General features: G+C 36.7%; 10 protein-coding genes and 2 long non-coding RNA genes across 28 annotated transcripts in view; 4 read left to right on the top strand and 8 right to left on the bottom strand.

Moving 5' to 3' along the window:
• Positions 1–2,295, bottom strand: part of kank1b (KN motif and ankyrin repeat domains 1b) — a 16,769-nt gene extending 14,474 nt beyond the window's left edge. Inside the window, exon 1 of the mRNA XM_083531762.1 lies at positions 2,099–2,295. The gene's annotated coding sequence lies outside the window, so the exon portion shown is untranslated. The remainder of the gene's footprint in view (positions 1–2,098) is intronic.
• A 7,152-nt stretch (positions 2,296–9,447) lies between these two features.
• prkaa1 (protein kinase, AMP-activated, alpha 1 catalytic subunit) lies at positions 9,448–26,981 on the bottom strand. Of its 2 annotated transcripts, none has more exons than XM_083532110.1 (10): positions 26,591–26,981; positions 22,501–22,642; positions 18,076–18,169; positions 16,484–16,628; positions 16,279–16,366; positions 15,300–15,524; positions 13,688–13,837; positions 12,805–13,156; positions 11,500–11,626; positions 9,448–11,041 (listed from the first exon to the last, which is right to left on the bottom strand). In XM_083532110.1, the coding sequence occupies exons 1-10, from the start codon at positions 26,688–26,690 to the stop codon at positions 10,737–10,739; spliced, it is 1,728 nt and encodes a 575-aa protein (XP_083388236.1). In that variant the 5' UTR covers positions 26,691–26,981; the 3' UTR covers positions 9,448–10,736. The 2 variants fall into 2 exon arrangements, with proteins under 2 accessions (XP_083388236.1, XP_083388237.1); XM_083532111.1 differs by having other exon boundaries at positions 26,713–26,783.
• A 2,896-nt stretch (positions 26,982–29,877) lies between these two features.
• On the bottom strand, positions 29,878–41,897 carry LOC310720832 (kynurenine--oxoglutarate transaminase 1-like). Of its 3 annotated transcripts, none has more exons than XM_083531945.1 (13): positions 41,734–41,897; positions 41,372–41,427; positions 37,313–37,460; positions 36,987–37,136; positions 36,695–36,781; positions 36,446–36,571; positions 35,582–35,702; positions 34,244–34,320; positions 33,637–33,726; positions 30,866–31,052; positions 30,649–30,725; positions 30,451–30,537; positions 29,878–30,188 (listed from the first exon to the last, which is right to left on the bottom strand). In XM_083531945.1, exons 2-13 carry the CDS (start codon positions 41,422–41,424, stop codon positions 30,120–30,122), a joined length of 1,272 nt encoding a protein of 423 aa, XP_083388071.1. In that variant the 5' UTR covers positions 41,425–41,427; positions 41,734–41,897; the 3' UTR covers positions 29,878–30,119. The 3 variants fall into 3 exon arrangements, with proteins under 3 accessions (XP_083388071.1, XP_083388072.1, XP_083388073.1); XM_083531946.1 differs by having other exon boundaries at positions 37,355–37,460; XM_083531947.1 differs by lacking the exons at positions 30,451–30,537; positions 30,649–30,725.
• A 2,911-nt stretch (positions 41,898–44,808) lies between these two features.
• LOC310720667 (uncharacterized protein) lies at positions 44,809–71,087 on the bottom strand. Its single transcript, XM_083531442.1, has 26 exons — positions 70,861–71,087; positions 70,640–70,733; positions 68,751–68,809; positions 67,882–68,029; positions 67,556–67,705; positions 67,300–67,386; positions 67,076–67,201; positions 65,895–66,015; positions 58,024–58,100; positions 57,823–57,912; positions 55,820–56,006; positions 55,344–55,420; positions 55,170–55,256; positions 54,449–54,506; positions 50,797–50,893; positions 50,171–50,318; positions 49,586–49,735; positions 49,377–49,463; positions 49,139–49,264; positions 48,393–48,513; positions 48,147–48,223; positions 46,247–46,336; positions 45,777–45,963; positions 45,369–45,445; positions 45,192–45,278; positions 44,809–44,969 (listed from the first exon to the last, which is right to left on the bottom strand). Coding segments are annotated over exons 1-26 (2,691 nt in total). The 5' UTR covers positions 70,863–71,087; the 3' UTR covers positions 44,809–44,888.
• Positions 71,088–71,672: 585 nt separating this feature from the next.
• Positions 71,673–73,561, bottom strand: LOC310720951. 2 transcript variants are annotated; one of them, XR_014531885.1, is made up of 4 exons: positions 73,275–73,561; positions 73,008–73,123; positions 72,010–72,055; positions 71,673–71,906 (listed from the first exon to the last, which is right to left on the bottom strand). It is a non-coding gene; the product is annotated as an uncharacterized lncRNA (long non-coding RNA). The 2 variants fall into 2 exon arrangements; XR_014531884.1 differs by having other exon boundaries at positions 71,673–72,055.
• A 2,365-nt stretch (positions 73,562–75,926) lies between these two features.
• On the bottom strand, positions 75,927–81,567 carry surf6 (surfeit 6). The gene is made up of 5 exons (XM_083531964.1): positions 81,339–81,567; positions 81,059–81,166; positions 79,246–79,467; positions 79,064–79,143; positions 75,927–77,278 (listed from the first exon to the last, which is right to left on the bottom strand). Exons 2-5 carry the CDS (start codon positions 81,150–81,152, stop codon positions 76,562–76,564), a joined length of 1,113 nt encoding a protein of 370 aa, XP_083388090.1. The 5' UTR covers positions 81,153–81,166; positions 81,339–81,567; the 3' UTR covers positions 75,927–76,561.
• Position 81,568: 1 nt separating this feature from the next.
• surf1 (SURF1 cytochrome c oxidase assembly factor) lies at positions 81,569–86,134 on the top strand. 2 transcript variants are annotated; one of them, XM_083531978.1, is made up of 9 exons: positions 81,569–81,764; positions 82,566–82,626; positions 83,743–83,870; positions 84,243–84,325; positions 84,409–84,600; positions 84,764–84,836; positions 85,120–85,282; positions 85,407–85,488; positions 85,704–86,134. In XM_083531978.1, exons 1-9 carry the CDS (start codon positions 81,702–81,704, stop codon positions 85,768–85,770), a joined length of 912 nt encoding a protein of 303 aa, XP_083388104.1. In that variant the 5' UTR covers positions 81,569–81,701; the 3' UTR covers positions 85,771–86,134. The 2 variants fall into 2 exon arrangements, with proteins under 2 accessions (XP_083388104.1, XP_083388103.1); XM_083531977.1 differs by having other exon boundaries at positions 82,566–82,635.
• A 460-nt stretch (positions 86,135–86,594) lies between these two features.
• On the bottom strand, positions 86,595–89,486 carry rpl7a (ribosomal protein L7a). The gene is made up of 7 exons (XM_083531980.1): positions 89,285–89,486; positions 88,937–89,086; positions 88,453–88,593; positions 87,557–87,636; positions 87,226–87,356; positions 86,969–87,038; positions 86,595–86,751 (listed from the first exon to the last, which is right to left on the bottom strand). The coding sequence occupies exons 1-7, from the start codon at positions 89,469–89,471 to the stop codon at positions 86,647–86,649; spliced, it is 864 nt and encodes a 287-aa protein (XP_083388106.1). The 5' UTR covers positions 89,472–89,486; the 3' UTR covers positions 86,595–86,646.
• A 908-nt stretch (positions 89,487–90,394) lies between these two features.
• Positions 90,395–96,622, top strand: med22 (mediator complex subunit 22). 9 transcript variants are annotated; one of them, XM_083532023.1, is made up of 5 exons: positions 90,395–90,511; positions 90,763–90,909; positions 91,782–91,862; positions 91,997–92,205; positions 96,054–96,622. In XM_083532023.1, exons 2-5 carry the CDS (start codon positions 90,787–90,789, stop codon positions 96,241–96,243), a joined length of 603 nt encoding a protein of 200 aa, XP_083388149.1. In that variant the 5' UTR covers positions 90,395–90,511; positions 90,763–90,786; the 3' UTR covers positions 96,244–96,622. The 9 variants fall into 9 exon arrangements, 8 of the variants coding, with proteins under 8 accessions (XP_083388149.1, XP_083388155.1, XP_083388148.1 ...); XR_014531839.1 differs by lacking the exon at positions 96,054–96,622 and adding an exon at positions 92,623–94,943 and having other exon boundaries at positions 90,413–90,511; positions 90,759–90,909; positions 91,997–92,537; XM_083532022.1 differs by having other exon boundaries at positions 90,413–90,511; positions 90,759–90,909.
• cUnh9orf78 (chromosome Un C9orf78 homolog) lies at positions 96,623–106,057 on the bottom strand. The gene is made up of 9 exons (XM_083531989.1): positions 105,858–106,057; positions 105,618–105,677; positions 102,540–102,591; positions 102,322–102,392; positions 102,138–102,209; positions 101,794–101,991; positions 100,425–100,561; positions 98,543–98,641; positions 96,623–97,329 (listed from the first exon to the last, which is right to left on the bottom strand). Exons 1-9 carry the CDS (start codon positions 105,935–105,937, stop codon positions 97,235–97,237), a joined length of 864 nt encoding a protein of 287 aa, XP_083388115.1. The 5' UTR covers positions 105,938–106,057; the 3' UTR covers positions 96,623–97,234.
• A 5,750-nt stretch (positions 106,058–111,807) lies between these two features.
• Positions 111,808–135,169, top strand: usp20 (ubiquitin specific peptidase 20). 4 transcript variants are annotated; one of them, XM_083531819.1, is made up of 25 exons: positions 111,808–112,001; positions 113,610–113,699; positions 113,873–113,926; positions 114,978–115,040; positions 115,153–115,287; positions 115,672–115,774; positions 119,225–119,294; positions 119,475–119,588; positions 119,847–119,925; positions 120,866–121,301; positions 123,171–123,317; positions 124,078–124,190; positions 124,395–124,567; positions 125,410–125,504; positions 125,608–125,641; positions 125,764–125,809; positions 125,902–126,082; positions 126,783–126,909; positions 127,132–127,301; positions 128,839–128,920; positions 129,292–129,400; positions 129,503–129,605; positions 131,440–131,508; positions 131,695–131,849; positions 133,488–135,169. In XM_083531819.1, exons 2-24 carry the CDS (start codon positions 113,619–113,621, stop codon positions 131,847–131,849), a joined length of 2,739 nt encoding a protein of 912 aa, XP_083387945.1. In that variant the 5' UTR covers positions 111,808–112,001; positions 113,610–113,618; the 3' UTR covers positions 133,488–135,169. The 4 variants fall into 4 exon arrangements, with proteins under 4 accessions (XP_083387945.1, XP_083387948.1, XP_083387947.1 ...); XM_083531822.1 differs by having other exon boundaries at positions 111,844–112,001; positions 120,866–121,082; positions 125,434–125,504; XM_083531821.1 differs by having other exon boundaries at positions 111,844–112,001; positions 120,866–121,082.
• A 3,852-nt stretch (positions 135,170–139,021) lies between these two features.
• LOC310720972 lies at positions 139,022–142,267 on the top strand. Its single transcript, XR_014531887.1, has 3 exons — positions 139,022–139,286; positions 141,101–141,627; positions 141,702–142,267. It is a non-coding gene; the product is annotated as an uncharacterized lncRNA (long non-coding RNA).
• The last annotated feature ends 1,562 nt before the right edge of the window (positions 142,268–143,829 follow it).

The raw sequence follows: 143,829 nt of genomic DNA, 5'->3' as shown, positions 1-143,829 counted from the left end.
GAAAGTGCTATCTGCCCTCTTCAGAACAGCATGATCTTAGATTTACAAATCCATGTACAGCCAAGCCTTAACAAGCAAAATTATCTTGGATATTATAGAGGATATCAGTTCTGAGTTTGCTACCAGTGGTGGGGCTTCAGGGTCAGCAAGACCTTCTCTGCTGGCCTAAACTCAATCTTTGGTCCATTAATGTGTATTAAATTATTCCTAATAGTCTACTCTCTTTACTTCATAGCATTTTTTTTGGGTGCACTGCTGCAAGGAGCAGCGCATCCGAGTGTAATTTTAGGTTAGAGTTAATTGGATTGGATGGTCAAAGAGTGCAATAGTCAGAGCTAGCAAACTGCAAGAGCTCAAATATATTTGTGTCAATTTAATAGTAATAATTTCATAATAATTTTGAAAAGATTTCATTCCACAATGTCTGAAAGAGGAGAAGAAATTGATTAGGCCACAGATATAAATACAAGGACATTTACAAATCAGACTCGGAACAAACCGTAATGGATGGACAAAATGCACAAAAATGCACAGAAAACGCTTTTTTTCTGGTCATTTTCTGGTAGAGATGATGTATGGGGCACATCTGTGGCTGCAGTGAAACAAGAATTGTGTTCATTTGCTTTCTTGCTTTGGTAATGACATTCATTCTAACTGCATGGCATACCTATCTGTAATGCAGCGCTCTGTTATATTGTGTTTCTGTATAGTATTGATGGTTTCTATAGCGGTGGCCTCATAATGATGGTATTAAGAGGTGGATTGATTCAAGCAGGACAACACTGAAGGCCTATGTGCATGGCCTGCCGTTAAGCGCTACTATGCTATGATATGCTACAAAGAGTAATTCAGGATGACATAAAGTTTCCTCATTGGCAACAAATATCTTGTATATGTTGGTAGAAGAGTAGAGTTTAAAAAATGACAATTATCTTTTCATTGCTTTAATAATTTTCTTGGCTATTCATATTTATGCGACAAACACTTGCTTTATTAATGCTTAATTTATTGTGTGAATTTTAGATAAATATTATTGTTTTAATCTAGATGACAATTGACTATTAATGCTCAGTGGACATGGAATTGCATTTTAAAGCCAGAAAAGTTGGGGTGTTAGTAGACTCCAACTGCGAGAGATAATTTACCCCTGCTTTACAAAGCTTATAGAAATGATTGCTTGTAAATGCATTAAACATTGCTCATGCTGAGTATAGCAGTAATTCAACACACACACGCACACAGACCTGCTGTTACTGCAGAAACCAGAGAGCATCTTTGTGAATAGCACTGTGTCAGCTACAAGGCTAAGGATAGAAAAGAAAAGCAAAGACAATAAAAAGGCACAAGCACTAACCCTAAATCAGTTTTGATCGGTGACTTAGGCAATGAGTTTGACTTTTCTTTGTCACTGAAAATGAAACAGTTTTTGTGAACTTCACACATGATATGCCAAATGACTCATGTAATTCTAAAATTACTGCAATGTTGAGGGAAGAAACAAAAAGAAAATGTCCCTAAATGTACAGCCATGACCATAAATATTTAGACACTGACATAAATCTGTTGGCTTTACAATAATGGGTTTTAAGTGAAGTTAAATTCTAGAATTACTGCAATGTTGAGGGAAGAAACAAAAAGAAAATGTCCCTAAATGTACAGCCATGACCATAAATATTTAGACACTGACATAAATCTGTTGGCTTTACAATAATGGGTTTTAAGTGAAGTATCCGATATGTATTTGATTGTGCATTTTTTACCTTCAATTCCAAGGTGTTTAACAAAAAATACTGCATTAACAAATTTGGAATTAGATCCTTTTATTCTTTACATAGTTTCTCCATTTTCACAGGCTCAAAAAGTAACTGGACAAACTTGTAATTAAAATGGGTTTTTAAAGGATTATTTTAGTACTTGGATCTCAACGTTTTTTTTAAAAGTGTAAGTGAAAACCCCTTGAATTATAGCTGAACTTTTTGGTTTTACAAGGACAAAATGCACTGGACACAATTATTAGCATATTAATTCCAGTTTTCATAGCCCTAAGATAAATAGAAAATCATAAGAAACAGTTGTAGTTATAAGTAGTACTACTTACCAGAAAGCTTTTTTAGTATGTGTATGTATATCACTTGAGGCAAAAAAATTAATAAAATGACTGTGGTCAAGTGTCCAGTATTTCAGATCATTATGTGTTTGTTTTTGTTTTCCTATATTCCATTATAATTATAATTTCAGACACTAAAAAGTGCGTGTCTATTGACTCGTGCAGACTCAGAGCGCTACTTACTGTATATTCATAATGCCTGTGTGCGCGCGCGCGCGTGCATGTGTGAGGATGTACTGTTTACGTCATGACGTACAGGTGCGCCAGCCTCCAGGTTTACCACGTGTACACCAACACAACGTTATAACACAGCGCTCCCCAAACTTTTTTTTACAGTTTCGCGCAAGACAGACTTTCCATGGAAGGAGCTTTATGCTGTCCCGCCCAATATCGTGCATATAATATAACTATTATATGTTTAGAGGCGCAAAAATGGGTTATGCAGTACATGCAGTGCATAGCGGCACCGCACGTATGGAGGCGCCATTGCATATCGTATATTCATTCTTGTTTTTACCACTCTTTTTTGAAAGGGCGCCGTCAACCATGATCTTGCACACCTCTCCGCAAATGTGAAGTTGCATCCCTGTATATGATCATATTTTATATTATTCTATAATGAATTTAATTATATATACAATAAAAATGTAACCCATCATAATCAGTGGTGAACGAAGTACACAAACCATGTACTTAAGTTAAGATACACTATTTAAAATATTACTCCAGTAAATATAAAAGTGCTCCCTTTAAACTTTCACTTGAGTAAAAGTACAAAGTATTTGCCTTCAAATGTACTTAAATATCCAAAATACTATGATTTATTATGGCTATAATAATATAATTATAATTTTTGTCACAAGGCTCCTGCTTATCATCATCCTGCTTTTATCAACTCAGTTTATGTGAAAGCACTGTAATGTTACTCTTAGCACACCGATGTATTTATAGAATGATATTAATGAGTCAAACACTGATTGATATCTTTTTAAATTATTATGAACCCAAAACCTTTTTTTCAAATACTTTGCTTCTTCTTCTTCTTTCAGCTTCTCCCATTAGGGGTCGCCACAGCGGATCATCCGTCTCTATAACCCCCTGTCCTCTACAACTGCCTCTTTCAAACCAACTACCTGCATGTCTTTCCTCACCACATCCATAAACCTCCTCTTTGGCCTTCCTCTTTTCCTCCTTCCTGGCCGCTCTATCCACAGCATTCTCCTACCGATATACCCCACGTCCCTCCTCTGCATACGTCCAAACCATCTCAATCGTGCCTCCCTCACCTTGTCTCCAAACTGTCCTACATGGGCGGTCCATCTAATAAACTCGTTTCTTATCCTGTCTATTCTCGTTACACCCAATGAAAATCTCATGATCAACATCAGCTCTGCTACCTTGAGCTCCACCTCCTGTCTTTTAGTCAATGCCACTGTCTCTAAACCATACAACATCCCAGGTCTCACCACAGTCCTATAAACTTCTCCTTTCACTTTTGCAAAATACCACAAATACTCACAAATCACTCCTGCCACTCTTCTCTATCCACTCCACCCTGCCTGCACTCTTCTCTTTACTTCTCTAACTCTCTCCATTACTTTGCACTGTTGACCCCAGGTACTTAAACTCCTCCACCTTCTCCACCTCTTTTCCCTTCAACTGCACCACTCCACTGCCCTCCCTCTTATTCACACACATGTATTCTGTCTTTCTCCTCGTGACTTTCATTCCCCTTCTCTCCAGCGTGTACCTCCACCTTTCCAGGCTCTTCTCAACCTGCTCCCTACTCTTACCACAAATTACAATATCATCCGCAAACATCATAGTCCACAGAGACTCCTGTCTGACCTCGTCCGTCAACCTGTCCATCACCACTGCTATCAGGAAACGGCTTAGAGACGATCCTTGATGCAGTCCAACCTCTTTCTTGAACCAGTCTGACGTTCCTACTGCACACTTCATTGCTGTCACACTGTACATGTCCTGCACCACCCTCACATACTTCTCTGACACACCTGACCTCCCCATACAATACCACAACTCCTCTCTCCACCCTGTCGTACACTTTCTCAAAATCCACAAACACACAATGCAACTCCTTCTGACCTTCCCTATACTTTTCTATCAACATTCTCAAAGCAATTATTGCATCTGTAGTGCTCTTCCTCTAAATAAAACCATACTGTTGCTCAAAGATGGTCACCTCTTCTCTCAGCCTGGCTTCCACTACTGTTTCCAATAACTTCATGGTGTGACTGATCAACTTTTTTCCCCTGTAGCTATTGCAGGTCTGCACATCTCCCTTCTTCTTAAAAAAACGGTACCAGCACACTCATTTTCCTTTTTTTTAGGCATCCTATCACCATCCAAAATCTTGTTTTTGTGTTTCTTCTAACACCTTACAATCCGTCACGTTCCCTGAGATATCAAAATTCCGGACTTCTAGTAGTTCCTAGAATAGAAAGTCCACTAAATGTGGTAGAGCATTCTCACATTTAGCTCCTAAACTTTGGAATAGTCTTCCTAACAGTTTTTGTGACTCGGACACACTCTCCCAGTTTAAGTGCAGATTAAAAATGTATCTTTTTAGCAAAGCCTACACATAGCACACATCGCACATCATAACCTTGTGCTCCATTACATCTGATCAAATACACATTATTAACTTGTGCTTGTTAATATCATGAACAGCAGCTATGCTAATTTCTCTCCACTGCTTCTCTTTCTCTCCCCATCCTGAGGCATCCTGAGGTTGCTCCAGCCATGGTCACGTCCCACCTCATGAAGATTGTGGACCTTTAAAGAAGTGGATGCTAACCCCACAAACATCCCGAACCATCTAGAGACATACCAGCACCATTTGGATTCCACTTCATATGGAGTTTGGACATTGGATCTCTTTGAGTGTTTAAAGGCCCTGGCATGGAGAAGCTGGTGTTGGATTTGTGATGATCGCAAATGTTGAGCTATTTTATTAGTTGTTCAGTAGCTCCTAGTTTTATAACCACAAATGACTGTAAAAGACTGTAGAAAGTACATTACTCATAATCTTACATTCCAGTGCTCATGTTAGTTCTCACTCTCCAGTGTTCTGTATTGTTTAAAGATATATAATAACACTCTTAATGTCACCCAAATGAGGATGGGTTCCCTTTATGAGTCTGTTTCCTCTCAAGGTTCCTTCCTCATAACATCTAAGAAAGTTTTTCCTTGCCACAGTCGAAATGGCTGCTCATCAGGGATAAATACACACCATTCACCTTAACTGTTAAATTATGTAAAGCTGCTTTGACACAATGTCTGTTGTGAAAAGTGCTATAGAAATAAACTTGACTTGTTAAACAATCTTGTTAAAACTCCACTGCCGTCTCTCCTAAACATCTCCACGCTTCTACCAATAGGTAATCTGGTCCTAGACTTTTCACTCTTCATCCTCTTAATCCCTGCTCTCACTTCCTCCTTACTAATCCTATCCACTTCCTGCTTCACCATCTCCACATCATCCAACCTTCTCTCTCTTATTTTCCTCGTTCATTAGTTGCTGAAAATACTCCTTCCACCATCTCAACACACTCTCCTCACTAGTTAACACATTTCCATCTCCACCCTTTATTGGTTTAACTTGCAGCACATCCTTGCCAGCTCCGTCCCTCTGCCTGGCTAATCGATATAAATCCTTCTCTCCTTCCTTAGTGTCCAACTTCTCATAAAGTTCCTCATATGTATTTTCCTTTGCTTTTGCGACAATCCCTCTTCCGCATCTTCTTGTACTCCTGCCTACTTTTCCCATCTCTCTGCCGATCCCAATCTTATTTCGCCCCAACCTCTTCCTCCTTATGCTTTCCTACACTTCCTTCTTTACCATCTTTCTCTTTGTCTTCCTTTATATTTCCAAGTGTCACACCAAGTTTCTTTCTAGCTGTCTCCCTTTTCACTTCTGCAGTAGTTGCCCAATCATCCAGCACCTGTCTGACCTCATCCCTGAATCACACAATACAGTCTTCCTCCTTCAGTTTCCACCATCTTCTTTCAGTCCTCACTTTTCTCCTCTTCTTCTTCACCTCTAAACCCATCCAACAGGCCACCATCCGATGCTGTCTAGCTTAATTGTCCTCTCACAGTTGTTTCACATTGTAGTTTTACATTGTCCTTACAGTCTTCAATATCTTTCAGGTTGTTTCTCCTGCAGAGAACATAGTCTACCTGTGTGCACCTTCCTCCACTCTAATGTTACTCTACGCTCCTCCTTTCTTCTTAAAATAAGTGTTCACCACTGCCATTTCCATCCTTTTAGCAAAATCTACCACCATCTGCCCTTCCACATTCCTCTCCTTAAAACCAAACCTATCCATCACCTCCTCATCACCTCCGTTCCCTTCACCTACATGCCCAATAAAGTCTGCCCCAATCACTAATCTTTCTTTTCCAGGTACATCTTCTACCACTACATCTAACTCACTCCAGAATTTTTCTAACTCCTCCATCTCACAACCCACTTGTGGAGCATTGGCACTGATGACATTTATCATTACCCCATTCAACTTCCAGCTTCACATTCCTCACTCTTTTAGAAACTCTCTTCACCTCCACTACACTCCTACCGTACTCTTCCTTCAGAATCACCCCTTCACCATTTCTCTTTACACCATGGTAGAACAGTTTAAACCCACCTCCAATGTTTCTGGCCTTACTCCCTTGTGCAACCCTAATGGCTGGGTTAGTTTCTTCTATCAATTATTACTCTTAAAATGTTTTGCTTGTTGTTGAAGTGAAGCTGAACTGTATGTTCATACTACAGTAACTAGAAACCACCAAGCAGCAATCAAAACATTCAAAACAAAGCACGCACTCTACCCAGATTAGTGGCTTGCTGCATGATTGACCAGGTAAGTTATTATCTACTCAAAAAAAAGGACTGATTTCACAAAATATAGTTAAGTAAAAAGTAATATAATTTGAAATGTAGTGAAGTTAAAGTCTCCCCAAATGGAAATACTTCAGTAAAGTACAGATATGTGAAAAGCTACTTAAATACAGTACCGAATTACAATTACTTTGTTACTGTCCACCACTGACCATAATGCAGAATCAGTGGGAGCTTTATTTAGCAAATCTTTTTGTCCTCCTGTGCCATGAGCCGCATTGGGTGGCAAGGACCTGATGATTTACTTCTTTTTTCCATAGCAGTTTTGTTATGGGGTGTGGTTGATAGCTCGACACCCTCACTTACTTTCTGTGCAGTCCGGTACCAAATGATCCTCGGCCATGTACCAGTCACACAGATGACAGAAAAAATACAAGACACAAATGTATTTTTCAGTAAGCAGAGAATAAATGGGTGCTCCTTATATGAAGGAAACTGATACGTGTTTGAAAGGGAATTTTAGTTTAAATGACCTACATGTTACACACTCTGAGTGGCTTAAACTTCGACTAAATATTTAGACTGGAAATGTACTAAGCATCAAGTGAAACACATCATTGTAGCAAACTAGTTATCTAAGAAAAGCATTAAAGCTTCAGTTCAAGGGTCTTTAACCTTCTGAAAAAATGGGCCAGTGATGATGCAGACTTTCATTCTTCATTCAGGCAATAGCCACACCTGGTGGTGGAATAGAAATCAACTTTTGACATTTTATTGACATACTTATTCATTGCAATTGTGGTATTGCGCTCCCCAAACTTTTTTGCACCACAAACAAGTTTCACTCCTCTTAATAGGTCTTTTTTTTTTTTTTTTTTTGGTGGTGGTGGTGGTTGGTAGTCATAATGAGGAAAAGACACAAGCAGCTGATGCAATTTAGAAGTTTATTAGGCAATTGAATGGAAAATGTTCTTTAAACACAATAAGGAATTTGACACTTGCCAGCCTCACCTTCCACAATTTTATATTTAACAAAGTGTCTTTAAGCAGTTAAGACAAAGCCCCCAGATGTTCCTCACCTGAGTTCTGTAGTAGACAGTAAACACAGCATGTGGAAAAATCTGCTACATCAGAAATCAGACTCTATGATTTCCCCTTTACAAAAAAAAAAAAAAAAAAAAATTTAAAAAGGAGGAATTGTTCACCAAAATAAATTGACAATGTTTTGATTTTATTCTTATATGGCTGCAAGTTCTTGCAAGATTTATCATGATTTTTTTAGTGCAAGAGATCAAATAAAATGGAAAATAACAAATTAATAGATATAAAAAAACTTTGAACCTAAAAATTTAATAAAAAGCCATCAATTGCTCAGACACCTTGTGGACCATGAAAAATTTTCTTCTCTTTGGGACAATAAACAGCCCAGTAAAGTGGTGATAAAGTGACACCTCAACACATATATTCAGTGTACAAATGTGTGTAACCACCATAAAGTGTGGTCATGTCACTGCTGAAATACACATCCATTGTAACAGCTATGTGCTGATTAAAGTTCAATAATATGATAGTCAGAAATTATGGATAAATATGAATTCAAGATGGATTATTGTAGTCTTAATTGTCCAGTTAGACAACTGATTGTAACAAATTAGTACAATTACCAGGAAAAATATTTGAAACTGTGCTTTTGCATTAATTTTGGGAAATTAACATGTGAATACTATAAATGGGCATTGTTATGAATAGTATTTCAGAGTTAATATTTTCTTTTCAAATATTCCTAGTGCCGGAACATATGGCCGTCCATATTGCACTGTACTGCTTTACAAATAGAGAATGACAAACATGCAATTAGGGAAAAGTCCGTAATGAGGTATAATTGCTTGGGTAAGAACCTGATATAATAAATACCAGTTTTAATGCCATTATCATTTTAATGATGCTGTTATGAGTTCTGGTTTTGAAGAACTGCATTACTTATCTAAATTATTATATCTTGGAAAATAAATGTAATTATCAAGCAAAAGACACAAGAATCACAAAATACTCAATTTTCAAAATATATATCCCCAAACTCTAAGTACATTAAAAGAAAAAAATAATAAAATATTTTATATATATATTTGCCACTTCAACCAGAACAGACTGTGCTTTCTCCAATATTAAAACACCAATATTTCCATGTGAACTGGTACATACCATAAAATAAAGACCATATCTGCTTATGTTACACAGTTATGGTTATGTCAGTAATGCAGTATATTTTGTAAAGATACTTTGTTCTGGCATTGTATAAGTATTAGAGTCAGCATGGACCTCCCACCAGCAACTGACTAATTCTGAGGAGAGAGCACATCACATCATTTCTGGATTATCCCTCCCCTTACTTGTAAAATGGATGAAATGCCTCTTGGGTATCTGGTTTTTATTTGTGTACTAATACTTTTACCAAAGCAATCAAGTCAGAAGTCTATTCCTCAAAGAACACGTTTCCTCTTTAATACATATTTTTGTCTCTGACGAGCCTTTTTTGAAAATATAATAATACAAGGAGAATTCAGTCAATTTTGCATGTATTTGTTTTTCAAGCTGTTACATTGTTTTGTAAAACATCTAGGCAAAGTTTTAAAAATGGATAAAGCGGTATATGGAATAAAACATCAAAAAACATTTGAATCAACAACCAGCTGTTAAAAGGAATCTTTTTGTCCCTTATCATTTCAATATAAAATACCATCCCATAAAGCACTGTTAAATATATATCCAAATGCCTTTTTATTCTGTATATACTTATATCTATATGTGTAAAATGTGAGCAATGCAAAGAAGTCTAATATGATGTGAAGAAAAAACAGAACTTAGTATTAAAAATCAAGATTGTTAACATCAAAAAAGAAATTTTTCTATGAAAATGGTTAGAGGAAGGGTCATTGCACTTCCTCAGAATGAACAAGTTAAAATTGGCCCACTCGTTAAAGAATGCCACTTCATTACCCACTTGATCAAAGTTGGCCCCGTCATTACATGTTCATTCATTAGGGTGGCCTTGAATTACGTGCTTCTCTTATAACATTGGCCAGCAGAAGCAAGTGGAAAAAAACCTGTGCAAAAGTGCATTCTGCCTCATTCGCTCTTTACCTGTGGTGTCGTTATATACAGTACAACTAACTCAGTGTATAACATTTGAACACCTCAACCATTGGCCAACAAGCCCACCACTGAACAATTGTAAAACCAGCTCTAAAAGAATATTCTATATATAGTATAAAGTGGCTTGACAATCTTTTAGACTTCTTGGCTGTGGCATGAAAAACATGCATTCCCTTTCTGAAGAGACTCAACTCTGCCTTCAACTACTCATCCATCAAACAGATCGCAGCAGTACCACAGACCAGTCAGCTTGGTTGTGCGTGTGGAATTCATAGAGACGTTAAATGTTTGCTTGCATGCTTATTGCTCTAAAGACACTCAAGAAAGAAAGAAAGAAAGAAAGAAAGAAAGAAAGAAAGAAAGAAAGAAAGAAAGAAAGAAAGAAAGAAAGAAAGAAAGAAAGAAAGAAAGAAAGAAAGAAAGAAAGAAAGAAAGAAAGAAGAGAGGTAAGATGGAGAGGGAGCGCGAGAGAGAGAGAGACAGAAATGGGAGAAAGAAATCAAGTCTGCTAAAGACAAAGAGGTAGAAAATCCAAGAAGTGAGAGAGGAACAGAAAGACAAAGAAGGCGTGAGGGAAAAAAAAAAAAAAAAAGGTGTCAGAGCAACATTAAGTTATCGCGCCAGCAGCTTGATGAGGTTAGCACACATCTCGAAGAATTCAATGGTGTGACTGCCAGGCCGTGGATATGTCTCTCCTCCTGCTGAGTCAACTGAAGAAGTCAGCGAAGAAGCAAGGGAGCCCTCAGCCTGCTTAGCCCCACCCACTGGAGGTGTAGAAGGGGCTGAGCCTTCGCCCTTTATCCCCTCTTCTGATCCGTTCCGCTCACCCTTATCATTCTTTAGGGTAGTACGGTAGTTGCCAACTGAGCCAGAGCGATGTGGTGTAGCAGTACCTGACTTTGTCTCCAAAATATCATCTTTAAAAAAAAAAAAAAAAAAAAAAAAAAAAAAAAAAAAAAAAGCAGTCAAAACACAAAACAAATACAGATGCTGTTCTTTTTCTAGTATATAGTATGGTTATCTAACTACGACAATTTCCCATCAATTAGAATTCCCTTTATTAACCATTTACACACAATTTGCTTTAATTAAATTGACCATTACGACAGAAAGTGTTTAGCACATTGACATAAATGTGTGGAATATAGAAAAAATTTCCCTTAAAACACAATTGAAAAATCAAAAGGAAAAAAGGTCTGTCAATGTGTAAACATTACATCTCAATCACCTACACCATTATACTTCTAACAATTGCAATTCTTTTTAAACATATGATAAAAACCTGCTTTTTGAATGATTTAAGTCAAACATCATGAGACAATCCATTTCAATAACAAATTTTTAAAATATTTTATTCTAGAGCAGCTTGTATTACCATCAATGCTCCTGAAGTCAAGCAGATAGGTCCTGCTGTCCACTTGGTAAAGCTGCAGGCTCATCTTGGATTGCAGGCCTGTAACTGGGTTCTTCCTCCGCACACGGAGATAATAGGGATTGACAACCTGGAATAACAAAAAATAATCCAGTTTCTCAAGACAGTATTTTTATATAAAAAAAAACAACACTAACATGATATCAGTATATTGTACTAAGGTTTAAAATGATCAGGCTTCACACCTGTTTACTTAAGGATAAATGCCATTTAATATATAAAATATACCCTAATCATTCATTTTAACAGTAAAACCTGATTATTTTTTAGTTTTCCTATCAGCCAATCAAGTGGCAATGACTCAATGTAGGCCAATAACTACAATTAATGTTCACATCAAGCAACAGAATGAGGTAAAGTTATGATCTCATTAGCTTTAACCATAGCATAGTGGTTGTTGCGAGATGGGCAAATTTTGAATATTCAGAAACGGTGGTTCCCACACAATTGTCTCTAAAGTTTGTCCAGAATAGTGCAAAAACACCCTGATTGCTGAGGGTGGGAGAACTCAGAGTCACCAGACCTAGACTAGTTGCCTAAGCTGACTGGAGGTCTTTACTACTTTATTATAAGCATATATGGTATTTTTTTTTTTTTTAACAAACGTGAGGAGGAAATTCTCTCAGAAAGCACAACACATCAATTCCTGTAGTAGATAGTCTACAACAGCAAAAGAACACATTAGATCCTACTCCTGCCAGCAAAGAACAAGAATCTGTAGAAACTGATATATGAAGACAGGGAAATTTGGGTCCACTTCTGCCCAAGTGAGAAATGAGTGTATAAGCATTACAATCTTAATGATGGTCTCAATTACAATTTTGGGGAGGTTATTAGGCAAAATATTTTACAAAATTTGAAGCGTTTACTTTATAAAGCATAAGAGTTCATTCTCACAAATGCTAGCAATTCTTTGTTAAACAGCAGTTAATAGTCATGCTGGGGTCACTTCATACTAAAAACTAATGTAAACACTAGGATCAGCTCGAGCAGATTGTTGCCCTTATTTCTTAGACATACAGCATACAGAAAGACAAAATAAAAATAAACACACTGCTGTAAAACACTAAATATTAGTGGAAGGTAATGTAGGGTAAAAACATTAAGAAAGATTAGCTAATAGCTTTTCTCAAGCTTCTCTGGTTGACCATTAAATATATAAAAGAACTGGTTTACTTTCCCATCCTTCCTTTTACAACCAAGGAATGTTCTACTGACTCCACCCTCCAGCCTTCGCTTCCACCTTACCTTCCACTCATAGTCGAGCTGCTTCATGGCCCGGCACACTTCACTCATGATATCATTAGGCCTGCTCTGGCTACGAATGCCTAAATGCCACTTAGCACGGCGGACTCCCAGGTGTTTAGACTTTTGGGGGTTCAGTTCATCCAGAGTATGACGTGGTCGTGGTGGTTGAGCTTCAGCCACCATGAATGGCACTCGCTCTGGGTGAGGCTTGGCGAAGTGGTGAGCAGGCAGATCATCAAGGAAGGAGTCAGGGGGACTTGTGGCCAGGTAGAAATCTTTGGCTTCACTCATAATGCGCCGATTATCTATGATCAGATGGTAGGCAACTGCAAGAGGATCCTGATTCTTTCGACTACAGGAAAAAAAAAAGTAAGAAATTGAGAGATGGATAGACAAGCAAATTTAGATTTTCTCTGGCGGATGCTGATATTTAGAAAATCAGGGCAGCCGATGACAGATATACGATAGCTGGGTTTTTTTTTTTTTTTTTTTTTTTGGCCAAAATGTTTGAATAATGTTAAATGTTTGAAAATGTTAAATTAAAAATTGATTAAACAACACAAACCTCTCCAAACAGTGCACTTGTTACCAGGTTTTGGTCTCCGTGCCTACCTTTAGCCTAAACTACATTTGGTTGATGGCCAACTGTAGTTACATACAGTTCCAAAAGGTTACTCATTCTCTCTCTAAATGTTATTCACTTTCTCTTTCTAAAAGTAACATCATATTTAACCAATGATGTATACAAGTATAGATTTAAAACGAATGATAAGAACTTAAAGCCTAGGACACCACAAGCTGGCCATCGGGGATGGCCATATTCACTGTGAGTGAACATTTCTAACTTTATACATTTTCAAGTTCCTATGTTAGATACACACACCTGTAAAGACAGTTGAGCACCTCCTCTTCTGTGCACTCAAACTTCTCACACACCTCCTTCAGTGCTTCTTCATCAATCATGTTGGTACTGTAAGATGCGTCCTCTGGAAATAGATACTTCGGTAGGTCCTGTTTAAACCACTCATCCTCCCTTAAAACAAGATAAGAGAGGAAAAAGAAGACAAAGGAGCCTTTAGATGCTCACAAAACTGGTTTAGAATGTCTCAAAAGTAATTAACAGTATCGCATTATTTTATTAGCTATATAGTTGATTTACTATTTAATTTAAGTACATTTTATAGCTACATTTGTGATTTCTCTGGTTCACATATGCACTTTGGAAGTATGCAAATACTGTACAGTGGTATGAAAAAGTGTTTGCCCCCTTCCTGATTTCGTATTTTTTCCCATGTTTGTCACACTTTAATGTTTCAGATAATCAAAATAGATACTTAGGTAGGTCCTGTTTAAACTACTCATCCTCCCTAAAAAAAAGATAAGAGAGAAAAAAGAAGACAAAGGAGCCTTTAGATGCCCCCAAAACTGTCACATTTTAATGTTTCAGATCATCAAACTAATTTAAATATTAGTAAAACTACATGGTCCTGTGTGAAAAAGTGTTTTCCTAAACCTAATAACTGGTTGGGCCACCATGTAGTTTTGGATTTGGATTTTCCCTCAATAATAAAAACCTTCATTTAAAAACCGCATGTTGTGTTCACTTCTATTATCATTGACTAATATTTAAATTAGTTTGATGATCTGAAACATTAAAGTGTGACAAACATGTCAAAGTATTTACCATCTGTCTCTTTGGAGGTAAATCAGGACTGTTAAATTTGGTCCATAGCATCACTACTGAACAGATGTTTTTGTTGGTAGTGGATAATTTTTTGGCATTGATGCTGCTGGAACAGGGAGGTGTTAGCTCAGTGTTTAAGGCATTGGACTCTGGACCAGAACGCCACAAAACCCAGCAACACCAAACTGAATAGCGCAAGGCCCTTGAGCTGCTCATGTTGCAAGTTGCTGTGAATAAAAGAGTCTGCCAAATGTCATAAATGTAAAATCAGCCACAGCAGTGCAGCAGGGGTCTTTAAACAGAGTGTAAAGTTACCTGAAAATAAGTGCTTAAAAATCTGAATAGAAATCGTAAACAGTTATTTAATATTTTGTATAATAGAATAACAAATCAGACAGTCAGGCTGCTTTTAACAACAAAGATTTAGTTTTTATTCTATTTATTCTTAGATATTGGTTTGCCCCACTATATTAAACACTTCCAGCATCCTGGAGAATCTGAGACATATCTTCTGAGTGCCACATTTTCGCATGTAAAACCCACACAACGTAATAAGTCTAAAATATTACAAAAATTTTCATTTAATAAATTTTTTCATTGGAAAAGTAATGTAATATAAACTGGGTTTGTAACGACTCAAAAGTGTAAAATATAAAATAAACACCCATAACCCAATTTTGTACAAAAATATTGCCTATGATTCTTGCACCATACTGTATGTTTTGTAGAAACTGTTTAATTTGCCTATGAATACAGAGCAAGCTTGTTTTGTGCACATGTGGGCCTGTGTAGGAAGGGAGCGAAATCTCACCGAATCTCTTTAATGGTGGCTCTCTTCATGGGGTCCACCTGCAGCATGTGTTTGAGAAGGCTGATAACTGAAGGGTTCAAGTACTGTGGGGTGAAGAAGATGCCATCACAGATCTTCTTGAAAAGTGTTGGCACGTGGTCATCATCAAAGGGCAGCGTTCCACACAACAGTGCATACAGGATCACTCCACTGCTCCAGATATCCACTTCAGGTCCTGCATACAGCCTAAGCACAAACATAAGATAAGATAAGATAAACCTTTATTCGTACCACAGTAGGGAAATTTCTACGTTACAGCAGCAAGACAAAGAAATAAAAATAGATGCAAATATATAAAAAAAGAATATACAAAAAAATTAAAACAGATAAATAAAAACAAATAATAATAATAATAAATAATAATAACAACAACAAACAAAGAAATAAAAATAAATGCAAATATATGAAAAAGAGGAATATACATATACTACAATAACAGTATATACACAGTACAATGTATATAAAAAGTACGCGTTTCAAGTAATATTTCAAGGTGGTATTGCACGTAATTGCGGGTAATATTGCACATAATATTGTACATGATTCATGTAATATTATGAAATATGAAATAGAATCAAATATGAAATCAAATCAAATATCAAATACAATCAAATTTGTGTAAGAGACTTTAAAATTTGAATCAAAATAAGAAATATAAATAAGGGTAAACAGGAGCTGTATTGTATATGGTTGAATTGACAATAAAAGCCTATTTGATTTGATATGACTTTATACTGCATATACTTCAAAAAGTAATCCTGTACAGTCACTTTGTGCATGCACAGGATTTCTCCCCAAAAAAATTATCTTCTAACCATATATTTATTGGTCATATTATTTAATGGTTATAAATTTATATTAAATGAGTATTCAAACAGAACAACATAACTTTCTGATTCAAAATATAGCATGGATTGAGATATTTAAAAAAATACTTTACCTCCCTGAGATGACTTCTGGAGCTGCATAATTCGGGGAGCCACAACTGGTCCGCAAGAACTCCCCATCAGACATCATATTTGACAATCCTACACAAATGACATGATTTTTGACGGTTAAACGCTAATGGGAGCAGTAGCTAAATGAAATCCAAAGTAAATATTAAATATAATATAAATACAAATATATTATGCTTTGCTGCTAACCAAAGTCAGCGATTTTCGCATTCATATGAGCATCCAGAAGGACGTTCTCTGGCTTGAGGTCTCGATGTACCACCATGTGTCTGTGGCAGTAGTCCACTGCTGAAATAATCTGCTGGAACAGACGACGGCTCTCCTTCTCATCGAGCTGGTGAGCAGAACATGGCATTCGAAGTTTTTCAAATCCATCAAAAGAGAATTACATAATCATTACTGCTGATTAGCATACTCATTGTGGCACTTAATGGAAAAAAAAAAATTGTCAGTCTGTCCTAGAGCACACTATACTTCAGTTATAACTTACATTCGCTAGTTTGGTCCATCCTGAATGAAAGCTTGGTTAGCAAGTGCGACTAGATATCGAAAACCATTAATGCTAAATTCTGAGATTGAAATAGAAAATACATTTAAACAAATTAATGAATGATTCAACAAAACAAAAAATCCACCCTGACAAACTTCCATATTATAACAGAACTTTTTAATTAACACAAGATTTTTAACGGTGTCCAAGATTTAGGTCATAAGAAGCTGAGATCAACATTTTAGTTATTTTGGTTAATGGTTTCTTACATTATCCACAATGCTGTTTGACTACCTGCTGATAGCAATGCAATGGAATTTAGATCTCACTTCATCTCTACCTAGAAAAAGGCAGACACGTAACAGTGCTTTAAGCCTTTAGCCTCTTCACCTTTCTTACCTCATAACCTGCACAATCTGTTAAAACTAATCAGGTCCCAAAGCTGGAACTTTCATGCTAACAGCACAAACACTACGATTTGTAATTTTTTAGACTGGTAGACTAGCGAAGTCAAGACTCTGTAGTAACTCTAAAGCATTGTAGAGCTTCATGACATTCTGGAAATTTGAGTCAATTATTTGCTATCTCCTCTGCTTCTACTCTCGTTTTCTCTCTTATATGCAATTCAAACCTTTTTTTTTTTTTTTTTTTTTTACAGAAGCTAATGTATAATATATCCATTATGTTTAAGAGGCTTCATTGCTTCAAACATTTATATGTGCTAATTAGAAGCTCCTCAATAATCTGCATAAAATGAGCCTCATAAGTTTCTGAGAATAGGCCATTTGCTACACATAACCATCCACTATAAAGGCAACCTCTGTATCAGTACACAACAGTGTTACAAACCATCTATATGAAAGGGTATCTGAAACTGCATTTTCAGACAGGCCAGCTCTGAGACTCAGTGTCTTTTCATGCTGGTGTGCTGCAGGTAGTGTTAATGCTTATTCAAAACAACTGGCATCGAAGTAATATTAATCCCCCAAAGGCAATACAAAGACATGTGTCACAGCCTCCACATTCAGATACGGTCATGGAAATACAAAAGTTAAAGGAAAAAAAAGGAAAACAATGTAAACATAAATAAAGAAAATATGATGTTAATATTAATATTAAATAAATATTAACATAAAACAAATTACATTCACAAACCTTTAATTACACACAGATTATTATCTTGTATTTATCTATTCATTTTTGTTGACTATGTAATTAGTTAGAAAGAAAGATCTGGTCCTACATGTTGAGCTTATAAAAATACTGGTGTACATAAGTGAGAAATTCTTACCTTTCCATTTTTGCAAATATAGTCGAAGAGCTCTCCCCCAGACACATATTCCATAACCATAAAAATGTCAGTTGGTGTGCAAATCACTTGGTACCTGCATAAAAAAGAGCAAAAAAAAAAAAAGATAATAAATAAAAAATAAATAAAAAATTAATGATTGGCTTTTAGAGAACATGCATCTAAAATATACCACATAACATGGTTACTTATGGATAAACGCATAAATAAACACAAAAATTTAAAAATCAGCTTAAAATCTGTATTAGTACCAAATCATGTCAAATTTTATACATGATAGTATATAGTATACATTGCATTAGCACAATAATTTGCTAAACCACTGGCTCTCAACCCGGGGGTCACGACTCCCACTAGGGGTCGCTAAAGACTTTCGAGGCGTCGCCAAGCGCACACGAATTATTATTATTATTATTTTTTTTTTTTATCATATCATTTATAACAGCACGATAAATAACTCAATTCGAAATAGTTTTCAAATAATGAATATGTGAAAAGAGAAGAAATGTCCTTAACGTCGAGAATATTTTGCAGCACATCATGAGAGTGGCAACGTATAGACGTAGCTTTAAAAAAAAAAAAAAAAAAGAAAAAGAAAAAAAAGGGCAGCAAAGAGAAAATATGGCAAAAAGCCAGGGAGAAGATAAAGATGAACGTTCTAAAAAGAAAACAAGGACTTATTTGGACAGTTACATTGAAGCAATTTTACATGCTCTCAATAGACTGCGTTTTTAAATTAGCACTGAATCTGGTGCACTAAACAGTGAAAAACCCTATGAAGGTTAGTATTGAGCTTGGCATTTCTATACATATATACAGTATGTCAAAGTAAGTACACCCCTCACATTTCAGCAACCGTTTTAGTAGATCTTCTCAAGGGACAATACTATAGAAATGAAACTTGGATATATATTTATTCAATGTGCAGCTTGTATAGCAGTACAGATTTACTGTCCTCTGAAAATAACTCAACATACAGTCATTTTTGTCTAAATAACTGGCAACAAAAGTGAGTACACTGTAAGTGAACATGTCAAAACTGTGTCCAAAGTATCAATATTCAGAATGTCATAGGATTGTCATAGGAATTCAGGTTTCCCTCAATTAACCGCAGCTCCCCAGTACCAGCAGCACTCATTTAGCCCCAGACCATTATGTTACTGCCAACATGCTTGACTGTAGGCAAGGAACAATTTTCTTGGTACTCCTCACCAGGGCAACACCATGCTGGACAACATCTGAGCCAAACAAGTCTATCATAGTCTCATCAGATTTTGAAGCCAGCGTCTGTACTGTAACTCAGCTTCAAGGTTTTACCGATCTTCTGATAGTCTGAGACATCTTTGTGGAGAGAGCATCAATTCTAATTCTCAAATCCTCAGAGTTCTTTGCCATGAGGTACCTTGTTGAACATCCAGTGGTCAGTATGAGAGAACTGTACTCAAAGCACCAAATTTTAACTGCTCTAATACAAGATACACAAATTTGTATGGTCTGTCAAGCAGACAAAAACATGAACATGATGAATAGTACATGTGGCTTTAGATGCTTATTTTTGCAGCTGTTATCACTTAGGTTGTTCTCAGACATTATGGCTGGTTATTTAGACAATAATGGCTGTATGTTTAGTATTGTCCCTTGAGAAGATATATTAAAATGGTTGCTGAAATATGAGGGGTGTATTATATATATATATATATATATATATATATATATATATATATATATATATATACACACACACACACACACTTTCTGAGAACAGTCTGCAGATTTTCTGTGCCAATAACAAAACAAAAAAAAACAAATAGTCTCGGTTTAGGCAGTGTTACCGCCATTAAAACCACAGAAGTAGTAGTAGTTTAGGCAGTGCACGTTCCGGTGTGCAGCACAGAGACCAGGTGAACATGGAAACTGATCAAACCGACACTGAACTGGTAGCCAAAAAAAGCTACCTCTGAATGATGCCGATATTTTAGCTTCAAGATTACCAGCACTGAGCAGAGAAAGAAACTGGGCAAGATTTGCTAAATTAAAGTAGCTCAATCACACGGCAATGTGACAAATCTGGAACAGAACTCACTGGTTCCAGGTTGGAAAAAAGAGATGACAGGCGGTGGTTCAAGAGACAGAGCTTTCTTTTATTTTTTATTCAATTTTGCTCCACCACTTTCCTTTCCTCATACTCACACCAGGACACGCACACACGCGCACACACACACGCGCACACACACGCGCACACACACGCGCACACACACGCACGCACACGCACGCACACGCACACACTCGCAGTAACAAACAGCTTTCATTGACGCCAACCTGTAACCCACGCACATGCCTTCACCTGGCAACCTCCGCTTTCCCCACACACAGTCGGCTCTGCCCAGCATCCATCCATCCCCCTCTCCCTCTCCCTCTCTCGTCTTTTATATCTTGCATAAACAGGGCCGTTTGTAGCCTTTTGGAACCCTGTGCATTTTTTCATTAAAAAGGTTAAATACATTTAATAATAATGATTGCAAAATTGCCTGACTTCAAGTATGTAAATGTGTATGTATGTATACCGTCTTAAACTTCAGCAGATAAACAGGTACATCATTTAAATAGGTACGGGCAGTGGCAGGGCGGTCCCTGTTTGTGTCGATAAAATTTTTCAACTATTTTAGTGAAAATTTACATTAATGCAAATGTCATTTTGCCACAAAAAAAAAGTATTTTGAAAACTTTTATAGTTTTACAGAATGCACATTTTAGCATTATGACTAATTTGTGTACAATTTCCTCCACCTATCAAGTGGACTCATGATACCATTATATTGCAATCGCATATCGCAATATTGACCACAATAATTGCAACATGACATTTTTCCCCAAATCATGTAGCCCTAGTGTCAAACCAAGCCTCCAATCCCTGGAGAGACCGCTGTCTAACAATCAGCTCTGGAGGAGACAGAACAAGAGAGATGAAGCAGAGGAGCCTCGTTCATACACCAACAGCTTCAAACTTCAGGCCAACAACATGGTTACCAGTGGATGTACCAGAAATGTCAGATGTTTACGATAAAAAAAATAAATAAAAAAAAGTCAGAATTGCGATAACCTCCAAATTGTGAAAGAAAAAAAAGTAACAAAAAAATAAGTTCTGAATTGGGCAAACTTTTTTTAATGTGGCAGAATCGGGTTTCCATAGGATTCAGGCCAAAGAAAGAAGCAGAAAGTTTACTTTTTTATTTATTTATTTATTTATTTTTTAAGAGTAATCTGAACTTTTTATTTATGGTTTTTTATGTATAGATTTGTATTTACATTTTGATGTAATATGGCATTTAAATGCAGTAAATGGGTTTAGTTTACACATATTCTTGTGTGCAATTTCAGCAATAAAATGTTACTTTTTTCTAAAAAGGAAACAAATTATTTGTTCATTTTAAGAGACCAGTCTTTTTTCTATTGTATATTTAATATTGCTTTTAATAAGGAAAAATTACTTTTTATCCGTTTAATTTTGGAATAATCAGTAGATTACTAAAATAATAGTAATCTACCAATTAGTAGAGAAAGAGAGAGAGTGAGAGAGAGAGTGAGAGAGAGAGAGAGAGAGTGAGTAAGAGAAAGAGAGAGAGAGATACACTACAATTGTATTGCGTTATTATGTCATTTTGATATTCTGGATATTAATGGCTGAGCTACAAACACATGCTACTGAGCAGCACATTAAAGCTTTTATTTATTAATGAATTCATTCTTTGAATTCAAAGTTCATGTTTAAATGTAGATTGGAAAAAGAAAAATCACAGTTTTGCATTAAGCTTTTTTTTTTTTTAAGCCGTTTTCTCAAATCTAACAGGGGTAAAAAGCAAACCCCCTCCGCTTCCATCGCCAGCCTATAATTACATGCCTTTTGCACCTCTTAAGATGAGCTATGAGAAAAATGCTTATTTGGTCACAGGGGATCTGACTGCGGAAATACACGGCAATTAAAAATAGCTCTTTCGGCAAAGTCTTTCTGCTAGACAAAGACTTGTTTAAAAACAAGCATTTCTTATAAACCGAGCACTAAAAGTGCATCAAGTGAGTCTGAGTGCAATAAGGAATCAATGAAAGGAAACAATGTGACTAAGAAAGTGAGTCAGAGGCTGTTTGGACAGTAAAAAGTGTGTGAGGTGAAGGTTGAAAGTGAAGAAAAAGATGTCAGACTATGACAGTGTGATCCAGTTAACAAGTGGCAGGCCTCGATTTATTCCACCTTGTCAGTTATGGAATATGAATCACAGAAAGACTCAAAGGATTTCTTTTCACCTACAATACAATACAAGGCAATAATAAACACAGAAATAATTCAGACAAGGTTATGATAGCATTGTCCTATCTAGGCTTTACCGAACATTGAACAGAAATGACACTTACAGTTTAATTATGTGTGGGTGTCTAAAGAGCTTGAGGTTCTGGATCTCACGGCGAATCTTGCCCACTACATCCAGACTGCGGATCTTCTGCCTGTTCAGGATCTTCACGGCTACCTGGTGCTTAGTCAGTTCATGCTGGCCCACTACAAGGAAACACACAGACTGCTTTAAAGACATATGTTGACATATAAAACAGTGTGAAAAATTTTACAAATGTATTAAAAATTAATCAAACTAAGTAAAAGTTTCTTTAACAAGAAAAATCACAGAATGCAACAGGCCAGTTCTGCCACATCATTCTAGTCATTTTCTCATCATGTATAACAGATTCTTCACACACATTCACTTCAAAAAGCTTTTAAATCACACTGAAGCCCGTGTCCTGCTGCACTTCTTAAACCTGGTAGAGACGCATTCAAATCCTACTCTTGCTTACACTTACTCTTGTTTTATTTAAAAAATAATTTGCACTTAAAAAGCACTTAATTAAATTTTAATTACATTATGAATATAATTAGTTTGACCTTTTACCCACAATAATAACTGCATTGCATATGATGTACTTTGCTTCTGGAAACGGAAAAATACATAAACAAAAGCTTGTGAACGACTGACCATCACACACATCTCATTTCACATTTACTTTCCCCTTCACTGATATATCAACCCCCACTCATCTGGGAAGAAAGAAGGTTTGGAGCATAGCTACGGGGATTTGTGCTTATTCATCCACAAGAGCATTAGTGAGGTCATGCACTGATGTTGGGTGAGAAGGCCTGGGGCAGCCAGCACTTCTGTTCATCCCAAAGGTGTTCAGTGGTGTTGAGATCATGGCTCTATGAGGGCCACTGAAGCTCTTTCATTCCAATCTTGGCAAACCACATCTTTATGGGCCTTTCATTGTGCACAATGACACTGTCATGCTGGAACATGTTTGTGCCTTCCTTCCAATGAAGGGAAGCTGTAATACAACATCATACAAAGACAAAACAGTGGAACAGGAAATGTCTCTGACCACAAGACCCTACAGCAGAACAAAAACAGCACAAAAAATAAAACTTTTTTTTCTACACACCATAAACACCTCATTCAACAAGTGCTGTTTCTGAAAAGCCACCAGTTTTTAGGACAACCCTGCTCACCCATTCCACGGATTCTTCACTCGGCTGCCATCTGGCAGAAGTTCGAGGCACATCCGTGTCACCACCAGCAGACTGCACAGTTTCTCCCTTGTGGCAGCCAGATTGCTCATCATCATGCTGCCTTTCAACACTCACCAGGAATAGTCAAACACTTAAACCCATACCACTGAACACCTACTCTTTACAAAGCTACATAAGTCACTTTGTGGAACATTAAAACATTGCTGCTATGTTACTAATACTTTACAGGTCATGTCATGCATATTAATTCCCTGCATTGGTCTTACATGTTACTAAGTAACTGCACTGTATGCAGTTTTGTGTACTGTTATAAGTTGCACCATAGTCCTGAAGAAAACACACTGTTCCAATGTTTACAGGCTACACAGCAGAATAAAAAGAAAAACTCACTTCATTTGTCAAGTATTCAGAGCTACATTATTGTTTATAACTGAAAAGTTTGGCAAAATATATATATTTTTTTAACTTATTAGACAACTAAAAGTATATAACAGTCAGCAGGCAAACAGGAAGTGCTGTTTCTTCACAACCAGGCATGTGGTAATAACCAGTTAGACAATATACCCTCATTTCCAGCACACACCGGCACTGTGATCATGGCTGCTATAGATCACCACTACCACTGGTTTAGTAGGGAAAAGGGTGTCTAATATGGCAGTATGTTTGTAGCTGGTGTTTTCTGCTTGACATGCAGTGTACCAGCTGCATTATAATGATCTTCTAATGACTGCCTCATTTTAGTCAAATAATCCTGAGATTCCTTTGTAAGAAAGCAAAACCATTGTTTTATTTATAGGATGAGCATTACATGAAATTCTGAAACACACTGGACAAAACTCAAACTTTTCAATGGCAAATCATTGTAATAAAAAGTTAGTATGCTGCTTTAAATGTAAACTAAAAGTTGGGTTACGGTTGGGGAACAGGCCGCAAATAATGACAAATAAACAGAAATGGTGGAAGAACAAATAGAGATCAAAGACAGGAAAAGTGATTTGTGGACCTGAGCATGATTCAGGTAACACATTAACTTGGAAGCCAGTCAGGCACAGTGAAGTGGCTCACTGACTCAGGTAAATGGCCTCCAGTTTGCTCACTGCATTCCACAGCAGAACCACTGCGAACAAATTATAAGCAAATAATATGCTTCAGAATGTCACACAGATAAAAAAAAAACCCACAGATACACAGCATGGACTGTAAACGACTAACCATTCTATATGTTCTGCAAGAAAAACTGTACTATAAAATTACAGCTAGCTGAAGAAAATCTCAATTTATAAGCATGAGAAAAAATAAAAAAGGAGTATAAAGGGCTCACTGGATAAACAAAGTCGATCAATTTATATTGATAGACTCTTCATTGGATTTGAAAGTCCAGCTGCCTATTTTAAAAGTTAGTGTCACAAATACTGAGAGAATCAGGGAAACCTAAACAACCTCAATACAATGTGAATGTGTTGTAGGCTTGATATTGGCCTAAAGCTGTGGACTGGTACTGGGTCAGATTTAAACGTTTCCCAATCTAATTCAGTGACTTAAACGTTTAATAGTGACGGACATGGACCTCAAGTGTAATGTGAAATAACAAACTGCCTTACACCACACTACACTAACGTTTCTAGTAACTGATCATCAATGTGTATCAGTATCAAAAATGGAAACTGGAATCATTGCTTCATCCCCATTAGGGGATTTTTTTTTATCCTGGAAGTAAACGGCACTACAGAAAACATCAAGGAAAAGTTTTTTATTGCTTCTGAGAGGCTATTCTTTTATTTAGTTTTACCTGAATAGTGCTTTTAACAATGGGACATTGTCCCATAGCAGCTTTAGAAAGAGATAAACAGCTTTAAAATGATCTGTTTGTACTTATTAGTTGAGTGCCTGTAATAATAAGTGGCGACAGTGGCAAGGAAAAACTCCCTGAGAAGGTACGAGTACGAAACCTAGACAGGAACCAGACTCGAAAGGAAAGCCATCTTTATCTGGATGCCACTGAATGTTCATTTATTGTAATTTTATCATTGTTGAGGTGTACTATTTACTGATTTGTTCACTGGTGGAAGGTTTAATGCAAAACCGTTCGTTCAAGAATTCACACTTCCGACTATGTTTAGTCTTATTATTCTCGGGTTATTAGGATTTTCTGTGCAGCTCCTCCTCAGATCATTCAGATCACACTGTGGGCCTGCAAATGTGACAAGATTTAAAACAGAGCAAGACCCATACAAACCCCATTCAGATGCCAGACATTTCATGGAATCACAACTAGTTATTAAATGTAACACAGATAAAAATGCAAAGTCTTGATAAATATTCCGCGTAACAGAGGGCAGGCAGATAAAAGAGGCGACACTGATCCATGGGACACTCGTTCACTTGCAGTTCGCTCTGTAGATCTTCCCAGTTTTTAAATCCTATGCTGCACAATAAGTGTGAAACTGTTAAAAGAGAGTAACTGGTACATTTGTAACATTTCAGTTACTCGTAAAAACACACCAGTATTTTTTTGGGTCATAACATGTGCACATCAAACACACTTCTCAGTCCAAACTGAAGGTTACACTGCTAGCCAGCTTTATTAGCCCGCACCGAGTTGGAGCCGCACCGAGGCAACAGCTGAACTGACGCCAATGACACCAAAGCAACTTATTCCATTATAAGATTACTAAACATTTCAGTTTTGCGCAATTCATGAAATGCCCAATTCACTAAATCCTTACGAAGCTCTATTCATAAGTACACCGACCTCAATGAAAGTTCGCTATAGAGGTACTGATTTACCGCTCTCTATTAAAGTAATAACCGCCTTCGCTGTATTGCTAACCCATTTAGCTAGTTTCCTAGCTTCAGCCGCACTTCATGTTTAATCAAGCCTGACCGTGCATTACAAACCCGAGCGCATCGAGTGCACCACGAATTTACCTTTCACTTTCCCAAACGTCCCCACTCCCAGCGTGTCTCCGAGAATGTAATGTCCGATTTTCACTCTGCCGCCTTCATGTTTATGTTTATCCGTCGCCATCTTTCACACATATGAGCGTTACCTGAAGCGACTAAGGACCGACCGACCGCTGCAAACGTACGGCGAACACCGCTGCTCGTGTTCCAATCCTCTTGTTTTACACATGCACGCCCTCGGACTCGCGCGCGCGCGCACGCCACAAGTCTGCCTTTTGCTACGTCACCGATGTGCACTCCTGTAGGCGAGGCTTAAGGGGTTAGAAGTGAGATTTGGAACAAGGCCGTAAAAGTCTGATTTCCGGGTGCGCGTAAAAGTCACGTAAAAAAAAAAAACGAATGGGTCCTAATGTCTGTCTTAGCCCCGCCCTCTGAGGGAGCGAGAAGATCACGTGAGGGAAGGAAACGAGGACCGGAAGTGTGATGGATGTAGACCGAAATTGTATCCCTGTATGTATTCATTCTCTGCTCATGAAGTTTAGTTCAAGTTGTGTACAGGGTGTAATGTGTACTGAGGTTCTTACTTGCAAAGTCTCTTTCAGAAACACTACAAACATCAGACACAAGAATACATTAAAATGGTTTACAAATGTACACATTTTGTAAACATATTTTTTTCAAGATCTTTCAGGGTAAATATTGATAATTATCTATACACAGGCGAGTATATTTGCATACATGGGAGGGGGTGTCTGAGAAGTATGATGCATTGTAACTTCTCTACAAAGCAGGGTAGAACAATAAAAATGGTAACATGAAAGTTTATACATTTATCTTCACTAGGAGACTAAAGATTATTACAGGATTAACTGTCATTTACGGGTCTTTTATTGCAGAGTACATTTGTCTTGGACAGATCTACACATCATACAGTTAAATTTGGTGGCTTGTGAAAGTGTCATTGCCTAACGGTTCCAAGTGATGTTCTCCTCAGAAATCAAGATCCCTTGAAACTGTGTAAACAACGCAGATAACTTCTGCTACCTTTGTGGCGAGGTTACATTTGCACCTTAAAAGTGCAGTATGATAGTAAAAAAAGGCATATCACCTATAGGAGATAAGGACAGGAGTTGGGCCCCTCATTATTGTTGCATTACATGTGTAACATATATGTGTCTTTGGCTAATTTCTTACAAATGCATTTAGACTATTTCCCTTTGAACTATGGGACAGTGAGTAATGAACATGGGGAAAGATTTCACCAGGATATCGCAGGCTTGGAGAAAAGACACCAAGAGAAATGGAGTCTGTCCATGCTTGCTGATTACTGCTGGAAGTAGATACCGAATAAAGATGGAACCTGGTAGTTTTATATGATGTTAAAGCTTGTATTCTGTAATTATCTGATATTCACATTATATTTTTGTCAGTTCAAATGTATAATTTTGAGCACCTGTTATTGTGTGGTATATATTAGAGAGCAAGTGAACATTTTGTTTTTAAAGTTGATGTGTTAGAAGCAGGAAAAAGAATTTGAGCGAATTTGGAAGGGTCAAATTGTGATGATTGGACGACTGTGTCAGAGCATCTAAAAACTGCTCTTTTGGGGTGTTGCCGGTGTGCAGTGGTCAGTATCTATCAAAAGTGGTTCAAGGAAGAAACAGTGGTGAAGCAGCAACAGGGTCATGGGTGGCTAAGGCTCATAGATGTACATGGGGAGCTGGCCACAAGGCTGGCCCACAAGGCTGGCCCACATGGTCCAATCCAACTAACAAGGCACTGTAAATCAAATTGCTGACAAATTTAATGCTTTTAATGTTTAACAGGTCAGGACTGTTTAAGCACCAAAAGGGGAACCAACAGATAATAATGTTATGCATGGTAATATGGTAACATTATGTTATAACTACACTGTATACATATTTATTTTAATCTACATTATCTATATCATTCACATTAACTACATTGTTATTACCCATATTGAATGGAACCCTCGTCTGAGTGGTTTAAAATGTGTATTGAACTACAGTAAATTGTAAAGTGCTTCTGGGGCTGTAGCCGGTTAGATACTGAAGGAAGGACATATATAACTTTTGCTACATCTATTGTACTTAGTGTGGAAAATATTTTGACTACAGCTGAATTAATTATTCGAATAATTCAAATACAAAAAAGCATTATGGCAAATTATTTGTATAATCAATTTAACTACACACGGAGCACTGTGTTTCCACATGGACCATTAATACTGACACACGAATGCTCTGGGGTCTCATTTTTAAACGTGGCAATGCACAAAACGGGGCTGGGAACGTCCGTACACCACTTTCCGTGCAAAACGCTATCTGTGTCGCCTCATTTTGTGCGTACGCCACGTTTATAAATGAGACCCCTGAGCATTCCAGAGTCGTGCGTCTGTATTAATGGTCCGTGTGGATGGAGAAACTTGGAGAAAACAGCGAGGGGAGAAGATTCAGGCCAAAGAACACAACAGACAGTTATCAAAGTTTTGGATCATTTCAATCGAAAACCTAAAATAACACTTTACAGTGTATTTAACTTTTTATAAGTAATTTGAAATAGATTTTTATATTTTTATTTCAGATTTTTATTTGTATTTGTATTTTTATGTAATATGGCAATTTTATACACTAAATGGGTTTAGTTTTCACAGATTGCAGTTTTAGCAATAAAAATGTTAATATTTTTAAAAAGGAAACAAATTACTTGTTCATTTTAAAAAAAAAATGTCTTTTTTCTCTTGTAAATTTAGTGTCACTTTTTAATAAAGAAAAAGTACTTTTTATCTGATTACTCGATTATTCGATGTACTAATCGCTGGAATACTTGATTACTAATATAATCGATAGCTGCAGCCTTTGTTTTGACCATTTAAATTTTGAGTTATATTAAATATATAAGTTACTGTTACTCTGCACACAATAGTCTATAATAACAAAATAAAACATGTTTTAGAAATAAACGTTTAAAAACATAAAACACATTTTTACTTATTACCTGTTTATTTTGTACATACCTGTAAGTATTTAACTGCACTGCACCAAATATGTATCAGTTTTCTGTAATTAATGTATTTTCTTATTCCTTGTTAACTTTAAGTGTATTATAAAAATAAGAAAACAAAGTGGATTTTGATTGATTTCTTCAACAAAAACCAAAGCATTCTTTCAAGCCTGCTTATTTACTGTCTGACAGATGTGTTTGATCAAACTTACACTTATGAAAAAAAAAATCTTATTAATTCTTTATCACCACGTAATACAAATACAAATGTATTGAATTGAATTATATTCAAGGTCACACAAATGTAAAAGTGATTTTATTTTAGGTTTTGCATTGATTAATACATTCACTGGTGCTCATTTAATGATATGAATAAACTATCTATTCACACTCTGCTGGGTATTAAACACAAGCAGAAAGAGTGCAATGACAATAATTTGTCTTGATTCTTTTGGAAATAAAAGCATTTAAACTGCTGAATATAATTCAGTTTGACTCAGACATTAATAATTTCTCAGCCTAATTAGTTTTATCTCATTTTGACATAATTACTCCACTGTTTCAAAATATCTTCTACTGCATCCAGAGTTGAATCATCCTGTTTAGAGCAAAGAAAAAAAATGTTATGAACATTTAACTTTATTAACAAAATAAATCCACTTATTTTAATTCTAGAAGTCTATTTCTCACAGATAACAGAGCCAAAACCTAAACAATAATAAAAAATATATATATATATATATATATATATATATGTGTGTGTGTGTGTGTGTGTGTGTGTGTGTGTGTGTGTGTGTGTGTGTGTGTGTAAGGGCTACCTATTTGGTTTTTTGGGGGAGCTAAATCATGTATTTCATCACCTTGACAAAGCAGACTCGAATGTACTTCTGGAAGTGTGCTTTTTGTTCCAGGCTATAAAATGCAGAAACAGGGATAGTGCCCAAACCCTACAAGGACATGAACATAAACATAGAAAATATACTGTTAATTCTGCAGCTAAATGTTGAAGTTGCCCTATGAAAAGTCTTTGTGTTGTTTCGAAACTGATTTATTCTTACCTTCACTTTAATAAGCCACTTGACAAATCTGCGGTCACAGAGTTCATCCTCAGTATTTGGGTCATTTAGGTCAACCTCTACCAGAGAAATACATTAAGCTATATTCAGTGATATATTCATATAGTGATTTAGGTCACAAGCAGTTTTTAAAATTATGGTAAAATCTCATGCAGATATATTGTCTTTTTTGTTAGTACTATTACCTATTGATACTCACTCAGATTGGAGATGTCCACCATTATAAAGTAACCCCCCTCAGGCATGATGGGCTGCAGCCCAACACTACTCAAACAGTTTGCTAATCTTTTACATTTGACTTGGAGCTGCTTTGGGAACTGTTTAAAGTAGCTCTCTTCTGTGCCAAACATGTTGTATTCTCTTTGGAAACACAGTGCCATGGCCTCCTGCACAATCAAATAGTTTATATTTAGGTATTCATATAGTGCTGCATTGTCATCTAATATGTTGCATTGAAGAAAAAAATTATAGAATTGCTGAAATATATAACTTTTTAGCACTTTACAATTTATACTTTGTACTCATGTTACACTGGTTTGTTTTAAATCATGTATGGCGAATTCTACAATTCTTATTACAAAACTGTGCAAAAATAGTAGATATTTTTGCACACTCTAAATTATGATTATTATGATAATTATTATTAGTATTATTACTTAAAAAGTTTTTCCCAGCATTTTAACTTATGCAAATTGTGTGCATATCCAAAACTAAACTTCTTCAGGTCATGACAAGGTTGAGAAACACTTTTTACTAGAATGTAGAATTTCTCAATAATGTAGATTAACAATTTGCTATAAGAGTGGCACAAAGATTACCCCACCACGACCTTCAAGAATTTAAATGATTTGCCAAGAACTGAAAAGTATGCACATAAAAAGACACACAGGAAGCTTCTTAAATGTCACCCACCTTACTACATGGTTACTACTTGGTTCTACAGTTTCATAACTCAGGACCTGTCATCATCAAGAACATTCACTTTGTACATTACTATGCACTCAAAATGTGTGGGTTTTTTTTAATCCCACCATACTTCCTTTTATTATTTTTATTATTATTTATTTATTTTATGTTTTGTTTCAGTCTTGGGTCCCATTGCTGTCTGTCCTGTATTTACCTTTCCTTTCAGTTGTGTATCCCTGATCAAAGTAGGCTTGTCTATATAAGCAGTTAAGCTAAAATGGAATAAAGAAGTCTTTGTGATTCTTTTTGGTTAGTGGTTTGAGAAAGAGGAAATGAAGAGAAAATGTGAATTTTAATGTGTTTAATTACAGCGGGGAAAATAAGTATTTGACACATCAGCATTTTTATCAGTAAGGGGATTTCTAAGTGGGCTATTGACACAAAATTTCCACCAGATGTAGCCATCAAGCCAAAAATTGAATTCATACAAATAAATCAGAACATTTAAGTATACAAGTTGAGTCATAATAAATAAAGTGAAATAACACAGGGAATAAGTATTGAACACACTTTATTTAATACTTTGTAGAAAAGCCTTTGTTGGTGATTACAGCTTCTAGACGCCTCTTGTATGGAGAGACCAGTCGTCTGCATTGCTCAGGAGTGATTCTGGCCCATTCTTCCACACAAATGGTCTTTAAATCTTGAAGGTTCCTTCGGCCCTATTTTATGAACTTTGATCTTCAGTTCTCTCCATAGATTTTCTATGGGATTTAGGTCAGGTGATTGGGCCATTCAAGCAACTTGATTTTCTTTCTTTGAAACCACTTCATTGTTTCCTTGGCCTTGTGTTTGGGATCATTGTCTTGCTGAAATGTCCACCCTCTTTTCATTTTCAGCTTTCTGGTAGATGGCAGCAGATTTTAATCCAAAATGTCCCGGTACATTTCTCCATTCATCCTGCCTTCAGTAATATGAAGTCTGCCAGTACCCATTGCTGAAAAGCAGCCCCAAACCATGATGCTTCCACCCCCAAACTTAACTGTTGGTATGGTGTTTCTGGGGTGGTGGGCAGTGCCATTTCTTCTCCAAACATGGTGTGTAGAATGACTGCCAAAAAGTTACATTTTGCTTTCATCTGACCATACTATAGTCTCCCAATAATCCACAGTCTTCTCCAAATGCTCTTTCGCAAACTTTAACCGAGCCTCAACATGCTTTTTGTTTAGCAATGAAGTCTTGCATGGTGAGCATGCAAGGATGCCATGGGGGTTCAGTGCATTGCTTATAGTTTTCTTTGAAACAACAGTACCTGCTGATGCAAGGTCTTCCTGAAGTTCTGCCCTAGTGGTTCTTTGCTCTTGGCGAACTCTCCTGATTATTCTTTGGACTCCTCAGACAGGGATCTTACGTGGAGCACCTGATCGTGGCCGGTTTATGGTGAACTGATGCTCTTTTCATTCCGGATAATGGCCCCCACAGTGCTCACAGGAACATTCAGCATTCTGGAAATGCGCCTATAACCATTTCCATTAAAATGCTTTTTCAACGATAAGATTACGAAGATCTTGAGAGAGGTCTTTGCTTTTACCCATCATGAAGTCTTTCCTGTGTGCCTCCTGGGTAATAAGAAGCCTTTATAGGCCATCAATTAGGACTAAAGCAGCTGATATCAATTGGTACTGATAGGGGGCAGGGTTTCTCTCTCAATACTGACAGATTTCAGGTGATCTCCTGGCTTTCTATGCCATTTTGCACCTTGTTATCTTCATGTGTTCAATACTTATTCCCTGTGTCATTTCACTTTATTTATTATGACTCAACTTGTATACTTAAATCTTCTGATTTCTTTGTAAGAATTCAATATTTGGCTTGATTGCTAGGCCACTTAGAAATGCCCTTACTGATGAAAATACTGATGTGTCAAACACTTATTTTTTTCACGCTGTATGTTCTATCCTGTTTCAAAGACATATTGCTGTGCCCATGTCAAGAAAAATAATTACTGCTGTAAACATAGATTATAATTATTGAATATGCAAAAGAGACAGACTATAAATGTACCTGAGTAGGTGTGGGACAGTGGTATACACTGTTCTGATGGATCCTTTGCAGATGTTTAAGGAGGTGTCCTGCTCCTATTGCCCAGCCCAACTGGACATGAGCGGAAAGCATTAGGAAACTGGGTGACAATTATTTTACAATTATTCTGATTAAAAAAGTAGAGCTTAATTTAAAAAAAATATATCTAAATAAACCAACCATCACCTTTATTAAGAACAGAATTTATAGGGGACCATACAGTATCTTTCCAAATAACAAAAGTTGTGTAAACAACTAATTACTCTGTAAGCCACAGTATAATTATATGCTTGCTTCCATAACTTAAAAACACTTTTTTAAAAGTGATTATCTTTTAGGATAAAAACTTTTGCTGCAAATGTAAGAAATTTCTTAAAAACTCAAAATATAACTCGTGTAGGATTTTTTCAGATCTGAATTGAATTTGTGAATAATGGAGTTGTGAATATAAAGTGAATCTGTAGGGGAACAGAAGTAATACATTAATGAAATATGGAAAAATTACGTTTTAAAATACATTATGCACTTAACATGGTTTAACAAACAGCATACCAAAAAATTGGTTATTTATCATATTTTCCCCATTTACCTTCCATCCTGTGGCACTAAAGCTCTTGCCTGCACTTCCAATAGTGACAGTGCGTTCCCACATACCTGGAAAACTCGCTACAGAGGAAAAACAGGTAATTACTAAACAAATCTGTTCTTATAGGTCAAAGACATTTGAGCAACACTTATTAATGCCTCATGTATATACAGTCATGTGAAATATTATACCCTACAATTAGATAAATGCAACCCTAACCATGTCATAATTTTTTTTAACAATAATAAAAACAAAATGGAAAAGCCACATGTGAAAATCTAAGTACATCTTGTGATTCAATATCTTGGAGAACCAACTTTAGCAGCAATAACTTAAAGTAGTCATGTGCTGTATGACTTCTTTATCAGAAAAATGTTGGCTCGCATTTGGCAAAAAACCTTCATTGAGGTTGGCAGGCAAATGTTTATTCACAACTCTTTTAAAGTCCCACTACAACTTTTTAATCCGGTAGAGGTCTGGTCATTAGCTAACTGGGCTATTGCTATTGATTTTGCTCTTGTTTTAGTCGTTCTGAGATTTACTGGTGTCCTTTTGTATGACCCAAGTTTTAGCTGCCAACCCTAAGCCATGCTGACATGTTATTCCAAAAAAACATACTTGTTTAATCTTTTTCTAATTGCATGCCTATGAACTTTATTTTCTTTGTTGCAATTTCTCTGAGCATTGCACAGTCTGTCCTTGGGGTGATTTGGCTGGAATGTCCACTTCTGGGAGGTTTAGCAACTGTTTTGAATGTTTTTAACTTGTCAATTATCTTCCTCACTGTAGAATAAACAACTTCAGAATTGTTTGGTAATGGCCTGATAACCCCTCCCAGATTGATAGGCAGCAACAATTACTTCTTTAGGATCATGGCTAATATCTTTCCTCATTGGAATTGTGTTAACACCTAACTGAATGCTACGGAATAGCAAACTGCTCTAAAACTGGCTTTTATAGAGGTGGTCACACTTGCTGATGATCAATTATTCAAGAGCATTTAGTTAACAGCACCTTGCTGCCACTTAGCCTCTTAATGCCCATGGAAGAAATAAGGGTGTAAACACATGGCTTCTCCATTGCAGCTTGTGTTTTGTAAAAAAATAATAATAATAATAATAATTAATACTAATAATAAAGCACAGTGTAATAATGTTGTTCAACTGAGGTTGAATGTACCTCATTTTTAAGAATAGATAAGGTCCAGCTAATTGTTATTATGTCCTGATACGTAAAACTATCAAATTCAAAGAGGATGTACTTTCGCCTTCACACACCTGATATAAGTGTATTTAAAGGGATGAAAATGTATATAAATCCACAGGAAACTCGTGTTTTTACCTATTTTAATATGTTGTGCTCCATCATATGTAAGCCACTCATTCACCTCATCACTGATGCAAATAACATCATGTTTTATACACAGGTCAGCTATCATCTGTAACTCTTCCCTCTGAAATATCTGTAAAATTAATGTGAAGATCACAAAAGAAAATAGGCTACTTCAAAAACCTGTATTATGCATACTTTTTTATGGTTTCATCTTCAAGGATTTGTCATTTTTAATTATTTATTACATTTTGCTTTGGTAGGTATAATAATGTGGCCTCCTAAATGTGTTTCTTTAGACTGTAAGCAACTAAACTCTGTGAACTGTGATATTGCTACTGAAAACCTGAATATTTTTTAGTTTTAATTGGTGTCATGTAATGAGGAAATTGGGGATGCAATTGATTAAATGATTGGCATGTAGATTAAAATGGCGTTAATATATAAAATAAAAAAAATCCAGACCAATCTAAATTGTCATCCAAATACTATAAATATAAAACAAGTGTGGGTTAATCAGCAAACAACATAAACTGGGCAAAACAAAACGAGAGCATGAAACTAAACCAAGATCAAAAACCAGGAAAACAAAACCCAGATTAAAGGCTTGGTAAATGGCTAACAGAGAACAATTTTACTTGAATGTTTTACTTTACAGTGAGCTCAAAGAATTTGTGCTTATTATTGTCTTAATGATAGTGATTAATATGTGGCCATGATGAGTGTTGCATTGCGGGAGTACAGGGAGGTACATATTTCATATTATACACATTATATTAGGATGGATTTTGCAAAGGAAACAAAATTATTGCCAGTATCAATATCTTAAAATTGATTTAACCATCTCTGCTCTCAATAAAAGTAGACAGAACTCACCTTGCCTAATGGATTATTGGGATTGTTAATGATGATAGCTTTTGTATGAATCTTAAATTTACTGCACAGCTCTTCAGGACATAACACCCAATCACCACTGGACAAGGGTGGGCCAGTGACCCTTTTCTGCAAGATACAGATAAGAACCCCAAAGTTGTTATGCATAAAACAACTAGGTGATAACTAAAGAAATGTCTGTTCTAAAAAAACAATACATTTTTGTTATAGTTTTTCAAATAAAACACTCACAGGTTTAAGGGATATGTAGACAGGTTTTCCCCCTGCCATTATCGTCATGGACTTATAGCAATTATAAAAAGGTTCTATTATAATTACCTGTAAAAAAATAAATAAATAAAAATAAAAAGATCACAGATGATAAATACGGAAAGAAGAGAATTACTAATAACGAGGTTACATTGGTGTACTGTTACTAATAATCCCTAAATATGTAAACCTTTACATAAATTGAAAAACATAAATATTTTAAAATTAGATTTTTGTCAAGAACTCAGTTAATGTAAAATATTGCTTTACTCACTTCATCGCCTTCAGCAATTAGAGCCTGAAGTGCACAGAAAAGAGCTCCATAAGCTCCCACAGTTACTAGTACATCCTGCATGGGATCTATTTCCAGGCCCGAAATCCTTCCATAGAATTTGGCAAGGATCTTTACAAGAGGTGGATGTCCCTGTGGATTACATTACACATTTCCTTACTGAAACTTTAGAAAGAAATAAAGCCAGGTTAAGTTTTAGATAAATGCAATAAAAGTCAAAAGTGGCAATGGTTTAAAATCAAGCTGAAAAAAGTTTTAAATGTAAGTTTAATAGTATAAAATAAAATAACAAAAAACTTTTGTCTTACAAGGACACGTGTGTATTGGTGCATATTGGTGCCCCTACTGACAGCATTGTAAAGAGCCTCCTTGACAAAACTGGGAGGAGGGAAGTCAGGAAAACCATGGCCCAGGTTCACTACATTGTACTCAGCAGCTAGTTGGGAAAATTCCTCCCTAGCAGACAAACAAGAGAGTTACAAATGGCATATACTGCAAACTTACCACATGTCTATTCCACATGTCTATATATATATATATATATATATATATATATATATATATATATATATATATATATATATATATATATATATATATATATACAGTGGAACCTCGGAGCTCGCGTCCTCAGCGCTCGCGACCTCGCATGCTCGCGACTCTCATTCAGATCGGCTCGTGAGCAACCGCGAGCTGCTCAAAACGCTAGTTTTAACATTTCTAATCAAGGTTTATCTCATTAAAATTGTCTAAAAAATGTTTTAAAACTATTTTTAGTATGTATTATTATACTTCACTTCTCTACTGCATACTTTACTGTACCTGTACTTTATTTCTTTTAATTAAGCATTGTAATTGCTGTTAATTTACATAAAGTATTGTTAAAATTGTCTAATAATTAAGTGTTATGGCGTGAAATAGTGTTATTTACGCATTTAAATCGATTTCGTATAGTGTTCTTTGGGTTTTTACTTGGTTGGAAGGGGCGTATCAAAAGGTCGCAAAAATTCGGAACTCGCGATCGGTCTTGGTCACTAACCCTCGCGAGCTCCGAGGTTCCACTGTATATATATACATACATACAAACAGTCCATCTGTTTTAATTTTTTTTTGTGCATGTGAAAAAGCTAGAACCTGTTAGAACAACCAAACAATGCACAAAACAAATGTCAGAAAAATTGCAATTAAGTGAACAAGTGACATATATAGAGATAATTTCTCCTGGGTGAGTTTTACTTTAATATATATATATACAGTGAGGAAAATAAGTATTTGAACACGCTGCTATTTTGCAAGTTCTCCCACTTAGAAATCATGGAGGGGTCTGAAATTGTCATCGTAGGTGCATGTCCACTGTGAGAGACATAATCTAAAAAAAATAATCCAGAAATCACAATATATGATTTTTTAACTATTTATTTGTATGATACAGCTGCAAATAAGTATTTGAACACCTGTCTATCAGCTAAAATTCTGACCCTCAAAAACCTGTTAGTCTGCCTTTAAAATGTCCACCTACACTACATTTATTATCCTAAATTAGATGCACCTGTTTGAGGTCGTTAGCTGCATAAAGACACCTGTCCACCTCATACAATCAGTAAGAATCCAACTACTAACATGGCCAAGACCAAAGAGCTGTCCAAAGACACTAGAGACAAAATTGTACACCTCCACAAGGCTGGAAAGGGCTTCGGGGAAATTGCCAAGCAGCTTGGTGAAAAAAGGTCCACTGTTGGAGCAATCATTAGAAAATGGAAGAAGCTAAACATGACTGTCAATCTCCCTCGGACTGGGGCTCCATGCAAGATCTCACCTCGTGGGGTCTCAATGATCCTAAGGAAGGTGAGAAATCAGCCCAGAACTACACAGGAGAAGCTGGTCAATGACCTGAAAAGAGCTGGGACCACCGTTTCCAAGGTTACTGTTGGTAATACACTAAGACGTCATGGTTTGAAATCATGCATGGCACGGAAGGTTTCCCTGCTTAAACCAGCACATGTCTAGGCATGTCTTAAGTTTGCCAATGACCATTTGGATGATCCAGAGGAGTCATGGGAGAAAGTCATGTGGTCAGATGAGACCAAAATAGAACTTTTGGGTCATAATTCCACTAAACGTGTTTGGAGGAAGAAGAATGATGAGTACCATCCCAAAAACACCATCCCTACTGTGAAGCATGGGGGTGGTAGCATCATGCTTTGGGGGTGTTTTTCTGCACATGGGACAGGGCGACTGCACTGTATTAAGGAGAGGATGACCGGGGCCATGTATTGCGAGATTTTGGGGAACAACCTCCTTCCCTCAGTTAGAGCATTGAAGATGGGTCGAGGCTGGGTCTTCCAACATGACAATGACCCGAAGCACACAGCCAGGATAACCAAGGAGTGGTGCTGTAAGAAGCATATCAAGGTTCTGGCGTGGCCTAGCCAGTCTCCAGACCTAAACCCAATAGAGAATCTTTGGAGGGAGCTCAAACTCCGTGTTTCTCAGCGACAGGCCAGAAACCTGACTGATCTAGAGAAGATCTGTGTGGAGGAGTGGGTCAAAATCCCTCCTGCAGTGTGTGCAAACCTGGTGAAAAACTACAGGAAACGTTTGACCTCTGTAATTGCAAACAAAGGCTCCTGTACCAAATATTAACATTGACTTTCTCAGGTGTTCAAATACTTATTTGCAGCTGTATCATACAAATAAATAGTTTAAAAATCATATATTGTGATTTCTGGATTTTTTTTTTTAGATTATGTCTCTCACAGTGGACATGCACCTACGATGACAATTTCAGACCCCTCCATGATTTCTAAGTGGGAGAACTTGCAAAATAGCAGAGTGTTCAAATACTTATTTTCCTCACTGTATATATATATATATATATATATATATATATATATATATATATATATATATATATATTTTCCGGGTGGCTAAACTGGAGTATTAGATGTATGCTAATTATTTGGCTACTTACAAATATCAGCAGTTCTTTGCGCTTAATAAATGCTATTACTATTTATAATAATAGCTGCTCGCTTTTGCTAAATATTTACCACAAATGACACCATACACTCATCAGCCATAAAATCTAAACACAGGTAAAATTAATAACTTTTATTTTCTTACAATAGTGTCTTTCAATAGGTATAGCTTCTAGGGAGTGATTTATTAAAGTTGACGAACAGAAAACTGAATCAGAACGGAAAAAAACAGAAGGTCTTGCAGTGTTCCTATCAAGAGTGATCCAAGAAAGGACCTTCAACCAGGGCTGTAGGGACCAAAAAAGAGGATCCTGTCTGTTTTAATCCCACAAAAAGCTGAAAAAGTTAATACTTGTGCACTGCTACAAGTATATTAAATAGGCTTGGGAGCCTGGTCTGGTGAATTTGATTTATTTATTTATTCATTCATTTTTTCTTTCTTTCTTTCTTTTTTTCACTTACTTGCGGAAGATTTGCCACCAAGATGTACTATGGGAAAAGATGGCAAGATGGCAAAGGCAGTGTGATGTTCTACTGAAAAATGTTGTATCTTGAATTTATGTGGTGTTACTTTGGCATGTACCTCAAGGGGTACTTCCTAAAACGTGGTACAGAGTACCCTGCTTCATGGCAACAGCATTTTTTAATGGCAGTGGTCTCTTTCTTTTAAAGTAGCTGCTGGCAATGTCTTAGTGAAAACACCACAGGTCTTGTAAAGTCCATGCCTAGTAAAATTGTTAATTTTAAGGGTTAAATGTATTGGGTATTCAGTGTAAGTCCTACTTGTATGTCCCACTATTCATTCTAGTAATAAGGTTTTGGATGTAGCCTTATGTGCAACCTTTACTTTAATATTTGTATAACTGCTTCAAAACAAACACACATTTGCATTTTTTTACTTTTGAAAATGTTGCTCGAAATTTGGATGAAAGAAGCGGCTTTTTGGTGTTACCGCCCCACTGCTTCAGGGTCGAGCGTTCTGTAAGGAGTGATGAGGAGCAAAACCATGCAAAGTAGGCAGACTGCTGAACATGTCCTTAGGTGTGAATGTGTATGACTAACTTTATGAATTTTTATAGCCTGCTCTGTTCCCAAGAAAAGGCTCTAGATCATGTGTGACTATGACAAGGATAAAGCCGATACTGCTTTGACATCAATTAATAAATTAACTTATTAATTAATCTGGATATAAGTGATTATATTATATTTATTTTATGAAATGTTTCACAACATTAAAACATAAAGCAATGAAAAACAAAAAACAATTACTTTAACCCAGAAGCATTTCTACACTTATCTGTACTATGATTACTCTTGGAAGTATACCCAAAATACAAAATTATATTTAATAATAATACATTATAGAAAAAAAAGCAAGTAAAATTTTACCACATGCAATCGTGAGCTGCCTCAGTCCTTGATGTAGGGAACTTGCAAGACATCGTCTAAAATATGACAAACATAGCAAATGTGTCAAGATATAGTCTATAAAAATGCAATTGCAGTTTAACATTTATAACTTGCATTTATAACTTGTGATACTGAATTTACAAACAATGATCCAAAATAATTCATCTTAATAAACAATTTGATGTGCTCATGTTTACAAATGCTAAACAATCCAATTGTAATCAAACTTTTAGATTAAGTTTGTCCGTAACCTTCGTGCAAAATTTAAAAGAATATTCTGCTTACCAAAACAAAAATTCTTTAGAGAATAAAGAATGTAACAGAAAGAAAAAAGTTTTTACCAGACAAGTGGAAGGCAGTTCTGTAGATATGACTGATTCTAATGTTTCTCACACCTCTGCATTATCATTAAGTACGCTACAGTGTTTTTCAAGTCATTTGAGTGACTGATATTTTTCACAGTAAAACCAAATCTGACACCACTGTTCTAAACATTCCAGTATTTAAATGATTGAGGGAAAGACTTAAAAATCTTAGATCTATAGCCCTAAGGCTAAAATACACAAATATTTGTACTTGTTTGTCTAAAGACCAACCCAAATATTTCTCTTATGAATGCATTTTTCAAGAAGACTAACATGTATTTAAATCGTTTACTTACTTTTAAATCTGTATATTTGTATATTACAGGAATGGTACTCATTCATTTCTATGGTATTGTAATGGAATTACCTTTTTTTTTTTGTAAATTAACCATCCTTGATGTCAATAACATTTATTAGCTCAAGATTGTGACTAAGTTGGTTCAACTAATTACAAAGTTGCCGTATCCGATTATAGAGGAGGCACATAAATTTTACAGTTGTTCTTGGGTATTTGCCATATTTTTCTTCACATTTTAAAGTTTCCCACTGATTTGAGCAGAGCGGTCATTTCTGAGCTCCTTTTAGGAGGATAAAAAAAAAAGTTATTTACATTCACTGATCCGACATAACATTAAAGCATGTTTAAGACAGTTGAATGAATAACAGTGATTATGTTAACATTGATTACATTAATGGCAAAGCATAAGGATCTGAGCAAAGCATCAAATTGTGATAATGAGACAATTAGATTAGAGCATCCTTAAATTAATTTTTTTTGGTGTGTTCCCAGTATGCAGTGGTTCGTACCGACCAGAAGTGTTCCAAGAAAACACAACGGGTTTACAAGTGGGTGAGTCATGGGTACCCAACAACACACAATATATCACAGCTTGATGCATATGGTCTTAGACTAGTCAGACTGTCCATACTGACCACAGTTCACCCCCAAAAGCTCCTACAATAAGCATATGATCATCATGGCGTAATGGAAGTCAGTGATGTAATGTGATGAATAATATTTTCATCATTTTGATGGTTGGGTGCAGGTGCATCATTTACCTAGGAAGAGATTCCCCAGAATGCCTGTTTCCTTGGTGAGAATGTAGGAAATGACTGTTGTACATTATGCAAGAGAACCTTGTGGAAGATTACTGATATCAGCTTTAGTCAGCGATGGGAAGTAATGAAGTACAAATACTTTACTGTAATTAAGTGATTCTTTTGGTATCAGTACTTTACGTTGCTATTTATTTTTCGGGCAACTTTTTACTTTCACTCATTACATTTTTTAAACAAATATCTGTACTTCCTGCTTCTTACATTTTCAAAACAGGCTCGTTACTTTAGTTTGAATCTATTTGGTAACATGATCGATATTGTTTCTTCTAATTGTACACTGTTTTCAGTCCATCAACCTATTTCTTTTCAATTTGTGGCTTTTTCAAATCTACAAATGGTGTATACGCACCACAGACGTAGGCTAGTTTGCAAAGCTAACAATGAGCAAAGAAAGAAGGCAACAAGAACTATGGCTAATGTGGATGAGGCAGAGGGAGTCAGTGATGTAAACATGACAGAACAGAGACATTCCTGATCACCTGATCATCTTCATCTTTGCTCTGCTTGTGTTCTATATGGCTGTTGTTCAGCTGGGATACATTCATTAGGTAACAAAATGGAAAATTATTTTGTATTAATATGATGTGAGGTCCAGTTACTATCATGGCACTAAAACATATAGTAGTAATGACGACTTTTTACTTAAGTAAATGTCAGAGCCCAAACTTCTTTACTTTAACTTGAGTAAAAAGGTGTAGTCAGTACTTATCAGTGTCTTTTAAAACATAAGTATCTGTATTTCTACTAGAGCAGGGGTCTCCAAACTACGGCCCGTGGAGACCTTTTTGTCTACAGAAAAAAATTACGGAAATTTATGTGTATCCTGCCAAGATCAGCCGCCGCTTACGTGGACGTTATGTTTTTACCGAAATTAAAATAGAGGCGCGCAGTAGTGCGTTACCGTAATTTCCGGACTATTAAGCGCACCCAAATATAAGCCGCACACACTGAATTTGACAAAGATTTTTATTTTGAACATAAATACGCCGCACCTGTCTATAAGCCGCAGGTGTCTACATTAAAACTAATGAACTTTACACAGGCTTTAATGAAAGACAGTGTCTGTTACACGACTTATATCTAAACAGTAGCCTACCAAGAAAGTCATTGTTCACTGTCTTCCTCCTTCCTTTCACAACAATTTCTCTCGGGAGTTTATCTTTTAGCATTGTCGTGCGTTTAAAAATCACCATTGGTGAAGCTTTTCTCCCGATACCGTGCAGCTCAGAACACAGGTAAAGTGCGTATTTTCATGCCCACTTGTTTTCAGCGTGCCAAAGGATTCGCATTTCCTGTTGACAGTCCGAGTGAGCGGCAGGACAAACTTCAGAGGAACATCATCCATATTTATGATGTGGTGCGGCCCAATTCAGTGGGAACGCATCTGATTTAATATAAAGAGTTTCATTGGTTCACCTGAACCCGTTCGGCAATTTCATTGGTCTAATCATCATTTCACAAGAATGAAAAATGTGAAGAACAATTCGAGAACAAACTTCTCCGATGATAATCTCAAGTCACTACTGATGTTAGGGACATCAAATCTAAAGCCAGAAATGTCTGCTATTCTGGCATCCAGGAAACAATTTCACTATTCCCACTAATACAGGTGTTAATGTGTAGTGTATCAATGTGTTATTAAATAATACCTGAATAAAATAATATCACATAAATAATTAAAAATGACATCCATGTTTTGATACTTTTTTATTTGGACCTCGAGTGTGTAGTCGGCCCCCGAACTGCTGTTTGATAGTTAATGTGGCCCTCAGGCTGAAAAGTTTAGAGACCCCTGTACTAGAGTAAAGGATGTGTGTACGTTTGCCATCTCTGCTTTTACCCAACATCTCTGAACCATAGTTATCCACCTAAAATTGTTTAACTGCTTTATTGATTTATTAGCATATGCTTATCATGATTTGAAACAACCTTTTTTTTGTATTTGGTTTCAATAACAAGATTCTTCTTCTTTACAAACTGTAGACTGCATTATGCACTTTGTAAAGTTCATCTCAGACAGATTCAGTATCCTGTATTTTTTCATCCTTCCATTTTCTCAGAATATCTTCAGTCACTTTCAGGGTTGATTCATCCTGTTTATAACAAAAAAAAGTGTGGGATTAATTGCCATTGTGATGATATATGACACAATATCTTTCTTACTACACGCTATAATGAAATGGCTCTCACAAGCAGCTTTCTAATAATAAGCAGGTAATTGGCAGCTATTACTCAATTGCAAATTTATCAGAAACAATTTAAAAGTATTTTAAAGGTCCAAGAATGAGCTTTGAAACATTCATACACCAAATCACCTTTACAAAGCAGATTCTAATATAGTTCTGAAAGTCTGCTTTGTGTTCTGGGCTGCAAAACGCGGATACAGGGATAGTGCTCAAACCCTTAAAGGACACACAAAACACATTCTGTTACTATACATAAAAAGTACTTAAAAGAGATTTATTTTTTTAATCAGTATAATATACAATTACCTTCTCTTTGATAAGCCATTTAACAAATCTGTAGTCATAAGGTTCGTCCTTAGTACTTGGGTCATTCAGATCCACCTCTACAGGAAAAACAAAGTTTATTCTAGGTACTTTGTGTAATAAAGGTAAACACATTTTTGATTGTATTTCTCAACCTGCTATTAATTAATGAATTTATTCAATGTGTTTTTTTCATTATTTCTCTTCACATAGTTTTTGTACTGAGTTCCTGCATAGTCTTGCATGTCATATGATCCTTGAAGCAAAACATATTATTCCACCACTATGTATGTGTGTGTGTGTGTGTATATATATATATATATATATATATATATATATATATATATATATATATATATATATATATATATATATATATATATATATATATATATGGGTGTGAGGACTCACTCAGGGTGGAGATGTCTGTGATGATGTAATAGCCACCATCAGGTGCAAATGGTTGAAGTCCAATGCTCCTCAAGCACTCAGTTATCCTAAGCCTTTTGGCCTGGAGCTGCAGGAGCAGCTGCCTAAAGTAGCTTTCTTCTGTCCCAAATGTTTCATATTCCCTCTGAAAGCACACAGCAACAGTCTCCTGCAAACAATAAATTATACAGATGGTTAGAGAATTGTTATATATATATATATATATATATATATATATATATATATATATATATATATATATATATATATATATATATTTTTTTTTTTTTTTTTTTTTTTTTTTTTAATGCCCTTACATATAATAATATATTATATTTAGATATTTATATATATAGAGGAGGTTTAGATTTTTTTTTTTTTAACCAAGTTCCTTATTACTCTGCACATTTTAAATGATTAGAGATGTGCAGGTTTTTTTTTTTTTTTTTTACCTGAGTAAGAGTAGGACAGTGGTGTATAGAGTTCTGATGAATTTTTTGCAGGTGATTCAAGATGTGTCCTGGCCCAATTGCCCAGCCTACCTGAAATATTGTAGCAGACCTGTGTCACACTAAATTCAAATAAATTAACCAAAACGTTCATGATACCAAGCTTTTAAGATCAATCACACTTTGTAAAACTCAGAGTTGTTTTATAGTGATTTGCTCATGTGCCTCATTACATAAAACAAACATTAAGGCAAAATGTGTTGACTAGTGAGGAGAGTGTGTTGTGAAGATGGAGGGAGTATTTTGAGCAGCTGATGAATAAGGAAAATGAGAGAGAGAGAGAGAGAGAGAGAGAGAGAGAGAGAGAGAGAGAGAGAGAGAGAGAGAGAGAGAGAGAGAGAGAGAGAGAGAGAGAGAGAGAAGGTTGGATGGTGTGTAGATTGTGAAGCAGGAAGTGGATTGGATTAGTAAGAAGGAAGTGAAAGCAGTGATTAAGAGGATGATGAGTGGAAAGTCGGTAGCACCCAATGACATACCGGTAGAAGCGTGGAGATGTTTGAAAAATGGCAGTGGAGTTTTAAACCAGATTGTTTAACAAGATTTTGGAAGGTGAGAGGATGCCTGAGGAATGGAGAAGGAGTGTGCTGGTACCGGTTTTTAAGAATAAGGGAGATGTGCAGACCTGCAGTAACTACAGGGGAATAAAGTTGATCAGTCATACCATGAAGTTATGGGAAAGAGTAGTGGAAGCCAGGCTGAGCGAAGAGGTGACCATCTGTGAGCAACAGCATGGTTTCATGCCTTATTTGCAGTATGGTTACACGCATTATTTGCTTTGAGAAGGTCAGAAGGCGTTGCAATGTGTGTTTGTGGATTTAGAGAAAGCTTATGACAGGGTGCCGAGAGTGAAGTTGTGGTATTGTATGAGGAAATCAGGTGTGTCAGAGAAGTATGTGAGGGTGGTGCAGGTCCTGTATGAGGACAGTGGGACAGCAGTGAATTGTGCAGTAGCAACAACAGACTGGTTTAAGGTGGAGGTTGGATTGCATCAAGGATCGGCTCTGAGCCCTTTCCTGTTTGCAGTGGTTATGGACAGGTTGATGGACGAGGTCAGACAAGAGTCTCTGTGTACTATGATGTTTGCGGATGATATTGTTATTTGTGGTTAGAGTAGCGAGCAGGTTTAGAAGAGCCTGGAGGGGTGCAGGTACACGCTAAAGACGGAGAATGAAAGTCAGTAGGAGTAAGACAGAGTACATCTGTGAATAAGAGGAAGGGCAGGGGAGTAGTGCGGTTGCAGGGGGAAAAGGTGGAGAAGGTGGATGAGTTTAGGTACCTGGGGCAAACAGTGCAAAGTAATCTAGATTGTTTTAGAGAAGTAGAGAAAAGAGTGCAGGTAGAGTGGAGTGGGTGTAGAAGAGTGATAGCAGGAGTGATTTGTGATAGAAGGTTTTTGCTAAAGTGAAAGGGAAAGTTTATAGGACTGTGGTAAAACCTGCAATGTTGTATGATTTAGAGACAGTGGCATTGACAGAAGGTGGAGCTGGAGGTAGCAGAGCTGAAGATGTTGAGATTTTCATTGGGAGTGACAAGGAGGAACAGGATTAGAAATTAGTTTATTAGAGGCACAGCGCATGTAGGACGTTTTTGGAGACAAGGTGAGGAAGGCGCGATTGAGATGTGCGAAGGAGGGACATGGGGTATATCGGTAGGAGAATGCTGAGGATGGAGCCACCAGGAGGGAGTAAAAAAGGAAGGCCTAATTTAAGAAAAACAATTTTTAAAAGTACTGTATGTACACAGCAAACCATTTAGTATAATATTACAAAAAAATTATAAAAGTGGGTTGATTTAGCAACAGTTTTACAGCATTATTTATCTTAGTACCATTTGACTCCATTACCTTCCATCCAGTGACACCAAAGCTCTTGCCTGCAGTCCCAATGGTCACAGTGCGCTCCCACATGCCGGGTAGGGTCGCTGTAATAGGAGCATAGATACATTTTTTATTTTTTATTATTTATATATATATATATATATATATATATATATATATATATATATATATATGATTAAGTCTTTATTGGTAGGCAAACCAGAAAAATTTATAAAATTTATAAAAAGATTTATAGCAAGGATAACTTCTTACCTATTTTAATATGTTGTGCTCCATCGTACGTAAGCCATTCATACACCTCATCACTGATACAAATAACATCATGCTTTATACACAGGTCAGCTATCATCTGTAACTCTTCCTTCTGAAAAACCTGCAAGAGAAATGTCTAATTGAGCTGATTATTATTTGGAATAACAAAATCACTTTTTACTGGTCTTTAATCTGATTATTGAATGAATCTGTTGATTACACACATTTATAAACACATTAGCTAACAATAGCTGTTGTAATACTTGATACTGTCAGGGGACAGCCTGCCACGCCATCCCTCAGCTCCACACACACACACACACACACACACACACGTCCCCATCATACTAAGTACCGGCACCTGCAGCTCGTTAACCGCAGCCCTACATAAACCCCTCACTTTCTCTCATTCACCGTCAGTTCTACTATCTCACGTAGATGAACACATTGACCTCGCAATACGACTATCTTCTTTCCTGTGGATACCGCCGCGATCTCTATTCCTCCAGAGACCGCTCTGTTCTTCCTTCCCCAAGAATCATTTGCTTTTCGTTAGACATGTTTATTTACCCGTTGCATCGCTACTTCATTAAAACCTGTTTCTTCACTAAACCTGGGTTTTTGCTTCAGTCACTCCGCAACCGTGACAGATACATTCAATTTTAGTTCATAACAACACAACTCTATTCTGCAAGCAATTTTGAAACAGAACATTATACTCGGAAAAAAAAATAGAGAGAGCTCACCTTACCCAGTGGATTATTGGGAGTGTTAATAATAATAGCTTTTGTGTTTGAGTTGAATTTACTGGCTAGCTCTTCAGAACAAAACACCCAATCAGCTCTAGACACAGTTGGACTGATGAACTTTTTCTGTTGGACACACAGGGGTTTTTTTTATGTGTAATTAATTTTGTGATAAATAAAGAAATGTATATTACAACTCAAAAAACATTTACTAGAGTTTTTCTAATTCAACACTCACAAGTTTGAATGGAATGTGAACTGGTTTTCCTCCTGCCATTATTATCATGGGCTCATAGCAATGATATGAAGGGTCCATAATGATCACCTGTACCCACATGACGCATGAAAAAGTGAGAGAGTAGAGAACAAAATCATTTACATAAAGCTACCAAGGCAACATCCTTGATATGCAATATATGTCCAGAAGTATGTGGACAGATGACTTACTTCATCACCCTCATAAACCAGAGCTTGAACTGCACAAAAAACAGCCTGATAGGCTCCCATTGTAACCAGGATTTCCTTCATGGGATCTATTTCCTGGCTCAAAATCCTCCCAAAAAACTTGGCAAGAATCTTAACAAGTGGTGGATGGCCCTGTTGGTCACATTATACTTTTCTTTTATAAACCTAACTTGGAGGCGTTTATTAATTGATTGATATTGATTTATAAATTTTGGCTATAGTTTGCATTGATATAAACATCTATTCAGGTAAATATACATTTAAAAAAACCACCAGGTCTAGTGTGTAGCAACTACATTATATACAGTTTATGTACATATACCGCATATTACAGATAATAATAATAATAATAATAATAATAATAATAATAATAATAATAATAATAATAAATAATTAAAAAAAAGAACGTTTTGATGGGTAGGATATATTTACCCCATACAAAGATCACAGTCTGCTAAATAAATAGTTCTATATCATCTTTAGGCGAGGGTAAAAATATGTAATGATCAATGTATGATGTCACATACTGCCTAGTGGCAAGAAAGGGTGAAAAATAATCTGTCTTACGAAACAGCGTGTGTACTGGTGTACATGAAAGCTTCCACTGGCAGCATTGCAGAGTGCCTCCTGAACAAAACTGGGTACAGGAAAGTCTGGGGACCCCTGGCCCAGGTTGACTGCTTTATACTCAGCAGTAAGTTGTGAAAGTTCTGACCTGGCAGAAACAAATCATATAGTTCCAAATTTTGTGAAAGTTTCTTATAGTGGCTTTCATTTTAGAAGAGTAGGCATTAGTAAGTGAACAATACATTCAGTGAAATAAGAATTATTCTTTCATCAGTTGTTTACTGTTAATACATTGATTAAATTACAATTATTCTTTACATATATATTATTACATTATTATACATTATTCATATTTATTATTTTCCCCCATCATTGTAAAAAAAAAATTATATGCTAAAAGTGTTTTCTTTGATATCATTGCATGTGAACATATTCTTTTTACAAAAATGTAGGAAGATCAGCTAAAGGAATCATGTTCATATCTCTGGGCAAGGAAAAGAAAACTATAATTATAAACTATAATAACTATAAACTATATAACTGGAGCATAGTTATGTTCCTGCACTAAGATTATCTTTGGATACTTCAAATAAACTTGTACTAAAAAACAGTGAGTAAATCATTACCATATATGTTTATTGACTAGTTCATTCCTGGGTGTGTTCAGTTTGTGGGACATGACGATCTGAAAACCAAGAACCTGAATCGTAGTTAAATCTAAAACTAACCATAAAAAAAGCATAAAAAAACAATGTTGTTAAGCTTCTGATAAAGACTGTTTGCTGGCTAATATATATATATATAGAGGAACAAATTAAACATCTACAATAGATCTACATACATACATACATACATACATACATACATACATACATACATACATACATACATACATACATACATACATACATACATACATACATACATACATACATACATACATACATACATACATACATACATACATACATACATGTACTGTATACTAAAAGATAGATGTTTATCAACCCAAGGTTAGCCATCTTGACAATAGATAGATATATAGATAGATAGATAGATAGATAGATAGATAGATAGATAGATAGATAGATAGATAGATAGATAGATAGATAGATAGAGTGAAAGAAAGAAAGAAAGAAAGAAAGAAAGAAAGAAAGAAAGAAAGAAAGAAAGAAAGAAAGAAAGAAAGAAAGAAAGAAAGAAAGAAAGAAGGGGGAAAAAGGGAATTTACTTACCAAGATAATGCAACTGCAATAATAATGTTAATGAAAGCACCATCTATCTATATAAGTACTGGAAGTAGCTGATATCTGCACTACCTTGTTCTGTCAGTTCATGGGAATTAGAAATGTTCTTCACACTACAGCTTGCTTACTACTACACTTCCAGACATTCCAGTATTTAAATTTTACCATTTAAGAACAGCATGCTCTTAAATTTTGTATGAACAGATGTTTGCAAAATAAATACATAAATACAAGATTAGAAGACAGAAAGCATGCCATAATTTACTAATGGCTAAATGGGTAGATAATTGCTGGAAATAGTTTGTTACAATGGTTACTACAAAAAACTGTTCACAAGAGTTATCTGGGTGACCTGGTCAACGATTACAAAATCAATTTCAAAGTAAAATGGTACACACTTACCCCAAGACTACGAATGCCATGTATAGACACAATATATTTTAATAATATGAACTGCTACTGACTTTTGAGGGCACAGTTTTTTAAGGCAGAATGGAACATATTACAGGCAGGAGCTGCTACTCTTATTTATGGACATGGTTCCTCATTTTTTACACAGCCTGCCTGGTTCATCTGATTTGTTGATTATGATATTAGCAAGACACTGACGTGATTGGTGACACTATGTCTGTGTTACATTCTGTTTCTCACTTTTAATTATGCAGCTATAGCTAGACTAAACTTAAATGATAACGTCTAATAACATTTAAAACCACAGTAGGATAAAAGTAATCACCACTATACACATACAGTATATGGGTATACCAATATACCGATACATATGAGCGTTCACACATAAAACCCACAAAAGGAATAAATAAGCATGAGAGACCTTGATGTAGCGGTGGCACTGGGAAGATGGTTAGAATAAAACATTAGTCAGATAAGTGCTACCTCAATGGTCAAGAGGTTTGTCTTCTGATGAGAATGTGTGAGTTTAAATCTCTGGAACATTAAACTGCCTCAGCTGAACTCTTAAGCAAGGCCCTTACCCCCTTAGCCATAAAAATAGAATAATTATGATTTCATCACAGCCATACATATAAAGGGTGCATTAGACAGTGAGATGAACTATATTTTCACCTAGACCCAAGGTGCTATATAAAATTATAATCCCGAACCATCAGACGTACCAGCGCCATTTGAATCCTAATTCATGTGGAGTTGGACATTGGACCTCTTTGAGTGTTTAAAGGCTCTGGCATGGAGAAGCTGGTGTTGGATCTGTGATGATCGCAAATGTTGAGCTATTTTATGAGTTGCTCAGTAGCTCCTGGTTCCATAATTTCAAATGAGTGTATAAGACTGTAGGAAGGACATTACTCATAATCTTACATACCAGTGCTCATGAAATAAGTTCTCACTCTCCAGTGTTCTGTATTGTTTAAAGATTTATAATCACACTCTTTATATCACCCAATTGAGGATGGGTTCCCCTTTTGAGTCTGGTTCCTCTCAAGGTTTCTTCCTCATAACATCTAAGGGAGTTCTTTCTTGCCACAGTCACCATGGCTGCTAATCAGGGGTAAATACACATCATTTACCTTAACTGTTAAATTCCGTAAAGCTGCTTTGAGACTATGTCTGTTGTGAAAAGCGCTATAGAAATAAACTTGACATGACTTGAGTATAAGATACACAGTGCTGACAGGACACAGCTAAAGTGCTACAGGATCAAGAAGCCTGCATGGATGGGTGTATGAGAAAAAGAGCCTACATACTCCTTTAACAGAAAAGAACATTTAAACATCACTGAATTTACTAGAAATTGTAAAATGAAAATGTATTATGAACAGGCAGAACATGCCAGGCAGGCTGAATGCTGGGTGGTAGACAATTGTGAAAAGAGTAACCCTAATAAAGAGCCTTTATGAGCAGATAATTTGTTTGAGAATGTTATGAAGAACCCCATTCATAAAAGACTGAACACACCACTTATATTCGCCAGGCCACTTAAAACTGCTGGAATATTTTATAAAAACAAAACAAACAAAAAAAACAATCAATAGGCTGAAAATGATTAAATGGGCTGACTAATAAATGGTTCCTGTTCACTTCTTCGTTGGTTGTATTGTCAGTTGTTTAGTACTTAACTAGAGTTTGTTTGGCTGTTCATGTGTGTCTGTTTTTACTTCTGTACCTCTTTGCAATTTTCTCTTATGTTTATCACAGAACAGTTTTTACTTTCTTGGCCCCTACCGCTAGTTTTCTTTTTCCATTTTCATTATTTTACCACAGGAATCAAGGCATTAATATCAGAAGACACACATAAAATAAAACATTATCAGGAACAATTTCAAACAAACCAAAACTGTTATTTTAAACAGTATTTCTGATGAAGCTTTGCACACATTTAGCTGCTTTTCCTCTAAATAAAACAGACTTGTTTGTTTAAACCATAAACTAATATTGTATTCCATACTATTTTGTTGGTCAGTGGTGCAGTGGAAAATATTTCCAATGCAAGTGTGCACATGCGTTATACCAGTTCCGTGTGGTTTTAATAAAAAATAAAAATCCCTGTATGTCCACAGCAATTTGGTGTTTATAAGCTAAATTATGAACAAGATACTGCACATGCACACACAAGAGCATCCCTTTATACTTTTAACGACCCTTAATGCACTTGCACACACTATAGTGATTGGAAACATTTTACCCGAAAGTGACAAAAACAGCAAGATAAATACCTCTGAGATATAACCATAGTAAAAATCATTGAATGAAAATAGAACCACAAGTAATTTATTCATATTAATTATATATTCACAGAGTAAACAGTTTCACAACAATTGCATGATTGTTAACACTACATACAGTCATGGAGTGATTTAACATATGCCCTGATGTTTACTACATTAACTGATTTTTGATAAAGATGACTGACTAATAGACACACACATCTACAGACAGAGGAAAAGGGAAATAATGGGCAAAAAAAAAAAAATCTATTAAAATAAATGTTTCTTCCAAACTCATACATGTGAGCAATCTGACTTCCAAAGTAAATTCTGGATCACATAATACCATTACTTTTGATTTTCCCACTGTCTCAGGATATCTTCAGCTGCTTTGAGGGTTGAATCATCCTTTTATATGAAGAAAAAAAGTTATATAAGTACATGATAAATCATGATGAAATCAAATTTCTTATACTCTCTCCACATACATTTATCATGACAAACATACACTTTTTTTTTTTACTTTTTATGTACTACTGTGATATTAATCAAATTGGAAAAATGCAATTACAATTTGAAACCAATTTCTTTATTTTTGTGTTATTTTAATTATTTATTGTACAATAATATGTATAAATCATGTAGTCAACTGACCATCACACCAATTGGGCTGAATTTCTCATTGCAACACAATGGACAGGTGTTTGTTGCACCTTTGCTTCTGTAGCACACTGTACTAGAAACTATAAAGGCTTTCCAGATTTTGAAGTGTAGCTGTGGGGATTCCTGCTCATTCAGCCACAAGAGCATTCGTAAGGTCAGGCTTGAAATTGTATGAGGAGCCCTGGTGTGCAGTCGGCATTTAAATTCTGACTGGGGTTGAGGTCAGGGATCTAAACAGGCCACTCTTATTCTTTCAGACCAAACTTAAATAAACTATGTCTCTATTGTCATACAGGTTTGGACCCCATAGTCCCAGTGAAGGGAAAATTTATTTCTACAATATATTTGATCTTTAAACATTTTGAATAAGACTTTTGAAAATATAGTGCATCATAAGTAACAAATTACCTTGGCAAAGCAGAACCTAATGTAGTTTTGAAAGCCTGCTCTGCTTTCTTGACTGTAAAATGCAGACACTGGGATAGTACCCAAATGCTGGAAAAAAAAAACACAAAACACACCATGTTACTTGTACAATAAATAACAGTATTAACTAAAAAAAAATGTGGGTTTTAAATATACCTTCTCTTTAATAAGCCATTTGACAAATCTGTAGTCATAGGTTTCATCCTTGGAGCTTGGGTCATTTAAGTCAACCTCTACATGAGAGACACATAAGATTTAATACTGTGTGTTACTGTTTACAAATCCACATTTGAATCCTACGCATGCTTTTGCGTTTTTATTGACAACTAGATGTTTGTGTGGTGTTTGGAAAATAATCATGAAAACTGAAGTCAAATTAGCTTTGAGATTTTAAAGGTATGGAGATAAATGAGAGAAATACAGATTTCTTACACATTCATACATTATCTACATCTTTATTTACATTTTCCCAACTTCTTTTGGAATTGGGGTTGTAGTTTATCATGATGTTACTGTACTTAGTGTGTTATCAGCTGGCACAGTGCTGTTGCCTTATGTTGTACTGAGCCCCTGTGCTGTCTTGTCATCTTTGAGGTTTAAACTGTATATATTGTATAGAAATGTGTACTTACTCAGGGAAGAAATGTCTGTGATCAAAAAGTATCCACCCTCAGGCATAAAGGGTTGTAGCCCTACGCTCTTCAGACACTCCGCTAGTCTGAGCCGTTTGGCCTGGAGCAGGGTGGGTAGCTGTTTAAAGTAGCTTTCCTCAGTGCCAAACATGTCATATTCCCTCTGAAATGCTACAGCAACAGCCTCCTACAAACACAACTATTATGTAAATTTGACAAAAAAAAAGCATAATAAAATGTTTTTATAGAATAAATCAATTAAAAAAACAGATTGAAACAATTAAAAGATTAAAACTGAGTGACCCATTTAACAGGTGAGCATTCATTTATTTAAATTGACAGGTTCATTAAATGTATATAGATGTACCTAAAAACTATGACACTTGCTGAATTATATTAGTTTTTCATATATATGGTCATATTCATATAAATGCATAGGCATAGAATTTCAGTAAATACCTTTTTTGCCATATAATTCCTATATCTGTGCTTAGTCAAACTATTGGGTCAGATACCTTAGTGCCCTGAATGTTTGGGAATTCAATGGAAAATATAATGGAAAATATAAATTTTCGCAAAGTCTGCTGCTTATATTGAAGTATATTTACAAGTATTTTATGTGTCAAAGCCGTTTTTAGACAGTTACATTACATTTATGCAAAGAGTCAATATTTCAGTGTTGACCCTCTGCAATTCACCCTGGCATGCTCTCAATCAACTTCTAGGCCACATCCTGATTCATGGCAGTCCATTCTGCATAATCAATGCTTGGATTTTGTCAGAATTTGTGGATTTTTGTTTGTCCACCCACCTCTTGAGGATTGCCCACAAGTTCTAAATAGGATTCTGGGGATTTTCTTTGCAATGGAAGCAAAATGTTTTGTTCCACGTTCTGTTCCACGAGCTACTTAGTTATCACTTTTGCCTTATAGAAAGGCACTCCATCATGCTGGAAAAAGCATTGCTCATCATCAAACTGTTCTTGGTTGTGAGAAGTTGCTCTCTGAGGATGCTTTTGTACCTTTCATTATTCATGGCTGTGTTCTTAGGCAAAATTGAGAGTGAGCCCACTCCCATGGCTAAGATGAAACCTCTTAAATAAATGGTCTCAGGATCTTTTACTGTTGACATGACACAGGCCTGACGGTCACCTCTTCTTTTCAAGATAAGCTTTTTTCCAGATACCCCAAACAATCGGACAGGGGATTCATCAGAGAAAGAGACTGTACCCCAGTCCTCAGCAGTCCGATCCCTGTAACCTTTGCAGAATATAAGTCTGTCTCTAATGTTTTCCTGTAGAGACATGGCTTCTTTGCTGCCCATCTTGACATCAGACCATCCTCCAAAAGGCTTAATTTCACTGTGCATGCAGATGCACTCACAACTGCCTGCTGCCATTCCTGAGCAAGTTCTGCACAAGTGGTGCCCCAAACCAGGAGCTAAATCAACTTTAGTTGACGGTCCTGGCGATTGCTGGACTTGTTTTGGAGCCCTGATGCCTTCTTTACAACAATTGATCCTCTCTTCTTGAAGTTCTTGATAATCCGATAAATGGTTGATTTAGGTGCAGTCATACTAGCAGTAATATCCTTGCCTGTAAATCCCTTTTTGTGCAAAGCAATTATGACTGCACATGTTTTCTTGCAGTTAAACATGGATAATAGAGGAGGAACAATGATTTCAAGCACCACCCGCCATTTAAAGCTTCCAGTCTGATGTTCTAACTCAATCAGCATGACAGAGTGATCTACAGCCTTGTCCTTATCAATACTCTTACCTGTGTTAATGTGAGACTCACTGACATTGTGTCAGCTAGTCCTTTTGTGTCGGGGCTGAATTCTTTTGGGGATTAAGCTCATTTTCATGGCAAAGAGGGAATTTGCATCTGATATTTTTTCATATGCAAATTGCTATAATAAAAAATGAGACCGCAGACTTTGTGAAAATTAATATTAGTTTTTGCCACGGTTGTACATTGAATATGCTCTTAGGTATTTTTTTACCTGGTTAAGAGTGGGACAGTGGTATAAGGAGTTCTGATGGACAGTTTGCAGGTGTTTCAGTAGGTGTGCAGGTCCTATTCCCCAGCCCACCTGAATAAAACATAGGTTGGGGATTATTTAATTGAAATTCATTCAAACAAAATTACCTAAAAAAACCAAAAACTGTGATATACAAATATATTCATATTCCTTTAATATTACCTTCCAGCCTGTAGCACTGAAGCTCTTGCCTGCACTGCCAACAGTGATGGTACGCTCCCACATACCCGGAAGACTGGCTACAGTCAAAACACAGAACGATTCATCTATATGAAGTCAATAATATTATTCTTTTGTAAACATTCTTGTAGTCATAGCATATCCTAGTTTATCTTACATTTACTGTCTATTATCTTGGATACTATTGTACTATTATTCATTTGCTACATACATCTTGAATATTTGTAAGAATTTCTTCTTTTTTTGTATTTTTTTTACTTATACTATATATATATATATATATATATATATATATATATATATATATATATATATATATATATATATAAGCAAACGCTTATTACTACATCATGCATTAAACACCCCTTGATGTGATTATATACAGTGAGGAAAATAAGTATTTGAACACCCTGCTATTTTGCAAGTTCTCCCACATAGAAATCATGGAGGGGTCTGAAATTGTCATCGTAGGTGCATGTCCACTGTGAGAGACATAATCTAAAAAAAAAAATCCAGAAATCACAATATATGATTTTTAAACTATTTATTTGTATAATACAGCTACAAATAAGTATTTGAACACCTGTCTATCAGCTAGAATTCTGAACCTCAAAGACCTGTTAGTCTGCCTTTAAAATGTCCACCTACACTACATTTATTATCCTAAATTAGATGCACCTGTTTGAGGTTGTTAGCTGCATAAAGACACCTGTCCACCCCATACAATCAGTAAGAATCCAACTACTAACATGGCCAAGACCAAAGAGCTGTCCAAAGACACTAGAGACAAAATTGTACACCTCCACAAGGCTGGAAAGGGCTACGGGGAAATTGCCAAGCAGCTTGGTGAAAAAATCTCCACTGTTGGAGCAATCATTAGAAAATGGAAGAAGCTAAACATGACTGTCAATCTCCCTCGGACTGGGACTCCATGCAAGATCTCACCTCCTGGGGTCTGAATGCTCCTAAGGAAGGTGAGAAATCAGCCCAGAACTACATGGGAGGAGCTGGTCAATGACCTGAAAAGCGCTGGGACCACCGTTTCCAAGGTTACTGTTGGTAATACACTAAGACGTCATGGTTTGAAATCATGCATGGCACGGAAGGTTCCCCTGCTTAAACCAGCACATGTCCAGGCATGTCTTAAGTTTGCCAATGACCATTTGGATGATCCAGAGGAGTCATGGGAGAAAGTCATGTGGTCAGATGAGACCAAAATAGAACTTTTGGGTCATAATTCCACTAAACGTGTTTGGAGGAAGAAGAATGATGAGTACCATCCCAAGAACACCATCCCTACTGTGAAGCATGGGGGTGGTAGCATCATGCTTTGGGGGTGTTTTTCTGCACATGGGACAGGGCGACTGCACTGTATTAAGGAGAGGATGACCGGGGCCATGTATTGCGAGATTTTGGGGAACAACCTCCTTCCCTCAGTTAGAGCATTGAAGATGGGTCGAGGCTGGGTCTTCCAACATGACAATGACCCGAAGCACACAGCCAGGATAACCAAGGAGTGGCTCTGTAAGAAGCATATCAAGGTTCTGGCGTGGCCTAGCCAGTCTCCAGACCTAAACCCAATAGAGAATCTTTGGAGGGAGCTCAAACTCCGTGTTTCTCAGCGACAGGCCAGAAACCTGACTGATCTAGAAAAGATCTGTGTGGAGGAGTGGGCCCAAATCCCTCCTGCAGTGTGTGCAAACCCGGTGAAAAACTACAGGAAACGTTTGACCTCTGTAATTGCAAACAAAGGCTACTGTACCAAATATTAACATTGACTTTTTCAGGTGTTCAAATACTTATTTGCAGCTGTATCATACAAATAAATCTTCTTCTTCTTTCGGCTGCTCCCATTAGGGGTCGCCACAGCGGATCATCTGTCTCCATACCACCCTGTCCTCTACATCTGCCTCTTTTACACCAACTACCTGCATGTCTCACCTCACCACATCCATGAACCTCCTCCTTGGCCTTCCTCTTTTCCTCCTACCTGGTGGCTCCATCCTCAGCATTCTTCTACCAATATAATTCATGTCCCTCCTCTGCACATGTCCAAACCATCTTAATCTCGCCTCCCTCACCTTGTCACCAAAACATCCTACATGCGCTGTCCCTCTAATAAACTTATTTCTGATCTTATCCATCCTCGTCACTCCCAACGAAAACCTCAACATCTTCAGCTCTGCTACCTCCAGGTCCACCTCCTGTCTTTTACTCAATGCCACTGTCTCTAATCCATACAACATCGCAGGTCTCACCACAGACCTATAAACTTTCCCTTTAATTTTTGCAGATACCCTACTATCACAAATCACTCCTGTCACTCTTCTCCCCCCACTCCACCCTGCCTGCACTCTTTTCTTCACTTCTCTAACACACTCTCCATTACTTTGCACTGTTGACCCCAGTTACCTGAACTCCTCCACCTTCTCCACCTCTTCCCCCTGCAACCGCACCACTCCACTGCCCTCCCTCTCATTCACACACATGTACTCTGTCTTACTCCTACTGACTTTCATTCCTCTTGTCTCCAGCACGTACCTCCACCCCTCCAGGCTCTTCTCAACCTGCTCCCTACTCTCACAACAAATCACAATATCATCCGCAAACATCATTGTCCAGGGAGACTCCTGTCTGACCTCGTCCGTCAACCTGTCCATCACCACTGCAAACAGGAAGGGGCTCAGGGCCGATCCTTGATGCAGTCCAACCTTCACCCTGAACCAGTCTGTCGTTCCTACTGCACACTTCACTGCCGTCACACTGTCCTCATACATGTCCTGCACCACCCTCACATACTTCTCTGACACACCTGACTTCCTCATACAATACCACAACTCCTCTCTTGGCACCCTGTCGTACGCCTTCTCTAAATCCACAAATACACAATGCAATTCCTTCTGTCCTTCTCTATACTTCTCCATCAACATTCTTAATGCAAATAAGGCATCTGTGGTGCTCTTCCTCGGCATGAAACCATACTGTTGCTCACAAATGGTCACCTCTTCTCTCAGCCTGGCTTCCACTACTCTTTCCCATAACTTCATGGTGTGACTGATCAACTTAATTCCCCTGTAGTTACCGCAAGACTGCACATCTCCTTTATGCTTAAAGATCGGTACCAGCACACTTCTTCTCCATTCCTCAGGCATCTTCTTACCTTCCAAAATCCTGTTAAACAATCTGGTGAAAAACTCCACTGCCATCTCTCCTAAACATCTCCACGCATCTACCGGTATGTCATCTGGTCCAACCGAATTTCCGAAGTACTTTCTAGCTGCCTCCCTCATCACTCCTGCAGTAGTTGCCCAATCATCCAACACCTCCTTAACACCACTGAGCCTCTGTCTGACCTCTTCCCTGAACCTCACACTACACTCTTCCTCTTTCAGTTTCCACCATCTTATTCTTCTTTCAGTCCTCACTCTCCTCCTCTTCTTCGCCTCCAAAACCATCCTACAGACCACCATCCGATGCTGTCTAGCTACACTGTCCCCTGCCAACACCTTACAGTCTCCAATCTCCTTTAGGTTGCATCTCCTGCATAGCACATAGTCCACCTGTGTGCACCTTCCTTCACTCTTATATGTCACCCTATGATCCTCCTTCTTCTTAAAATAAGTGTTCACCACTGCCATTTCCATCCTTTTAGCAAAATCCACCACAATCTGCCCTTCCACATTCCTCTCCTTAAAACCATACCTACCCATCACCTCCTCATCACCTTTGTTCCCTTCACCTACATGCCCATTAAAGTCTGCCCCAATCACCAATCGTTCTTTCCTAGGTACACCATCTACCACTTCATCTAATTCACTCCAGAATCTTTCCTTCTCCTCCATCTCACAGCCAACTTGTGGAGCATAGGCACTGATGACATTTATCATCATCCCTACAACTTCCACCTTCACCCTATCATCATCACCCTATCAGAAACTCTCTTCACCTCCACTACACTCTTACTGTACTCTTCCTTTAGAATCACCCCTACACCATTCCTCTTTCCATCCACACCATGATAAAACAGTTTAAATCCACCTCCAATGTTCCTGGACTTACTCCCTTTCCACTTGGTCTCCTGAACACAAAGCATATCTACCTTTCTCCTCTCCATCATATCAGCTACCTCTCTTCCTTTACCCGTCATAGTACCAACATTTAAAGTACCAACCCGAACCTCCACTCTCCTACACTGCTCCTTTCCCTGCCATCTCTGTAGACGTCTTCCTCCTCTCCTTCTCGTCCTTCGGCCAACAGTAGCCCAATTTCCACCGGTACCCTGTCGGCTAACGATACCTGTGGCGGTCGTTGTTAACCCGGGCCTCGACTGATCCGGTATGAAATTCTCATTTGTGATCCGCATATTTCATTTGGCGCATATTTTACGCTGGATGCCCTTCTTAACGCAACCCTCCCCATTTACCCGGGCTTGGGACCGGCACTAAGAGTGCACTGGCTTGTGCATCCATAATGGCTGGGTTGTATCATACAAATAAATAGTCAAAAAAATCATACATAGTGATTTCTGGATTATTTTTTTTAAGATTATGTCTCTCACAGTGGACATGCACCTACGATGACAATTTCAGACCCCTCCATGATTTCTAAGTGGAAGAACTTGCTAAATAGCAGGGTGTTCAAATACTTATTTTCCTCACTGTATATATTAAAATAACATATATTGTATACTACTATTCTTCTTCTTTTTCTTCTTCTTCTTCTTCCAGCTGATCCTATTAGGGATCGCCACTGCGGATCATCTGTCTCCATACTACACTGCCCTCTACACCTGCCTCTTTCAACCCATCTACCTGCATGTCTTCCTTCACCACATCCATAAACCTCCTCCTTGGTCTTCCTCTTTTCCTCCTTCCTGGCAGCTCCATTCTCAGGGTTTTTCTACTGATATACCCATGTCCCTTCTCTGTCACATGTCCAAACCATCTCAATCTAGAGCAGGGGTGGCCAACCAGTCAGAGACCAAGAGCCACATTTTTTACTGTGTTACCGCAAAGAGCCACATCATACACATGGGCACACATGGACAAGTCCACAATCAAAAATATTATAATTTATATTAGCGTTTTTCTTTTACCATGCATGTTGCTTAGTGGGACTTCTGGCATTCCAGGTCAGAGTGCAACTGTGATTCAATAGCCGTGTTAATGTCCCATATTCTGTGTTCAACAGTGTGGAGGGACAGTTGGACATCTGATACAATGCGTTTTAGTTTGTTGTTTTCAGAAGATTTCAACAACGTCACTAAGCCATTATTAAACAAACTCCCCTTCATTGTATGGATTTTTAGCCCATGCAATGTTCCAAGCCAAATTTAAAGCAAATTTTTTGGGAAAACTGTATCTGCTTTTCTGCCTGACTTTTCAAAATGACCAACTTGTATTTGTGAAGTTTAGTCCCTTTTGGAAATTCCTGGTCGATGTTAGCTGAAATGGCGCTGAAGATTTGAAGTTTTGAAATGCACTAATGACGCCTGACATAAGGCAGAATGACTTGTTATTACGTTCAACAAAAAAAATATAAACTTTCCCACTCTGTTAAAACCGTCCTGTGTTCATCTTCATATTTTCCTTTTGCTGTGCATTTTTTCCTGCCATTTTGAGAGCGAACTTGACACGACCTGTTTATTTAAATTTAAGTAAACAATTTGCATATGGAAGTTTGTGTTTTTTTTAATGTGCGTGTTCGCTTCTTTTGAGTTCATTATGGTAATTTCGTCAAATGCGCATGTGCGTGAGATGTAAATACCGCAAAGTTTCCCAGTAGGGGCAAGATCATTTAGCTCTTAAAAATACCGTATTGAACTCAAGTGAAGCAAACACGCACATTAAAAAAAAAAACACAAACACAAACATTGATATGAGCGTAAGAGCCGCATGAAACCAGGCAAAGAGCCGCATGAGCCGCGGGTTGGCCACCCCGATCTAGAGAGACAGCGCATGTAGGACGTTTTGGAGACAAGGTGAGGGAGATCCTGATCCTAATCCTGTCCATCCTCGTCACTTCCAATGAAAATCTCAACATATTCAGCTCTGCTACCTCCAGCTCCACCTCCTGTCTTTTACTCATTGCCACTGTCTCTATACTATACAACATCTCAGGTCTCACCACAGTCCTATAAACTTTCCCTTTCACTCTTGCAGATACTCTTCTATCACAAATCACTACCGCTATCACTCTTCTCCACCCACTCCACCCTGCCTGCACTCTTTTCTTCACTTCTCTAACACACTCTTCATTACTTTGCACTGTTGACCCCAGTTACCTGAACTCCTCCACCTTCTCCACCTCTTCCCCCTGCAACCGCACCACTCCTGTCTGACCTCGTCTATCAACCTGTTCATCACCACTGCAATCAGGAAGGGCTCAGAGCCGATCCTTGATGCAGTCCAACCTCCACCTTGAACCAGTCTGTCGTTCCTACTGCACACCACTGCTGTCACACTGTCCTCTTAAATGTCCTGCACCACCCTCACATACTTCTCTGACATACCAGACTTCCTCATACAATACCACACCTCCTCTCTTGGCACCCTGTCGTATGCGTTTTCTAAATTCACAAACACACAATCCAATCTGACATTCTCTATACTTCTCCATTAACATTCTCAAAGCAAATAATGCGCCTGTGTTGCTCTTCCTCGGCATGAAACCATACTGTTGCTCACAGATGGTCACCTCTTCTCTCAGCCTGGCTTCCACTACTCTTTCCCATAACTTCATGGTGTGACTGATCAGCTTTATCCCTCTGTAGTTACTGCACATCTCCTTTATGCTTAAAGATCGGTACCAGCACACTTCTTCTCCATTCCTCAGGCATCACGGGAAGGCAGCCCCACGTCACTCCGACGTCACAGACCTTGATATTTCCCTCGTAAGGGACCCCCGGAGCATAGAGGGTTAAGGGCCTTGCTCAAGGGCCCAAGAGTGGCAGCTTGGCGATACCAGGGCTTGCACCCCAGACCTTCCGATCGGCAACCCAGCGCCTTAACCGCTGGAGCCACCACTCCCCCCTGCCATTTCCATCCTTTTAGCAAAATCTACCTCCTCATCACCTTTGTTCCCTTCACCAACATGGCCAATAAAGTCTGCCCCAATCACCAATCTTCCTTTTCTAGGTACACCTTCTACCACTTCATCTAACTCTCTCTAGATATCTTTCTCCTCCATCTCACAACTTACTTGTGGAGCATAAACACTGATGACATTTATCATCCCCCCTTCAACTTCCAGCTTCATGTTCATCTCTCTATCAGAAACTCTCTTCACCTCTACTACACTCTTACTAAACTCTTCCCTCAGAATCACCCCTACACCATTTCTCTTTCCATCCACGCCATGATAGAACATTTTAAACTCACCTCCAAAGTTCCTGGCCTCACTCTCTTTCCACTTGGTCTCCTGAACACACGTCAACCTTTCTCCGCTCCATCATATCAGCTACCTCTCTCCCTTTACCAGTCATAGTACCAACATTTAAAGTTCCCACCCTAACCTCCAATTTCCTATACTTCTCCTTTTCCTGCCGTCTCTGTAGACGTCTTCCTCCTCTCCTTCCCCTCCTTCAGTCAACAATAGCCCAATTTTCACCAGTACCCATTTTGGCTAACAATATCTGTGGTAGTCGTTGGTCTCCTGGGCCTCGACTGATCCGGTATTGAAAGTCTGATTTGTGATTCGCATATTTGATTTGGCACGTTTTACGCTGGATGCCCTTCCTAATGCAACCTTCCCCATTTAAGAGTGCACTGGCTTTGCAACCATAATGTCTGGGTTATTGTATACTACTCTGTGATGTTTAAATTGTGAGGATTCATATGAATTCTAATTGTTACCTATTTTAATGTGTTGTGCTCCATCATATGTAAGCCATTCATACACCTCATCACTTAAGCAAATAACATCATGCTTTATACACAGGTCAGCTATCATCTGCAACTCTTCCCTCTGAAAAACCTACAGAAAAATTATAGATTATTTATTTTCTCATTTCTATATAAAGTTCAATTGTTCTATTAGTTTTAGTTGGTTAATTAATGCATTATGTATAAATCTGTTATTCAAACACAATCAACATTCATAATACATATACTGAACAAAATTATAAACGCAACACTTTAGTTTTTTCCCCCATTTTTCGTGAGCTGAACTCAAAGAACTAAGACTTTTTCTATGTACACAAAAATGTCTCTCAAATATTGTTCACAAATTTGTCTAAATCTGTGATAGTGAGCACGTCTCCTTTGCAGAGATAATCCATCCACCTCACAGGTGTGGTATATCAAGATGCTGATTAAACAGCATGATTATTGCAACGGTGTGAATTAGGCTGGCCACAATAAAAGGCCATGTGCAGTTTTACTGTACTGGAAACCCGGGGGGGTCCAAAAAGCAGTCAGTATCTGATGTGACCACCATTTGCCTCACGCATTTTGCCTTGTACAGTGAAAACCGGGATTCATCTGTGAAGAGAACAGCTCTCCAAAGTACCAGACGCCATTGAATGTTAACATTTGCCCAATCAAGTCGATTACAATGACGAACTGCAATCAGGTCGAGACCCCGATGAGGACGATGAGCATGCAGATGAGCTTCCCTGAGACGGTTTATGGTAAAGAAATTCAAACATTCAAATGCACAGATATCAAAACTTGCGACATCTGTGGCATTGTGCTGTGTATTAAAACTGCACATTTTAGAGTTGCCTTTTATTGTGACCAGCCTAAAGCACACCTGTGCAATAATCATACTGTCTAATCAGCATCATGATATACCACACCTGTGAGGTGGATGGATTAATTCGGCAAAGGAGAAGTGCTCACTAACACAGATTTAGACAGATTTGTGAACAATATTTGAGAGAAATAGGCCTTTTGTGTACGAGTTCAGCTCATGAAAAATGGGGGCAAAAACAAAAGTGTTGCGTTTATAATTTTGCTCAGTATAATTAAACAGTTATGTCATTCTGAATAACAACTTTAAATAATAAACTCTGTAAGCAATGGGTAAAACTCACCTTGCCTAGTGGATTATTGGGATTGTTAATAACGATGGCCTTTGTACGAGAGTTAAATTTACTGGCTAGCTCTTCAGGACATAACACCCAATCAGCACTAGTCAAAGATTGGCCGGTGACCTTTTGCTGTAAGATATGCATAAGCATGTTTTGTTTTTGGTGTACTAATTTGTGATTAACAAATAAATGCACATTTAACAATGTTTAAAAATGTGAACACGTACAGGCTTCAGAGAGATGTACACAGGTTTTCCTCCTGCCATTAAAGTCATGGATTCATAACAATCAAAGAAAGGCTCCAAAATGATCACCTGGACCATAGAACAAGCAGAGAAGAAGAAAAAAATAAGAATATAAAGACATCACAGATAGCAATGCTCAAATCTGGTAAATTAATTTATAAAAATTATTTGCATATAAAAGGAATTTAGGTCACAAATATTCAGTTCAGACCAGAGTAAACAGCACACACAAACTTACTTCATCACCTTCATCAACCAGAGCCTGAAAGGCACAGAAAAGTGTCCCATAGGCTCCAACAGAAACCAGTATCTCCTGCATTGGATCTATTTCACGGCCCAAAATCCTTCCAAAGAATTTGGCAAGGATCCTGACAAGAGGTGGATGGCCCTGAGAATCAGATTTTATTTTTACTCAACGTAACAGGATTTCTCATGAATTCTACCACTGTTACAAAACTTTTTTTGGTTATGTATTGATTTTTAAAAATCACAAATTACTTTGCAAACCCTAAAATCCGGATGATCAAAAATTGTAAATGAATTGAAAATGTAAAAATGACTTACAAAGGCACGTGTGTACTGGTGCATGGAGGATCCTCCTTTAATAGCATTGCACAGAGACTCCAAGAGGAAGCTGGGAGGAGAAAAGTCTGGAAATCCCTGCCCCAAGTTTACAACCTTATACTCAGCAGCTAGCCGTGTAAATTCAATCCTAGCAGATAAACACAAATAATTAAATACCTCAAAACAAGCATCTGAAACTATGCCATCTAAGGATTCAATTAACTAAAATGTATTTAGGTTATGAAAAATACCTGTAGTTAATTCCTCACACTGACTACTGTGTACTGTTTTCAATATTCAGGCTATACCTATGAAAAATATTTACATACCTAAAAATGTCTATAGTCAATAGTAGGGCAATAATTAAAAACAATTTGTGTAGTAAATAAACGATCACTAATGAACCTGCCTGAAAAGACAGAAATGTACTTTGCCATCATGTAGATTGAAAAGGATTGTTATTTAAGCAATTATTTATTCTAACCCATAAAGTACTTTTATATAATTACCTATTAGAAAGCACAGCTTTTTATGATCTTGAAGGGGAAAATTAATTTCTATTCTAGTAACCTGACAATGTTCATTTTGGGATGCTTTCCAAATATAGAACCATAACACCTCTGTTCTCCTAAATAAATCTGTATCCAAGTAAATACATAATATTGTGCTGTCAGAACTGTAACATAGCAGTGCAAAAACAGTCTTGTAAAAAGAATGTCAATTGAGAGGTAAAGGAAATCATAATCCAGGTCTATTATACATAAACAGAAGCCACAATCAGGGTCAAGTGCATCACAAACTAAATGTGAACTTTGGCCATTGTGAGACATCTTAAGGAAACCAACTAAAAAATTCCAGTAAAAATTTACCACACATTCTTGTCCACTTTTTCAATCCTTCGTGCATGCAATTGCCGAGACATGTTTGTCTGGAGGGAAAAAAAAAGAGGTGAGTTTATAGTTTTAAAAAAATCTATTACAGCTTTTTTGTTATGAACTACATTTCTTATCCAAATTCTAAACTGCAAGAACATTATTAATTAAAAAAATACATTATAATGTCCTTAATGCTTAATTATTACATGTATGGTAGTTTACCACATTATATGCTGGAAAACACCTTGAACTTGTTTATCAGGCTGATTAAAAATCATGTTCACCAAAATGATTTTTTCTGATTCGTTCACTGTTTCATTCAGTGACTGCAAGTTACATTATTGCAATCTAGTTTCTGGAGAGTGGTCATGAACGAGGATACACATTTACATAAAAACAAAGTTGCATATGTGCAATTTTTCAGTAGTTTTTCATGCTTCAATTATAATAAAAAATTTAAATTATTAGTAATTTTATTAATTCCTGCACATATTCATCGAGCAGATTTTGCTATGAACCAAATAATAACACAAAAGTCTTGTCTAAGTCTAGATTTACTCACTTCTCAAATGCAGTTCCTCCCTCTTTCTCTACTTGTTAAAAGTGTGGCGACCTGAATAAAGTACAAGCATAAATCAGCCAAGCCAAAATCAGTGAGTCAGCAGATCCACCCAATTCATTTCGCGAACTACAATTACCAGATTGTTCTGACATTCTATTTTTCATGCAGTCGCTGTAACTTGTCTCTTGTTTAGAATTTATCTGCAGACTTTTCATTTAAAGACTACTAAAGATAGCTAAAGATAATAATGTAATTGTGCTCCTGAGGTACCAGGGACCAGTATTCCTGTCCCTTTCCCCTCTTAGGATCTGCCTGGTTTGTCCTGGCACCCTGACTTGCGATAAAGTTCCCTTTGATTGCAGGCCTGTGCAGCGGGAGATGGTTTCACATCAAGGCCTGAGGCTCCATGAGATTACGGAGCAACAGGAGAGATTTCAGGAAGGATTTGGAATTCAGTTAATGTCAACAGTCTACTACAATGGCTCAGGACCACAGGTTGCATTTAATCACCTATCACTGCCCACCTGAAAAATGAGTTGAATGCATATTGCACATACATCAGCTTTAGCCACCTTCCACCATGAAACTGAACTAGTGTCAGCTAAAAAATTAACAAACAAAACAAATCACCTGATATCAGGTTCTAGAATGAAAGCTATTTTTTTATGGTTAAATCCATGCTTCCTATAATGAACTTTACAAATGATGACAATACAGTTTCATTTTAAAGAGTCACGAGAGCTAAAAATCCAACTGCAATCATAAAAGCAAACAAACTAATGTAAAATCATTTTGCATGTTTGATTACTCATGACAGGTAATTGTCTGTGTTTTTTTTTTTACAATATTATGTGAAAGTGAATTTGCTGTTAGAAATGACCAGACATTCTCGCAAAAGACAGAAACCAGCTTGCAAGATTAAGCAGTACTGAAATAATGTTCAACATGGAAGCAAAGAAGGCACAATAATACTGATTATATAGTGATTATATTGTGATCAGTATATGACATTGATCATCACAGTGGTTTGGCATTTGGAAAACACCATAGTGAAAAGGGGCATTTCACCATACTGACTGTAAATCAGGATTTCTCAAAGTGAATTTTATGATCTATAGGCAGGGTCCAAACTTTTTTTTTAATGCTTTCTTAAAATAGGTTGTCGGTGGAAAGTTTATAAATTAAAACCAATATAACATTAATAACCAGACATGTTATAATAAATAATTAATAAATAATAATTATGTAGTCTGTGGAACTGATTTTACAGTTACATTTATTTTACTCTGGAAGCAGAGATATTTTCTTATTAATAACCAACCTTGTTCTGCCAGTTCTGGGAAATTACTGCTGATTTCCAGCTTGCAGCACCATATAACACCAGTCTTCTAAACATTCCAGGCTTCGATTTCCACCTTCGAGAAAAGAAGATCAGTATATTATTATTGTGCTCAGGATATTTATATATAACTGCTCTGTAAAAAGAAATTAAGATTTATTGTCTCCAGAATGATTGTTACCGAAGCTGCTTGTCTGCATTACATAGTTTCACTTCTTCAGTCAGGCGCAGAAACGTCACAGCAAACTGCTCAGTCCCAAACACCTCCTGTCTCTATAGATCAAGGGCACTACACGGGGTGGTGTTTTAACTGCGTGTATTGCACTATGGTTTTAATATAGACCCAGATGTGTTAAATAAAGAAATACATACATACACGGTCGAACCCTGACCCGTAAACGCACTACCGGTGTAGGCGGAGTTTGTCATCCCTTCGCGTGCACGCGGACAGTACCGCCGTGTTTCCTGTAGATGGCACTAAAAACGCTGAAAGTTCGGTCAAATGCTTCCCTGATCCTCACGCCAAACGCTCAATTTGACGAAAACTTATACAGTTTCCTGTAGATGGCAGTATAAACTCAGTAATCTTTTACTTTTTAAAAACCACCTGCCTTAACTCTACCCCTTAAAAAAAGTCACCAAAATGGGTCTGATACACATTGCACAAGTAATTATGTTGTTAAAATAATACATTTAATCTATTAGCATGAACAGCTTTAGTATTTAGAAGGGTATTATTTAGGCAGACTGATTGTAACCTACCTGCCTGAATTCTATCCCCCTTTTCTTTTTCCTTAATACCTAAAGAGTCATTAAAATGAGTCCGATACACCTACACAAGTAATAATCTATGTGAAAATAGTACATTTAATCTATTAACATTGACAGCTTTAGTATTTAGGGCTGTAATTATTTGGGCAGGCTGATTTTGACCCACCTGCCTGAATTCTACCCCATTTATTTCTTTTGTCTGCATAGCCAGAGATTCAATGAAATGGGTCTGATACACAAGTAATACTGTTTAGTGCACCATTTTATTTTTATTTTAAGTTTTGTTTGATTTACAAAATGTTAATCCCTGAGCTTTTTATCCAAACCAAAAATACAAATACACCAAAGAACAATTGTACAAAAAGTGTTAGTCCTTTGTGTCTGCTTAGTTTCGATAGGCATGGCCAGGAAATTGCACTTTTGATGTCCCCTGGGTAGATGATTGGTGGTACCACCTACTGCAACAGTCACATGCAATCTGAAATGTAACAAAAATATAACTTTCTGCAAGACACTGTAACCAGTGATGGAATTGTGATAGATGCAAGTGAATAATTGTGACCACAGTAAACGGTAAATACCCAGTCAGTATTACCACTTTCCTCCACACAGACATGGCACGGCTGGCTCAGGTCGTATAAAATACCCAATTCAAGTGAGAAGATTACATAAATGGCATGAAGTCAGTGAATGTACACTGAGCATTGCAAAATAAAATATATCCTATTTAAACCCAATGCACAGGAAAGGTTCTAAACAAGTCCAAGCAGACTATAAAGATAACAAATAATAATTTAATTAAATTTGAGGCTTCTCTGAAATAGTTTGCAAACTTAGAACCAGTCAAAAGTTCTATTTAAGTTAAACTAATAACATTTAAAAAAAAAAAAAAAGGATTTTATGTTATGCCTGCATATATATGATAAATAAATAAACAAACAAACAAAATATTGAAATATTAACAACTAAAATAGTTTTCTGTTTTAATATATGTAAATATTAACTTATTTTTGTAACTGCATCAGCCATTACTAGAGTCTTCAGTGTCACATGATTCTTCAGCAATCATTAGAATATGCTGATTTATGTAAACAGTTTGTCAGGGAACATACTCATGAGAACCCTGGGTAAAGTGAACCAAATTTATTGACAAATGTGTATATAATAGATTAGAAATATAACCAAAAACAACCAGACTGGTTATTAAATTAAAAAGTCCAAACAGGTTAGTAGCACCACACACACACACACCTGAAAAAAGTATCACAAATTTAAAAAAATATTAAACAGCACATCTGTTTCCAACTTTGAAAATAAAACAAAATACTAGAATGAATTCTGAAGGATTGTGTGACACTAAAGACTGGAGTAACAAATGAAGATAATTAAACTTTGCATCATATAAATTTCATTTTATTTTATAATATATTAAAAACAGAATAACATTATTTCAGATTCCAATAATATTTAACAATATTGCTTTTTTCTGTATTTTTGATCAAATAAATGCTGATTAGATGAGCATAAGAGTCTTCTTTTATAAACATTAAAAATAGTAATGTTATGACTGATACTGTACATACACATACAGCTGTTTTGGAAAAGAGTGGCAGCTATTGATTTTCTCAATTCTTCTACTTCTTCTGGTGTGTTGAAGAAAACATTTGGCTCGTCTCAAAGTACAAATTCAGCAAACTTAAAAAAGGAAAATAATAAAATAAGCAAATTTGTTCTAAAGTAAAATAAAACACCATAATTAGCAACTTAATTGTGTTTCCTGGGATCATACTTTAGGGCACTGACATTTCAGGGCAATTACATAAATTAGCTATTTTAAATGACTTACTTTCAAAGCTAAGACAACACAGGATGTGCCATCTTGTTTTGGGTGAGGCAGTGAATCGCAGGACCACCTTGGAAAATTGCATCCCATTTGTCGCATAAAAGCCCATAACAATTTAAAATAATGAACACTGTTATAGTGGAACAACACATTTTAATGTAGAGAGGAATTTTGCACATTTTTGTGATAAACAACTTCAAATTCCTTGTTACATCATGGCATTGTTTTAGTTCTGCAGAGCTTTCTCCCAGAGGATCTAGGAACAAAGCCCTCCTTTGAGATGACAGCAGAATCTTTGAAGATTAAATTGTACAGCAAGGCCAGTAAAAACGAAATAACATTGTTTATAAAAAAATAAAAAATAAAAAATAAATAAAAAAACGCTGTAGTATGAGTGTTACATTTTTTGCTTATTACATTGGTAAACCTTCTAGACTATTAGAAACTCTTTTCTACCCATTAATATTCAATTATTATTCAAAAAATTATTAATTCTACCCAATCACAAAATCATATTTAATGATTTGCAAACTAAGACAACACCAAAAAACTTATAAAAAAGTGACAAAGAGATTTGTCTGTTGACCGATTACATTTACAATGTTTCTACTTACTGTAAACTGTGTGTATAAAGCAGCCTAATTTAATCACATTGATAGAATGAAATGTAATATTTTTACTTGTGTAGGTGTATCAGACACCTTTTAGTGACTCAATTCAGGTAGGTGGGTTAAAAGTAGTCTGCCTAAATAATACCCCTCTAAATCCTAAAGCTGTTAATGCTGATAGATAAATGTAGTATTTTACACATACATTATTACTTGTGCAAGCAACCCATAACGGTAAAAAACTATATATTTTTTTTGGCCAAAATATATTTTAAAAATATGTTACATACAGTGAGGAAAATACGTATTTGAACACCCTGCTATTTTACAAGTTCTCTCACTTAGAAATCATGGAGGGGTCTGAAATTGTATGTGTGGCGAAAACCAGGCACTGCTCATCACCTATCCAATACAGTCCCAAAAGTGAAGCATGGTGGTGGCAGCATCATACTGTGGGGGTGTATTTCAGCTGCAGGGAGAGGACAACTGGTTGCAATCGAGGAAAAGATGAATGCAGCCAAGTACAGGGATATCCTGGACGAAAACCTTCTCCAGACCTCAGACTGGCCCAAAAGTTTACCTTCCAACAAGACAATGACCCTAAGCACACAGCTAAAATAACGAAGGAGTGGCTTCACAGCAACTCTGTGACTGTTCTTAAATGGCCCAGCCAGAGCCCTGACTTAAACCCAATTAAGCGTCTCTGGAGAGACCTAAAAATGGCTGTCCACCAATGTTTACCACCCAACCTGACAGAACTGGTGAGGATCTGCAAGAAGGAATGGCAGAAGATCCCCAAATCCAGGTGTGAAAAACTTGTTGCATTCAAAAAGCTGTATTAGATAAAAAGGGTGCTTCTACTAAATACTGAGCAAAGGGTCTGAATACTTAGGACCATGTGATATTTCAGTTTTTCTTTTTTAATAAATCTGCAATAATGTCAACAATTCTGTGTTTTTCTGTCAATATGGGGAGCTGTGTGTACATTCATGAGTAAGAAAAATGAACTTAAATGATTTTAGCAAATGGCTGCAATATAACAGAGTGAACATTTTAAGGGGGTCTGAATACTTTCCGTACCCACTGTATATATATATATATATATATATATATATATATATATATATATATATATATATATATATATATATATATATATATAAAAAAAAAATAATATTATAATTGAATAGATTTTAGGTTCAAGTAAATAAATGTTCAACCTTACAGTAGAGTAAGGATGGAGATCAAATTATTCAATTACTATTTTAAAATATTTGTTTTTATCGTATGGGAAGTGTATCAGACCTATTTTAGTGACTCTTAAGAGGGTACAATTAAGGCAGGTGGGTTATTAAAAATGCAAATGATTAATGAGTTTATACTGTCATCTACAGGAAACTGTATAAGTTTTTGTCAAATTGAACGTTCGGTGTGAGGATCAGGATCTACAGAAAACGACTGTACTGTCCGAGTGCACGGGAAGGGGGTAGACTTCAGCCACGGGGGTGGAATTAGGCACAACACCTAAAGGGCTGTTAAATGTACAACGCAATATTCAATAACACAATTAAGATCTGACGCGCCATACCCCGAATCGACTCTCCACCAGCTGTTATTATGGGCTTTCTGCTGTTTTAGATATCAGGCCAAATACAAAATTGCATAATACAAAAGCCAATGTGGAACCGATTCATTGTCTTTCTAATATATGCAGCTTCTCTTAATGTCTTAATGCTGATTAGTTTGGATTTGTGTGAAAGTCTTAAGTAAAATACATAATATTTAAAGAAGCAAAGCAGGGACTACCACTGTAGGTTAATGCAGAAATACCCACACTTGATTTGATCTCCATTTGACAATTTTTTTAGCCCATCAGATAATAGAGTTGTGGGTGAAAAGCAAGGGAGATTGTTTACTCTAATCCCTTTTCAATTCAAAACAGCTTTGAAAGAGAAAATAACTAAAGAGAAAACACATTCCGCACGTCAACCAAAGCAGATCTTACACAAAGTTAACCATAGAAATACAGCATAAACCCAGAAGAGCATTATAGACTAGAATGACTTTTATTGTTCTTTTGTTAAGACGTGATTCAACACATTGCCTGGCCCATCTGTCACCCATGTACAAGATACTCAAAATACCTTTATTACAGGGCATCATTTAGCAGTTACGATTTTATAAGGGCAGAGCAATCAAAATAAAAAAATACATAATAAGCCATAAGTCAATACAAGCTGACATAATCCATACTCAAGTTTTATGCCTGGTAAAGTAAATTTCATTTAATAGTAAAATGAATTCCAAAATTACACCATATTTCAATCACTACATCAAAAAAAAGAAATGCGGAAAGTAAACACAATGTATTTATTGAAATACAAAGATACAGAGAAGGCTGACACGCCAACTATTTCTGCTAAAGAGAAAATTCAATGAGCACATTAATACAGACAGTAAGAAAAGCACATAAAGTCAATCCTATCATGGTCTCGCAAACTTTACATATTTCTGTAATTACCCTAATTGATCAACTTATTCAGTGTGGTATTGACACCACTATTACAAATAAAAGAGGTTCACTGAAGTAATCTAATATTTACATGAATTCATGGCATTACTTGTCGAGTTTGTCTGTTTGTTACATTTCACTTAATTCTCTCAGTTTATTTAATTTCCACTCTAGACAGCAGCATTTTTTAGATCCTCAGGCAGCACCCTGCCTTTTTTCCTGATTCTCTGTTTGCGCTTCTCCATCTTGTTCTGCTTGGATTTCTGTATGTTTCTTCGTCTTTTATCTTGCCTTTGCTGCATCTTCTCCAACACATGCTGACTTCTTTCTGCCCATTTCTTCTTCCTCCGTGTCTTCATTTTCTCCTTCCTCTTCAGAGAAGCACGCAGTAGGTCTTCATTGTCTTTGATCTTCAAGCCTTCAGCTTTGTAAAGGACGTTGGTCCACCTCATTTTTTCTTCCTCTTTCTTGGCTTTCTTTTCATCCTTATCTCTCAGCTCCTCAAGACGGGCCTTCCTAGCCTCTACTCGGGACAAAAGCTGTTTGTAGTTCCTGCCTGTGAGTGGAGTGAGAGTTCCTTTGTTCTTCCTTTTCTTCTTCTCCTTTAACTTGGTTGCTTTGTCCACATATTCCTCCCCTACTTCTACCTTATTGAAGACAATGATGCTTGTATCTTTTTTGGCAGGTTGGTTTTGTTTTGTTGCAGGATCAACCTGAGGCACGGAAATCGGTTCTGTTTCGCTTTCTACTTTGACCTCTATGGAAGCACTGTCTGCCAGCTTCTTCATGAGGAATTCTTTTCTTTTCCTCTTCTTGCGCTCCCTCTCCTGTTTTCGTTTTGCTCGCCGTTTCTGAACTTCCTCTGAGGAGGGATCTTTTGCTGTGCCCTATGCAACAACAAAACATTTCAAGACTTGAAACACATGATAATAATATACGTTTTAAAATTTTGCCACGGTTTACCTTCAAAATCTATTTGAAATGAATCATTCACTGTGTGATTAAAGTGTATAAATAAGGATTAGGAAGGAACTTTGACAACAGACTAGTCCTTGCCATTCTACTGCTTTCAAAAGGGACGGTATAATAATAATGCACATTTTCAAGAACAAACAATGAAAAGAAAATCTCCATTTATTATGAAATATTTGTGATGTGCTTAGCGATTGTAAAACTAATTTGTTGATTGGCGTTGTATTTTCATTGTTCTTTGAGAAGAATTGAGGGTATAAGTAGTGTATACACAATTCAGTTATACAATGCAGTACACCCAAGTTAGTATTCAGTAAAATGACATGCACAATGGTGTTTATGTTGGCACTACCATAAAACGTATGTGCTTAGTACCCGAGCAGAGTGTACACATGAGGTGGTTGAGGCATTGTTTTTTTTTTTATTTTATTTTTTTATTTGAATAGTCAATGGTGAATTATCCCTTGGTTTATCTGTCAGCTAAAAGTAAAAATAAATATTAAGAGTAATGTTGAAAAAAATTTAACAGAGTGAAAATATAAGTCAAAAAAAAAAAAAAACAATAGACATGGAAAGTTTACATCAATTTAGGGCTGCAACAACTAATCGTTAAAAATCGATAATAAACTTTGTTGTTAACAAATGCCATTGTTTGGGCTGCTCAAGTTATGGGTTAGTGTGCAAAATGGCGGAGAGTAGAGTTCAACCGGCAGCAGGAAAAAGTGCACGTCCCAAGTCATCCAAGGCAGTGGTCCCCAACCTTTTTTGCGCCACAGACCGGTTTAATGTCATACAATATTTTCACGGACCGGCCTTTAAGGTGTGGTGGATAAATACGATAAAAAAATTATACGACCAGCATATAAACTGGTATTTTCTAAAAAATAATAATAAACGTGAATCCACTGTGTTGTTTTTTGTTCATTTTGCTAGCTTGGGGGTTTGAATTTAGCAGGAATGTATTATGTGTTAGCGGCCGGAGTAAGCCCCTTTAAGAAGGTAGCGGATGGAGGGAAGTCATGAGACCGAGGCATCATGACATGCATCAAGAGTGAATCATAGACAGATGTGGCAGAGAGAATCTGGTAATTTTCCAAAATAAAACATCGTTTAGAATCAGATAATAAATAAAACGTAAATAATGTAAGTTATGTATTCTTTCTGTGCGGCCCGGTACCAATTGACCGGGGGTTGGGGACCACTGCTCTAAGGCATGGGCACCTTTTATATTAAACACAATAAAGAAGACTTTAACCTTTTGCAGGTTATGCAAAACTGAGCTTGTGTAGCATGGAAGTACCTTAGTAAAGATAGTTAAACTCAATATGTGGCATTTTTTATAGTATTCTTTTATATATATATATATATACACCCCGTATTAGGGTTCTATATATTAAATATATCTATTATATATAGATATAATAAGCAAAACATTCAATTGTAAAAAAATATATATTTGTAATATTTAACCGATTAATCGAATAATAATCGTTTAATTAATTAATTATCTAAATAATCGTTAGTTGCAGCCCAACACTAAACACACACTTTATCGTGCACCATCGTGAACGATCACATAGTTGTAATAATTAATATTCAAGTTATTCATGGCAAATTGTTCCTTCAGTTTCCTTTCCTTAAATGTAGTGCAGTGATTCATTGTTTTCCAATCTGACAACAAACCATCCTGGTTTACATACCTGTCCCCGAGATGCCTCGATCTTCTCATGAAGTCTCTTCCTTAAAATATCCACTGCATTAAACTCCTCTGATACTGTACCTTGGAATTTAAACATGTTAATGAATAAACAAAAGGTCCATAAGTTACATGATTTACCAGAAATATTTACTGATTAAATTCAGATTTGTGCTTGTGGTTTACCTTCAGTCTTCTGCTTCATCTCTTGCTTCCCATGCTGAAGACTGACCTGGTCAGCATTCTGTACAGCTGTAGTGCTTTGCTTTTGTGCTGGTTTATAAATATTCTTTGGAGATGGCTTCCTGTAATTTGCGTTCTTATTACGTCCTTTTCTATGCTCCTGGGTGTTCCTTTGCTTCTTCTTCTGTGGACCACCTTTACTCTCATCTCTGCCACGAAAAGGAACTGCAATAAAAAATATTTTTAGTGTACATATCCAGCAACCAGTACTGTCTAGACTCTTCAAATGTGATAAAGCATTCTCCTATGTGTAGACGTTTTTGTTTTAAATCTTTTTATAGTATTTTAACTATACATATAAATGTAACAACTTTCATTTTTTTAAATTAATATACAGTATCACCTTTTTTTCTTAGTCTTCTATTAACACCTTTCCAACTCCACCACATTTTAAGAACAATTTGAAATTTCCCAAAACTCCATCAGCAATCATATATTTTTCTCTTATATATACAGTGTTGTGAAAAAGTGTTGGGCCATGTAGTTTTGGATTTTGTTTTACCTCAGTAATAAAAACATTCATTTAAAACCTGCATGTTGTGTTCACTTGTGTTATCTTTTATTAATATTTAAATTAGTTTGACGAGCTGAAACATTAAAGTGTGACAAACATGTAAAAAAGAAAATCCGAAATCAGGACCAGTGTAAGTTATCTTTTCTATTGACATAACCCATGTGAAGACTTGACTAAACACTCAAATAAAATGTATTACACCAATCAAAGTAAATACCCTTCAATGTCATGTAATAAATGCTCCTGTGGTGTGTATTTCTGCACTGCTGCACACTGCATCAATCAGTGTAATTAGGCATGTTACCTAAAATGTTTCCTTTAAAAGAAAATACTTTTTGATGACAGCAAAAAAATACTGATTTCTGAATAATGTACTAGTGTGTGTAATAGTGAATAATACACAAACCTTGTGAAATCCATTAAAACTCAGTCAGTAAAAACTCCCTGGTAATCTCACAATTTCTACTGAAGGGTGAACAATGCCTAATGCTTTAAAATACTGTAACAGTACTTGATGACTTCTAAAAACGAGACCAATGACTCCTGATTTTTCATTTCAGTCAATACAAAGTCAGTTCCAAAGAAGTTTGAGGAAATTTGTTACAGTAATACAAGAAGTTTTAATTTGACTTTCATTTTAATTAATCAGCAAATGCTAAAAGGTTCAGTTAATGCTACTTTTCAAAAACTTAGCAGCCTGTTGATGCTTTGTTGACGTTTAAGCATTTAATTTTTTTTTACCCCTGCAGAAAATGTAAACACTTGTGTGCAACAGTTTTTCATTAGAATTCTTATCTTATATAAACTTTAAATAAGAATGATGGCATGGGTTGCATTGCCATCTACAGCTCCAGTTTCATCCTGAGCTCGAGTTACTGTCTGTGTAGAGCTCAGGGCTCTCATTTTCTTGCCACTTCCTATTAAAATGCCATGATGTGGACTAAGATTTTTTTGTTTTGTTTAGTGTTCCCCACAATGGACTAGTGTCCAATCATGGGTGCATTCCCACCTAGCAATCTGCAATCCTAGGATAGTTTCTAGATCTACTAAAACTATGACCAGAATTAAGAGTTTGCAGAATATGAATGAAAAAATAGTGTTTAATACATTTCTACTTCTTAAAAATGCCAATAAATTACAAGTATTTCCCATAAGTTTATTAAATGTGCTATAAGGTCTAATCTTTCCAATATGCATATTATATGTGTAGTTGAAATATTTAAGCATTAAGTGACTCCATACCATAACTTCTCTTCTTCGGCTTCTGATCTTCAGAATAGTAGCTTTTGCCGGTCAACTTCTCCAAGTAGTCATATTTGGCAGCGAGACTGGACATGTTTGTAGATGAAACTGTGAATAAAGAAAAAATAATAACGATGTGTGACCTTATTTAGGAGATGCAACCAATCGTGCATCTGATTTTTCACACTAACATTTACTGAATACGCAGAAAGTATAAGTAAGTAAATATAAGTATAAGTACAGTAGAAGTAAGTAGAAGTATGGTTAAACTGTTATTTACCTGCTTGGTAGTTTAGAAGGGTCCTCCAGTAAGTGAAAATATGCTTCTATATGGTATGTATTAATTTTTTTTTTTTAATGCGGTTACATTTCATATCTTTTTATTTAATATTTAAAACATGATCACCCCAATAAACATAACAGGTTTAAAATATAAAATTAAACAGCGTGTCTTCGAAGTAACTCAAGTCAGACACGTGTTTCTATTGCGCATGCGCAAACCTTCAGACATCCCGGATATGGTTACATTGAAATGATTCCCTTTAGCGCACATCCTAGAGAGGCTCATTTGGATATTTGTTGACCTTATTCGGTTTAAAAAAGACGTACATAAATCTCGAGTGGAGATTTCACGTGTTGAATCATGAGCAGCTTCAGATTAATGCTGACCCTGTGCAGTTACAGCCGCAGGATCATTCGAATAAATGTAAGTCTGTAAGCAACTGTCAGTTTTTCTGATAAACAATTATCATAAAAACTTAATCACTCATTTAATAATCGCTTTCTGTAGCAACAAACTGGGTTTTTACTTAAAGTATATCTATACTCTTATTTGTTTTAACATGAAAAATGTGTAGCCCATCTGCATCAAAGTTTGGTTTGATGTACGGTTGATATTAAAAGTCCACACACCCTTGTGAAATGGCAGGTATTTAAAATATATAGACCTAAATAACAACAGAAATGTCAGACTTGTTCACCGTTCATGCAATATTACAGCCAACAGAAATCCAGAGAAAGAGTGAAAAAACTATAATGTGATTGAGGCTGCTTCTCTTCAGTTTGTCCTGGGCACTTATCAAGATAGAAGGGAAAATGAACAGCTCCAAATACCAAGATACTTTGGCAAAAAACCTTCTGTCCTTTTAAAAAGCTGAAAATAAAGAGCAATTCCACATTTCAACATGACAATGACCCTAAGCACACTTTATAATTAATGATATAAGTGATATGTTTGTTTTTGTTTGGGATATATATATATATATATATATATATATATATATATATATATATATATAAAATACACACACAATGTATTTTTGTTTTTTTCTGGGTTAATCACGTTCTAGATATAAAAAGGGGAATTTGTAAAAAATAAATAAATGAAATTAAATTAATTGTCTGCACCCTGGCTATCTAAATAGACCATTATATATTTGGCTAGTGAAAATCTGTTTTAAAACTGCGTTGTAATTTTTGGGAAATTTGTTATATTTTGTTTTTCCAGACACAAACATTGATTCCCACAAGGACTTTTTTCAACAGGCCACAACAGAACCTCCTTAAACGTGAGCAGGGTAAGAATAACTATCTGGACAATGCTCATGTACTTAGCCATGTTTTTTTTTTTTTTTTCCTACAGGTTGTTTTATATAACCATGTACCTCGTTCAGGTCTAAATTTTTATTTGAGAGTAAATTGTTTAATCACTAAGGCACTAAGGGGTGAACTATTACATGGACTTTCTTTTTTTTAATTAGTGACAGAAAAAGTCTAAAAATAGGTTACATTTCATCTCATAGTATGAAACATTAGATAAATGTGCCTGTATTCAAGATTTTAACTTGCTAAGGCTTCAGTAGAAAGTGAGTTACAAATGCACAAGGACAACAGAAATCAGGTAGGTTTTGTGTGTAAGGGCAACCACAGAAGTGTGTCCCTTTTTAGCAGGACGTCAGGCAGCAGGACTACATGGATTTGAGTATTTCAGAAAGGTATAATAAAAGATGCACACAAAAAACACAACTCAAACAGAGAGATCTAAATCAAATGTCATTTCTTTTAATTGGGTCTATTGTAGTTTGGAGAAAATGACACAGGGAATTGGCACAAGTTCACAGTATAAAAATGACCTCTAGAAATGTATACAATTGTGATGTGAGCTGTAGTGCAATAAACAGTAATACATTTTAAAATGGAGTGTATTGCAGTTCATCCCACAAAACACAATTTTCTACTGTATCAATATAAACTAGTTTTACTTTCATCTATATATGTTAAGTAAATATGAATATATAGAAATTGCACAAATGGAGCTCCAAAGTGGACTAAAATGCCAGAATTCTGCAGCCTCATTCTTTTGCATTGTATACCACAGAGGCACAGCCTTTTTTTTTTCAGGTGTTTTTATTTTATTGTAATCCAGGACTATTAGGCTTTTGCCCTGAATTAGGAATCTCACAAGTTCTCCACAATACAGTGGAATTACATGTCCAACTTGCATCTAGTGGTCTTTGAACAGTCCAATTCTATCACATGCAAATTTAATAGAATGCTGATAATGCACATTTCTGTAAAGCACATTTTTTCAGTGTTACAGTGTGTCTTTACACTACTTTTTTTTTTTAACATCTCAACGATGTCACAGTATTTACTCTGAGTTCAACTTTCTATCTGTTTCACAGTTAAATTTGCAATCAAGCATCAGCAGTTTAAATCCACTGTTGTCCAGAAAGAACAGAGTGAGGATTCCATAATCAAATGGATTCTGCTGTTGATCCCCATCACCACATTTGGCCTTGGAACCTGGCAGGTACTTACTTCACTGAGTTGATGCTAATAATGTTACTGGTCACAAATAGCTTGGTGTGGTTACAGCATTTTATTTTATTTTTTTGCATATCTCTACTGTTTCACTGTTGGTTCCTACCAGGTTATCTGGTTTCCTCGTTCCTTTCTAAAATATTTGTATCGGCTACTCTAAATCCCCCCCCTCAGGTATGAATGTATGAATGGTGCCCTGAGAGCTGGAGTAAGATTCAGAGTGTATTTCTGCATCATGTGAGCTGTTCCAGAGATCTGACATTCCACAATCTAACCAGGATCAAGCTGGTCTTCAGGTTACTGGAGATGAGTAAACAGTTGTGATTAAATGATTTGAGTCAATATCATTTATATATTTAAGGTCAAACGGAGGCAGTGGAAGCTGAAACTGATCCAAGACCTTCATATGTTGACAACTGCAGATCCAGTCCCACTGCCCGCAGAGTGAGTCAGGGCAACACTTTAAAATTGCTAACAATATCAATCGTCTTATTAATATAATGTGCATGTAAGTGTATATGCTGCAGTCCTGCAGAGATAAATGATTTGGAGTACCGGCGCGTGAAGGTCCGTGGTCGGTTTGATCACTCTCGGGAGTTGTACATCCTGCCACGTTCATTAGTGGATCCTGAGAGAGAAGCTAGAGAGGCAGGCAGACTGTCATCCAGTGCAGAAAGTGGAGCTAACGTCATCACCCCGTTTCATTGTACTGATCTAGGGTGTGTATCAGCACACACTACACCTGGCTTCTGTTTCTCAAACTGCACATTCTTATTTGAAAAATAATTAATTCAACTTTTTTTTGCTGAAGAACAAATTTGAGAAATCCTTTTCTTTTTTTCTTTTTTTTTTTTACTTATGTCACCATTTTCGATCTTTCAGGTTTACCATCTTGGTGAACCGAGGCTACGTACCTAAAAATAAAATTAGACCAGAAACAAGGACGAAGGGCCAGGTAAATTAAATTATTTCACTTGTTTTAATTGTGTTTTCTCAGCCAGGGCATGACTTTTTTTTTTTTTTATGCTTAATCAGATGATGCATTTGTTAGATTTTAGCCCAAAGATCTGTTTTAAAAGGAACATGTTCTGGTACAGCCTCGAGCACTGGTTTTTTATAAGATACACTGGGAAGAGAATTGAGCTGAAGAAATGATCATATTCAAGGTAAAATTTTACATATAGACAGCACACATTACAGCTTGTGTAGCTCAACTATTTTGTTGTTTCTTTTGAAAGGTGACAGATGAAGTGGACCTTGTGGGTGTGGTGCGTTTGACCGAACAACGCAAACCGTTTGTCCCTCAGAACAACGTGGAGGCAAACCGATGGCACTACCGTGATTTGGAGGCCATGGCGAAAGCAACTAATGCTGAGGAGATCTTGATCGATGCTGTTTTGGGTCAGAATTCCTTTATAATTACATTAATCCACTCAAACACTGTAGTTCTGCACAAGTACTTTAAGAGGTTAATACCCTGGAATTTCATGGTTCATAGTTAACCAATGTAAATCCTATCATACAGAAAGTACAATACCGGGAGGACCAATAGGAGGCCAGACAAGAGTAACACTGCGCAATGAACACATGCAGTACATTATTACATGGTGAGTGAACAACTTCTCACACATTTCTGAATTAGGAAAATTCTACATTTAGCTATATTTGTACACCAATAAGCAGCTACAATCTCGTATGTACCCGGTTTTTATTTTTACTGGCAAGGTGCATCACCCTTGTTACTGAATTAAAAGCAGTTTAATTATGTTTTGAGTTTATAGGAAAAATCACTTGATAAAATTGTAATATTTTTTTCACCTAGGTATGGACTCTGTGCTGTTACTTCCTACATGTGGTATGCAAAGTTCATCAAGCACCTTGCCCCCTGACTCTAATCAAAGCTTGTACAGATCATGGTGTTAAAGCATTGAAATATTTGTCGAATCACAAGCAAAGTAATGAATTGGAATTTTATTGACTGCAACCATTTTCTTTTTTGTACATTAAAATCTTTGTTCTCTGAATCATTAGTCCCAAATTTGTCTTATGTACTGCTGTATCCTCCACAACAAAGCTCAAAACTCAGACCTCTGACTTGGATGAGAGTTTGGAAAATTGGGTCTTTGTGGCAAAAATCTTCATCTGTATAAAATGAGGGTGTAGGTAGCAGTAGTTCAGAGAATCAATCAGTCAGAGCTTTAAAAGTCTTAATCAAACCTCAGTGTTCTTGTCTAATTGATACTGTTGCTCTGATAAAGAAATCTTATCCTCCAACATTAAAGATAATACATAGCATGGCAGCAGGACATAGCCAAAGTTAAACATCGCACAAGAATGTTTATTTGGTACACAGGGAGCCAAAATAATCTACTTATGTACATAAACATCTGTCACAGAACTGATTCAAATATATTGTGGGGAAAATGTCCTAAAATGCAAAAATGACAGACTGAAAATGAAAAAAGCATTTGGGTCATCATGAAGATCATTGCTTAATTGTAGGTTTACTTAGGTTTCCATACAACAGTTTCAGGTAAGGCAAGCAGTCATTGCCAATTCAATATAAATGTTTATTTAGATGACTATTTTTAAACTTTGAGGCAAATCACCTTGCTAACCAGTTGTCTTATTGCCCACTCAGACACCCAAATCTGAACAAAATGTTTTTCACCAGATAATTTTAGGTGATTAAATAAAAGCCATAACACTTCAGTTTTCTGAGAGTTTTTATTTTACTTATAAACATGCACATCTGTGCTAGGAGTTTAACCCAGTTTGGTAGCCAACTCCTTGGCCTTTGCCTTTTCAAGTTTAGCAATGCGTGCAGTGGACTTGGGGCCCATGATGTTACCTCCCCAGTGACGGCGGATCTGAAAAGAGTGGAAAAAGGACACATTAGAACATCTGCATACTTGTCTGATAGCCAAAATAAGTACAGCCTCCATTAACCATGCACCATTTTGCACAAAAGAGAAACAAATACATGTCTTGTAGCTGATTATAGTGGAAATAAGGGCATAATCCAGTACATGTAATTTTAAACGCAACTGCCCAAAATTATTGTAGCAATTAACACATTGCGCTCACCTCCTCATATCTGTCATTGTAGTTAGTCTTGATGGCCTCCACCAACTTGGCAAGAGCAGCTCTGTCCTCACTACAAGGTCAGAAAACTTGTTAACATTAAATCCTCTAGTGAAAGTTCATCTTCACAGGAAAACAAATCTTTTTTGCTCAGGGTTAAAAAGCTCATTTAAAACCACATGGTTGTTCAGGTGAAGAAATTCAGACATCATTGCAAAAGAGGCTGAGAATGCATACACAACGAAGAAATTGTTACTTACGGGTTGGTCTGTGTGAAGCAGACAGATGTGCAGGTCTTTCTGTGCACAAGTCGGCCAAGTCTTGCTTTTCCCTTGACAATGCAGTATGGGACACCCATCTTACGGCACAGAGCGGGCAAGAACAATACCAGCTGGACAAGATATTAAATAAACTGTTAAATAACATTACTGATAATTTTTTAAGCAACAAATGAATAAAACAGCTGTGATTGTGCTCAGGGTTAAAAAGCTCATTATTGATCTTCATGTTGCATTCAGGTGAAGAAATTCATGACATCATTGCAGCAACCACATGATTATGTTAATGCATTCAGCCAAAAAGAGCACTGACCTCAATTGGGTCCACATCATGAGCGATGACAACCAGCTGGGCCTTTTTGCTCTCTACAAGTGATGTGATTGAGTTCACACCTGAGCAAAAAAGAAAAAGAAAGAAAAAGAGGGGGGGAGGGGGGGTCTTGAACTTTAATTTAGCTGTGGTAAACCATGACAATTTCCCCTGTGGCACCACAGTATGACCAAAAACTTAAACCCTAGTATTTCAAAGCACTATATTTCAAACAGTTAATTTATAAAAGAAAAGATATTGATATGGCCAAAGAAAGTCAATGCAGCTCTGTAAAATGATCTGGCAGAAAACCTAGCGATGCTGAATGAAAGCCATTCTCTCAAAACAATTCTAACTAGAAACTGAAAGAAACACTACAAAATTATCAGCATTGTGCTGAAGGTGGGGCAAAAAAAAAAAAGGTCTGGGTAATTTTATTAATCTCACCATGGTCAAGCAAATCTCAAACCCAAGCTGAGCAAACATCAGATATCTGGGATCAATTTTTATTAACATTGAGATGAAACGTTACAAATATTGCCCAAGTCCTGGCAAAACAGCTGCCCTGTTTAATACAAAGAGTTAATAAATACAACACTATCACGTATATGATCACTGGCTACAAAAGCACTCCTTTCCGTAAAATTCATAGTTTCCTTTCATCTATATTAGAGGTACAAACACCACCCTAACAGAACACAATACCAAATTTCACCATAAAATTATTAATACATGTCACTAGAGGGACAGGGTGTCACATTGCCCAAACACAAGTGAATAAACTGCTTTAATTACAGCATAGTAATCCAAATGGAGAAAGGCTTTTGGTTGTTCGCTCATCCCACAATTCCATAAATTCTGTTTACTGTTTACAGCTAGACATAGACGAATCCACTCACCTGCACGAAGGACAGGTGGTCTTTTAGTTGGGGCATCTCCCTTTCCTGCAGCCTTCTGTTCAGCACGAGCCAGCAGCCTGCGCTTCTTCTCCACCTTGGTTTCAGGCCTGTACTTGTGAGCCAACTTGAACAGCTGGGTAGCTGAATACAGATTTAGTTTAGACAATTAAACATTAAAATGCATCTATGGCAAAGAATTTACATTAAGAAACAGTAAACTCAAATTTTCAAACAACTAAATTGTTACATCAAATGATTCCAGTCAGATTTTGTCTCATCAAAGTCCTATTAATTACACTACCAAAGTGCAATCATAGTGCATCAGTGATCTTGGTGGGCAAAGTGTCAACATTAGTTATCAGATTTGCTTCACATCATTTGCACAGATTTAACACACTGGCCTTCTAACATGATCAAAAGCAGAACTTTATAGCCAAAGCTAGAACCAGCACCATCAACCCTCACATAATAGTAGCTGACCTACCAGTCTGACGATCCAGAGCCTGGTTGAACTGGTTAATCGCAGGAGGGACCTTCAAACGCTTGTACAGGATAGACCGCTGGCGCTGCAGGCGAACATAGCGTGGCCATTTCACAAACCGGGTCAGATCCCGTTTGGGCTGGATGTCCTGACCTGGGGGAGTAAGTAACAAAGAAAAACTTAAGGAAAAAAGCTAACACTTTACAGACCAGATCAGTGCGCAACATCAGGCTGCATCAGCGATCTTGGTGGGAAATTGTCTGCATTGCTGTTAAGATAGCAAATATTCTGTGTCATCATCTGCACCGCCAGTAAAAAAAACAATTCTGTGACAGAATGAATGTTACCCACCAATGCCAAAGTTCTTCGGCCTTTTCTCAAATAGGGGATTTACAACCTTCTTGACCTCACGCTTCTTAGCGACAGAAGGGGCAGGTGCCACCTTCTTCCCCTTGGCCTTCTTTCCTTTAGGCTGTAAAAAAAAGTGTAAAAATAAAATAAACCTAAAATAACCCTTGATCAAAAAGACAGGAGACATGCGAGTGCAGCTTTTGCTCAGATTTAAAAAGCTCGAGTTTTTGCTCCACATGGAAGTTCAGGTGAAGAAATTCAAACCATCATTGCAAAAGCAGCATGTGCCCAGTTCTATAATTCAAGACAGCCTAACAACTCAAATTAATCCTCCGAAATTAATTTCAAGATTAAAGAAATATTCAGGAATATGCTGGTGTTTTCTTAATAAATGTACACTTTCCTGAACTCTAAGGCTTCATGAATATCGTTTAAAAGAGCAAAAATGTTTACAGTGAAAACCTCATTACTCAGAAGATCCAAACTGTCCATATGATCACACTTGCTTCAGGATGGAAACAAGTGGATGCTATAAAACCATCCTTAAGGAATTACAGCGATGAGCCTGAATATGAAGGGTTTTATTTATCAACTGAACATTTCCATGTTAAAGTTTCTTTCGCGTTAAAATGTAGTTAATGACTTAAAACGGGATTTAACCTCATTAGCCAACCAGCTAACCGGCTAAACAGCCTTCTGTATACCCTAAACTAGGCCTAGGAAACTACACCACAGCTAACATGTTTAAACAAACGCAGATACTGCAAAACAAACCAATTTACTAATACAACTCAATTTCCCAAAACGCAAACCTCCAAAAAAAAAAAAAAAAAAAGCCACGAAAAACACAACGCGGCCAACAACAAACAGGGCTAAAGCACTGCGGAGCTGGAAGCCATCTCACCAAGCTAAGACCGAAATAACTACTAAATAAGCATCATATTTTTTCTAATATACACCTATACACGATGAAATGACTCTTTAAAGTTCATACACTTTATTCTTTTAAACCTGGGTTAGAGTAAAGAAGAGATGTTTAATGATTGAATATCGTTGGGATTCCAACTGAATTTCAGATTCACACTCACCATGTTGGTTCAGACAGAAAGGAAGAAGAAGGGGCTTGTGGGTAATTTTAAGCGGCGCGACGCTGGGAAGTGACGTCATTTTCGAGCGACAGGAGCTCAGGAGCGGTTTTGTTTTTGGAGAATTTGTTACAGAATGCACGTAAATTACTTACTTTTGATTCACTTTTACGCATTTAACTTAGTTAAATAAAGATAAATATTTAATATCGATTTTAGCGCCGGGTTGGTTAGCAGCTGGTATATATTCACGAGCAGCCTTGAGGCTTACAGTAAAAGCGAATCATATAAACGGGAATTTGAATAGAAGTTTGGAGAAACTGGTGTAATGCAAACTTTCAGAACAGTTATGACTATTACAAAATCATGTTCTTTTCCTTTCTTTCTAGTTAGAAAACTGAGCTGTGGGGGTAAAAAATGACCACACAACGGGTTCTCCCGCAAAGTAAAGAAACTCTTCTGCAGAACTACAACAAGAGACTCAAAGATGACATCAGATCCATCTTGGACAACTTTACTGAGATCATCAAAATTGCCAAGGTTGGTGCTGAGTTTACTGGATCTTGAAAACACTCCTGACCTGTAGGTTCTGAGTTAAAACCCACAGCACACCCAAACCCGCCACTTACACCCTGAGTTTTCACTCACCGAAGTGTTCAGACAGGTCTCAACCCAACTGTAAGTAAAGGTGGTAAAGGGGCTTTTTGCTTGTCACATGTATATTGCACACTGAAATTCTTTCTTCGCATATCCCAGCGATGTTAGGAAACTGGGGTCAGAGTGCAGGATCATCCAGAGGGTTAAGGGCCTTTCCCAGGGGCCCAAGAGTGGCAGCTTAGCAATACTGGGGCACAACCTTTCAATCAGTAACCCAGAGCTTTGGTCTTTTTAAACTTTTAGATCAACTCTCTCCATCACAGTTTTGGGTTCCTTTTTCTTTTCACACCTACACTGATAGAATAATGATAACACTCCAAATTTTTATTTAGCTGAAAACCGAAATGAACTGATTTGTTATCCTGCTCTGTTTTCATTTAAATGTTCCTGGTCCACATAATTATATTCTGTATATGGAGCCTAAGGCATCAAATAGATTTTTCTCAAATAAAATACTTTGATTGTGAGTAAAAGATGTACTGAATATTACAAATTTAAAAATCACAAATTCGACCTATAATGCTGCATGGAATCTAGTTTGTTGCAAATCATGACCTTTTTCTTCTCCATGTATTTACATTTTTATACTGACACATGATAAGTTTAACTTGTGCAACTGGCTGCATGTGAATAACTGTAGAGGTGTGTTTAAGTGTAAAATTCACCAATTTGCCAAAACAAACTAACAAGTTAGAATGCTGATGCCAATTTCATTGGAAATCTGTGTAAGAAACAAATGTTAAATCATTTCTCAGGTAGAAGATGAAACACAGGTGTCAAGAGCAACACAAGCGGAGCAGGACCATTACGAAATGCACGTCCGAGCTGCCAACATCGTAAGGAATCTTTCCTGTTCTGTCAAGGACATTATTCTCTAAAGCCAAAATTTGACATGGCTATACATTTCATTTCTATGTATTTTTACTGATTGTTAAACTGTATATATGATTTTATTTTATTTTTTTAAAAGGTGCGAGCTGGTGAGTCTTTGATGAAGTTGGTGTCAGATCTGAAGCAGTTCTTGATCCTGAATGATTTCCCATCTGTAAACGAGGCCATTAGCCTGCGCAACCAGCAGCTGCGTGCCCTGCAGGAGGAATGCGACAAGAAGCTCATCTCCCTGCGTGATGAGATTGCTGTTGACCTGTACGAGCTCGAGGAAGAATATTACTCCTCCAGGTACAAATAGATCCTCCAGAGAGCCTGTAATCCTGCAGTCGAGTGTCATATACACTCGAGTGTCATATACACTTTTATACGCACATAGATTATAACACATACCCTCGTGCCTTAGACGACATGTTTAGAAGTGTTCAAAGGGCATTCACAACTATAGTGCCTTTAAAATGGAATAAGAAGATAAAAGCGGGTTACATTTTGTAAAGATGTGAAAAAAGTTGTAATTTTGTCATAACATTTATTCTATTTTTCAAGCAGGTTAGTCAAAAGTACTAAAAGGGTAATCTTGAGAACACCAAAAATCTTGTACCAAAGGGAAAGATTGTGTGAATGTGGGCTTGGATTCCATAAAACATTATGCACATGTCTACATTTCCTGCAAATATAAATATATAGATATAGATATAATGTCAGAAGTTTAGAAACATCTTGTCTTTTATTGCTTTTATGACGCATGCATACTACTTTTGTTTATATGCAACACACAATGTATTTTAAAATATTAATATTTACTTTGACCAGAGTAATATATAAATGTAGAGATATTTGTACAAACATTTATTAAACAGTTAAATGTGATCTTTTTTAATCCTCCCCTAAAATGAATAACAACATAACACACATTCAGACAGTTAGTTTCCCCAAAGATTCAGTTGAAATACTTTGCCATGCCTTTTGTAAAACTTGCCAAAGGTGTTCTTCAATAAAATTTTATTCTAGATATGGATATTCTAACCTGGAAATCCACTTTATCCCAGAGCGATTCAATAGGATTTTAATGCATGTACTGGGCAGACCATTCAATGTTCGACACTTCAGCCGGCTTTTTGCTTTTGAAATAACCCTCGAAGAGCTAGGACATCCTAGGATAAGTCATTGTCTTGTTGTACAGTGAAGTCGGTTCAAATTAACCACAGTCCAGATGGAGTTGCATGGCTATAGCCATGTTGCTTCAGTATTTTTTTTTACCGGGAATAAGTCTCCAACCATCCCTGCTCCAAAACAATCCAAAACCATTAAGCTCTTACCTCCATGTTTGTCTGCGTGTGAGGCAAAGTTCTCTTCTGAAAGCCAGAAATGTCAAAATCTCTCCATAAAACTTTGTTTCAGTAATTCACTATACAAATCTTGTTCGTTTTCACTTTACAGTTTGTTGCATAAAAGCAAAAGGAATATACACGTGTCTCAAAATGATACAAGCTAGGTATTTCCAGATTTTTTTAAAGCACTGTATATAAGCGTTAATAAAAAAACGTCAAATAATGTTTGTAATCTCAAAATTTAGTGTTAAATTAAATTTAGAGAAATTAGGAAAAAAAAATAAAGCACTGATTTAAGAAGCAGCTGAACTCACAGATCAGACCCATGTTAGAACTTGGGTTAATAGTCTAATAAGCATGCTGGATTGGTTTTACACCCAAATTGAAGTGTCCATGACCAGTCACAGTTTATGATCTTTGTCATGAAAATACCAATAAATGCACTGTGTACAAGTAAATAGTTTTGTTATGTTTCTTAACACAAGTGTCTACAAATATATTTAAAAACAGTTGTGGCCAGTTTTCTTTCTGACAAGCTTAGTTAATGTCCTTAATACAAATGCTTCAAACTGCTATTAAAGTAATTATAAATGTAAAAGTTACCCATTTCTGCCATAATGCCACTATCCTAGTAGTTGGTCTGATGATGGCATTAGCAGCAAAAAGGTTCTGCCCCAAAAGCTCAATTGGTTCATGTTTTAGGATTTGGCTCATATTTTTATGAGCTTTCCTACAGTTTTTTTTTTTTTTTGCTAGTTCGCAGTTTGGTCTGCTGAAATACTTTTCTGGCTCGGCATCTGGACCACAATCCACCACATAATGACTCCTGACTTAATGTATTGTTTGAATATTGCAGAAATTATGCTAGTGTTTGTTTCATTGAGTTTATTGGGTGACTTTAATTTGTGGGTGCTTGTGGGAGATTTTTCATTTAATCTGAGCAGTGCAAATATGGCTATTTTACCCACCTATTGGCAATATAAGAAGACTGTAGGAAAGTAAAAAAAAAAAATGTTCAGAAACTATTACAGTATTTCCAATTCAGCATCCAAGGCTTTTATTATGCCCAATGGTTTTGTTCAAGAAATGTTAAGTTTCATTAATAATAGTGCTGAAGGACACTGAGCTGCTGGTGCTTATTTGTAAATGGTGCTCATGCTTTAATTCTACACAGCTTTATACATATCATTTCGCAGGTCAGAATGACTTTGTTGTCTTAGGATGCGGAAATTTGCGACACCGGCCATTTGGCTTTTATATCCTGTGCTGTTAAATTGGTTGAACCCCATGATTTTATGCACTAAATCAGGTATTGATGTAGACTCTGTACCTCTGACCTGAGGAGCACACTGCGAGTAATTCCTGTACATTTATGGAATGTATTTAGACTTCTTTTATTGTATTTGATTAAAAAAGGTTATCAATGTCCTGTTAAAATGTTAAAAAGAATTGTATGATTTTATATAAATACATTTTTAGCTTGCACTGGTAACATCTATAATGTTTACACTGGTCTTATTTTTTAGAGAAGAGTTGATCAGTTCTTCTATGAACTAGAAATTAGCAGCTTAGAAAATGTAAAATACCAGCTATAGATAAACAACATTACTGTTCAGTGTTGTAACGTTAACATGTCCACCCATTGGGCCTGTTTGGCCATTTTAACTTTACAAATAAATCAGAAAGAAAAGAGAGCAACTTTGATGTCTTTAGTATTTATTGGTCTCTTCCAAAATGGATTTTCCACCTTTGCTTCAGCCTTCAGAAAAGTCTTTACTACTCTCAGCTTTTTGCTTCTTTCAGTTACAAAGTGTCATCATAAATGCTATTCGTTATCTTTGGAATTATACAAGTAAACAAAAATACTATAGAACACAATGTTTTTATAATCGTAATATGACTTCTCACTTTTTAACTGCCTGCTTACTTTTGAAAATGCTTTCTGCCTCTGTTTTGTGTATTTGCTTTACCTGCTTTTATTTTTAAAGAAATAATATCTGCTTTCATGCTAGTCACCATCTACCACATCTGTAGTGTATGTGCATTCACCATGGATGAGGGTTTTTTGTAGACAAAAAAACTAATATAAATCTTTATCTCTAAACAAACAAAATCTTTAAGTAAAGCACATATTTTGGTAAAAACGCTTTTAGTGTGTACTACTTTTTAGATGGCAGAATCTGTGGTTATGCATTAACAATGTACAGTCATGAAAAAAAGAAACTGCATCCTCCTTTACTTCTATGTTTTTATGTATCCGGGTCTAAATAAGCGATTTCAGGTTCTCACAACTTTCTTTGTGTTACAAATAGACTCTGGTGACAATTGAATAATCAGACAGATTTCAATATGTAGTAATTTCTCCAAAAAAGCAAAACAACATTTAGAATCCTGGTGGGTATAAAGCAGAGTTCTCCAGCATTTTAATGATTGCAAGTTTTCCAGGACCTGTGGCCACAAAACTAGCCCAAATAATCATCCATCCACCATCATCCTTGACTGTTTGAATGATGTGTCTGTGCTGATGCACATCTTATTTGTGGTAAATACACACATGCTACAGAGGCAAGGTGGTAGATGAACATAGGTGTCTGCTAATAAACATGTTCTCAACCCTGGTGACGTCTATTCTAACTACAACTCAGAAAATGCTGTTAAACAGCTGATTATTTGAAAAATACTAATATACTAAGCTGTGCACGACATAGGGGATCTCCAGTACCACGGTTGGGAACTTGTGTTTTAAGATATCTGAAGAGGAAAGATTTGTGTGCATATATGTAATGCCTTTATATGTGACATTTCTAGCTGTGGACAATGGGATGGCGTCGAGTTGCCATTATGCGAGGCATTTCGTCAGCGTGACAGTTGGGGGTCACCATATACAGCCACTGACCCTTCAAACCCCATTACAGATGATTCGGAAAAGCCTGTCGCTACAGAAACAATGTCACATCACCTCAATGGCCATGGAAGCAGCACAAGTGAACAGTCTTAAAAAAATAAAAAGGAGATATTACATAAGCTAACTACTTAATCGTTGCTTTCTACAATTAATTTCTGAGCCAAATAATAAAAAAACACTGATGTAAAAATTACACTCATCTGCATCTGTGTGATGGAACAAATGTTCTTTTTCTATGTTTGACTACTGTACATTCCTCTCTCATACCTCACAGTATTATAGTGTGTGTGTTTACCGTACATAATTGATCACTCTTGGGTTAGGAAGGCCCAGTTAGATCTGTCACCCCCCATAGTTCTTTTACTTGATGGCACATAGAATCTCATTCATTGTGTAATTTTTTACTGTGATATTGTTTGAAGGCACATTTCATTAGTTACATCCACTATGAATAAATGGTTTGACAAAGTAATATGTTTCTGAGGTTTTATTTAACTAAATATGCAGTATGTAACATTTTAGTAAGGAATCCAGGAAGTTATTAAGAAGGAAATCACGTTCACATACATTTATCCCATCCATTCATTACCCTCATTACCCTCTATCAGAATCATAGTGAATCCAGAGGAATCCCAGGAACTGTCAATATCAGAACTTCCCCCACTCCTTAGGGCAATTAGGCATAGAAAGTAAATACTGGCATGTTTTGGGAAATGGAAGGAAACCAGAGTTCACATAAATGTGGAGAACATGCCCCATTCCACATAAACAGTAATCCGAGCTAAAGATAAAACCCTGGAGAAGTGTGGCAGCAATACTAGTGCCACTCATGTTCACACTCTACATACAAAATAATCCTTTGGACTTATTTTATATATTTTTTTTTATATTCATAGTATGTTGGTTGACTGCTTTTAATGAAGTCATACACACTGCAACATTATCATCAAGTGATTTACATTCAACTCACAATCAATATAATATAATGCAGCCACGTATCCCTTGCACTTTTGTTGAGAAGACATTATATTTACACCTGTAATGTGTTTTTTTGTGTTTGATTTTCTGCAAAAGACATGAGGGATCAGTATCTCCGGTTCATCTTTTTGAATCTCTCATAATGATAGTCATCTGTGGCCTTCTCGTTGTTTGGTCTCTTGCGGTAGTTGGGTGGCGATTCTGTAAAACAAAAAGGCGATGGGGTGGGGATGACCATTAAAGTGAAACCAGTGATATACTGTTACATAGCAAATGAACAGACCAAAATGTGTACTATGGGAGCAGAATCCATAGTCATCCTGGATTACTTTTTTTGTGTTCATTATCTGAGAATTTAACAAAAGCAAGGACAATGTGTTTCCCCTGTGGTTCACACAATCTAATCTAATCTTACTATCTATCTACACATACGTTTTACTTTTGCACCCAGAACAAGAATGATATATATATAGTAGAAAAGTAGCAAGTGATTGTGTAACATTAATACCATCTCAATATAGACAATACACTGTTCTTTTCCATACTATCCTGTGTTTTTATATCCTGTATAGGATTACATTTTAATGATTTCAGTTATCATTTCTACTTTTACCACTTAACTTACAGTGCATATCAAAAAATTGGAAAGGCCTCGTCTTTTCATCATTTTTTTAGACACGTTTTTGTTTATATGCAACAAACTGGGTAAAAGGCAAAAAAATAAGTAAATAAATACATAACACACAAGAATTGGACAATGAATGACTGAAAGAAAGTTCTGTGGACAGATGAGTCCAAACATAATACAATCATACAACAAGACAATGATAAGAAGCATAGTGTTATCCACTACTCTGCTCTGGGATGAACTGGACCACAAGGTCAGAAAGAAATATCCAACTAATAAAGAACATAAGATTAACAAGAAGCATTGCAAAGTATTTCTGCTGAATGTTTGTAGAATAGAACTGTCCAGATGCCAAGAGTGTGTAAAACTGTTATTCATGTTAAGGGGGGATTAAAAAAAAGAAAATAGTGTAATATATGTACATTTATATATTAGTTTGGTGATAGTAAGTCCTCATCATTAAATCACCTAGTATGTTGCATATAAACAAGAAGAAAATGTGTGTCTCAGAAATGATAAAAAGACTGGGTGTTTTGACAGACACTATATATAGACATTTACTTGTGGTTACATAATACACATACAGTATATACAAGCCCAGACACACTATATAATTAAAAATTTATAAAAAAATAATACATAATATAAAGCTGTGAATTAACCTGGATGCCCAGATCAATGATTATACAGTATATATATTACACACACAGTCTGCATAAGTGACAAACACTGATGTGATTTAACTCTGACAGTCTTTTGTGTGTGAGTGTGATGTTTTGCACTTACTTTCTGGTGCCGGTTTCTCAGTGTCTCCTACGCGCAGTGGTCGTGCTTTGGGCTCTTCTCGGTGCCGTCTGTGAGGTGCGTTCGAATCTTCATGGTAGACTGAAAAGTGAATAACAGTCAATTGCTGCACTGTCCCATATTTTCAGTTGACATACAACCAAACACTCGTCTGTTTTAACAGTGAATAGAAAAAGCTGTGAATTACAGTGAGGAAAATAAGTATTTGAACACCCTGCTATTTTGCAAGTTCTCCCACTTAGAAATCATGGAGGGGTCTGAAATTGTCATCGTAGGTGCATGTCCACTGTGAGACATAATCTAAATAAAAATCCACAATATATGATTTTTAAACTATTTATTTGTATAATACAGCTGCAAATAAGTATTTGAACACCCGTCTATCAGCTAAAATTCTGAGCCTCAAAGACCTGTTATTCTGCCTTGAAAATGTCCACCTCCACTACATTTATTATCCTAAATTAGATGCACCTGTTTGAGGTCGTTAGCTGCATAAAGACACCTGTCCACCCCATACAATCAGTAAGAATCCAACTACTAACATGGCCAAGACCAAAGAGCTGTCCAAAGACACTAGAGACAAAATTGTACACCTCCACAAGGCTGGAAAGGGCTACGGGGAAATTGCCAAGCAGCTTGGTGAAAAAAGGTCCACTGTTGGAGCAATCATTAGAAAATGGAAGAAGCTAAACATGACTGTCAATCTCCCTCGGACTGGGGCTCCATGCAAGATCTCACCTCGTGGGGTCTCAATGATCCTAAGGAAGGTGAGAAATCAGCCCAGAACTACACGGGAGGAGCTGGTCAATGACCTGAAAAGAGCTGAGACCACCGTTTCCAAGGTTACTGTTGGTAATACACTAAGACGTCATGGTTTGAAATCATGCATGGCACGGAAGGTTCCCCTGCTTAAACCAGCACATGTCCAGGCATGTCTTAAGTTTGCCAATGACCATTTGGATGATCCAGAGGAGTCATGGGAGAAAGTCATGTGGTCAGATGAGACCAAAATATAACTTTTGGGTCATAATTCCACTAAACGTGTTTGGAGGAAGAAGAATGATGAGTACCATCCCAAGAACACCATCCCTACTGTGAAGCATGGGGGTGGTAGCATCATGCTTTGGGGGTGTTTTTCTGCACATGGGACAGGGCTACTGCACTGTATTAAGGAGAGGATGACCGGGGCCATGTATTGCGAGATTTTGGGGAACGACCTCCTTCCCTTAGTTAGAGCATTGAAGATGGGTCGAGGCTGGGTCTTCCAACATGACAATGACCCGAAGCACACAGCCAGGATAACCAAGGAGTGGTGCTGTAAGAAGCATATTAAGGTTCTGGCGTGGCCTAGCCAGTCTCCAGACCTAAACCCAATAGAGAATCTTTGGAGGGAGCTCAAACTCCGTGTTTCTCAGCGACAGGCCAGAAACCTGACTGATCTAGAGAAGATCTGTGTGGAGGAGTGGGCCAAAATCCCTCCTGCAGTGTGTGCAAACCTGGTGAAAAACTACAGGAAACGTTTGACCTCTGTATTTGCAAACAAAGACTACTGTACCAAATATTAACATTGACTTTCTCAGGTGTTCAAATACTTATTTGCAGCTGTATCATACAAATAAATAGTTAAAAAATCATACATTGTTATTTCTGGATTTTTATTTTTTTTTTAGATTGTTTCTTACAGTAGACATGCACCTACAATGACAATTTTAGACCACTCCATGATTTCTAAGTGGGAGAACTTGCAAAATATCAGAGTGTTCAAATACTTATTTTCCTCACTGTATGTTAGTGTTGTTAATGCTAAAACTAACTCTTTGACAGATTCGGAAGAGCGATGGCCAAACTGATGGAGAATACTCACAGCGATTATGCTGGACGTAGTTCACTGCGATGTTGGTTGGAACAAATGAAGTACCACTGTCTTTCTTCTTATTCCGCTGCTCAGCAATCAGCTTAGCTTTGGCATCCTCTGTACTGATTATGTTCTTTATCTTGGCACTACACAAAAGAGAATAAAACGGTTTAGGACACACACCACTATACATTGTATAATGAACAACATAGTGAATATGAATATTCATATTCATCTCTGAAGGTCACATTTTCTAAGAACAGTGTTCTGTTTCATTCCAGGAAGCTCTATGAACACTGGAATGCCAAATGTTATTCCCAACAGCTGTGCACCAATTGTCCCTTGTGTTGTTCATTGTTTGTTTCTCGACAGCTGGCATCTGCCTTCACATTGTGATAGATGTACAGTACGTTCATCTATCAGTACGTTCATCAGTATAAAAATAAAATATACGGAATTCCAGGATGCATTCGGTTAAAAAAAAAAAAAAAAAAGAAATAGTTCAACCCGCTGACTACAGGTGATTCTTATTTTATTCTGATTACAGTAATTTTGTTATTATACTATAAGTTATTATACCTTTGAATTCAGGTGTAAAATCAAACATACAATATTCACACCACAGCAGTGTAGAAATTAAGTCTACTTGGTCAGAAAGTGCTGATTCATTTTCTACATCAGTTCTAACAGTGTTGATTACAGGCAAATCACAGCATTAGATTATATTATAAACAAATTCACAGAGACTATAGTGAATCCTCCACATCTAAAAGTAAACAGGTTTAAATGAATGTAATAAATGTTTATATGATTTAGTTCTCTGTGAAAATGTATTTAACGGCCAAGGACCTCAAGAGAGAGAAGAAAGGAAGGTTGTTTCAGGACAGAGGAGTAGGAGCTGTGTGCTTTATAGCTGCTCAGACATTTCAAAACACTAAATATGGCAGTTTTAGTACACAAAAATAAAACAGCACAAAGACAATCAAAGTGCTATAGTATAAGGAGAAGAAAATAATTCACTATATGATATTAAGGAAAATGTTTAACTCTGGGATCTCATCACATCAAATAAAACTCCAACAGCACATCATGTCCTTCACTCATTCCATTAGCCAGTGACTATTTCAGCTCATGGGAGTTGGAACACGTTTTACATGTTGGACACATTTCTCTTGGTGAATTCATATCCTCATTGTTATGAACTCAATTAGCACAGCTTGTAGAGATTTGATTATGTGACGTCAGCTGGCTTTGCCACATCCCGAGTGGGTTAAGACTAATTCATTTGAACATGCCTCAGCTGATGATCTTCCTATTCAGCAGTTTAGAATAGTGCTTATTTTTCCTTGGATAGTAATTCAAGATGACAAGCGCTTACTCGATTCCCAGGTCCACTTCTGGAATGCCGCTAAGCATCTGATTGGACAACATCTCTTCTGTCTTTTTGGCAGAATTGACCCGGATGTTCTCGGGCAGCTCATACAGGAGATCCTCAGCATTCTTCATCTTCACCTTCTGCTCCTCTGCCTCCAATAATCCTTTCTTCTTCTTCAACTCGGTTTCAATGTATTTCATCCTAAAAGGAGAAAAGAACCATTTTTCACTACTCTTGCCTTTAACACATTATATAGTTTATATTACATACATTGTTATTTATGCGCTACTACTGTTTATTTAGCCTGTATCTAATATTTATATCTCCATATAACTTCATAGACATACATGTCTGCATCTTCATCTCTTCTGTTTGTTTCAGCTGAGAAAGCAGTTCCCAGGTTTAGATCGTCCTCTGTTCTGAAAATGGGATAAATTGCAGGTTTGGTTACAAATACGTTCACACACTGTCACTGTAAAAGAACCTTGTGACCAAACACTGGCCTTCACATGTACACACTGGTACACTTACATATCTGTTGTTCTGTCTTTTACGTTCTTCATGTCCACGATGCCTCCTGTTTTGAGTTTAAATGGATCATCCTGAAATACATAGAGGGGAAAAAAATTATAATAAAAACCACAATTCACACATCACTGTTATCATGTAAACCGCTTAACACTATGCATAACTTTACAACAAATTATAATGTAATGGAACTGTAACATCTGTAATAATGAAGTAAGCACCTCTATCTCTGCTTCCAATGGTAGTCTCTCTCCAACAAGTAATGCTGCTAAACTGGGGAAAAAATAAGAATGGAAATTTTTTTTATTATCAGCCAGGTACTACAGTCACTTCTTTTTCTTCTTTCAGCTTCTCCCATTAGGTGTCACCACAGCGGATCATCTGTCTCCATACCCCCCTGTCCCCTACAGCTGCCTTTTTCAACCCAAGTACCTGCATGCCTTCCCTCAACGCATCCATAAACTTTGGTCTTCCTCTTTTCCTCCTTCCTGGCGACTCCATTCTCAGCATTCTCCTACTCATAATCAGCATATCCCTCCACTGCACATGTCCAAACCATCTCAATCTCACCTCCCTCACCTTGTGTCCAAAACGTCCTACATGCGCTGTCCCTCTAATAAACTTATTTCTAATCCTGTCCATCCTCATCATTTCCAATGGAAATCTCAACATCTTCAGCTCTGCTACCTCCAGCTCCACCTCCTGTCTTTTAGTCAATGCTACTGTTTTACCACAGTCCTATAAACTTTTCCTTTCACTCTTGCATATACCCTTCTTTCACAAATCACCCCTGCCACTCTTCTCCACCCACTCCACCCTGCCTGCACTCTTTTCTTCACTTCTCTAACACACTCTTCATTACTTTGCACTGTTGACCCCAGTTACCTGAACTCATCCACCTTCACCACCTCTTCACTCTGCAACTGCACAAGTCCACTGCCCTCGCTCTCATTCACACACATGTACTCTGTCTTACTCCTATTAAATTTCATTCCCCTTCTCTCCAGCGCATACCTCCACCTCTCCAGGCTCTTCTCAACCTGCTCCCTACTCTTACCACAAATAACAATATCATCCGCAAACATCATAGTCCACAGAGACTCTGTGGACTATGTCTGACCTCGTCCGTCAATCTGTCCATCACCACTGCAAACAGGAAAGGGGTTTAGAGCCGATCCTTGATGCAATCCAACCTCCACCTTAAACCAGTCTGTCGTTCCTACTGCAGTCACACTGTCCTCATACATGTCCTGCATCACCCTCATATACTCCTCTGACACACCTGACTTCCTCATACAACACCACAATTCTTTTCTTGGCACCCTGTCGTACGCTTTCTCTAAATCCACAAACACACAATGCAACTCCTTCTGACCTTCTCTATACTTCTCCATCAACAATCTCAAAGCATGTGGTGCTCTTCCTCAGCATGAAACCATACTAATGCTCACAGATGGTCACCTCTTCTCTCAGCCTGGCTTCCACTACTCTTTCCCATAACTTCATGGTATGACTGATCAACTTTATCCCCCTGTAGTTACTGCAGGTCTGCACATCTTCCTCGTTCCTAAAAAAGGTACCGACACACTTCTCAACACACTCTCTTCACTAGCCATCACATTTCCATCTGCATCCTTTATTGCTAACTTGCAGCACATCCCTCCCAGCCCGGTCCCTCTGCCTGTCTGATTGGTACAAATCCTTTTCTCCTTCCTTTGTGTCCAACTTCTCATACAGCTCCTCATAAGCCTTTTCTATGCCTTGCCTATACCAACTGAGGAAAATGGGATTCTTTCTCATTATTTTGGAATTAAATCTCTGTATTCATGAAAAGGTACAATTTCAACCAAAGTGTACATGGTGAGTTGTGAACTACTCAAATTTAGTCTTGTATTCATCTTGATTTCAGATGTCTTTTGGATTTATGCAGCCTTGAAGAGTTTGTTTATTTTTCTTCCATTTTTATGTTATTTGCTAAGTGATGATAGTTTGTTGGTTGGTGCTGTGTTTTAATTGCTTCTGAGAAGTTATGTTATGGGACAGTTTATCTTTACAGAACTTTAACAGTATGGAGTTTTCTGCTGGAAACCCAATAAACTTCTTATTGAAAAGTTTGATTAGTCCATTATATGTTTGTTCCTGTGAAGAGTTAAACAGTGCATTATGAGCGCATGAGTAGTATGGTTCCATTTTCTTACCCAGCTTAAGGTTTATTGTGGTAAATTCAAATATAATGCACTGTTTAACTCTGTTTAACCATACTGTTAAAGTTCTGTAAAGATAAACTGTCCCATAACATAACTTCTCAGAAGCAATTAAAACACAGCACCAACCAACAAACTATCATCACTTAGCAAATAACATAAAAATGAAAGAAAAATAAACAAACTCTTCAAGGCTGCATAAATCCAAAAGACATCTGAAATCAAGATGAATACAAGACTAAATTTGTATCAAGATCAGAATGTAACACTGGAGACTCCTTCCAAATATGAAATAAACTTCAATGATTACACGTTTTTTTTAACCCATTTCTTCATCTTAGATTATGCACTAGTCCCGTTTTCTGTCTCTATTTGCCTACTTGTACATTATTATTATTATTATTATTATTTTTGTAAAGATAATAAGTGTGAAAATTCTAAAATTTAATAATACACATCTATAATTCAAACTTAGCACCATGTGGGTACTCTTAAAATACTCATTTCAACCTATTCTGATTTGGAACACACTAATTCTTATCTTGACACTATTTTGGATGAAAGTATCATCAAGCTTCCACACTGGGTTACTGTTCAGAAGACCAGATGTTCAAGCCCCAGCGCTGCCAAACTGCCACTGTTGGGCCCCTGTACAAGGCCCTTAACCTTCTGTGCTCCAGGGACATCTTGGCTGATCCTGTGCTCTGACCCCAGCTTCATAACATCGCTGGGATATGAGAAGAACGAATGTCACTGTGCTATAATGTAAATTCTACAAGTAAACACCTCGTTCTGTGTTTACAGGTAGTCGTCGACTTACGAACACGATTGGGACCGACAGACCGGTCGTAAGTCGTAAGTAGAGTAGGCTATATGTACAGTAATGTGAGATGATGCCGGAAGCTGGTACGCACTGTCGTACTCCGTGGCTAGCGATTGTGGTCGTAAAGTCGACGACTGTACTATAGAAACAATATCGTATTACACCGCGGGCATTAATACAGAGTTGTAACTTATCCTTGAAACCGGAACTACGGAAATCATTAACATTTTCTGACCAATCAGAATCCAGAATTCACTCAATATATCTCTTACCTCACACCTTTCTGTCTTCTCCGTAAACTCTGCAGCTCCTTTGTTTCATTAAGTTTATTCCTGTTGGCGTTTAATAAAAAAAATAGTTAAACGAGCATATTCCTACGCGTGTCAAAATCAGAAAATAATCAGAATTTTATAACACAACCAATTGTTTACTTTTGGATGTAACAGAGAACGGTAGCTAGGTAGCTAACGATGCAATATGACTAAGCTCATTAGATAAAAAAAATAATCTACCTGACTTCAGCAGTTACTTTTTCAGCTTCCTCTTCATCAGAAGACTCCTCTTTCCTTCTGAAATTTCTACCCGCCGGCATTTTTGTATACTTTATTATGAATTGTTATAAAACGTAAATTTCTCCTGCTCCAAACTGGCAGCGTTTCGAGAAACAACGCTCACTTCTTCACCTAACGGAAGCAGCGAAAATCCAACAATATGGTTTATTACCGCCACCTTTTGGACTGGAGAGTGTACTTCTCTCAGGAGCTTTTTACTTACTTAAAAACGTTTTTTTTTCTTTTTCTGAATGAATAAATAAATAAATAAACAAATAAATAAATAAATAAATAAAAATCTTAAAAGATTCTTAAAAAACTTAATTGTAGTATAAATTACACGACCATGTTTTATCAACATAAAATGTATTCAAATATCAGGGTCATTACTCAAATGTGTGCAATAATAAGATGGTTATTTATTTAAAGAAATTTTTTTTATCTTGTAATCAATAAAACACATAAGATTTAAGTTGAAATTATTTATAGTCTGAATTCTTTTGCACTCAGTAAGGCTTATAAGAAGTCAGTGGAATAAAGGGGCTTTTTTTTTCACTTGTCACATGTACATTACAGCACATACAGTATATATCAGTGATGTTGGGAAGCTGGGGTCAGAGTGCAGGGTCAGCCATTATACAGTGCCCCAGGGATTTGCTCAAGGGCCCAAGAGTGGCAGTTTACTGGGCAATACTTGGTCTTGAACCCCCAACCCTCCAATCAATAACCCAGAGCCATTACCACTGAGCTACCATAAATACTGCAGAGGATCAATGTTTTATTCTTGCCTAAATCCCTACCTGTACCCTGATCACACTCTACAGACATTTATGAAACAACGAGAATAATTAACAGTCCTTTTTCTCTCTCCCTGTCACCCCTCTTTGCTCTCTCTCTCTCTCTCTCTCTCTCTCTCTCTCTCTCTCTCTCTCTCTCTCTCTCTCTCTCTCTCTCTCTCTCTCTCTCTCTCTATCTATCTATCTATCTATCTATCTATCTATCTATCTATCTATCTATCTATCTATCTATCTTCCACTCTGTGTAGAGTTAAACATGCTCCTGATATACCAGTGGCTAGTGTTCATGTTTCTTCTTTTCGGATCTGCCAGATTCATCCCAGAGATTTGGACTGTACTTAATACCAGCAGTCTGCTACAGTGGTTTAGGACTACAGACGGCATGAACAGTTCTGCATTTAAGTAACCATCACTGAACAGCACACCTCAATGAAGATATAGTTCATCAAAAACAGGCGATACAGCTCAATTGGCTCGGATAACTGAGTGTGTTAAAGAATTAAAAGACTGGATGACATAACTTTCTATTATTAAATTCTGATAAGATGGAGATTTTGCTCATCGGCCCAAAAACCAGTACACAGAAGCTCCAGCATTTCAACCGGCATTTAGACGGCTGTTCTGTAACTACTAGTTCAACAGTAAAAGACCTGGGAGTTATTTTAGACAGCAACTTGTCTTTTAAAAATCATATTAACCATATTACAAAAACAGCCTTCTTTCACCTTAGAAATATTGCTAGGCTAAGAAACATGTTATCTATATCTGATGCAGAGAAGCTCGTCCATGCGTACATGATCTCCAGAATAGACAATTGTAATGCATTACTAGGTGGTGGATGTCCTGCATGATTAATAAACACGCTTCAGTTAGTACAGAATGCAGCAGCCAGAGTTCTTACAAGGTCGAGAAAATATGATCATATAACCCCAATTTTATCGTCCCTACACTGGCTACCTGTTAAGTTTCGAATAGACTACAAACTGCTACTTCTTACTTACAAAACACTAAATGGTTTATCTCCCATGTATCTATCCAGTCTTCTAACACGCTACAATCCGTCACGCTCCCTGAGATCTCAAAACTCTGGAAAAAGGTGGTAGAGCATTCTCACATTTAGCAAAGCCTACACATAACACACATGCACATTATCAACTTGTGCTGTTAATATCATGAACAGCAGCTACGCTAATTCCTCTCCACTGCTTCTCTTTCTCTCCCCATCCCGAGGCATCCTGAGGTTGCTCCAGACCCAGTCACGTTGCACCTTATAAAGATTGTGGACCTTTAAAGAAGTAGATGCCTCCAAACATCCCGAACCATCTAGAGACGTACCAGTGCCAATTGGATCCTACTTCATATGGAGTTGGACATTGGACCTCCTTGAGTGTTTAAAGGCTCTGGCATGGAGAAGCTGGTGTTGGATCTGTAATGATCTTAAATGTTGAGGAGTTGTTCAGTAGCTCTTAGTTTTATAACCACAAATGACTGTAAAAGACTGTATAAAGAAAATTACTCATAATCTTACATTCCAGTGCTCATGTTAGTTCACACTCTCCAGTGTTCTGTACTGTTTAAAGATTCATGATCACACTCTTGATGTCACCCAAATGAGGATGGGTTCCCCTTTTAAGTCTGGTTCCTCTCAAGGTTTTTTCCTCATGACATCTAAGGGAGTTTTTCCTTGCCACAGTATCCATGGCTGCTCATCAAGGATAAATGCACACTATTCACCTTATCTGTTAATTTCTGTAAAGCTGCTTTGAGACGATGTCTGTTATGAAAAGCGCTATAGAAATAAACTTGACTTGACTTGACTTGACTTGACTTGACTTGACTTGACTTGACTCAATAAAGATAAATCTATAATGAATGGACATTTTGTGCCATCCAGATGATGATTTTTGATGAGTCTGGTTCCTCTCAGGGTACCTTCCTCATACCATCTTAAGGAGATTTTCCTTGTCACAGTTGCCACTGGCTCGCTCATTAAGGATCAAATTAAAATTATAAGGAACAAACAGAGGCACTAAACTTTCTTAATTTATAACCTGTTAAGCTCTCTGTAAAGCTGCTTTGAGACAATGTCCATTGTTAAAAGTGCTATACAAATAAAATTACATTTAATTATTCACCAATCCAATGTTCTTTAAAATGTACAGTAAGTAGTGCTGTGTTAATCTACTGTAATTCATCCTGTAGTTACCTTTTCAGTCTGGATCATTCAATACACATTTTACAAGATTCAGAGGATTTTGTTTGATAAATTGAACCCTCTGCCAGGCATCTATTGCAACTTGTTATGCTTCCCAGTCATTGTAATAATTTAATTTAATCAACAGTGACCAAATTATAATATTGTGATCTGTTCCTCCTTTTCCCCTTTTTTTAAATGTTGGAAAGTTGTTTTTCATTTCTCTTACTTACACACACTAATTTCACATAAAGTTGGTGAATTTATGATTTACTTAGCAGTATCTAAATATTAACTTAATCATGGCTGCTTGTTTAACTGCTCTGTCAACACTCTTTTTGTCCTCATAATCTCACTTAAATCTTTTTAATCATTGCTAGAAGTGTGTCAGTTTATGTGTGATGTTTTGTCTGAAGACTTGGCAATCATTATCTGGATTGTCATGGTAAAGCCACAATGTCATTGTTGAAAGACATCTGTTTATTTTTTTTTTTTACAAAGAGTTTGACAACTATGATAAAACAATTGTTCATTTTCCTAAAGATTTTATTAGCATTTTCCTACATTACTTATTTCACCTGTCTATGGTTTTCAGATGTTTCCTGCATGTTTTATTGCTTTTCTACTATTTTACACGATTATTTTTATAAGTATTTTTTATTTATTATTATTTATAATCCATCATTATCATTAATACTATATCAGACTTTAACAACAGAGCAGCAGATTTATTTAGCTCCAGTGTTCTGAACACTGTTAAAACTCGTTAAGGTTCATTCACCATAATTCACCTCCTGCAAATCGCTGCCTACTTTGTTAGTGTTGCCAGGTCCATACATTTCCCTCTTTAATCTGTCGACCTTTGTCTGAGACATGACGGTTGGAAATTTTGCATACATTGGATAAAGCCAAACATTAAGGCTGAACTAACAAATAAAACGACTAATGGTAAATGTTTAGGCTGCCGAGTACTGTGAATAAACAAAAGGGCCCTCCATCATTGTTTGGCCAAATGTTTGTGGACACTTGGCCCTCACATTTATATAAACCTTTTGAGCATTGATCAATTCCAGTAATTTTTTGCTCTTATAATAACTTACACTCTTCTGGAAAAAAAGGCTTTTCACTATATTTTGGAGCGTGACTGTGGGAATTCTGCCTCATGAGCAGAAGAGAATTAAGATATAGTTTTGAAAACATTTTGGAAGGTGCTTTAGAGATAACCATATCCAGTCTTTAATGAATTAGCAAAGTGCCCAGATACATCGCCCTGGTATTGTAGTTGCATTAATTAGCTAGCAGAAAATAATATGAGTAGCTACTGACTTGCAGAGACGGGAAATAATGAAGTACAAGTACTTTGTTACTGTACTAAAATAGATTTTTCTGGTATCAGTATTTCACTTCACTACTGATTTATGGACAACTTATTAGTTTCCCTCATTACATTTTTACACAAATATCTGTACTTTCTACTTCTTCTTGAAAACAATATATTACCAAATCTTCAATTCTTTAAATTTTGATTTGTATCGTACTTTAAACAATGACATTGCCTTAAAGCAGCTTTACACAGATAATGCAGTAATAAAGAATCAATAAAATAATATAATTGTAAGTTTGTCCATTATGAGGTGGCGATTCTGGCAAAGAAAAACTCCCTGAGATGGCATAAGGAAAAAAACTTGAGAGAAACCAGACTCAAGAGGGAACTCATCCTCATCTGGGTGGCACCGAATGTCCATTTATTACAGATAAACATGTGATCAAATGCAACCTGCAATCCTGAGCCACTGTAGCAGATTGTTGACATTAACTACAGTCCAAATCCATCCTCAAAGCTCCCGTGGGAGCTGGGAAGATCCACGGAGGGCAGAGAGGCAGGAACAGTGGTCACTGGAACCTCAGGAGCATGTTTAACTCGACCAAAATATTGTATATATTATATGTGTTTATGTATTGGAGTTCATTTCAGTGAATGTTTAAATGCTGTTTAATTAAAGTGTGTTGTATGATACTGAAAACATACACACACAACAGGGCTGCTGTTAAGAAAAATTATGCAGTGGTGATATACAGGCCAAAACAATGCAAAAGTTACCTGCAGTGTTATTAATAATTAAAAAAGAAAACATAATTCTCTGTCACAGTCTATTGTTATCTTTAATGTTGTGGAATATTTGTGAGACAAGTTAGTTAGTACTTACAATAAAGGATCTGTAAACAGTTGTTACTTCTGGCCTCTCTTTTTCCTATCTCTTTTAAAAATATTAAAACATATGGGAAAGTAAGAAAATGTAAATTCCTGAGGACACTCCCATGACAGAAAACATTTACAGGAAACCGATAATGGAGGCTCCTTTAATAAACATTAAATAAAGAAACCTTTACCACTTTTTTGCACATTGCTATATTGATTTTACTGCCAGTAATCATCATGCAGCTCTGCTCCACTCTGTACATTCTGTATCATCCCTGGATAGTTATAAATGTATATAATCGTAATTTAATAGCATATCCTAGATTATCATCTACATATTTATGTCATCTGTATCACACTGTATATAACTTTTTTATCGTTATACACAGGATATCCCATGTTGTAAATTAAAATAGCTCATATTTCTCCACATATAGTGCCTTACACACATCTTGTTCTAGGTTCATTTTCTCAAATTGTTTTTTCTTTACACACACACACACACACACACACACACACACACACACACACACACACACACACACACACACACACACACACACACATATTTGCTTGTCTATTGTTAGATGATGAGAAGTCCCTGTGAATGGCTTCTTTCTGTAGAAACAGAAATGTAAAACACATCATGCACTATTGTCAGAGTTGCTGTTGTTATTGAAAATGAATCAGCAGCTCCTGGGCAGTGAAATCTGATGTTTCAATGTGATGCTTTGAGCCCACAGAGCGGAGGCTTTTGTAAGACCTGGCAACCCCGCGCATCTCCAGCGCTCTGCCTACTGGTCTGTTTGTGTTGCTTAGCTTAGCCTGCTAGTGCTGCGGGAGGATCAGGGCAATCTGCTCAGTTCATTGGGGCTTAAAATGGACGTTTTTGCACATTTCCTCTGGACGTGCTGGTGAGATGCGTTTGCACTGTTTATTTATCTGATGATACAAGTAACTGTGTTTTATTTTCATTAAATTCCAGAGGTTTTTCCCTGGACAGTGGCCTCCGCATGTATTGACGTTTTAAATGGACTGGTTGCTAACAGTTTCTCAGAGTGTCACAAAGCAAAATGATTATTTTGAAATGATGAAATGCAGAGAAACTGTAGATCAAGAGCTAGAAACTGATTTTCTTGCTGTGTGCTGTCACTGTCATGAAACAGCAGTAATGATGGCGAGGGAAAATGTCTTTGCCTTGTAGTTACAGCACACAAACATCTCAGAGGTACTGTATATATGTATATATGTATATATGATGTTTATAACGTGTCAGACATGAAGATGTCATGTATCATTACTGAATCAATCAAAACAGGATGATGGCAAACATTATTCAAGAAATTAAGCCGAGGTCTTGTTTGTCCAGCATGTTTACCTCCTGTCTGATGTGATGGTGTCTGATGGTGACTGTCTGATGAATATCTCGGCTGTAACACTGTAAACATTGTCTGAAATCATTCTGCAGTACTATACCGGTCAGATTACCATTTAATGCAAGTCTGTTTATTATCTATTTGATTTTATAATTGGCAATTATTTTATACATACTGTATTCAGACATATAATCCCTAAAAAGATGTGTTTTTATTTTTATTTGACTGTAAAGACACAAAAGTCTGACAGAAAATAATTTTTTTAACCAAGAAAACACGGATATAAAATTCTGTCATTCAGAATAAAAATCTAACATCAAGCCAGAAACGAACAGTGTTGTGAGTGTTATATTTGTAATGTAATATTATTGAGGGATTTAAAGAGAGAACATTTAAAATGCTTGTTTGTGAAATAATAATTATAAAATTGGAAAGCAGTTGTTTTTCCTATCATCAGTTGGAGGCAATTAAATCGGCTAGGAAATCATTCTGGTTTCATCAGAAAGCTTCCAGATTGCTGCGTTGTGAAAGGCAGAAAATGGAAACTTGATCATGCTGAATGTCCTTTCACTTCACTGGAAATGATCCCTTTTATAAACATGCATTTAAAAATGATTTACAAGCATTTATAACAAACATGACATGCAACTAGGCATTGCTCTGGGTTTTAATCCTGTGTTAACCAAGGTCCTTCGGTTACCTCCCACCTTCCAGAAACATGCGGATAGTTGGAATGAATGCACTGGATTGTCCTTTGGTTTAAATCAGTGTCTGGGCCTCTCTGTGATGGACCTGGTATTCCTGGGTTAAAAACTCCAAATCCGCAGTGTCCCTGACCAAGACAAAGCGAAACCACTGAATAAATACCTTACAAGCTCCTTTTAACAAGCCTTTTCATAGATTCTACATGTCCCTGAACATATTGCTTGATCTGCATGAGGTCTCTGTGCTCGGATGCTTGCCCCGGCTTTCTCAAACCATTCCTAAGTCATGTTTTACTGGCCAAGTGATGTTTACACAACACCTAGTGATGGTTCTGAGACTTAAGTAAAAAAGTAAATGGTTCTTTATTCACCCTCCACCACATGTTATGTAGTTTATCTGACAAACAAAGTAAAGGGATTTATTTTTATTTTATTATTTCAGAGCATAAAGATGACAGACTGTGGAGACAGTTGTCCTCATCTGGACTCCATAGGTGAAGTGACTAAGGAGGAACTTCTGCAAAAATCTAAGGTAAAGCTTGAATGACAATACAACACATATGAACTCTGGTTACTTGTAGTTCTTTCTAAAGATTGAATCAATATGCTGCAGATACACTGTAAAAACTTCAGCATGTACAGGCAGAATGTTACATGACATATAGATGAAAGGCATTTCAGCACTGGACTTTCCTTTACCTTTAGGGTACCTGTCAATCATGCGGTGTAGGTGGTCCTAACCTCTGGGCATGTCTTCAGGTGAGAAAAAAAAAATGGAAAAATGTTTTTTCCGCACTTGAAAAAACAACGTTCGTCTTGCATTTGCTACACTGTTCCTAAATTCAGAGTGTTAGTGGGGTAGTCCATCAAAAGACACATTTGAAACATACATTGACCTATTTATGAATAGGGCACCAGTGTCTTTGCTTTGCTTTTTATGGTGCTGTTGGTGGATTATTTTGTATTTATTATTATTAATATTATGATTATTATTTTTTAGCACAATTTCTCAAGGATTGGTTTAGTGTTTAGAAGATCATTATTATAACCAGAAGATGTCCTGATCAGATTTTGGAACGAATCCAAACGAGATCAAGGTTATAGCATGGTCAAATGTCTGATTATTATTATTATTATAATTTTTTAAATAACTCCCCAGTAGCAGGATTTTTCTCCCTAATTTAATCTTGGCCAGTTCTCCTCTAACAGCCGGCTCTTCCATATCATACAGCTACCACGTGGGAAGGCTTCATGTGTCACTTTTCAAACTGTTGATGTGACACATTTGCAGTAAAGTGGTATCCAACCGGTTACATGCATAAGCTTACAGACACATCCACCATTAGCTATTACCACTGTAATTAACAAAAGAGAAATGAATCTATATTATTCCCATGGCCAGATTTGCACTCTTGGTCTCTTAGCCACAGATGGAAGTAGCATAGTCAGGATTGAATTTATGATGACCCTGCTGCATGTCTCCTCAAAGCTTCTTGAAGTATTTTTTGTTGAGTGTTTTATGCCATATAAATTATTAATAAGAAGGGTTAAACTTGGTGGTGGTGGTGGTGCTAAAATTATCTCTGTAAATGCTGTTAAAATCAAGTTCTACTTGTTTAAATTAGAACCTGACAAGTCACAGTGAGTAAGCATCCAGCGTAATGTACAATGTATAATTATTGATAGATGGTCGAGAAATAGAGCTGTTTATGAAAAAGGCTGTATTGTAATTACTTATCAAGATTGTTTATAAATTTTATTTATTATTTGAAGTGCAAAATAAATGAATTAATAAGGCTTGCTTTTGTAGTGTGACTGTCCCTATGTGGGATGTGGAGAGTCGTATTCAGACCATAGCACCACACATGCCCAGGTAACTCTGAACCTCAAATACATCCTCACCTCTCTCCTTCGTCTATCAGTGTCATCTTTTAGTACCTATTCTGTTTATTCATTCATCTGTGTAACTTCCCTTTTATCCCAAGGCGAAGAAACACAATCTGACAGTGAATCTGACAACATTCAGGGTGTGGTGTTATGTGTGTGAGAGAGAGGTGTTTCTGGAGCAGAGGCCTATAAGCCCATTGGCAGCAACTCAACGGTACAAACCTCTCGAACAGGTATCCCCATATCTCCTATCTAGAAAAACTTCTCTTATGCACACACTCTTCATTTGATAACAGGAAAATATTTTATTTAGGTGTTTTTTGTTTTGTTTTGCCTTACTGGCATCTGACTTCTACTCATGTTTGAAAGCATCACTGCCAACACATTCTTTTTCCTAGAGAGTGCTAAGAAAAGTCAATGGTTAAATTGGAAACCACTAACATGAGTGTAATTTTTTTTTTTAACTTTGATCTTTTTCTTGACCCTATTTTAGCTTTTTCTTTTTAAATGATCTTTAAAACCCTAGTTTTAAAGATGCAAGACATGTCTTCTCTGGGATTTTTTTTGGTTTTATTCATCACACTCATACCCATAATATATGATTGTTTTTTTTCCAGGATTCTTCTTCCCAGAGCACATGCCACCCACTGAAGGCAGTTCCAATTGCTGTGGCAGATGATGACGGTTCAGAGTCAGAGGAAGATGAGTTTAAACCCAGAGGTAAATAAATAACAAAATTGTTATATACGCAATTATTATTAAAACCATACAAAATGCTAGTGGAGTAATCCCAATTGTTTATTCGTTGAAGTGTCCTATGACGTCAAAAAGATACAAGTCACCGCATTCTTTTCTTTCTGTACTGTATTAACATTTTACTTCATTTTCATAATTAATAATTAAAGTTTTAATAATACATTTTATTATTTCAACATAAAACTCCATAAAAACAATTCCCTATAAGTTTTTTGGTCTAACGTGCTATCCGCGAGAGACCGGGGAAATCAACGAAACAAATTGTTTATGTGGCAAATGCAATTCCACGATAAACCGGGGCGCGAGATTCGAACCGCGGTAAATCGGAGGGTTACTCTAGATGGATTTGTGTGAATATGTACATGAGAAGAAATGTACACTATATGAACAAATGTTTATGGACTTCTGACCATCACACCGTTATGTGCTATTTTAAACATGTCAGTAATTTTCATTCCCTTTTGGCTGTTATAATAATCTCCCCTCTTCATGCAAAGGCTTTCCACTAGATTTTCCAGCATGGCTGTTGGCATTTGTGCCCATTTAGCCACAAGAGAATTAGTGAGGCACATTCAGCATTCTAGTTCATCCCAAAGGTTTTTGGTGGGGTTGAGGTTCACTGAAGTTCTTCTACTGCCACCGTGGCATGTCTTCATGGAACTTGCCTTGTGCACCGTGCATTGTCATGCAGGAACAGGTTTGGGCCTGCTAATTCGAGTGAAGAAACACTGTAGTGCTACTGTAATGATACATTGTGGCACCAGTTTGAGGAAGAAGCATAATTAGGTATGCTGGTCAGGTGTCCACAAACTCTTGGCCACATAGTTTATGTCATTTATTTATTCTCATTTAATTGAATGTATATGCAATTAAATTATTTTGAAAATAGTCATTTTAACACCAGCTCCAATGTAGTAGCCCAGGTGTTTTGCTTCTTATTTGCATAAGGCTAAACAGTTTGCCATCTTAGCATGTCACCTCTTCTCCCTTTTAAAATTCAAATGGATATCACTTATATCAATAGACATTGTCACAGAACAGATCATTGATTTGAAAATCTCATAAAACCGTATTTTTTTCACAATAGAACATAAAATACAGTGGTGTGAAAAAGTGTTTCTGATTGCTTATTTTTTGCATGTTTGTCACTTCATTTTTAAATGAAGGTTTTTATTATCGATGGAAAGCAAAATCCAAAACTATATGGCCCTGTGTGAAAAAAGTGTTTTCACACAGGGCCCCCCGAGAGATCCAAAGAAATTTAGAAACAAATGAGAGACAGTAATTGAGATCCATCAGACTGGAAAAGGTTATAAAGCCATTTCTAAAGCTTTGGGACCTTAGGGAACCACAGTGAGAGCCATTATTTAGAAATGACAAAAACATGGAACAGTGGAGAACCTTCCCAGGAGTGGCCGGCTGACCAAAATTACCCCAAGAGCACAGCGACGACTCATCCAAGAGGTCACGAAAGACCCCACAACAACATCCAAAGAATTGCAGGCCTAACTTGCCTCAGTTAAGGTCAGTGTTCATGACTCCACCATAAGAAAGAAACTGGGCAAAAACGGTTCCAAGATGAAAACCACTGCTGAGCAAAAAGAACATAAAAGTTCATCTGAGTTTTTCCAGAAAACATCTTGATGATCCCCAAGACCTTTGGGAAAATGTACACTGACAAGACAAAAATTTAACTTTTTGGAAGGTGTGTGTCCCATTACGTCTGGCGTAAAAGTAACACCGCATTTCAGAAAAAGAACATCATACCAACAGTAAAATATGGTGGTGGTAGTGTGATGGTCTGGGGCTGTTTTGCTGCTTGAGGACCTGAAAGACTTGCTGTGATAAATGGAACCATGAATTCTGCTGTTTACCAAAAAATCCTGAAGGAGAATGTCCAGCCATCTGTTCGTCACCTCAAGCTGAAGCGAACTTCAGAAGGACAATAATCCAAAACACACCAGCAAGTCCACCTCTGAATGACTGAAGGAAAAGAAAATAAAGACTTTGGAGTGACCTAGTCAAAGTCCTGACCTGAATCCGACTGAGATGCTGTGGAATGACATTAAAAAGGTGGTTCATGCTCAAAACCCTCCAATGTGGCTGAATTACAACAATTCTGCATAGATGAGTGATCAAAATTCCTCCACAGCACTGTAACAGACTCATTGCAAGTTATCGCTAACGCTTGATTGCAGTTATTAGGTTTAGGGGGCAAACACTTTTTCACACAGGGCCATGTAGTTTTGGATTTTGTTTTCCCTCAATAACAAAAACCTTTTAAAAACTGCATGTTGTGTTCACTTGTGTTATCTTTTTACTAATATTTAAATTAGTTTGATGATCTGAAACATTAAAGTGTGATAAACATGGAAATAAAGAAGAAATCAGGAACACTTTTTCCTACCACTGTATATTTCACATGGCAGTTGTGGTGGGGCAACAAAAGCATAGAAAAGTAAGTGTTACTTAAAAGAAACAGCGAATCATTTAGCAACTAATTAGGTCACAGCTCAGTAACATGATTGGGTATAAAAATAGTATCTAAGTGTGGCAGAGTTTCAGAATGAAGGAAGAGATTCACCAAGAAACATCTGAAATCATCAGGTGTGAACACCATGTTCACCATGTCATCCACAAAAACAGGTTAAAGCTCTGTCATGCAAAGAGAAAAACACTTTCGTGGTCAGACGAATCGTAATTTGAATTTTTTCTGGAATCCATGGCACATGCCTTCGACTAAAGAGGAGAGGGGCTATTCAGCTTGTTATCAGCACTTAGTTTAAAAGCTTGCATTTCTGATTGTATCGGAGTGCATTAGTGCCTCTGGAATGGGCAGCTTGCACAATTAGAAAGGCTCTAACAATGCTGAAAGGTATATACAGATTTTAGAGCAGCATATGCATCCATTCAGATGGCAACTTTTGCAGAAAAGGTCTTGCATATTTCAACAAGACAATGCTAAACCACATAGTCTATCTAATACAACAGCATGGCCTCATAGAAGAAGAGTTCAGGTGCTGAACTGACCTGTCTGCAGTCCAGACCTTTCACCATTTGAAAGTATTTGGTGCATCATGAAATTAAAATTATGACAAAAAAGACCTTGCAAAAAACCAAGATAGAATCCGATGTAAGACATGAATTGGGCAACATTCCTTCCCCCGAAACTCCAGAAACATGTCCCTGTCCTAAGTTTTTTTTTAGATGTGTTGTGGCCATTTTTCTTAAAATGGTACATCCCCCCAGTTTTTTGGGAATTGGGGTTTTTAAGAGTCCTGTAATACAAATCTGCAAATATCCATGTGAGAAGGTCTTCCAAAGGTTGAGACTTAGGCATGAAATGTTTAAAAAAAATTCAGTCTTTAGGTTATTCATGTTTGTGTATTTATATTTTCTTCCCCCATTTTGCAGGCCTCACAGGGATGAAGAACATTGGAAATTCTTGTTATATGAATGCAGCTCTGCAGGCTCTCTCAAACTGGTTGGTTCAACATTACTTATATACTTATTAGAAACATAAAAAGAGTTTTTGATTGATTGAAAATAATGGGAAGAAATTCTACTGCATATCCTGTATTGCAAATATTTTTCCATTGTGTGTCTAAAAAAATGAATTTCTCTCAAATTCTCATCATTCTTTTCAATTCTGTGTCTTTACCAGTCCTCCTTTGACTCAGTTTTTCCTGGACTGCAGTGGACTGGTGCGTACAGATAAGAAACCTGCACTGTGCAAAAGCTATCAGAAACTGATTTCTGAGCTCTGGCATAAAAAACGGTACACACACACACACACACACACACACACACACACACACACACGTACACACGTACTTTGCTGCAATTCAATATGCATAGGTTGAAAATAGCCTTTCTATTTTTGGGTCTTGTCTAATAGATTCAGTCATAACAATAATAGTTTTATTACCTCTATTTGGTCCAAGATTATAATTTATTCTGTCATTTTTTTTTTAGCCCTTACCACATTGTTACATTCATTGTTTTCCATCAGCCTGTTTTCTTTCTTCCTGTCTAGTCCCAGTTATGTGGTCCCAACTAGTCTGTTTCATGGCATCAAACTGGTGAATCCTATGTTTCGTGGCTACGCACAACAGGTTTGTTATGAATGCTTTTAAAATATGTACAAGCACCAACTCACTGTGCTTTAACTACAAAAGCAGTGAACGATGTTTCTGTTAGGGAAGTACGTTGAACTTTGGATTCGTGAGTTCAAATCCTCTCAATTGCTCAAATGTATGAATGAGTAACTTTGGATAAGGCTGGATACAGACCTATAAACTACTGTTTATCATGTATCATGTATGAATACATAATTCAAAATGTACAATAAAAAACAAAAATAGGTGCATAGTGAAAATGTCAGATATGAAAATCATGGTTTAAACAAAGACCACACAAGTGTCAATGATGCATTTGTCCTGCAGCATGTAGTATCCATAGGTAATGCCTGATTAGGGTCAGAGGAGCCAAAATAGGCTTTCTGGATTGGTTATATTTTGTACATTAGAATTAATATAATTTATTAGAAAATATTGCATGCACAAATAAAAAAGTTGCACACACATCTGTAAAAAAGTTGCACACACATCTGTAGAGCCAAAATTCCCACACCCTGCTAACACCAGTTTGAATTTCTTATTGTGTTTGGCTGTTGTAAAAAACGAGTTTTCCACTTCATGGTGGTTCAAAGCAACTCTGTAGTGCTGTGACTATCCAGGTTCTCACTTGGTATTGTCTTGACTTCGACTTTTCTAGCCAGATTACATAGTGTGAATGAATAACTGACAATATTTTTAGAAAAGAAAAATCTTTTCAGGAACCCAGAGTTATGTGGATAAGTTTGATAGATTACATCTTAAATATTCAACATTTGTCTAATGAATTGCTGACTTTAATAACTAACTAGCCTGGGAAATTACTTTTCTCATTGGAACCATTTGCATGGTGATCCATCTACTAACTATGATTTATCCATCCATGAAACATGTGAAAACAGTCCAGTGTATAGCATTCAGCATGCTCTGTGCTCTTCAGGACACTCAGGAATTCCTGCGCTGTCTGATGGATCAGCTGCACGAGGAACTGAAGGAGCCTATAATTGACTACAGCAACTCCATCACTGACAATGACACAGAGAGCAACCATGACAACCAAAACCATGCTGATGGAGATCGTAGCCCGTCTGAAGATGACTTCTTGTCATGTGACTCTGGTTCAGGGAGCGAGAGAGGTGACGGAGATAGAGCAGGAGGTGAGACAGAGCTTCTTATTCAGGATGAATGCACAGGAACGCGGGAGAGCAGTGGGATCTCTGAGAAAGAGAAGCTGAAGGAGAGACGTCGAGAGGACCGAGGAGAAGAGAGAACACCGGAGATGGATGAAGACGCTGATGTAGACACGGCAGTGCAGGAGGATCAGAATGAAAGAGTTGGAGAGCAGATTGGGGATGTCAGAACTCAGGGAAATACAGGTGCAAAACTGTAAAACAAAATTGTGTTAAGGATAATTTATAAAAATAATTTAAATAAATTTTATAGATTAGTTTATAGAACCTATTTTATTCATATAATTTAATATAAAATTCTAAAAGTTACAGACCACCTGGCTATGAGGACTATGGCTCTTTTTTTCTTTGCGATTAAAACATTTGAGGACTTTGGAGTATGCGAACCGAAAATACCAAACAGTATAATGACCACCTCAATTCTAAAAAAGTTGAAAAGAGTATGCAATGATTTTCAAATCCCTTAAACCCATAGTTTATTCTCAACAGAACACATATCAAATGTATAAACAATGGAAATGTAAAATTTTGAGAAAAATATGTTACCATTAAATTTGATGGCTGCAACACATCTCAAAAACTTCGGAACAGGGCCATGCTTGCCACTGTGTAGTATGTTTTTTCACACCAGTCCGTATATATCTGGGAACTAAAAAGACCAGTTTCTGAAGTTTTAGAAAAGGAATGTTTGCTCATTTGTGTCTTATACAGGATTCAAGCTGCTCAACAGTCCTGAGTCTGTTTTGTTGCTCTAAATATGTTTTTCTTAAAACTGTATATACCGTTCAGCGTTGATGGTGCCTTTCTAGATGTGCAAGCAGCCCATTCCATAGGCACTATGCACTCCCATACCATCAGAGATGCTGAACTGATGTTTAACTGAGCGCTGATGATTAGCCGGAGGGTCCCTCTTCTCTTTAGTTTAGAGGACATGCATGCCAAGGACATGCCATTCATGATTTACAAAAATGATTTTAAATGTCCACTTTGCCTCAAACCACTTTAGTGCAGATAAGACACAGCATTTCAAGATCATGTTGACATATGACTTTGCATGATACAGCTTGAGCCTGCATTTGTGGATGACACAGCAGACGGTGATTTCTGGAAGTGTTTCTGAGTCCATGCAGTAATTTCCAATGCAGAATCATTCCTGTTGTTAATGCAGTTCTGTCTAAAGATCACTGCCATCCATAATTGATTTTCAGCATTGTCCCTTGTGCACAGAGATATCTGCAGATTCTCAAAATCGTTTGATGATATTATATACTGTAAATGATGAGATAGTCTTCACAATTTTATATTGAGGCCTGTTATTCCGAAATTGTTTCTGTATCTTTTTAATAACTTACTAACATTTACTTTTGCTGCTTCATCCCACATTTTTTGAGAAGACATCAAATTCCAAATTACCTTATTTTTACCCAAATGGTATATGTCCTCAGTTTAAACATTTGATATGTTTTCTATGTTCTATCGTAAATGAAATATGGGTTAATGAGATTTGCAAACAATTTCATTTTGTTTTTATTAACATTTCACATTTTTCCCAACATTTTGGAATTGTGGTTATAAAATGAAAGTTGCCATGGTTGCAGTTTTTCAATTTCAGGAAAACATATAGTACAATGAAAACATAGAAACAATCCCATTTATAGTACAACATAGTTCAATGCCTAATACAGTACAATTCAAGCTATAATACAATACAGCCATATGCTTGTAATATCAGCGACCTCTAATGAAAGACTATTCTGGACTATAAGGACTACTTAAGTTTTTCCAAATTGGGCTGCAGCTGCTTTAGTGACAATATCAGGATTTGTAAGTTGTATTATGTAATTATGGTTTCCTTTTTTTACCCCTTGTTCTAATACACGGCATAGAAGGCCCTTGTATGAAACTCTCCATCCTATTGCCATTGTCTCAAGGACATTCTGTTTAGTAAAACATTTCAGACGAATGAGTCTGGATTTATGATCCTCTTTCCACTGGGTCCACATTGTTTTAAAAGTTAATTTAGTTTTTATCCTCTTCACATTTTCTCTTCTTCAGAACCAGACAATGAGGTATCCATGCATCGGCCATCTTCTCGTCCCTGTAGCCCCACTCAAAACTTGCAGGAATTTCATTCAAAACTGTCTAGCAGCCCTCCAAGGTCCAGCCCTCTGCGAGCCAGCCCTGCCTATGCCTTCAAGAAAGGTCTGACATATGATTCCAGGTTTCATGTAATCAAATCACTATTTACAGTTAATTCATATATATTTTAGCTCAAATGTACAGTATTGATCAAAAGTTTGAGGTAGTTGTGAAAAAATGCTGTAAAGTAAAATCTTTTTTGTACAAAGTGTTTTTAAAAATATATATTAAACCCAAAGGATAGTCACAACACATTGATTTGATTAGGATTGCATTTTTTTCACAACTGCCTAAAATTGTTGCACTCTGCTGCATTTCTAAAGATAATTTTAGTTTATAGAGATGAAAACTAATTTGTAATTGATGCTTAGGTGCAGTTGTTGAGGTGATTCTGGTCTGTAGTAAAAGTTGTTGATTATAAAGGCAGTGGATAAAGAGTTGGGTAAAAATGCAAGACTTTTCCCTAAAATAAACAAAATCAATTTATTTTTATTTTTATTTGTATAGCGCTTTTAACAATGAACATTGTCTCAAAGCAGCTTTACACAGATAATGTGGTGATAAAGAATGAATAAGATGTTCTTTATAAGTGTAAGTTTGTCCCTTATGAGCGAGCCGGTGGTGACTGTGGCAAGGAAAAACTCCCTGAGATGGCAATAGGAAGAAAACCTGAGAGGAACCAGACTCAAGAGGGAACCCATTCTCATCTGGGTTGCACCGAATGTCCATTTATTACAGATAAACAATGTTGAGGTGTGCAGTGATGTATTCTTATTTATTTGTTTTGATGCGTTTTTTATGTGAATTTTTGTTAAACCTACAGCTCAGATGCTACTGGGAACCAAGAAGAAGAAGCAGTCCCGGTTCCGCAGCGTTATATCTGACATTTTTGATGGCTCCATTCTGAGCCTAGTCCAGTGTTTGACGTGTGATCGGGTGAGGGAGCGATTGCGTTTCCACTAGATGGCAGCACTTGTAACGTATAAGAAATAAGTTGGTGCACTTTGTCAAAATATTTAAATTGAAATGAATTCAATTATTATTATGAAATTATACTGTAATTAGCATAAGTCCATAGCTATATTAATGCATTAATGGGTTTTATGTTTGTAAATATTAACAATGCTATTTCGTCACTAGGTGTCAACAACAGTTGAGACTTTTCAGGATTTATCTCTGCCCATTCCGGGCAAGGAAGACCTGGCTAAACTCCACTCCTCCATCCACCAGAGCACGCCAGCCAAGATGGGTGTATGCACAGACACCTACGCTTCCCAGGGCTGGCTCTCTTACATTATGGAGTCGATACGCAGGTGTGAATATGAATATATTCCGAGCTTGCACTGCTCGGATACCTCTGCACTACATTGGGGATTCATGTCTACTTAGTTACTCCCAGTTGCTATGGATTTCTTTCAGCTTTCTGGTAATGAGTACATAGCTATACCTCTGTAATAGATCAGATGCATTTTTGTCCAGGATTTTGAAAATAATTTAGAAAATTGCATTTTTCAGAGTGCAGTTATGCAGTTTTTCAGCACAAATTATTGCTGATTATTTGCATCCAAAAACACCAGTGCAATTTTATTTAGGATGTATAAAATACTTAAAAAAAATTTGCTATGTCTAAGACCAATTCTATAGAAGAAATATTTGGCGGCTGGGTGGTGTGTGCGTGTGTGTGTGTGTGTGTGTGTGTGTGTGTGTGTGTGTGTGTGTGTGTGTGTGTGTGTGTGTGTGTGTGTGTGTGTGTGTGTGAAAATTACGCTCTCTTTCGCTACCACTTCTCTTTAGTGCTCATTCCCATTAGTGTTTTGTTGATGGTGGTGCTGACTAAAAGTTAAATCTATAATCTTTAATAGGTGTTTAACCGAGTTCAGATCCAGGGATTATAGAGGTCATTGCATATAATATACTTCATTTTTATTTTCATTAATTATTCAGTGAGTCCTTGTGTCCTTTGGATGTGATGGGGTCATCCTTAAAAAAGACATCTGCTATCACAATATTAGCGTTTCAGTATAGGTAAATTTAATCAGCCAGAAGTAATTTAAGTGATTTAGTGATTATTTCCTTTTATGGGACCATGCCAGAAAAAAATCCCTCTTACCATAAAATTAGTTTTTCTTTTCATCTGAAATGTGTGTACATTCAGGTTTGTAGTGTCCTGTATCCCCAGCTGGTTTTGGGGTCCAATGGTGACACTGGAGGACTGCCTTGCTGCTTTCTTTGCTGCAGATGAACTGAAAGGTAAAACACTAATATTATTTTATTATTTTTGTCTCTATTCTTAAAGCTTGTCCTCTGTGATAACAAGAATTTATCATGCTTAAATGACTATTTTCTGTTTTAGGGGATAACATGTACAGCTGTGAACGATGTAAAAAGTGAGCACCGCCTTAAATGTTATTGAAAAAAACTTTTATTGTTAGAAAATACACGATTGTGAACAATTCTATAATATCAAACAAATTTGACCATCTGACCAAATATGAATTTTTTCATACAGGTTGAGAAATGGTGTGAAATATTGTAAGGTCCTACAACTCCCAGAGGTAAGCTTAACCTGCTCAAGTCAGTGCACTTTAAGTTTAAAGCATTTGTGTGTCCCTTCAACTGTATGTATTTCTCTCTATGTTGGACACAGATTTTGTGCATTCACTTGAAGCGCTTCCGGCACGAGGTCATGTACTCCTTTAAGATTAGCAGCCATGTTTCTTTCCCACTGGAGGGTTTGGACCTGCAGCCCTTCTTGGCCAAAGACAGCCCTTCTCAGATAACTACTTATGATCTCCTTTCTGTCATCTGCCACCATGGCACAGCCGGAAGTGAGTCAACACACTCACTAATATGTTTCTCTCAGAATTTGAAAACCTGAAACTGAAACCTGAAGCAATAAAAGTGTTTTTTGTTCTTATGTGCTTGTTATTTCTGGAGCTAATTTGTGGTTGTGGGCATTGCTAATGTTAAGGGTGTCATGTTGGCTTTTTGTGGTGCAGTTATACAAAGTGTTACGGCAGAGATAAGAGGACAAGCACAATTGTGTATTTTCTTAGGGGGAAGTTTTATGATAAGAATCAGATTGAAAATAATGTTGACATTAAAGATAGCATGTTAGTATAAAGGTAAATATCTAAGCTGCTTGAGAGTTTGAAAGCATTTTTCCTGTTTACAGATATAAAAAGCTTAAATCCATTTTGTATCAATTTAACATTTATACCTCAACCTTTTTTCTATGCACTGAAGACATTTGGGGTTGTCTTTCCAGTTCTTACTGATGTTGATTGGTTTGCCCTCTATATTTCTGATCTACTTCCCTTTTAGAGTTTGGAATAACCAGGTTTTTTTGTTCTTATACCGATACAAAGGAAACAAAATGGTTGTGCTAATCACAAATGCAATAGATAGAGATTAGGCTGAAAATCTCTGATGTTCCTTTAAGCTACTAATGAACGAAGTAGTGTAAAGAATTTAGCATTGTGCACTATATTTATATCTAAACCCTTAATTGATTTGACCTTCTCTTAGGTGGCCATTACATAGCATATTGTCAGAACGTTATCAATGGCCAGTGGTACGAGTTTGATGACCAGTATGTAACAGAGGTCCATGAGACAGTCATACAGAATGCAGAGGCCTATGTCCTTTTTTACAGGTAAGACATTTTCAGCTTGCAATAAATGGATTTCCTATCTCTTACCTGTTGATTAATTAGACCTGTTTATTAGATTGAAAGCTACAACCTGTTATCATACAGTTATTTTAAGGTAATCTTTAGACTGTTTACAGATAAGGAGTTGATAATCCCCTTTTTACACTTGCCGTGGGCTTGACATCATGTTTGCTCATGTCTATGTTTTTTTTTTCCTTTCTTAAGGAAGAGCAGTGAGGAATCAGTAAGAGAACGGCAGAAAGTCATAGCTCTGGCTAATCTGAAGGAGCCCAGTCTACTACAGTTCTACATTTCCAGAGAATGGCTTAACAAATTTAACACATTTACTGAACCAGGACTCATCACTAATCATACTTTCCTGTGTCAGCATGGAGGTAAACAAATACTACACACAAACACAGTCTCCTCTCTGATGCATATTTCACTTGTTTCTGATATTTTAATGGAAATGTCAGGAATATAATGATTTTTCATTTCATTCACAGTACAGATTTCATTATTTAGACATAAATATTCTGAATAAGGAACTGCATTTATGTAAAATCAATTAGGGTTGGAAACTTTTCACTATTAAAGAAACTGCTATTAGACCCACTATGAACATTTACCTAAGATGATATGATAAGTGGACAACATGAAATGTAGGGGTGAACTGTGTATTGTGACCAGTTTTGGGACACATGTGGCACCATCACATTTTGTAATGTCCCTGACATTAAAACAACATCACTTAGTCACCTACAATGGAATCAATAAATTTTTTAATTGCTTAATCACGCTTTAATATACATATTATATTAATAACATATATAACATATATTAAAGGTTGGTTGAGCAATTCATGTACACAATACACTAATTAAATATTTTTAATAGGGCCAGCCAGGGTTTATTTCATACAAGATTTGCTAATTACCATATGAACACAATTTATTTCAAGTGGAATTCCCAGGAGACAAAAGTAATGAATTGTATAGTAATTATACAATTATAAATATTATAATGACCAAAAGTTTGGACACACCTTCTCATTCAAAGAGTTTTCTTTATTTTCATGACTATGAACATTGTAGATTCACACTGAAGGCATCAAAACTATGAATGAACACATGTGGAATTATATATGGAATTATATACATTACAAAAAAGTGTGGAAGGAGTTCCCCGAGAGATGCTTGGCACTTTTTGGCCCTTTTGCCTTCACTCTGCGGTCCAGCTCACCCCTAAACCATCTCGATTGGGTTCAGGTCCGGTGACTGTGGAGGTCAGGCGCAGCACCCCATCACTCTCCTTCTTGGTCAAATAGCCCTTGATGCCTTCAGTGTGACTGTACAATTTTCATAGTCATGAAAATAAAGAAAACTCTTTGAATGAGATGGTGTGTCCAAACTTTTGGTCTGTACTATATATATATATATATATATATATATATATATATATATATATATATATATATATATATATATATATATATATATATATTATTTAGGTTGCAACTAAAGTAAATAAAAAAAAAAACATCTTTATACTGCATCCTAGTTTATCCAAAGATTAGAAAATATAAAATTATAAATGTGAAAAAGAACAACCTTTTTGTGAAAAAACATTTTCACATTTAAAAATTTTATATTTCTTATTTTACTTGTCCCAGCACGTTTCTCATTTCTTAATTTACCCAGACAGTGAGTGGCATATGCAGACCTCATTGCTTTAGGTCTGACACTGATTGTTAATTAGACTTAAGATGAGACGAACTGCTGACAATGGGAGTGATTCCCATGAAATCATGTAAATACCAGTAAACAGGTACTTGTAATTGACTCACCTGAGATAGACGTTAATACTATGTCCGGAAAGGGTCAGTGGCTGTGTTGTTGGATGAATGCTTACTTAGGTTGCTATGTTATTCAGGAATTCCTCCTACAAAATATCACTATGTGGATGATCTGGTGGTGATTCTGCCTCAGAATGTATGGGAATACCTTTATAACAGGTGAGTAGAACAGTCAATTCTGAGTTTATTTAAATAAATTAGGGTTGCTTGTTTTTTTCCTGCGGCTTTTGTGGTGTTCAAGCCTACATGCTGGTAGCACATAACTTGCTAAAAGATTTTAAAAGGAAACATGTTAAAAGATTTGTCTGTGGTAATCCCACATATTCTACACAGAGATTTATGTGAAAAAAGATTTGAATATTTGAAACAGAATAGTTAGAGGAAATATCAGAAAAGGGTGGATGCGGCTGGATGTAACACTACACAGCACTGTTGGTACAGCATCATCCCACGTGTCCTCTTTCATAATCAGTTAATAATCTAGACAGCAGTAAAATGGTGCAACATGCTTGCGTTCTCCAACAATGCAGGTTTGGAGGAGGTCCGGCTGTAAATCACCTGTATGTGTGCACTATATGCCAAGTGGAGATTGAGGCGTTAGCCAAACGCAGGAAAACTGAAATCGACACCTTCATCAAGGTCAGAGCATGAACATACACAAGTACATGCACAAGTATGTAATGATCATTTGTTTCCTTTGGTGGTATGACTTGCAATGTTGTTACTTTTCCTTGTCTATAGCTCAATAAGGAGTTCCAGGCCGAGGAAGCTCCTACAGTTATTCTGTGCATCAGCATGCAGTGGTTTAGGGAATGGGAGAACTTTGTCAAGGGTAAAGACAATGGTAAGAGTATATATATCTTTATATAATTGATAATAATAATAATAACTATAATTATAACTACTATATTGTACTATACAAGCTTGCTTTTACTTTCTATATGCAAAGCTGCATTTTGTGTATTTTTATATACACAAAATTCCTAAGAGCTGCTTCTGTGAATATAAACACTATTCTGGGTTCATCTCAGGACTCCTATTTATAATACAATCATATAGAACAATCAATCAACACAACACAGTTCTGCCTTAAGAAGTTTTTTTTTTATCAGGGGTAAAATCTGTAACTGTAAAGGTTGAATCTGTAACTGTCACAGTTAAATCTGTAACTGTAAAGGTTGTTTGGGACAATGTCATTGTAATCTCATTATTCATACAAGGGGGATTCATATATTCATATTGTTGAAACAGTCCTTTTTCTACTAAAACATCCCACATCATGATGCAGACAACCCCATTCTTCCCACTTGGGATGGTGTTCTTAAATTTTTTTTCCCTACATAGCACTTCTTTTATTTTAAAAGGCTGGTGATACCTGTCATCTTCAGTCTGGATTTTTTATTTTTTTTTATGCTGATTTTAGAATAAGGGCTTCCTACTTCCATAATAAGCTTAAACAGACAATCTTAATAGTGGATGTACATATTTATATACCTGATACCTCCAACATTTTCATCTGTTGCTTTGTTGCTGTCGGACTGAAGTTGCTGTTATTGTCTGCTTCTTTCCTGGTGTCTATGTGGTGTCAAGATTTTTTGTTTGTACAGAAACTCTTCAGTTGTTTGTAAAGTTCTCCTGAGGAATAACCACAGTTGTAGCCCACAAATAATTTTTTTGAGGTCTTGGCTAAATTGCTTGCATTTTCCTGTGGTTTCAAAAAGTCTTTAAAAGCAGGCTACAGATGTGCTTCTATTGGACAGCTGTCCAATCAGAAGCTTTTTAACGCCAACTTTTGACCAACTAGAATTCTAAAATAATCAACTAAAGATGAAAGAAAACTCAAGTCTTTTTTTGTTTTAACAAATGACTTGTTTTAAAACATCTCTCATGTGAATGAAGCAGATGCCCTGAATAACTTGAGATTGAATTTGTTTAACTTCAAAGAACAAAACATTTCCTAATGATGAGGAAAGCCTTGAACATCCTGAACTGAATTCCACTGCCTGGCAAAAACAAAAAGGTCACACACCAATATTTCACTTAATATTTTTCTTTGATTTCAGCACACATTTGATGTGGCATCATTTTGATAGGCTTATGCAGTGTTGTATTATTTATTTCCATACAGCATTCAGTTCTTGCCTAGATCTTAGATCCTAGATCTATTGTTGATGGGACTGTCTGACTGCTGTGCAAGGTCTTCTCCAGCACGATTCTCAGTGGGTTTAATGTTTGGACTCTGCCAATCTATGTGTGAAAATTCTGTTCATGCTTCCTGAACCACTGTTTCACAAAAGACAAAAATCTTTTTGTAAATTTAAAGTGAACAAATGTACAGAAAGTGTATTAAATTACCAAAACAAAAGCTATGCAACTAATGTAGCTAGCAGATAATGCAGCTTTTGGCCACAAGCTTAGCACTGCATGCCTGAATCATCACACACTGAAGTGATCTATAAACAAACAGCCTTTACGAGCTCTAAGCAAACTCCACTGATCTCCCTTACAGCCACATACTGGCTATAAGAAAAACATTCTGATACTGCCAAAGGCTTTCCAAGACCACCTACATACTCAATTAAAAAAATTAACTGCTAAAATTTAAGCCACTTTTCATCTTTTATTCCTAACCTCATTCCTTTTATTAGCAGTCTTTTTTCTCCTGTGCCTTGATTTAGAGCCTCCAGGCCCAATTGACAACAGCAAGATTACAGTGATGAAGGGGGGACATGCACAGTTAAAACATGGTAAGTTTGATTGACAAGTACAATTCCAAAGACAATGTTTAAATATTTTAATGTTTGTTTTGTACATTGACTGACCTGTGTGTGTGTGTGTGTGTGTGTGTGTGTGTGTGTGTGTGTGTGTGTGTGTGTGTGGTGTGTGTGTGTGTGTGTGTGTGTGTGCATGTACGTGTTTCTGTACATGAAAAGGGGCTGACTATGGGCAAATCTCTGAGGAGACATGGCAGTACTTGTTGGGAATTTATGGTGGAGGTCCTGAAATTGCTGTGAGGCAGAACTTCAGTTCTCCTGAATCAGACACACATGGAGAGAGGAAGATCGAGGCAGAAACTAGAGCACTCTGAGTGAGTAAGGCTTAACATGGTCACTTTATTTTTACATGATTTGACTATAGAGCTAGCAGTTACGCTGCAGTCACACCAGCAAGGTACATGTCACTGATTTGTTCCAAATTGGTCTTCTGTGGGCATTAAGCAACCTCTGTTGTTATTTTTTGGTGGCCTGGTCAGCTTCAAGTTCTGTTAATAAGCATTATGTTCTGGGCAACCAGTATTTCATTCAAAGTTGCCCATAGAACAAGCATGCTTTTAATATTGTTATACTTGTCTAATAACCAGGGACTGAAAATACTCCATATAGACATTTTGATATATTTGTTTAATTGTAACATGCGCTAATTGGTTTATAATTTTTTTTTAATGCATTGATGCTATGGCTTATTGAAAAGGATTTAATAAAACAGTAATTTTTCCTTAATGTTTTATTGAATCCTTTTCAATAAGCCTACAGTTTTCCCCTGTACATACTGAGGATTTGCTCTGTTTTTTAGAAAGAACTGTTTTTCTATTCATTTAAATTATATTGAATGTAAATACAGTCTTTCCATAAACACTTAAATATTATGTGAAGAAACAGTAGTGGAAAAGTAACTGATTGAGTTCATTACATTTCCTAGTATTTATAACATGAGACATGGTATGTGTTATTCCTTTTTATGTCACTTAGAAGTGATAATATAAAAGTATGGCATTTGCATTAGGAATCTGTTGCTGTTAACGCTTTATATTAAGTCCAAAAAGCTGTCAGTGGCCGTAAAGCAAGCCATCATTCTTCTAAGAGTAATCCAAACAAACCCAGCAGAGATATAGGAAAATATTAGGAGTAGCCAGATCACTTTTCATTACCTAACACGCACAGAGTATAGTGCACTTGTGCTCAGAAACACTATAAGGCCAAACAAAACAACTGTGCCATTTTTCCCTGTGGAAGAAAAAACATTCACAACAGTTAGATAAAAAAAGTTATCAGCATCATCAGCCAAATATGTTTCAACTTAATGGATGGTGTTTCACACTGCAGATCTACAATGAACTGCGGCAAACTTTGAAATCAACCCAAGATTTTTAAGAGACAAAAAGATTCAGACCCTTAAGAAGTTTCATTCTGCTGAAAAAAATACTGCTTTCATAAGTATTCAATCCTTGTGCTGTGAAAGCTCCTAGTTTACACCGATAAAAGAAATTGCCTTGATGATGAAACAATTAACAATTACAATTCTCTTGGCATCGAAGTGCAATTGAAGTTTCTGTCACTGGTCATGCTCTGAATTTGAAAGAAAATGCAGACCAAAGTTAAACAAAAGACAGATGTTATAGAAAATGCTAAATAAATGTGTAGGTTAGGAAAAGGATACAAAGTCATATAAAGTGAAGGGATATCCCAGTTAATCCCAGTTAGATCAATAATCAGGCAGTGGTATGACACCATAATACCATGGGGGCCAATCTGTGAGCATAGAGAGTGATTTCAGTCAGTCTGTAACATCAGGGCGGACCAGCTGGGCACAATCCCCCCCCAGTCACAGCACTACACCAGTCAGTTTCTCAAGCCTACATAAGGACTGTTGCTTTGTTTTCTGTCATTGTGTTTGCAGGATTATACTGCAATGATAATTTTCTTATTCTTGCTTCTCTCTCATGTAGGTGGCATTCTGAATATGGCTGAACTTTATTTGCACCATGTTTACGCCTGCTTTCCTGTAAGCACTTTGTGAGCTCGCCTAATGCTGTGGTCTGTTACTTCTATAGCACTTGGATATGTAGTAACACAGGGTTGGTTTACTAGAAGTCTACATTTCTGGACAGTGTCAGGTTCCCCTTTACGTACATTTAAACTGTATTTATTGCAGAATTCAGATTACACATATGCAGTAATGCACAAGACCTCTAGTAGAAAAAAAAGCTTTACATGCACTTTGTGGAATTAACACACTGTCCTAGGTTGTAAATATTTACATATTTCTAACTGGGATTGATGCAGTACTTACTGTAGCAGGATGAGGTCTTCTGAACTATAAATGTACACTCCCACAGATGTGCAAAGGCAAACTCAATCCAATAGTTTTTCTCTCACTCACTCACACACCTGCAGACAGATAACAATCTTTTCAAATTCAGCTGTTGTAGATTGAGATCTTCACTGTGTTTTGATGAGACCCAACCCTGGTTGCTGCTTTTTAGAGCTATTCTATAACAATAGATCCTTTTGTCAGTCTTCAAAATTTTTCGAATGCGTTCTTTTAATGGCTGTTAATGTTGTTAAAAGGTGGTACATGTAGCTTCAAGCCTACTCTCAGACTGAGTCATAGCAAACTGTTTAGCACTTACATCAGAACCACTTTTTACTTCCTTTTATTGTGATCAATACAACAATACTGACTCATTTAACTCTAACACTATCATGCCAGACACTATCTGACGTAAGCTGGTTTTTAAGTTTGATAGTGGACCATTAATTTAATTAAAAGTAGACCCAGGACATTTTTGGCACAGTAAATGAAGTCATATCGTAAGAGCCAGATTTTGCTGGTTTAGTAAGAGACTTCTATTATTTATGTTTGGTATGTTAGCTATTTCTCTTATATGGTTAAAGTATTAGACTCTGTTCTAGATATAACTGGACTTGTAAGTCAAATACTGTGTGAAATGTAATAATGGGTTATGTCTTTGTTCTTTTGTAGTTTGAAGTGTCAATGTACATATTGTGTAGGATTGAAAAGAATGTGTTACAAAGAGTTACAAAAATCAGTCCTTTACAGTCCTTTATTTATACGTTTGTTTATGTGCCCTTGTGTTCAGGTCATGTTGAAATTCACCAAAGTAGACTGTTGAAAGTTCTACCAACATTTTCACTTGTGTTTTTGGTTAAGTAGTGAATTCAGGGCTTGTGCAATGAAGTCAGGCCGAGAAACCTCGACAATAAACAGTTTATGCTAAAGTAGCTTTGGATTTACAAGGACTATAATTTACAGCATGTTATCCATAGTTGAGCTGATGGCAACAGGGGTGGTGTCCCAAGTAAGACATTGCTCCTGTATCATCTTAATTCTACTGTTGAGCCCATCATGCATATTAAATCTTATTTCAGGTTTATGATATGATGCATATTTCTTCCCTAGTTGAAAGGTCAGCTGGTTATTACATTAAGCACAATCATAGACAGCTTGATAATCTGATTATTAAAAGAAATGTTTGGAGAACTAAAAATGACTGTTTTGCTGATTATGTGAATTGTACCTATTTAAAATGCCAAGCTTGGTGCTTGTGTAATGGCTTTTCAACTCTGAGTGTGTAGATGTCACTGAACTAATAAAGCCTGTTTTTTTCCATCACTGTGTCCATTTTTCTCTTTTTGAATTATTATTATTAAAACAATGATGTGCCTTATAATGTCTGATTTTCGTTGTTCACCTGTTAGCCTGTTAGCCATTTTAGCCAAATCATAACTTGTGCAGTTCATATACAGTGAGGAAAATAAGTATTTGAACACTCTGCTATTTTGCAAGTTCTCCCACTTAGAAATCATGGAGGGGTCTGAAATTGTCATCGTAGGTGCATGTCCACTGTAAGAGACATAATCTAAAAAAAAAAAATCCAGAAAACACAATGTATGATTTTTTAACTATTTATTTGTATGATACAGCTGCAAATAAGTATTTGAACATCTGAGAAAGTCAATGTTAATATTTGGTACAGTAGCCTTTGTTTGCAATTACAGAGGTCAAACGTTTCCTGTAGTTTTTCACCAGGTTTGCACACACTGCAGGAGGGATTTTGGCCCACTCCCCCACACAGATCTTCTCTAGATCAGTCAGGTTTCTGGCCTGTCGCTGAGAGACACGGAGTTTGAGCTCCCTCCAAAGATTCTCTATTGGGTTTAGGTCTGGAGACTGGCTAGGCCACGCCAGAACCTTGATATGCTTCTTACAGAGCCACTTCTTGGTTATCCTGGCTGTGTGCTTCGGGTTATTGTCATGTTGGAAGACCCAGCCTCAGTTAGAGCTGAGGGAAGGAGGTTGTTCCCCAAAATCTCGCAATACATGGCCCCGGTCATCCTCTCCTTAATACAATGCAGTCGCCCTGTCCCATGTGCAGAAAAACACCCCCAAAGCATGATGCTACCACCCCCATGCTTCACAGTAGGGATGGTGTTCTTGGGATGGTACTCATCATTCTTCTTCCTCCAAACAAGTTTAGTGGAATTATGACCCAAAAGTTCTATTTTGGTCTCATCTGACCACATGACTTTCTCCCATGACTCCTCTGGATCATCCAAATGGTCATTGGCAAACTTAAGACATGCCTAGACATGTGCTGGTTTAAGCAGGGGAACCTTCCGTGCAATGCATGATTTTAAACCATGACGTCTAGTGTATTACCAACAGTAACCTTGGAAACGGTGGTCCCGGGTCTTTTCAGGTCATTGAGCAGCTCCTCCCGTGTGTTTCTGGGCTGATTTCTCACCTTCCTTAGGATCATTGAGACCCCACGAGGTGAGATCTTGCATGAAGTCCCAGTCCGAGGGAGATTGACAGTCATGTTTAGCTTCTTCCATTTTCTAATGATTGCTCCAACAGTGGACCTTTTTTCACCAAGCTGCTTGGCAATTTCCCCGTAGCCCTTTCCAGCCTTGTGGAGGTGTACAATTTTGTCTCTAGTGTCTTTGGACAGCTCTTTGGTCTTGGCCATGTTAGTAGTTGGATTCTTACTGATTGTATGGGGTGGACAGGTGTCTTTATGCAGCTAACGACCTCAAACAGGTGCATCTAATTTAGGATAATAAATGTAGTGGAGGTGGACATTTGATTTCTGAGTGGGAGAACTTGCAAAATAGCAGGGTGTTCAAATACTTATTTTCCTCACTGTAAGTGTAATGTGAATAATCTGAACACTGAAATGAAGCGCTTGCTTCATTTAGCTTAAGTTTATCTGAAATTATTATTCTAAATAACCTAATATGATACTCAAATGTGTGTAAATTCCCTATTTGTCATTATACTTACTGCTTAATTCTAAAGAAAATGAATATCTGGGGGAAAAGGTGGATTCTAAAATGTTTTGTTTAGTCAGGGATTAGAATAAAGAACAATAAAATTGTGTGATGTTGGACTAAAATTGCCCCCCATAAATCAGATCAATTTTAAATTAAAGGTACATTTCAGCACAATATGAAGCATTTTACTCCTGGCTGGAAATTAAAGGTTGGAAATGATAGGTGGTGCAGAATAAAAACATGGCGACACCTGCCTATAGAGCAGACTCAGGTCCGAGATTCCGCCTCTTTTACTGTTCTTTATTTTTAGTGGGGGTCTAATTTGGTTTTTAAGACTGTATTCTTTAAGCCATATATATATATATATTATTTTCTTTCACCAGCAAGATGCCATTTTTTATGCGGAAGTTATTCAGAAAAATATACAAACAAACACCAGACAAAGTTCTGTAACATAATCAAAGGAATAACCATCTAAATTACAACACTATTGTTTGGTTGGAGCAAAAATGCTTTATGGCTTGTTGTTCAGTGGAGCCTTATCTTTCCTAATAAACTGGGATTTGCAGCAGTGATGTGTTTGTGACTCGTTATTACAATAAATGTGTAAGTAGTGCATTTTTTTAACCATGTTGTTTGTGTACACACATTCAGCAAATACATTCGTTGTACGTTTTCCATTGAGAAACGGTGATCTGAAGTTGATGCTTGAGGCTTAGACCTTTATAATGATGTATAATTAGTCATGGTTACTCTTCTCCCTTTTTATTTAATCTATTGTTAAACACCTGAGAACATTGTGATATTCGGTGCACTGGAGACTAAGACATCACACATTCTCCCCATTCTGTTATATTTCATGTGAACAATAACTGAAGCTCTTTCATTGTTCAGCTGCTGATTGGATGATGATGATGATAAATAAAAACAAAAACTGCAACATTAAAGAGAAAATGAAATATGCTCTGTCCTGGATACTGTTCAAAAATGCTGATACTGGAGATTCCTTCCTTAAATATTAAACACCTTTTTACACAAAGAATAAAAACAATTTGTCCAGCATTCTTAAAAATAAGTAGATCATTTATTATATTAGGGGTGAAACAGTACACAAAATTCATGGTTCTGTATAATTTCTGTAAAGTTTGGGCGGGAAATTTAGTTTTTCTAAAAACCAGTTTTTATTTTTATTTTTTTAACAATTTAAAATAAAATGCTTGTTTGGATAAAAAATAGATAAAACAATATTTTATAAAAAATTAAATAGAATAAATCACATTAATGCAATACACTTTTTTATTATATTGATTAAATTAAGAAATCATTTAAATAAGCACAAAATAATCTGATTAAGTAAAATTACTTATTATTAATATACTAATTAATATACTAATATTATTAATTTGGGTAATACAGGTGTGTGTGTGTGTGTGTGTGTGTGTGTGTGTGTGTGTGTGTGTGTGTGTGTGTGTGTGTGTGTGTGTCTGTCTTACCTTTAATATACAATTTTCTAATGATATGTTCTACTTTACTGCTCTACTTATTTCAGCATACTTTAACAAATGTCTTCGTTCCTTCCATCCATCCATCCTTCACTCATTCATTCATTCATTCATTTATTCACTCCCTCGATATGCTGAATTGGCAGGTTTTTCTGCTAAAGAATCCATAGCACTAGTGGATCTTATAGCATTTTCATGCATTCCCAAAACAAGTGTTGTTTCTGTATGGAGTGAGGAGCCACAGTGACACAGCGCTCACTCTAGTTTCTTTTTTATACTCATTGTATTGTTGTGTATGTTTTCAAGTTTAATCATTATTTAAAAATGCGCTAAAAGTGTGTGGCGGAAACTAAACAAGTTTGCAAGCCGCCACCTAACACATTTTTGAACTAAGATTTTAACTAAGATGTAGAAAGAACCGAAAACCCTGTACAAATTACGTTGCAAATACGTGTACCGTTACACGCTTTGTGTGTGTGTGTGTGTGTGTGTGTGTGTGTGTGTGTGTGTGTGTGTGTATATGTATGTATATATATATATATATATATATATATATATATATATATATATATATATATATATATATATATATATATATATAAATAAAAAAAGCTTCAAACCAATCAGCCTGAATATACGTAATCCACAGTGTATATAAAGACTGGTATCTTCCCCTAATCACATGCTGCCTGGTGCAGCTGAGCCCCATCATCTGCCCCTCATCCATCTTAATCCTTTTATTCAATAGTGCTGAAGTGAAGTCCATGGTTACGCCAAGGGAGGTGTGTAGGAACCCATGCTAGTCTTGATGTTTCTCTGTATTGCCATTCTACCAGCTAGCAGATTCAGAAAAGAACTGAGAGAGAAAGCAGGAGATGACAAAGCAGCTCTACAAACGAGCTGCTCAGCATCACTGGGTGTGCTCAGGATCCTCTTCTTTCTTTAGAGGTAAGTAGTAACATTTGTTTTCTCTCCTTTCTTTACTGACAGCATTCACTGACAGTATCTTCACTGGAAGCACCAGAAGACGTCGTTCACGTGTTTGTCTTAAAAAAATATCAGCTGCACCCTCTGGTAGTGAACAATAGCATGTGGCAGTGGGAAATGTTTCAATAAGGGTGTGTCTTAGCTCAATGAAATTACACTGTGGTTGTGCTATCAACTGTAATTGCATTAGTAGCAGTCCATGAGCTAATATTATATCTTAGCATGAATTAATGAATGTATTACTACACATAAGCTATTGGTGAGTTTGTATTTGTCAGGCTGAATTCGTGTTCAAATCTGAATAGATCATGACCATTGCATATTATATATATATATATATATATATATATATATATATATATATATATATATATATATATATATATATGTGTGTGTGTGTGTGTGTGTGTGTGTGTGTGTGTGTGTGTGTGTGTGTGTGTGTGTGTGTGTGTGTATGTAGCCTAGATTAAATCAATGTTTCTTCTCTTTTTTTGCTAGAAATTCTGCAGACATCATTAGAAAACAACCTCAAAGCTGTTCTATTGTCTGAGTCTATACTCGCTGAATTTTTAATGCCCTGGAGTGTGATTTCAATTAATTAGGTTCATTCCTAATGATAACACAGCATTTTTTCTTGGTGGATTGCTCATACAGACAGTATTTTTGCTCAGGGCAAATATTTTGTAATGAAGGTTCAATGACTATATGGCTTGTTTCCGCAATTTAAACAATGACGAGGCTAAATAAGTTAACTATTTATAATATAACATGTTGACAAACGTCTATGAACAGTGAACAACCATGACGTTTAGAGAATGGGATTCTGAATACAGTCTGAACACTCCTTTCGGTGCAGCAAACTCATAAATCTTTCCTCTTGTTTTAATTTTTTCATGTTTTTTTTTGTGGTTTTTTTCCGTATCTTTAAAGCATCTGGGTGGTGCAGCTGGTAGCACTGCTGCCTTGCAGTTCCAGCATCTCCAGTTTGATCCCAAGCTTAGATAACTAAATAGAGTATTGCTTGTTCTCCACATTTCTGCATATGTTCTCCAGTTTCTTTCCACCTTCAGCAGCATGCAGTCAAGCAGATTGGCCACAATAAATAGTCCCTGTGTGTGAATATACGTGAGCACAGTGCCCTGCAATTAACTGTTTACATGTTAAAGCTCCTGATCCTGATAAAGCTGTGAAAAACTAATTTAGTACTATTAATTTATTCTATTGATTCTATTTATCTATGGAAATGTCTTCTTCTTCTGTGTTTCATGTCTGTTTTTTTTTTGTTTTTTTTCCTAAACATTTTGATTAAGGGTTTTTGTTTGGCATGTATTCTTATTATGTCCATTCATTTTTTCATCTTCTGGAATCCCTTTGTACTGGTCAGTGTGGCCATGGGAGAGCCATCGAATCTGGTGGCTTGGATGGAGTCCAAGAATGCTGGTTTGCAACATTGGACCACTTACCCATAGCAAATTATTATTTTCTGTAAGACTTTTGCAAGAATGTACAGGTGACTGGTCGAAACTGACACCCATCACACTAATTACCAGATATAGCACAGTGTTTACATTAATTGTGTGTGTGTTAGGCCACACCTTGAATTTGATCAAATCCTTCAATGCTACTTGGAAAAAATGTTGTCTAAAGTGCCATTGCATCAAAGCTTTAGTCTGTATCACGTGCCCCCAGTATGAAAATCTAAGTGTAACCTTTAAAATTAAGATTATATGTAATACTCTCAGTACTGAAAGATCATTTCATTTTACTTCTCCCAGGCAGAGCAAAAACATGAGTGTCCATCAGGATCCCTGAAACATGTTCAAGCAGCAGACACTCAAACAGGTCCGAAACACACCCAGGATTATGGATCAAGGGAGGACATTGCTGAAATCTCAGGTGGCTGGAAATGTCTCTTATCATTTGAAGGCGTGAAAAGGCCGTGCAAGAAAGTCCTCTCCATGGAGATTTGTGACTGTAAATATTTGGACTTTTGTGTAGTGTAAAGCTGAACTGGAATGTTGTGCTGTGACCCTGTGATCTCTGACCTGCCTTCTTCAGACACACCTGCATGAGACATCTCTAAGACACACGTAACAGCAGCTTTGCTCTGTCTATCTTTCTCAGAGTCTTTTGTCCTGTGTGCCATATAATTGTCATCATTCCCCTTTAGGCAAGGGTTTGCCAGGAAGCTAAACTAAACATATGTTTAAGCATTCTGTCTTCCTGTAACACACACTGAGAAAGTCAGAGGGCTGGAAGTGTCAGAAGAAGTGAGAAGAAGTATAATTGTTGAGTCTGATATGTGTCTAATATTGTTAGTGGATGGCTTATAATTGTGAGACTTGGCATGTGATGCTTATTTAAAAAAACAAAGAGTGTGTGTGGGTGTGAAACGCATTGCTCTGGCAGTCAGCGTGTCTGTGTCAGTAGCCTATAGGCACGTGTATAGCTTAGTTTGTAGGTGTGTTTGCATGATGTAGTTCAATGATTATAGGAAAGAAAAAAGTGCCGCTGCAGCTGTATTATTGGGTGACGAGGAAATAAGAGGTTTGGCACCACATTGTGAATAGCTCTGGGTGTGGTTTGTCTCGAATTAATCACTTAAAGCATAACACAACAATGGGCTGTGCTATATGCACACAGCTAATTGACATCTGCAGCATGTCGACTACACAAGCTGGACCGAGGGCCATGGAAATGTCTGGCTTTCCAGAAGTACCTCAGCAGGAATATCACAGGCTGTCTGGTTTACACTACACCTCTTCTTTCTCTGATGCTGAAGACTGCTGTGATGAAACCACAAGTTCAAGCTCTTCCTCAGATTACCTTGGCATGAACAATTGACGAAACATTTATGTTTGTTGTTAATGCTCTTTTTTTTTATTCATTATGACTTTATTTAACTTACATAAAGTGCACTAAAGGGCATTATTGTGTCTGGGCACCTGGTCTCGAAGTTCCTTTTCTTTGTACTGTAACCAACATTTGAAGTTCTTGGTCCTTGTCTTACACACTATGCACTATATTCTAAACACTTAGACCATGTACTTGGCTTTTAAGAACATGAATGTCTTAAACTGCACTAAAAGTAAATGCCTTTATTGCTTAGTACCTCACTGAACGAAAACAGGACAGCTCCCGCAGGAACAACTCCAGGTTTGAAATATAAAATAGATACCCTAAATAGTTTGGTAATCATCTATGGAATATAATTTCATAGAATCTACTGTGTGTAATAGCAGCGGCTTTGGATGACTTGGAAGAGCAGGCTATGACCAGCAAGTGCAGAAAATCCCGTGTTATGCATTTGTTGCACACATTCTTTTTTGTTTTTTAACCAAATATTTGAGCATTAATTGTGCAGCACATTTCCTATCATGAATACACATAATTTGAGAATTAAGATCCAAACGCTACAAGACCCGCAAACAAATATTATAAACATGATTAAACTAAAAAGGAAAAGTTGCTTTACATATACTATTACTATAATTTTTTAAATGCCTATTTCTGTGTTGCAAAGGATATTTATTTTTAGTTGGTTGATCCTATAATGGGCAGTAATGGTTTACCACATGTCCAGTGAGTGACTCTACATGTGTTTAAAGGTTTTCTAATGACAGATAAATGTCCTGCACCGATCTATTGGTCACTGCTGAGTCCTTGTGGTCACAGAACTAATTAGTTATGTAAATATGTATTGCATTTCTTGGTCTTGTTCTTGGACGTCTTTCTATTGTACTACACTATACTCACTATACCACACTACACTTCACTCCACTACGATATAATGCACTACAACACTACGCACTGCACTACAGATCACTATAACCTGTAAAACACTCCACACTGCAATACACTATATTACAGACTCCATTACACTACACTACACTGTAATACACTCCACCCCACTGCAATACACTATATTACAGACTCCATTACACTACACTGCAATAGACTTTATTACAGACTCCATTACACTACACTACACTGTAATACACTCCACCCCACTGCAATACACTATATTACAGACTCCATTACACTACACTGCAATAGACTTTATTACAGACTCCATTACACTACACTACACTGTAATACACTCCACCCCACTGCAATACACTTTATTACAGACTCCATTACACTACACTGTAATACACTCCACCCCACTGCAATACACTTTATTACAGACTCCATTACACTACACTACACTGTAATACACTCCACCCCACTGCAATACACTTTATTACAGACTCCATTACACTACACTGTAATACACTCCACCCCACTGCAATACACTTTATTACAGACTCCATTACACTACACTACACTGTAATACACTCCACCCCACTGCAATACACTTTATTACAGACTCCATTACACTACACTACACTGTAATACACTCCACTTCACTACAATCCATTATAATACAATTCACTATACTTTATACTACACTAAATATACTATACTACACACTCTACACAACACTACAATACACTATACTACA

The sequence above is a fragment of the Silurus aristotelis genome, assembly GCF_946808225.1.
Source record: "Silurus aristotelis genome assembly, chromosome: 26".
In the NCBI taxonomy this organism is placed as follows: Eukaryota; Metazoa; Chordata; class Actinopteri; order Siluriformes; family Siluridae; genus Silurus; species Silurus aristotelis.
The sequence above is the reverse complement of the archived record's forward strand: the minus strand, read 5'-3'. Positions and strand labels throughout refer to the sequence as shown.

Bases quoted from the DNA above. Each gene is read 5' to 3' on its own strand.
- surf1 (XM_083531977.1), top strand. From the start codon at position 81,702: ATGAGCAGCTTCAGATTAATGCTGACCCTGTGCAGTTACAGCCGCAGG. The intron at 84,601-84,763 runs GTGTGTATCAGC...TCGATCTTTCAG, and splicing joins TTTCATTGTACTGATCTAGG to GTTTACCATCTTGGTGAACC. The intron at 85,283-85,406 runs GTCAGAATTCCT...CCTATCATACAG, and splicing joins CTTGATCGATGCTGTTTTGG to AAAGTACAATACCGGGAGGA.
- cUnh9orf78 (XM_083531989.1), bottom strand. From the start codon at position 105,937: ATGCCGGCGGGTAGAAATTTCAGAAGGAAAGAGGAGTCTTCTGATGAA. The intron at 100,562-101,793 runs GTAAGCGCTTGT...TCTTTTGTGTAG, and splicing joins GAAGTGGACCTGGGAATCGA to TGCCAAGATAAAGAACATAA. The intron at 97,330-98,542 runs GTAAGTGCAAAA...TTTGTTTTACAG, and splicing joins TGAGAAACCGGCACCAGAAA to AATCGCCACCCAACTACCGC.
- surf6 (XM_083531964.1), bottom strand. From the start codon at position 81,152: ATGTCCAGTCTCGCTGCCAAATATGACTACTTGGAGAAGTTGACCGGC. The intron at 79,468-81,058 runs GTATGGAGTCAC...TTTTTATTGCAG, and splicing joins GCCGAAGAAGAGAAGTTATG to TTCCTTTTCGTGGCAGAGAT. The intron at 79,144-79,245 runs GTAAACCACAAG...TTAAATTCCAAG, and splicing joins GATGAAGCAGAAGACTGAAG to GTACAGTATCAGAGGAGTTT.
- rpl7a (XM_083531980.1), bottom strand. From the start codon at position 89,471: ATGTCTCCTGTCTTTTTGATCAAGGGTTATTTTAGGTTTATTTTATTT. The intron at 88,594-88,936 runs GTAGGTCAGCTA...ATCTGTATTCAG, and splicing joins GGCTCTGGATCGTCAGACTG to CTACCCAGCTGTTCAAGTTG. The intron at 87,357-87,556 runs GTCAGTGCTCTT...TATCTTGTCCAG, and splicing joins ATGATGTGGACCCAATTGAG to CTGGTATTGTTCTTGCCCGC.
- usp20 (XM_083531819.1), top strand. From the start codon at position 113,619: ATGACAGACTGTGGAGACAGTTGTCCTCATCTGGACTCCATAGGTGAA. The intron at 125,505-125,607 runs GTAAAACACTAA...TTTCTGTTTTAG, and splicing joins TGCTGCAGATGAACTGAAAG to GGGATAACATGTACAGCTGT. The intron at 126,083-126,782 runs GTGAGTCAACAC...ACCTTCTCTTAG, and splicing joins CCACCATGGCACAGCCGGAA to GTGGCCATTACATAGCATAT.
- LOC310720667 (XM_083531442.1), bottom strand. The intron at 55,257-55,343 runs GTATATTTAAAA...TTTTTTTTCCAG, and splicing joins AATGGCTTATTAAAGAGAAG to CATTTGGGTACTATCCCAGT. The intron at 46,337-48,146 runs GTAATGGAGTCA...ACAATATTTCAG, and splicing joins TTGGTGTCACTGGATGGAAG to GTAGGCTGGGCAATTGGGCC.
- prkaa1 (XM_083532110.1), bottom strand. From the start codon at position 26,690: ATGGCGACGGATAAACATAAACATGAAGGCGGCAGAGTGAAAATCGGA. The intron at 13,838-15,299 runs GTGAGATTTCGC...TCTTGTTTTAAG, and splicing joins GCCACCATTAAAGAGATTCG to GGAGGATGAGTGGTTTAAAC. The intron at 11,627-12,804 runs GTAAGGTGGAAG...TTGTTATTCCAG, and splicing joins AGCTCGACTATGAGTGGAAG to GTTGTCAATCCCTATTATCT.
- LOC310720832 (XM_083531945.1), bottom strand. From the start codon at position 41,424: ATGTCTTGCAAGTTCCCTACATCAAGGACTGAGGCAGCTCACGATTGC. The intron at 36,572-36,694 runs GTGAGTGTTTTA...TGTATCTTGCAG, and splicing joins TCTACATATCCCTTAAACCT to AAAAGGGTCACTGGCCCACC. The intron at 35,703-36,445 runs GTGAGTTCTGTC...TTAATTTTACAG, and splicing joins CCAATAATCCATTAGGCAAG to ATATTTCAGAGGGAAGAGTT.
- med22 (XM_083532023.1), top strand. From the start codon at position 90,787: ATGACCACACAACGGGTTCTCCCGCAAAGTAAAGAAACTCTTCTGCAG. The intron at 91,863-91,996 runs GTAAGGAATCTT...TTTTTTTAAAAG, and splicing joins ACGTCCGAGCTGCCAACATC to GTGCGAGCTGGTGAGTCTTT. The intron at 92,206-96,053 runs GTACAAATAGAT...TGACATTTCTAG, and splicing joins GAAGAATATTACTCCTCCAG to CTGTGGACAATGGGATGGCG.